General features: G+C 42.7%; 8 protein-coding genes and 1 long non-coding RNA gene across 11 annotated transcripts in view; 3 read left to right on the forward strand and 6 right to left on the reverse strand.

The window, feature by feature from the left end:
- The first annotated feature begins 24478 nt into the window (after positions 1-24478).
- Positions 24479-26677, forward strand: sp6 (Sp6 transcription factor). The gene has a single exon (XM_063216833.1). It carries the CDS (start codon positions 24688-24690, stop codon positions 25822-25824), a length of 1137 nt encoding a protein of 378 aa, XP_063072903.1. The 5' UTR covers positions 24479-24687; the 3' UTR covers positions 25825-26677.
- A 4007-nt stretch (positions 26678-30684) lies between these two features.
- LOC134450603 (uncharacterized) lies at positions 30685-39549 on the reverse strand. The gene is made up of 8 exons (XM_063200463.1): positions 39482-39549; positions 38823-38995; positions 37944-38091; positions 37458-37494; positions 36636-36820; positions 32049-36084; positions 31040-31124; positions 30685-30861 (listed from the first exon to the last, which is right to left on the reverse strand). Exons 2-8 carry the CDS (start codon positions 38881-38883, stop codon positions 30731-30733), a joined length of 4683 nt encoding a protein of 1560 aa, XP_063056533.1. The 5' UTR covers positions 38884-38995; positions 39482-39549; the 3' UTR covers positions 30685-30730.
- Positions 39550-40108: 559 nt separating this feature from the next.
- On the forward strand, positions 40109-49300 carry psmb3 (proteasome 20S subunit beta 3). The gene is made up of 6 exons (XM_063200475.1): positions 40109-40230; positions 41775-41959; positions 43442-43549; positions 44812-44989; positions 46522-46616; positions 49101-49300. The coding sequence occupies exons 1-6, from the start codon at positions 40228-40230 to the stop codon at positions 49147-49149; spliced, it is 618 nt and encodes a 205-aa protein (XP_063056545.1). The 5' UTR covers positions 40109-40227; the 3' UTR covers positions 49150-49300.
- A 5266-nt stretch (positions 49301-54566) lies between these two features.
- On the reverse strand, positions 54567-80398 carry LOC134450615 (phosphatidylinositol 5-phosphate 4-kinase type-2 beta). Its single transcript, XM_063200487.1, has 10 exons — positions 79651-80398; positions 77045-77142; positions 76151-76247; positions 71504-71656; positions 68126-68272; positions 61846-61884; positions 61108-61221; positions 59452-59716; positions 58328-58431; positions 54567-56692 (listed from the first exon to the last, which is right to left on the reverse strand). Exons 1-10 carry the CDS (start codon positions 79792-79794, stop codon positions 56612-56614), a joined length of 1242 nt encoding a protein of 413 aa, XP_063056557.1. The 5' UTR covers positions 79795-80398; the 3' UTR covers positions 54567-56611.
- Positions 80399-80953: 555 nt separating this feature from the next.
- On the forward strand, positions 80954-96304 carry LOC134450620 (polycomb complex protein BMI-1-A-like). Of its 3 annotated transcripts, none has more exons than XM_063200501.1 (10): positions 80954-81069; positions 81620-81750; positions 82206-82302; positions 83427-83482; positions 84279-84329; positions 86720-86822; positions 87516-87579; positions 88459-88557; positions 91256-91336; positions 92378-96304. In XM_063200501.1, the coding sequence occupies exons 2-10, from the start codon at positions 81639-81641 to the stop codon at positions 92741-92743; spliced, it is 1029 nt and encodes a 342-aa protein (XP_063056571.1). In that variant the 5' UTR covers positions 80954-81069; positions 81620-81638; the 3' UTR covers positions 92744-96304. The 3 variants fall into 3 exon arrangements, with proteins under 3 accessions (XP_063056571.1, XP_063056578.1, XP_063056584.1); XM_063200508.1 differs by having other exon boundaries at positions 87531-87579; XM_063200514.1 differs by having other exon boundaries at positions 87534-87579.
- A 1561-nt stretch (positions 96305-97865) lies between these two features.
- Positions 97866-107898, reverse strand: LOC134450639 (CDGSH iron-sulfur domain-containing protein 3, mitochondrial-like). The gene is made up of 3 exons (XM_063200528.1): positions 107557-107898; positions 98488-98598; positions 97866-98174 (listed from the first exon to the last, which is right to left on the reverse strand). Exons 1-3 carry the CDS (start codon positions 107635-107637, stop codon positions 97986-97988), a joined length of 381 nt encoding a protein of 126 aa, XP_063056598.1. The 5' UTR covers positions 107638-107898; the 3' UTR covers positions 97866-97985.
- Positions 107899-108426: 528 nt separating this feature from the next.
- On the reverse strand, positions 108427-110220 carry LOC134463700 (uncharacterized). Its single transcript, XR_010037799.1, has 3 exons — positions 110060-110220; positions 109511-109583; positions 108427-109193 (listed from the first exon to the last, which is right to left on the reverse strand). It is a non-coding gene; the product is annotated as an uncharacterized LOC134463700 (long non-coding RNA).
- A 10437-nt stretch (positions 110221-120657) lies between these two features.
- Positions 120658-130630, reverse strand: cwc25 (CWC25 spliceosome associated protein homolog). The gene is made up of 9 exons (XM_063217033.1): positions 130478-130630; positions 129309-129481; positions 128726-128962; positions 128501-128570; positions 126268-126434; positions 124040-124148; positions 123589-123764; positions 122055-122225; positions 120658-121187 (listed from the first exon to the last, which is right to left on the reverse strand). The coding sequence occupies exons 1-9, from the start codon at positions 130493-130495 to the stop codon at positions 121073-121075; spliced, it is 1236 nt and encodes a 411-aa protein (XP_063073103.1). The 5' UTR covers positions 130496-130630; the 3' UTR covers positions 120658-121072.
- A 10245-nt stretch (positions 130631-140875) lies between these two features.
- LOC134450646 (protein AF-17-like) overlaps positions 140876-144179 on the reverse strand; it is a 96746-nt gene continuing 93442 nt past the window's right edge. The window contains exon 22 of the mRNA XM_063200537.1: positions 140876-144179. This exon is cut by the window's right edge and continues 2349 nt beyond it. The gene's annotated coding sequence lies outside the window, so the exon portion shown is untranslated.

The following is a 144179-nucleotide window of genomic DNA, read 5'->3' on the forward strand; positions in this document are numbered from 1 at the left end:
AAAGAAAGAAAGAAAGAAAGAAAGAAAGAAAGAAAGAAAGAAAGAAAGAGCCACTTCAACTCAGCTCTTCACTGAAGGACAGGGGAAAAACAAAAAATGTTTGGTTTTGTTCCAGTTTGGCTTAAAAAAATGAATGAATGAATGAAAAAGCACGGATGAATGGAAAAAAAAGAATGAATGAATGTGCCACCTCATCTCCTCTCAACACTCCCTTCTGAGGAAAGAGGAAAAGACCAAAACAAACGTACAATTATCTTAAGTTTGGGTTTGTGCTACTTCAACTTAAAAACAATGAATGCAGGTTGGAAGACAGAATGAATGAATGAGTGAATGAAAGGACAAATGAATGAATGAACGAACGAACGAACGAACGAACGAACGAACGAACGAACGAACGAACGAACGAACGAACGAACGAACGAATGAATGAATGAATGAATGAATGAATGAATGAATGAATGAATGAATGAATGCAAGGACAAATGAACGAAGAAACATGAGAAAATAATAGAATTCATAAATTCATAAATGAAGGAAGGAAGGAAGGAAGGAAGGAAGGAAGGAAGGAAGGAAGGAAGGAAGGAAGGAAGGAAGGAAGGTAGGAATGAATGACGAACGACTAAAAATGTCAGCTATAAGCCAAATATAGATTAAGATCACTGCTTCCTCTCTGACATCGACTCAGCCCCCCCCCCTTCCCTCCTTCCCTCCCTCCTCCTACTCACCCTCTGGTTATATGGATGTAAAATTGAACGGTAATTAAACGCTATTAAAACACAGCAGTCTGTTTCTGGTGTGGGAACATCTTATCCAGAAGGAAACATGCCTGGCTGGCTTCTGTGGGTGCACGCGGAAGGTAAACACCATTTAGGCAAGGTGTGTGGTCTGGACGCTGGATGGATGTAGCTTTTGCTGCTGCTGCTGTGTGTGTGTACGTACGTCAGTCGGGTGAGCTGGATGAGTCTGGTAGAGACTAGCTTGTACTGGAGGAGAGAGAGATTAGAGAGAGAGAGGGATGAGAGATGAGAGAGAGGGGAGAGAGAGAGAGAGAGAGAGAGAGAGAGAGAGAGAGAGAGAGAGAGAGAGAAAGAGATGAGAGATGAGAGATGAGAGGGGGGGAGAGAGAGAGCGTAATTCACAGCTAAGTCAGGAGTGACTATTTGACGCCACAAAGTGCTGATTCATAAAAAAGGCAGACAGAAAAAAATGTCTGCCAGAGAATGTGACATTTCGAATTGAGTGAGTGTGTCTTTCTCATCCTACTCTATGATAAATGAAAGAAAAATGTCTGCACACTTAAATCTCTGTTGTGTGTTCTTTTAATTTGCCAAGCTCACTGTCTACTGACCGAACTCGGTCTACCTGGCTATTCGGTAAAATGCCAATTAACACTGTCTGTTCTGTTCTGTTCTGTTCTGTTCTATTATATTATATTCTATTCCATTCTATTCTACTCTACTGTATTCTGTTCTATTCTATTGTGTTCCATTCTATTCTATTCTATTCTATTCCATTCTATTCTACTCTACTGTATTCTGTTCTATTCTATTCTATTCTATTCTATTCTATTCTATTCTATTCTATTCTATTATGTTCTATTCCATTCTATTCTATTCTATTTCTACTTCTATGCCCCCAATCTCTTATTATTGTGTGAGTTATTTTCTCTGACAGAAGGCAGCATCATACATCATCACACAAAGAAATTAAATCAAGACATGGCATATGAATTCCTCTTCAAATAAAATGGGAACGTCTGAAATATGACTGTTTGAAAAAACACCTTCTATGCCTATATTTGAATATTTGGTAACACTTTATTTTAGGGATACGTCTATAAGCACTAATACATACGATGTTAATGCTTGCATAAGTAACTTGTAAGGCATATACAGTACTAAGCAAACGCTAAGGCCTACTAGGTCCTTACTAAGGTTAAATTGGTAATAAATCCCTTATTGTGCATGAACAAGACATTTGTGAATACATGCCTAACAAATGTTTGATTTTGCTTTGTACATGCCTTACAAGTTACTTATACAGACACATTGTATGTATTAGTGCTAATAGATGTATCCCTAAGTGTTACCAAATATGTCAATATATTTTTACTACTGTTTTCCCATACAGTTTTGTCATATCTTAATAAATATCTGTGGGAAACGAATGAGGGGAAAGAGAGTTTTATTTCTTGTTGTGTTTGTCTGCCTGTGGTCTCTGGCTGTCAGTGTGATGTGATGTGAGGTTTCACTGCCAACGTGCCAGAACAGGAACAGGAATTGAATGAACACGAGTGAAGAAATCAACCTGCTGCATGTTAAATAACCACACACACACAAACACGCACGCACACACGCACACACACTCACAGTCACGCACATACAGTACGTACGCACTCACTCTCACACACGCACACACACACATACACACACACACACACACACACACACACACACACACACACACACACACACACACACACACACACACACACACACACACACAAACACAGTCATGCACGTACGCACACACGCAGTCACGCACACACCGACAAACACACACGCACACACACAAACACACACACACATACACACACTCACAGTCAAGCACATATGCACACACGTACACACACACACACACACACACACACACACACACACACACACACACACACACACACACACACACACACACACACACACACACACACACACACACACACACACACACAACACACACACACACACACACTCATGAACACACACACACACACACACACACACACACATGAACACACACACACACACACACACACACACACACACACACACACACACACACACACACACACACTCAGTCACGCACACACATACGCACACACACACACACACACACACACACACAGTCACGCACACACACGCGCGCGCGCGCACACACATACGCGCACACACACACACACACACACACGCTTGATGTCTCTCTCCTCAATGTCATATATTTTTGTCATATCACTTAATGTGTTATGTAAAACTTGTGTTATGAATTTGCAATTACCAGAATGGCAATGACCTATACACATAGTGATGTATTACTAACGATCCTGTGCATGGCCGTAGCCAGGAATTTGAAATAAGGGAGGTCCATAGTGCACTCGCAGCGCGCCAGAAATTTTTTAAAGGTGCACTGTGTAGGATGTTGCTTGGAGTATCTATTATAACTATGTTGCTCATTGAAACTATGCTGTCTTTTGCCAATTTTGATCTTTTCATGAATATTTGCTAAATAATGAACTAATATTTACTAGTATGACCACAGTTTACAGTATGTTTTGCAGCTGAAAAGATTTCTGGAAATTCAAAATGGTGGACAATGGAGAAGATCCCCGTTTTCATGTATGAAAAGTATTATTTTCTCTAATAATGTAGTTTGATCTGCCACTACCACTACCATCACCACCAGTTGCACACGCACGCATGCACACTCAGAGTCACGCACATACACTGTATGCACGCACACACACTCACACACATGCGTGCCTGCGCGCGCACGCACGCACGCATGTGTGTGTGTGTGTGTGCGTGCGTGCGTGCGTGCACACACACACACACACACACACACACACACACACACACACACACACACACACGCACCCACACACATTTTAACTACTTAATTCATGTCCGCAATTCATAATATGTACATATGGACATAAATGTTGCAGATACGATGTCGCTAAGTCACAATCCAATGCGGGTCTCAAAATAAAACTTGTGTTGTGAATTTGCAATTACCAGAATAGCAATGAACTATACACATAATGTAGTTGTAATGTATTACTAACAATCCTGTGTCATGTCATGGCAATGTAGTTTTGTCAGCCACTACCATCAGCAGCTACCAGTTGCTACAAGAGCAGGGTCATCCCTCTTAACCTTCAAGAAGTTAGTGGAAACTCATCTCTTCTGAGAGGGCTTCTATTCACTGCATAACATTGCCAACTCTGCTCACCTCTAATCATGGGTACTACTAACCTGCATTTCATAGGCCTCCACACATTTTTTTCTGCCCTCTGTCTGTTTTACATGACTTGTTTACTGATGTACTCTGTGCTGACCCCACACTCTGTACTTGGTTGAATGTCCTCCTTGTAGGTCAAAAGCATCTGCTAAATGTAATGTAATGTAATGTAATGTAAAGTAGGCTAATGTAATGCGACTAGTACAACGTTCCACGCAGGGGGAAAGAATGGTGCATATTATGAGGCCGAACCACAGGAAGGTAGTTTACGAAGCCAAACAGACTGGTCGACAGAGCGACTGTAAACAGAGGTGTGTGCACATGTAAGGCCAGATTCACACTAGAGTGTGGCGGAACGGCAGCGAGACGACTGAGGTCTTTCTGCCTAGTTTCGGCCGGTGTGTTCTAATCGGCATTTCACACCGACAACGTTGGCGTGCGCGGCCAGTCCTGTTCAAAATCCCCCCACAGCCAAAGCTAGTTCGCTACTTTGCCATTGATTTGAATGGGACAACGTCAGCAGCTGCCACCCAAAATCCGCTCAGTTGTATTTTCCAAATGCGGGGCAGAGTGGAGCCGGCTCCCGCGCCACTACTGCCCGACTACCTTTGGTTGGTGTGGAAGGACAGATCTGTTTCCACTTTCCATGTATTTTCGCCACCGTCGGTAAATATTGCTTACGTTCCGCCCCGCTTTCCCGCTCTAGTGTGAATTAAGCCTAAGGCCTAATTCACACCAAAGCGGTGGAGCGTCACGGGACGGCAGCGATTTTTGCCGGAGGTGGCAAAAATACATTGAAACAAATCTGTCCTTTCACGCCAACCGGCGGTAGTCGGGTTTGTCGAGTTTGACTGTGGGTGGATTTTGAACAGGACTGCCGCGCACACCGACGCTGTTGGTGTGAAAGGCAGAATAGAACACACCGGCCGAAACTAAGCAGAAAGACCTCAGTCGTCTCGCTGCCGTTCCGCCCCGCTTTAGTGTGAATAAGGCCTAACAGGTGTTCTGCTGCTCTGGGCTCGAACTCACCACCTCCTAATCAATGCTCCAATTCGGACATGGGAGGCACTGCACGATACAGCTGAGCTAAAGGCCATTTTGATATAGCTGAGCTAAAGGACATTTTGGATACAATTCTTCTCTCTCTTTCTCTCTCTCTCTCTCTCTCTCTCTCTCTCTCTCTCTCTCTCTCTCTCTCTCTCTCTCTCTCTCTCTCTGTCTTTCTTGTTTACTTTCACTGTCTTTCCAGAAAGCAATATTCGCCAACAACACGTACTACACACTATATATTAATACTTTTATAGCCTTATAAAAATAACCAATACACATGTCTTTGGATGACAACAGCAGGCTGCAGTTGCACTCTGAGGGGGCGCCAAGGAAAGATAAAACAAAAATGTCGAGAAGATCATCTGAAACACCCATTAAGCTACCTAACCGCAGAAGATCAATTATCTTTTGAACTGCAAACCTGTCTGGCTGTTTTTTATTACGTTTGGTGTATAAGTCAAAGCAACTGTCTGACGTGTCGTGTGAGTTGTGAAATGGGCAACAATAGTCCCCAGTCTGTTCGTTTTGTGCTGTGAGTGACTTTATTGCTGTTCAGATGCCAAAGCTGGATGATTTGTTGCAGAACGCCTCACGTAAAAGTGGAGAAATAGCAAATTCGAGAGAACCGTGAAATACTTGACATTCCCAACCATCAATTTACATGTGTTGAGCTTTTTTTTATTATGCTTTTGTTTTTGTGAGTTGCATCTGTGCATAAAGTGAGCTATGGAAGCCTTGCCTTGCCTTATAAACTGAAATCATATAAGACCCTTGGATGAACCATTAACCACGCATATCCTAACATTTTAGTAAATACAGTATTGTAGTAACACAATGCAACACTATGTATCATCATTGTAAAGACCAAAGTACTGACAATTATCAGATTTTACATCTACAGCATAGACTAGTATAACAGTGACATTTTCTCTTTTTTCTTCTTTGCTCTATTCCCTAATTCTTCTTGCTCTAAAAACAAAATAAAATAAAATAAAATGAAAATACCATTCTTCGTGCTGTTTCCCTTCCTGTAACATTTGCCATATAAGCCCACACCTCCTCTCTTTATACACTTTATAATTTGGTGTGTGTGTGTGTGTGTGTGTGTGTGTGTGTGTGTAGAGAGAGAGAGAGAGAGAGAGAGAGAGAGAGAAATAGAGAGAGAGAGAAATAGAGAGAGAGAGAGAGAGAGAGAGAGAGAGAGAGAGGGCTGTACGATGTATGTAAGAGTGAGCTATACATAATATAGGCCTATGTGTAAGGACGTGTGTAATGTCTTCTGTATTTATGCAGCCTATGCTACTGGAGACCTTCATTTCCCCCCGGAATCAATCAGTAAACTCTTTACTGCACTGATATTTACAGCAGTTGTGAGTCGCGGCTCCTCAACTGCACGGCCCAAACTTCAGTCAAGGGGGAAACCATAGACTCACTCAAACCATAAAGCTCGGGCTAAAACCATAAGCGTTGCTGAGGCACACACTACTGAACACTTTGACCACAAAGTTCCCACCTAGTTTCCAGGAGGTGCGTAAACATTTAAGGCAGAATGAGACGGTACTTCCCAGGCTGTCTATACACAGGGCTGGACTGGCCATCTGGCATAGTGGGCATTTCCCAGTGGGCCCCGCACCTTCGTGGGCCCCCATTTTCAGAAATGTTTTTTTTTTTTAATTTTACAATTTTACTGAGCTGCTAATTATAAGGGTGTGTGTGTGGGGGTTGGAGGGGGGCTTTAAGCCAAAAGTGCCCGGGCCCTATATTGCTCCCCCAGTCCAGCCCTGTCTATACATGTTGTATAGCCTAAAACACAGAACAAACATCAGAGGAACTGGATAAGCCTAGTCTTTGGTCTTTTTGGTGGTGAGTAAGCTCTCTCTCCTTTGGATGTTCAAATGATTTACAACGGCACTCCTTCCAAAAGCAGAGCCACAGGTCTTTGGCCCAGACCCATACAGAGGTGGAAGAGAAATGGAAGAAAAAATGGAAGCACTCAACTGTGTACCTGAAGCTTGTAGCTACAACTGTGTACCTGAAGCTTGTAGCTGGGGCAGAACCTTTTTGCAGAACAATTATGTAGGCCTACCTTAACTACACAGGCTATGTGCTAAAGGCTCTTTCAGGATTTTTTTTATGTAGCCTACAAAGTGGTTGTAGTAGTAGGCCTAGTTTTGATTTTACCTAGTTATGAGATTTTCATTTTTTAATTTTAAATTTAACATGACTATGGTGCGATTATATTATATTATATTATATTATATTATATTATATTATATTATATTATATTATATTATATTGAGAATGAGGTGCACTGTACACAGGCAATTGTTCTGCAAAAGTTAGGCCTTGTGCTCTGGCGACAAGTCTACAAATAAATAAATAAATAAATACAATCTCCTCCACTTCCTCGGTGAAGGCGAACCTGAGCCTCGGGAATCACATCATCAAAGCGAAGGGTGATCTCAAGAAATAGGTGGGGCTTCGTAGGCGCCGCAGTTCCAATGCTCTATCATAAACTTCGTCGGCTTCTCATAGTCTCAATTCTGCACCCAGGGACAGCCACCGTGCACGTCGCCGCCGCTGTCTGTCTGTTTGTCTGGAAACGTTGGCTTTCACCAGAACGAAAATATGAGACACTGAGGAGGATGTTGTGAACAGAACAAGGTCTTCTTCATCTTACACGTGGAGGTGTTTTATGTTTGTCTTTTGGGGGAAACGGACTTGTTGTGCCTACCACAGTTATTTCTCCCGCGAATGCCAAAGAATTGCGCACGAGAGACTTTCATCAACAGTGCTGAAGTCGGAGCAGGTAACTAATTGTCAATCTTAAGCGCTTTGCATTTGCATTGCATTGCTCGCAGTGATTTATTCACTGACAACCCCAACTTTTGCTACAGTGTCGCTTCTTAGAAGTTTTTGACTGTCTTGGAAGTTCAGTTCAGTGTCGTGTGACAGTGACACAGGCAGGTTAACCTACATTGCCAACAAGGTGAATACTTGTTCATCATATACAAATAACATGGTGTCACTGCCACCTTTAAGACTTTTTTCATAACTTAAATACAACTTTAAAATTATGGGAACAGAGACTACATTGAACTCATGGCACAGTGGCAGAAACATTGTATCCCAATGTAGGCCTAGATTGCAGCATAACCTGAGTTGGTGATGATATTGTCAGAGTTTCATTTCGGTGGTTAGGAAAAAACTTATTTACCTCTGTGCAGGTTCAGTCAATACATTGTTGACTTGCACCTACTTATTAAAATATCAACAGACCTGTAAAGTATAGGCTATAAAGATCCCACTGGTGAATCTAATGTAGTGTAATGAATTCATTGTAAACCATCTGAAGTATAAATCAACAAAGGTGCAATGCCTTTACTCAAGAGCATAATGTCATTTTCAATAATCTGATTTGGACTGCCATTATGTAATGAAATGCATTGCCTCTGAGTTGTATCAGAATGGATTTTGCATTTTTAACAGATTAATACAATCCTGTCATATCCAGACAAATACAACAGAGTAGAGTAAAATATAATATAATAGAATAGAATAGAACAGAACAGAACAGAACATAGAATAGAATAGAATAGAATAGAATAGAATAGAATAGAATAGAATAGAATACAGAACAGAATAGAAGTTGTGCACAGTTAATATTGCAGTGTAAATTGAAAACACATAGATACATTGATTTTTAACATAGCCTATCAGTTTTCAACACTCTTCTGGTCCTATACTCTTTAAGTGTTTCATTATCTCTTTATCTGGAGTCAGCTGGGGTGCTGTAGCATGTCGGATGTGATGAGTGACCGACGGGCTTTGAAGCTTGAAGTTACTTTTTCACTTCTTGCACAACCCCACAAAGTCTGTATTCCAGGCTTGTTGCTATTCAGAAAAATGTGTTGAAATTATTATCAAGACTGTTCACTCAAAAAAGTTACAGCATTTTCTATTTTTTAGCATTTTATTGTACAAACAACATTCTCGGTTGTGTATGCCATCTGGTTTTCAAAGTAATTTTCCCACTTTCGAGTAAGTTTAAACAAGTTCCCATGTTGGTACAGCTTTGAGATGACAAAAACTTAGTGTGGAATATATTTTAATTGTCTATTGTCCAACAGGTAGAATAGAATAGAATAGAATAGAATAGGATTAGAACATAATAGAATGCCCATCATGGTCGGTATGGCCATAGATCTGTATAGAAGAACTATGAGTATGGCCACACTTCATGTACAATGAGATAATAAGATTGAAAGGATTTTTAGTGTAGTAGCCTACGTGTAGAGTACAAGCTTAGTCAACTGAAATATCCATAGTGTTTATTGGACAGTACATGCAATGCTGTGTCTGTTGTATGTATGGGTGGCCGATGGGACTTAAAATGTATATTACAATATTTCTTGAACCATATACAGAGGGTAGACGGTGTGCAGTATAGGCCTAACATCACTCATGCTAAAAGTATTCAAGGAAGTTGACTCATTAAAAAAGAAGTGCACACACAGTGTGCAAATATTAATTGCCGACCTTTGCCTATACCGGGGGGGGGCGGGGGACGGACGGACATATGTCTCAAGGCCCCGGGCCCCGATATCATTTTAATGTTATGCAGCTTCACATGAAATATGACATATTTTGTAAAGGACTCTTACAAAGTACATTTGCAATACAATTACATTATATTAAGGGGATCTAGAGAAGGTTGGGTCTGTTTTAAAGGTACCTGCAATATAGGCCTAAAGTTCAGGGGGAAATCCTGGTTTGTGCTCATAGTACGGGCCTCGGAGGACTTTGACGGCCCTTGGTGGAATTTGAAGTGGCCCCTCGAATGAAAAAGGTTCCCCACCCCTGGCCTATACAGTCATTTGTACGGCAATTTGTTACCTGTCAATCAGTTCAACTTTTGAATGGAGTAGCCAGATTAAGTGAATGAACTGCATGAATACCATCCGTCTGCGACTTAATTGAGTTGCGAGCCAACTGCAATCAATCTGGCAAATGTTACAGTGTGCCGTGCCAAGCCAGTTCTTATATTACCTGTACCTTTACCTGCAGGCCTAGGTTAGTCAGTTGTTGTTTAACCATGTGTCATGCATCGCAGCACACGTTGTACTACTACTATTTTTAGAAACACTTACCCTAGACCAAGACAGTGGCTTGACGGGGTTGTAGAATTTTGAGTGGGTGCCAGGCAGGAAGACATTGTTGACATACGTAGTGTAAATTTGCATAGGCATCCAAATTGCCTTTGGAATTTGTCTGTTTAGTTGTTTCAGTGGCACTACAGGGGCAGAGAAAGAGAGAGAGAGAGAGAGAGAGAGAGAGAGAGAGAGAGAGAGAGAGAGAGAGAGAGAGAGAGAGAGAGAGAGACAGAGAGAGAGAGAGAGAGAGAGAGAGAGAGAGAGAGAGAGAGAGAGAGAGAGGGGAATAAACTGAAAGAGTGAGAAGGAAAATGTGTGTGTATGTGCCATGCGTGTGTGTATTTTTTGTGTGATTCGTTAGAATTGATGGACTGTTAGCTACTTCAGTTCAGTTTATGGTAAAGTCATATCTGTCACTCACTGACATGTGTGTGTCCTTGCATATCTTAATTGTTAAGCCGCCGACACAAATAAAGAAGGCAAGAGACTTGGATTGAGAGTCAGGTGAGACTGTGTTGAAAGATATTGGCATATCAAAACATCCGTCTCGCACCAAGGAAACAAAATTAAACTTTCCAGTTTTTGTATTATTATTTTATTTATTTATTTATTTATTTTTTCAGTTTAATTGCTCCAGCAGTCCTCCTTTCTTTGCTTGAACTAAGTCTTCTCCAGTGACTCACTAGACCATGAAGGACAGGAGCGTGGAGGATGTACTGCTTTTCATAAAGACGTCAAATGTGCGTGTGAGTGTGATTGTGTGTGTGCATGCAAACGTGCGTGCATGCGTTTGTGTGTGTGTGTGTGTGTGTGTGTGCATGCGTACGTGCGTGCATGCGTTTGTGTGTGTGTGTGTGTGTGTGTGTGTGTGTGTGTGTGTGTGTGTGTGTGTGTGTGGGCTCGTGCGTGCGTCTGTGCGTGCGTTGTGTGTTTGTTCCAACAGTACAAAAAAAGAGAGAAGCCTGGTTGAAAGGTCAGGCTATAGTTCAGAGTAATTTACGCCCTGTCACTGTTTACCTTCATCTTTTACGCACGCACACGCACACGCACACGCACACACACACGCACACAAACACACACACGCACACGCACACACAGTCCCACACACAGTCACAATGCTCCTCAAAAACTTCACCCGACATGGTTTATGAATTTAATACATGCACGCACGCACGTACACCTAAACCCTAAGCTTTATCCTAGGTTTATACACACCCACAAAGCAGTGCAGAAATGAACAGCCTAACCACACGAATACACACACACACACGCACACACACACACACACACACACACACACACACACACACACACACACACACACACACACACACACACACACACACACACACACAAATGCATGCACGAGCATGCGCACACACACACACACACACACACACACACACACACACACCACAAGGGCCGAGTTAGGGTTAGGGTGAGTATGTGCTCTGCCCTGGACCCGGTGTCCTCTGTTTGCCCTCTATGGTCTCTGGCTGCGTACATCCCCGGTGATTACTACGGTAACGATAGCTCCGTATGCAAATACAAACACGTCTCTTGCCCAACCTCAGCCCACCACTTTACTTTGGAAAGACTTCTGCACACGACCCGACAGTCTTCTTCCCATGGTTTTTGCAGACTCCTTCCCTCCTTCCTTTTGATCTCTCGGACTTTGTTGACACCTGCCTGTCTTTTCCAGCTGTTGTCAGGCCATCCGGAACGGTGGCAGTGCGGTTCCCACATGAGTTGCACTGGGAACCGAAGTGCAAAAGTGAACCGTGTTCATGCGCCGTTGTTTATTCCACCATGCATGCCCGTTTATTGTGATACAGATGAACTTACCGTACGTACGTAATCACTAGGGCTGTAACGATATTGTACCGAAGCAAGAAATCATGATACACAGAGTTACGATACTGTATTGCGATGCGAGAAGACAGTATCGTGGTACGCTTTTTCAAAGTTGTTACCCTTCAGTGCAGAAAACAACCAGTTGCCCCGGGCCCAGGGTGAGAGGGGCTCAGAATTGGTTTGTCATTACATTGTATGTATGTATGGTAGGGCCATTCAGATGACTTGGTCCTGGACCCAGCCAAAGCTGTCAGCGGCCCTGGTTTGAACTGCACAGCACGGAAACAGAAACGGCACGGTCATATGTTGTGCTGTTGGGCTGTTGTCACTTCTCAAGATAGATAGATAGATAGATAGATAGATAGATAGATAGATAGATAGATAGATAGATAGATAGATAGATAGATAGATAGATAGATAGATAGATAGATAGATAGATAGATAGATAGATAGATAGAGAAACACGTTATTTATCCCCATGGGGTAATACATGAAGAGCTAGGAAGACAGTCTGCTCACGCTGTCGCCTAGCATGCGCCACGCAGGTGTGTCCGTTTCTCTGTCTATCTGTCTGTCGGTCTCTGTCTGTAAGTACATTTTTGTGTGTAGGTAGGTACTACTATCTATGTCTTCCCCCACCCCTCTCTGTCTGTGTGTGCTAGTAAATGAGAGGCCCGTGAGGATGAGCTCTGTGCTTTAGGCAGCGTTTTTATGGCAGGGGCTCGGTTTGGTGTTAGGGGAATGGGGGCAGGGGCAGAGGGAAGTTTGGAGACAGGTAGTTGGGTGGGTGGGGTGGGATGCACATTATGGGTGGAGGTGATAGGCGTGGGGACAGGTGGGTGGGGGGTTGGGTTAGGTGGAGATGGTTTCAGCTGAGGGGGGGAGTGGAGATGAAAGAAATCCCAAAGCCCAACTGGGAAAGTCCAAAGTCCAGCCCAATTTTCATTGTGACTCAGCACTCCACAGCACACAGGTGCACATTGCACACAACAAAATTGCATTTATGCAAGGGGGCAGGCCTCAATGGCAACAGAAAGAGAGCAGTGCGGCGGGATGGTACCATGCTCAGGGTACCTAAGTCATGGAAGAGAATGGGGAAGAGCACTGGTTAATTACTCCCTCCACCAATCTGGCGGGTTGGGTGTCAAACCGGCAACCTTTGGGCTACAAGTCTGACGCCCTACTGCTTACCCATGACTGCCTTGTCTGTGGGAACAGATGGAAGGGGACCGGGGTATGGGTTTAGGTGGAGATGGGTAGCCATGGCCTAATGGTGGGGTGGGGCTGGTAAGTGGGCTGGTGGATTTGGGGGGTTGGGGCGGTAAGTGACTCTCCTCGTCCTCATCCTCGTCCTGCAGTCTGCCTTTTAGATGTTGTGTGGACTAGAGGGTGTTCCTCCAGCCTCCCTGCTCTCCCATTTCACCGTCCACCGTTCCTCTCTCTTCCCTCTCCTCCTCCTACTCCTTCTCCTCTTCGTCATCCTCCTCCTCCTCCTCCTCCTCCTCTTCCTACAGTCTGTCCTAAGGATGTTGTGTAGACCTTCGTATCTCCTTCACCTCCTCCTCCTCTTCCTGCAGTTTGTCCTAAGGCCTACCTCTCATATTCCTCCTCCTCCTCCTCCTCCCTCTCCTCTTCTTCCTCCTCCTCCTCCTCCTGCTCCTCTTCCTGCAGTTCGTCCTAGGCCTGTTGTGTAGACCTTCATCTCTCCTCCTCCTCTTCCTCCTCCTTCTTCTTGCAGTATGTCCTGCTGCGGTGCAGAACTTCATCTTTATTCCCTCTCCTCATCCTCCTCCTCCTCCTCCTCTTCCTCCCCCTCCTCCTCCTGCAGTTCAGTTTGTCCTAATGCTGTTGAGCAGAACTGCATCTTTATTCCCTCTCCTCATCCTCCTCCCTCTCCTCTTCTTCCTCCTCCTCCTCCTCCTCCTCCTGCAGTTCGTCCTAAGGCTGTTCTGTAGACCTTCGTCTCTCCTCCTCCTCATCATCATCATCTTCATCCTCCTCCTCCTCCTGCCTCTGCCCTCCACCCTTAGGCTGTTATGAAGACCTGCTTGCTTGTGGGCGGATAGACCAGCTGTTACTTTGCAGCCTTTTTTTTAAACTCCTTCTACCAACGGTGTGTTTTTTTTCTCTCTCTCTCTCTTTCTCGTCTCTCTTTCTTTCCTTTTTTTGTGAATGAAAGAAAAATGTTTGTTTATGAGGAGAATAGTGCCAAGAGGAGGCCCCATGTTATGTAGGGCGTGTGTGTCTGTCTGTGTGTGTGTGTGTGTGTGTGTGTGTGTGTGTGTGTGTGTGTGTGTGTGTGTGTGTGTGTGTGTGTAGTGTGTGTGTGTGTGTGTGTGTGTGCATTACATTTATACGTCTGTGTGTGTGTGTGTGTGTGTGTGTGTGTGTGTGTGTGTACAATTGTGTGTGTGTGTGTACATACGTACATATGTTTGAGTGCGTTGTCTGCCTTTAGCATTCCCCAGAAATTACAGGGCAGTGACACCACCGGAGGAAAGGAGGAGGTGAGGGAGAGAGAGAGAGAGAGAGAGAGAGAGAGAGGATGAGAGAAGGAGGAGGAGGAGAGAGAGAGGCGGAGGAGGAGGAGAGAGAGAGGCTCCAGGGCGACTACGAGGAATAAATCAGGCTGACCTTTAACTCTAGTCTTCTAATTAGGGAATTCCAAACTAATCACTTTACGATTTCGCTATGATTCCACCTCTTTTCGTCGAGCGCAGACGGGGGCAGAACTTCCCCCTTTGAGTTGTGTAAGGCTATTTTGCGACCTTCTCCCAATTTTGTCAGAGGGTGAGAGAGAGGAAGGAACTGAGAGAGAGAGAGAGAGAGAGAGAGAGAGAGAGAGAGAGAGAGAGAGAGAGAGAGAGAGAGAGAGAGTGCTACGGATGCTTTTTGGACATAATCTCAGATTGGCACGGCTGGATGTTTGCTGATGTGGCGCTAAAAGAATGTTGTGTTTGTTTCGTGTTGGTGATATTTTCCAATGAATGCCGTGGTTAGAACTTCCAGTGAAAGAGGCTTACTGCACATTTTCTGAATAGAATAGAATTTAATTGTTTTCCATGACAACCCAAACTGGTAAAGCATCATTCCAGCCCAGTTACCTCATGAGTTCGTGAAATACCATGTAACGCACAGTTAATTAGACAATCGTCCTCAGGTAATATATGCACATATATCATGGTGTCGTATGACAACCTGGCAAGTGAAATAAAAGAAGCTATGAGGAACTCGTGAACAAAAGAGAAACCCTATGCATAATCACTATTGGAAAAATGAATGGTATTCATAAATTGTGTCCAATAGCTTCAGAGGAGCTGGAGGAGACATCGACAACCAGGAAAAGTAGACATCAAAAAACCAAGAAGTAATCACTTGGTATTCCCCTAATAGACTTGTCACAGTTTGACATTTACATCCAAAGGGCAACATTCCATGTCAATGCATTACATTACTGTACATAACACTTAGCATGGGCTTGAAAACGAAATTATTTTTCAATCGTTCCGTTCCGAACGGTTCAGGTAGGCCTTTGTTTAACGTTTTCGTTCCTGAATTCGTTCCGCCACCAAAATTTCGTTCCTGAACCGGTTTGGAACGCAAAATATTGTTCGTTCTTATCGTTCCCAGAAGTGTTTTGCGGGCCTATCAAGTGTATTTTTATGGACTGTACCTTTATACCTAGAATAGGCGTACCCCTTAGTATTTGCCCTTGATTTACACTACTCTATCCCCAAAATAATAGACTAAATTACAGACGGCATCCAAAAACATTCAGATGGGCTATCCCTCCCACATATAGCCTACAGACTTACTGTAGCCTATGAATAATTTCTTATCAAAAACCTTTCTGGATACGTGCTAAACTCCTTACCTGGCTGTAAGTTTTATCCATATGGAGATCTTGCACTATAATGCCTAACCTTGCATGGTGTAGATATGGTGTAGCTGGTCTGTTGCTGACAAATATCTCCAATTTCCTGTTTAACTCTACAGCACAAACACTTCAATGTATGCTTCAGGGTATGCTTTTGTGAGATTTTATAAAATATATTATATTATATATATAGAGAACGAAATAAACCGTTATTAACCGGTTTTGTGGATTTCAGAATAACGTTTCTGTTCAGGAACAGTTGAAGACCATTTCGTTTTCGTTTCTGTTTCTGCTCCTCATAAAATTGTGTAAAATTCCGTTCGTTCCCGTTTTCGGTTTTCGTTCCTTGAACCGGTTCGAAGCCCTGCACTTAGCTGACACTTTCTTTTTTTTTTTTAATCCAAAGCGATTTACAAATATTACAGGGTATCAGAGGCTTAGTGCACATTTTCTGAATAGAATAGAATTTAACTGTTTTCCATGACAACCCAAACTGGTAAAGCATCATTCCAGCCCAGTTACCTCATGAGTTCGTGAAATACCATGTAACACACAGTTAATTAGACAATCGTCCTCAGGTAATATATGCACATATATCATGGTGTCGTATGACAACCTGGCAAGTGAAATAAAAGAAGCTATGAGGAACTCGTGAACAAAAGAGAAACCCTATGCATAATCACTATTGGAAAAATGAATGGTATTCATAAATTGTGTCCAATAGCTTCAGAGGAGCTGGAGGAGACATCAACAACCAGGAAAAGTAGACATCAAAAAACCAGGAAGTAATCACTTGGTATTCCCCTAATAGACTTGTCACAGTTTGACATTTACATCCAAAGGGCAACATTCCATGTCAATGCATTACATTACTGTACATAACACTTAGCATGGGCTTGAAAACGAAATTATTTTTCAATCGTTCCGTTCCGAACGGTTCAGGTAGGCCTTTGTTTAACGTTTTCGTTCCTGAATTCGTTCCGCCACCAAAATTTCGTTCCTGAACCGGTTCGGAACGCAAAATATTGTTCGTTCTTATCGTTCCCGGAAGTGTTTTGTGGGCCTATCAAGTCTATTTTTATGGACTGTACCTTAAACTTAGAAGAGGCGTACCCGTTAGTATTTGCCCTTGATTTACACAGTAGCTACTCTATCCCCAAAATAATAGGCTAAATTACAGATGGCATCCAAAAACATTCAGATGGGCTATCCCTCCCACATATAGCCTACAGACTTACTGTAGCCTATGAATAATTTCTTATCAAAAACCTTTCTGGATACGTGCTAAACTCCTTACCTGGCTGTAAGTTTTATCCATATGGAGATCTTGCACTATAATTCCTAACCTTGCATGGTGTAGATATGGTGTAGCTGGTCTGTTGCTGACAAATATCTCCAATTTCCTGTTTAACTCTACAGCACAAACACTTCAATGTATGCTTCAGGGTATGCTTTTGTGAGATTTTATAAAATATATAGAGAATGAAATAAACCGTTATTAACCGGTTTTGTGGATTTCAGAATAACGTTTCTGTTCAGGAACAGTTGAAGACCATTTCGTTTTCGTTTCTGTTTCTGCTCCTCATAAAATTGTGTAAAATTCCGTTCGTTCCCGTTTTCGGTTTTCGTTCCTTGAACTGGTTCGAAGCCCTGCACTTAGCTGACACTTTCTTTTTTTTTTAAATCCAAAGCCATTTACAAATATTACAGGGTATCAGAGGCTTAGTGCACATTTTCTGAATAGAATAGAATTTAACTGTTTTCCATGACAACCCAAACTGGTAAAGCATCATTCCAGCCCAGTTACCTCATGAGTTCGTGAAATACCATGTAACGCACAGTTAATTAGACAATCGTCCTCAGGTAATATATGCACATATATCATGGTGTCGTATGACAACCTGGCAAGTGAAATAAAAGAAGCTATGAGGAACTCGTGAACAAAAGAGAAACCCTATGCATAATCACTATTGGAAAAATGAATGGTATTCATAAATTGTGTCCAATAGCTTCAGAGGAGCTGGAGGAGACATCAACAACCAGGAAAAGTAGACATCAAAAAACCAAGAAGTAATCACTTGGTATACACGTGTAGATGTTTGGGATGGGGGTGCGCGGCTTGTCTTGGGCACAGGTAAGGGGGTGCGTTAAGAAAAAAAGGTTAAGAACCACTAGAGTAGATGGAATGGACAAAACATTAGTAGCAACAGTAGTAGGTGTGATATTGCACATCAGTGCGATGCAGTCAGGAAGTCAGAGTGGGTTTGATTCATGTGTTGTCAAAACGGATATGAACTGGTGAAGTGGGGAGTTGCAGAATAAACACAACAAGTCAGCGTTTTTTCTTTTTAAAGTATTTTTTGGGGTATTTTTTTGTATTTTTTTTTTCCTTTATTCTTGACAGGACTGTGAAGGACAGAGAGCAAATGAGGGGGGAGAAAGAGAGACGGGTAGAGATCTGCAAATTACCTGGGGTTGGAATCAAACCCGCCGGTCGCAGGTGTAGTAGTCAAGTGCCCAGACGGTTGAGCCACGGCTGGGCCAAGAGTCAGCGGTTTTAGACACTGTTGTCCCCCACATGGGCTTACATGACCAGAGGCACCCAGGTTCGAATCTGGCTTGGGTCATCATTTCTCAAACCTACCCCGTCTCTCTCTGTCCACACTCACTTCCAGTCACTGTTCTATCTGAAATGTTCTATCTGAAAAAAGTAAAAGAATAAATAGATAGGAAATAAAATAAATACATAAAAGTAAAAAAAAAAAAGAATTAACAGGAAACTCTCCCTGGTACTAGTTCATGGTGTGCTGTGTGTGGACATCATGCATGACCGTGCGCTGTCAAAACGGATCTGAGTTGGTGAAGTGGGTAGTCACAGAGTAAACACGGTGACGAGTCACTAGTCGCGTCTCTATTGTGCCTCGACCGCTCGGAGGAAGCGCTCTACCGGATAGCCGCGAGTAATTAGCCGGATCAGCTAATTGCGTTTTGTGTTTTGGTTGGCGTCCCGTTCTCATGCTCTTTTGGAGGAGAAAAAAAAGAAAAGGAAAGGAAAGAAAAAAGGGGAGGCTCACTGCTTTACTACCAGTATACCTGCTGCCATGTGCGTCATTTTCTTTCATTCATTCATTCATTCATTCGTTCGTTTTGTTTTGGTTGGTTGGCGTGTCTGTTCTCATGCTCTTTTGAAAAGAAAGAGAAAAGGAAAAAAATCGGCCCTCTAGTTACTAGCTAGCTGCTGCCATGTGTATCTTTCGTTTTGGTCTGTGACCCCAACATTCGGTTCCCACCTACGTCTGCTTGTGGTTGTGGTTGACGTCTCAATTCTCTTCCATACTCTCCCGAAAAAAGACTGCATGGATTCTTGCAGATAATGCTAGGAGTGGGCTTGCCGTTTGGGCCAGAGATGAGCAGTGTTCGTAAAATATTTTTTGCTATTCCAACTTAGAAACACTGAATATAATAAAATCTGAAATGCAGTCTCTGTCAAAATGGGAATCAAGAGAGAGAGTCGCGTGTGTGTGTGTGTGTGTGTGTGTGTGTGTGTGTGTGAGAGAGAGAGAGAGAGAGAGAGAGAGAGAGAGAGAGAGAGAGAGAGAGAGAGAGAGAGAGAGAGAGAGAGAGAGAGAGAGAGAGAGAGAGAGAGAGAGAGAGAGAGAGAGAGAGAGAGAGAGACTTTTCATGGAATTAGTGTGACAGGGCCGCTGACCTTTGATTGGACTCAGGACTAATTCATCTGAAATCAACCTATGATGTTTCGAGCAGAAAGCCATTTGTTGTTTCAATTGTTACAAGTTGGCCCGTGCCCAGTGTTTGATTGTGGCAAGTTTCCCAGTGCCCAACGTTCAATTGTGACACGTTGCCAAATTGTTTCATAAGCTGCCAAATTTTTACAAGTTGTGCAGTTCAAGTTCTCCTTTTGTAGTACCCCTAACTGCACATTTCTTACCAACGTTAACTTACACAAATACTTGTCTGCTTGTGCCATTTCAGTTCTCCTCCTCCTTCAGCTCTGAACTTCCACCCAGGGCCGCTGCTAAGGGTTTGGAGGCCCTAAGCATACCTGGGGTGAGTTTCTCAAAAGGGAAGTTGTTAGCCTGTTAGCAACTTCGGTAGTTGCCAATGGGAAAATGCATTGAAAGCAACGAAGTAGCTAATGTAGTAAGCAACTTTGGTTTTGAGAAATTCACCCCAGGTAAGGAGCCCCCCCCCTCATGATTAAACAATAGTTATAATAATCAGCTAACTGTAATATGTAATTCAATAGTTTTTTCATGACATTTTTTTAATCAATCTCAATTTAAGAAGCACCAAATTTTGGAGGCAAAGTGGTTGGTGCCCCATGCACGGGTTGGTGCCCTAAGCACTCTGCATGCTCTGCTATATGTCTAGCGCCGACCCCACTTCCACCACTCCCCTCTCCCTCTCCCTCTTTCTCTCCCTCTTTCTCTCCCCCTCTCCCCCTCTCCCTCTCTCCACCTCCTGCTCCCAGACACGCCCCTGGGGCTGTGTTGTTGTAAATCATGTGTGATTCATAAAAAAACAGGTTCTGCTGTCTGCACGCTGCTCTGCCTTTAAAAAAAAAAAAAGAATTCACAGTGAGTGAGAGAGAGAGAGAAAGAAAGAAAGGAAGGAAGGAAGAAAGAAAATAAAGAAAGGCAACAGACGTACAAATAGAACTTGGCCTGGAGCCATACCTCCCCTAGCGCCCGTCTCCCTCTCTCCACCACTCCTCCTCTCCAGCCGCCGGCGCTCCTGTCAACACCTCTCTCTCTCTCTCTCTCTCTCTCTCTCTCTCTCTCTCTCTCTCTCTCTCTCTCTCGTGTTTTTATATTTCTATATTACTGTCCCTTTCTGTTTTTTCTTGATTTTCGGATTTCTGTCTCCCCTCTCTCCACTCTCTCTCTCCCTCCCTCTCTCTCTTTCTCTCTCTCTCTCTCTCTCTCTCTCTCTCTCTCTCTCTCTCTCTCTCTCTCTCTCTCTCTCCAGTATTTTTCTGTTTCTATATTAATGTCCCTTTCTCTTTGTCTTTTTTCTCGAATTTCGGATTTCTCTTCAAATGTCTCTGTCTCCCCTCTCTCTCCACTCTTTCTCCCTCTCTCTCTCTCTGTTCCTCCACCCCTGCTAAAGACTGCTCCTCTCTGCTAAACTCAACACCCCCCCCCTCTCTGTTTCTACCACTCTTTCGCCTTCCTCCAGCTCTCTCTTCTCTGTTTGTCCTCTTCCACTGTCTCTCTCCTCCATATCTCCGTCTCTCTCCTCCTGTCTTCAAACCTCCCTGTCTTCTACTCTTTCTCTCCACCGTCTCCACTTTCACTCCTCATCTCCCTCTTTCTTCTCTTCTATCTCTGATGGTTTGTCTCTCCCTCTCTTTACCCTCACCCCTGCTCTCGCTCACTCTCTCCACTGCTTTCTTTATCCATCACTCTGTTTAGTCTCTTGTCTCTGTCGCTCCCTCTCTTTCCTTCCATCTCTCTCCTGATCTTACTTTTTCTGCTCTCTTTTCCCCACTGTCTCTGTACCATCATTCTTTCTCCTCTCTCTCTCTCTCTCTCTCTCTCTCTCTCTCTCTCTCTCTCTCTCTCCCCCCTCCTCCTGCTCTCCTCTCCCAATCAGCTTTCAGGGTTGCCAAATGAGTGTGATCATTTTCAGCCCCAAGAAAAATTCTCCAAAAACCACCTGGAGGCACTAAATCCTGGTCAACTTGAACCAAACTGTCTTGATTTCTATCGACATACAAAAAACCCGCCCAATGCCCATTTTTGACAGTTTTTTACCCACAGACAGCCAATGTAAACAGCCCAATTGGTCGGGAAAACGGCCCACTTTGGCAACACTGTCAGCTTTAGCTCATCCCTGCATAAGCAGCCAGTTGGCAAAGGACCGGGCTGTTTGCAGGAATCACTAGTGCTTTACTTATTTGTCTACGCTCGTTTACGCCCTCTTCCTGTCTCCCTCCCTCTCTCTCTCTCTCTCTCTCTCTCTCTCTCTCTCTCTCTCTCTCTCTCTCTCTCTCTCTCTCTCTCTCTCTCTCTCTCTCCTGTTGTCTGTCATCCATGGGAAGTACCTGGCAGCGGATGTGTTGTCAGCTTGGGAGACGGTGGGCGTGCTGTGTGTGTGTTTGAGTGTGTGTGTGTGTGTGTATGTGTGTGTGTGTGTGTGTGTGTGTGTGTGTGTGCGTGTGTGTGTTTTGGGGGGGATGTTGTTTTGGGGGCTCCTGCCCAAACACGTCTCCCTGCGTTGTCTTTATGACCACACGGTGTGAGAATGAGCTTGCCCATATAGGTGTGTGTGTGTGTGTGTGTGTGTGTGTGTGTGTGTGTGTGTGTGTGTGTGTGTGTGTGTGTGTGTGTGTGTGTGTGTGTGTGTGTGTGTGTGTGTGTGTGTGTTTATGAGTGTCTGCGTGTGTGTGTGTGTGTGTGTGTGTGTGTATGTGTGCATGTGAGTGTGTGTGTGTCTGCGTTTGTGTGTGTGTTTGTGCAGGTTTGTTGGTATCTGTGCACATGTCTGTGTGTGTGTTTGTGTGTGTGTGTGCATGTGTGTGCCCATGTGTTTCTGCATGTGTTTGCATTGCATTTATACTACTTGTTTGTGTGTGTGCAGCAAGCGTGAGAGACAAACAACTCGTAGGTGTGTGGTGTGTTTGTACTGTGGTGTGTCAATGTTTTTTTTCCTCACGAGCATGACTTCACAGGCTTTACTTTGCCTTTATCATGCAATGCATTTCCATGGACAGACCATTCAACACTGTAGCTGTAATGTAATGTAAAGTAATGTAATAATCACCATGTGTTGCTACAGTGTAACATCCCAACTCGTCAGTTTCTGACTACCTTGGACCAGACTGCAATTTTTGATGTCATTCCATTGGAGTCCAAATGTGAGGTGCGCCTCAAAGTTGCCCCCTTGTGGCAGCATAACGTCACTGACCATTAGGTTTAGGGAAGGGTTTAGGTTTAGGCCACCCTTGACGTCAAAAATGTCAGTCTGGTCAGAAATCAGGTCGTCAGAAATTGCCAAGTTGGGATGAGATATATACACAGTTTGACCCATTTTCTCGTGTACTGTACATACACTGCACAGATTTTTGCCATTTTCGCATGTCATTACACACAAAAGTGACAGGTTAGATGTTGGGATGGGTTCTGGGCTTGGCACAGTTTAGGATTTAGAGACAGGCCCTATACCGTGGCTCTAACGGTAGGGCACTGGGCTGCTACCCTTGCGACCCCGGTTTGATTCCGGCTTGGGTCCTTTGCTGAACCTTCCCCATTTTTCTCTACCCACTCATTCTCTACCCACTCCTGTCCAATCTCTCACTGTTCTATCATAAATAAATGAATAGAATAGCAGAAAAAGTTTTAAAAAGCAGCATGGTACCGTCCCACCGAACTGCTCCCTTGCGGCGCAGTTTCGGGCTGGCTGTTTGAAGTAATAGTGCTTCCTATCTTATTTCAAAACTTTTCAAAATTATAAGTGGACTCTTGTTACCTATTCCACCAATTAACTATCAACATTTTTTAAATTTATAATTGTATTATGTAATGTTGGCAAATGTGAACCGAATCGTGAGTTGAGGGCATCGTTACAGCCCTACTTGATGGGTAAAGCAACCACATTAGAATGCCAAGCCAACCTAGATGCCTTCTTGTTCCATCAGTTCCACCTTATCTTGTGTTGATCGCAAATATTGTGGCATGCCTGGCATACTTGTAATCATTGCTGCTGACACATATTCACACGGTTCATTTTTTTCTCTCCTTTCCCCCCCTCTCGCTCCGTCAGGTTGTTCTTCCTCACCTGCCAAGACCAGACCAGACCAGCCCTTTCCTGATGCAACAGAACAGCGATGTGGTTGAGAAAGTAACTGATGCCTCCTGAAGGGAAGGAACCCACTAAATATTTATCACATCTCTTATCTATCCATCCATCTCAACTCTGAAATTTTCCCACACACACAGAGAGGGCACATCAGCCTGTTTTAAGTTCTTCTCCACATGGTGTGTTGAGAAACATTGTGGTGATCATCTAAACGGCTTCCTGCAGTAAACCTGGCCACCCAGTATCCAACTATCTTCATCATCTTTAAGTCTCCCCTTCACCACCTCCCACACACGCATATCAACAGTTCTCCTGCTGTGATGAGAAACACTGTGTTGACAGCCTTCTCAACCTGAGCCTGTCAGCCCACACATCCCATCTATCTAACGTCTGCACTCCCACCTCTCCCCAGAACACACAAACACACACACACACACACAAACTTTGCAACCTCCTGTTATCCCCTCCCCCACACACACATCCACCCATCCATCCATCCATCCATCCATCTAGCCATCCTTCCATCCATTCCTCCATCCATCCATTCATCACGAATCCCACTCAAAGACACAACGTGAATTCTCCCTGATGTGGTGGTGATATACCCAGCAACCTCCTCCTGTCACCTCTTCTCCCCCCACATCCATCCATCCATCCATCCATCCATCCATCCATCCATCCATCCATCCATCCATCCATCCATCCATCACCTATCCCACTCAAAGACACAACGTGAATTCTCCCTGATGTGGTGCTGATATACCCAGCAACCTCCTCCTGTCACCTCTTCTCCCCATCCATCCATCCATCCATCCATCCATCCATCCATCCATCCATCCATCCATCCATCCATCCATCCCCTATCCCACTCAAAGACACAGCGTGAGTTCTCCCATTCCCTCTCCATCTCTCTCTATGGCCCACCAGTACGAGCCCTGGGCCAGGACAGCACCCACTGCTGGCCCCGGCGGCGGCGGTGGCAGCGCAGCTGACGACATGAACGTCTCCCCGTGGTGGGACCTCCACCCGGCGGCCAGCACGTGGATGGACCTGACCGGAAGCCCCGGCGTGGGCATGGCCGGCCTCACCGGCATGACCCAGAGCAGCTCCCTCGGCCTCCAGTCGGCCCTGGGGCCCTACTGCACCGAGGCCCAGCTGTGCAGCCTGGCACCGCCACCACCACCCTCGGCCCCTGCCCAGATCAGCCTGTCCCCGCACCACCACCACAGCCACCACCACAGCCACCACCCGCACCACTTCCCTCAGGACGGCTTCAAGATGGAGCCGCTGGGCACCGCGGAGCTTCTCCTGTCGCATCAACACCACCAGCAGCAGCAACAGCAGCAGCAGCAGCAGCAGCAGCAGCAGCAGGTGTACACCTTGGAGGAACCGCAAGAGAGCACCACGTCCGTGCCGCGACCCAAGTCTCAGCGCCGGTCGGGGTCTCGGGCGTCGGGCCAGGCCGCGTGTCGATGCCCGAACTGCGTCCACGCCGAGCAGCTAGAAACGGCTAGTGGTGGAGGTGGTGAGGACGGCCGGGGGCAGCGCAAGTGGCTCCACAACTGCCACATCCCGGGCTGCGGCAAGGCCTACGCCAAGACGTCGCACCTCAAGGCGCACCTGCGCTGGCACTCGGGCGACCGGCCATTCGTCTGCAACTGGCTGTTCTGCGGCAAGCGCTTCACGCGCGCCGACGAGCTCCAGAAGCACATGCAGTCGCACACGGGCGCCAAGAAGTTCAGCTGCGCCGTCTGCGCGCGCGTCTTCATGCGCAGCGACCACCTGACCAAACACATGCGCACCCACGACTCCACGGCAGCAGGTGGCGCTACTACCAGAGAGGACCAACAACGGGCCAACGGAGGGGAAGGGGCAGCGCTAGGAGGCGGCGGGGCCAAGCCCTACGATTCGGCCCTGGGGCTCCCGCCCTCTCCACTGGGGGCGGCCACTACGGAGGGGGCGGAGGTGGTCGTGCCTCCTCGGAAGATGAAGACAGAGCCGACCGACGCCAACCTGACCGTCATGGTGGGTCAGGCGGGAAAGCTGAGCTAACTACTGTTGTAGCTAACACACTTCAGGACCTACACCACTCGGCAGGACAGAACGTTGTGCCTTAGCAGCTTATACTTTTTATAGTGTTCATGGACTTGACGTTGCTCGGAAAGGACGGGACTATGGGTGTTTGTATGGCAGTTTGTTTAATATTTATAATATTGTCACGTTGTCGACGTGGCACCACGTTTTAGGCAGGCCGGTAATCTGAGCTAACTAGCTCACTGGCCACATAGCTCAGGACATGACTCGTGAGTTCGTAGCCGTTTTTTTATGTTATTGTGCCCTGAACTGAACGATGACTTTGAGTTTCAGCAATCAGAACTCTACAGGTGTTTGGTACATTACAGTACAGTAGGCTGAGAGACAATCCACACGTATTCCATGAACTTTAGACCAGGCATGCAAGTAGTTGCACATGGGATGCTTTATTTAGAAGGCAGGACCCCGTTTCTCAAAAGCATGGTTGCAAACCAATTAGGTCCTACGGTGTTGTCGTATCGTATCAATGCATCTGTTTATATGCATCGCTTACGGTAGGGACACATACACGCGAATTTGCGAACTTCGCCATTCGTTCCTATGAGAGAGGCGAAGGCAAGCGAAAGCAAGCGAACAGGAGCGAAGCGAAGCGAAATTATTATAGAAAGTTTAATGTTATGCAAATGAGGAGCGAATTCGCCTGCCGTGGCCCAATCAAATCAACAACATAACTGTTCCACTCCATTTGATTCGCCGTGACGACCTGATGACGGTTCGATTTCACCTCTGTTCGCTTTGCTTGCTTCGCCTCATATGTGTCCCTACCGTTAGCCGTAAGGTAAATGTCTCTGATGATAAGTGCAGAGATCAGAGCCACAGCCACTGACGTAGTCAGACTTTGTATAGTACATGCTGTATTATCACATCTCTGGGAAATACAGTATTTGTAATGAATAACTAGAGAGAATTGATTTATAAAATAAACCAAAAATATCAATAATGCTGCATACACATATACAGTTGATGGGTTGCTGCAATTGTATTTGAAATATTTCAATGTGTGTTGTGGAAAAAATATATGTATATTTGTTGGCCAAGCAATCTGCAACCTGTACATGAGCAGTTGGCCTGAAAACCACCTTTTTATATTCAATGAATAGGCAACATACCGAAAACACTGGAAGGGATGATTAAAACAACCATCACTGATTGTGAAAACATGTAACCTCTGCAAGGTCAGAGAGGTTCTTTTCTGACATGGGAAATAGATCACTATGTAGCTAGAGTATATAGCCTAGTACGTGTCCAGAGCATTGCTATGGTTTGTGATGTTTGAAGACATTGGGCTTGACTTGACAGATTAATGATGTCATGTTGTGCGAACGCACATATTGTTGTAAAATGGATATAATACTATTTATTATTCCAATTTATTATACACCAGACTTGAAGGATTTCACTTTATGATTTCTCTTTAAGATGCCATTTAGCGCAAAGGAAGCGATAAAAAGTGTGCATGTTCTTGCTTACTTTTTTGTTTGTTTGTTTGCTGATTTTTTTTTCTGTTTTAATACTACGTATGACTGAAAAATGAAAGGCGCCATACAAGATCAGTTCTTTTGTTAGAGACTGAAACAAACAGAAACATATACATGTACATACATGCACACACACACACACACACACACACACACACACACACACACACACACACACACACACACACACACACACACACACACACACACACACACACACACATCAAATAAGATGCATGATGTCCCATTATTGTGCATCACTTTTTTTTCAGCATGACTCCAATACCACCTCTCATGGTATAGCATGGAGTTAGAGCTAAACTGAACAAACCCATTTTATCCTGCTAATGTCTCTCAAATGCAAGAATGCAGATTTCAGTTCAGAATTCTTACTGAATTCAGGAATGTCTGGGAATTAATACGGCGGCATGAATGAAAACACCTAATAATGCATTTGGTTACACTTTATTTTACAACATCCCTGTTATATCAGTTGTGCAGAAGTGTGTTACAACATATGATATTGTGTAGCCTACTTACATTGTATGATAGGGTTAGGGTTAGGGTTAGGTTAAAGGGGTATGCCACTATTTTGGGGCTTAATACAGTTAAAATCCTTGGCTGGTGTTTATAAAGGTGGTAAAGTATCTTATTTTTCATGTAAGCCGTTGCCTTGCTTTAAGACAAGTTAAAAGAGGGAATATGTCGCTAAGCTAGTGAAAGTCAATGTATCCATGTAGCATGCTACAATGCTACACGGATGCATTGACTTTCACTAGCTTAGCGACATATTCCCTCTTTTAACTTGTCTTAAAGCAAGACAACGCTTAACATGAAAAATAAGACACTTTACCACCATTATAAACCCCAGCCAACGATTTTAACTGTATTAAGCCCCAAAATAGTGGCATACCCCTTTAAGTAAAAAAAGCAACCATAAGTAAAGCGCTATTCAGTATTCCAGAGAGGTTTTAGAAGTAATTTAGCAAATGCATATCTAGAAGAGATCATTTGTGATTTGTGATAGTTTCATCTGACAACCAAAGAAAGTCATGTTGAAAAAGTGCATTAAGAAAGTATGGTTGTAAAGAGAAAACATCCTTATGAGAAAATGTTGCCAAAGTTGTTGAAAATCATATACTTAATATTTGTGTTTTGTTTTGGGGTTGACATTAGTAAGTGCTTAGTAAGCTGCAGTTATACATAGCACTTACCTCTCAATGATCTCTCACTTAGCCTATAGAGAAACAGCAGCCACCTGTCATTGTGGATTAACCCAAGACCCAGCACCTATCTTTGTTTATCAGTCATTTTTTAATGTATATGTTGGTCTTGTTTTACCCTGTCCACTGTGGTATGTTGAATATAATTATGCAAACACACAAGTATGTGTAAGCAAAAAAAAGACATGCATGAACAGCAATAGTAAGAGTAAAAGTAAGAGTAAGAGTAAAACTCTCCTTTTTTGATGTTGTAGCAATTAATAATTAATTCAAATGAGAATTATTGGGATGGGGATAGTCTGTTATAGGCTAAAATTATAGATGTAATATGCTTGTTTTCTTTATGTAGACACTGGACATACTTTTTGTTTTTCTACAAAGTATTTGACTAAATGACTTGTTTTTAGCTGTATATTACACTGGATTTTTCCTTAGTTGTTTACACTTACTGTGGTACTTACAAAATTGTTTAAACTGTACGTGGTAATTTAATTGATGGAATATTATCTGTAAGTAGAGTATAAAAAAAATAATAAAAACATTCCTGAATTAATAAAGCTTATACCTCTTATCTGATACACTTAGTTTTGATTGATTGATTGATTGATTGTTTGAGGGGGTGGGGTTGTAGCTGATAGGCCTATATGATTCGGAAAACGGGTCAGTTTGGGCTGCCCCCTTGTGAACAACCATGCCCATAGCCACCAAGCAGTCTGGGAAATTCCATGCTGCTTTGCACAAATCATTAGCCGTATTCGATTTGTTGACGTTGACAAATTACTTCAGCGAGAACTCGTCATGACATGGGTAGTATTAAACACAGCGCATAGTCGACCAAAAATCTGAACGAGGCGATGAGCTCGCACCAGTTTGATCTACGTGGCACACCACGTGTGAGGTGAGGGGGACAGGTGGGGAGGAGGAACTGAATTGGGGTGTAGTGCAAACTTTTTTAGGAGTCTGGGACAACGCGCCTACACACACGAGTGAACTTTTTGACCATCCATTCCAGGAGTTCGTCACCGCGAAGGCGCTATGCAGACTAGTATCAACGGGGATAAGGTGGACCCACTAGTTTGACGCCCTTTCGGTACCGTCACATGGTAATCAAACATTTCAAACAAGCAATTTAGGGTTAGGTTTAGGGTTAAGGTTGGGGTTAGGGTTAGGTTTAGGTTTAGGGTCATATGACATAAGGCGTAAGTATCGAAAGGGCGTCGAATTAGTGAGTCCCGGGGATAAGCAACTGCAGGAGTTGCAAGGTCTGTCTGCAGTTGCATTGATCCAACCATAGTTTGACACCATGTGACAATGTCACGTCGTCGTCGCAACATGACTGAAATTTGGTAAGTCAGACAAGATTTCTAACCATCATGCAACATTTCCATGCAGAATGCATTGCTGTCTGCATGTGCATGCAGACGATTCAGGAAATCGAATGCACCTACAGTACTTTCCCTATGAGAAATCCAGTAGGCGGTTTCCAGACCATATCTCACTTGTGGTATGGTCTGACATGAGCCAGGCAAGCTCTGGTGTCGGTGTAGCAACAAATTCATTTCAGTTGTTAAATTTCAGTTTTCTTTCTTTTTTTTTTTTTTTTTAGATCTTTTTGACTTTATTTATGGTAGTGTAGTGAAGATGGTGACAGGAAGCAAGCGGGCAGAGAGAGAGATGGGGAAGGGCTGGCAAAGGACCAGAGCCGGTAATCGAACCTGGGTTGGCCACATAGCAGACGAGTGCCCAACCGTTAGGCCACGGTAGGGCCGTCAAATTTCAGTTTTCAGTTGACAAATTCATTTCAGTTCAGTTCAGTTATCTGAGGAAATATTGTGATTCTAATAAGAACTGATGTGTGACACATACAAGGGTTTTCTTTTTTTGTTTTCCCCTGGCTGCGCGACCCTGGCTGTGCACCACTCAACCTCTGATTGTTGGAAACCGCTGTCGGTCAAAAAATTAGCTCACGTGGTTGGCTGCCAGTATCTTGCCCCTCCTCACAACACCATGTTTATAATAGGCCTATATTAAAAAAACATGTATAGGTTATACATGTGTGTATATATATATATATAGGTGAGAAATACAGTCAGCAATAATGATAGAGAAAAGGTTGCTTGAATGTGTGCCTGACATTTATTTGCATGCTACTGATGTCGATTTTTAATGGTTCCTCCTTTGCACTGAATAGATTTTGATGCTGAAGGGACTTTTAGGCCTGTTCTCCCCACTCATCTCAGAGTTCTCAGGGGCTTGGTCATTACGCGGAGGAACACTGACTGGAGACATGTCGCCTGAAATCACAGACGTTTACAGCAGTTATAAAATTAAATCGGCTGAAGGCCCAAAAAGGTCAGTCTTGGTCCTTTCATTTTAAAACAGGGGTTATGTTTGCACAAGGTATGCCCCAAACCACTTCTATGCATAAAAAGGATGATAAGAAAGATAAGAAGGATAAGAACATCAATTTACCTGTGGTGCTGGAGGCACTACTAGGGTGAGAGGTCTGGGCCCTACTTGACGGCTGGAGCGAATTGGTCTTGAGTGGTTGAAATTTCTAATATTTCAAAAACGTAAAGCCACAAGGTTGATTAAAAAAATAGCAAATAATAATAATAATAATAACAATAATAATAATAATAATAATAATAATAATTTATTATTATTATTATTATATACAGTAGCATAGGTCTTACAAAAGGCTGATTATGAAACCACAGATTTGGTACCATTGCTGCAACATGATCTCTCAGAATTCCGTGCTCCTGGACACGGATGTTTGGGACACGAAATCCGTGCTCCTGGACACGGATTTTGCCAAAATTCCGTGCTCCTGGACACGGAATTGTTTTCCGTGATGGACACACGGAAGTGCTCTCTCTATACTCCCACAGCTCTATGTTTCCAATGTCTTGTGTTTTCTCAGGATTTTTCTCATTTCAAATATTTTTTCTCAAAAAACATTTCTTACTGACAGGTTAGGGTTAGGGATTGTTTTGGTCTGGGCACAGCTAGTATTCTTTAATTCATTATATGAATTTGATAGCCTATCAACCAACTGGAAAAGGTATTTCTCAAAAATATGTCTTTAATGACAGGTTAAGGTTAGGGAATGTTTTGGCCAGGGCACAACTTAAATTGCTATAGAATTATTTTGTTTCGGATTAGCATTTGGTATGTATTTTCTAATGAATGAGTTAATACAGTGCTGTGCGAATATAGAAAGCACTTCCGTGTGTCCATCACGGGGAAAAAAATCCTTGTCCAGGAGCACGGAATTTTGGCAAAATCCGTGTCCAGGAGCACGGATTTCGTGTCCCAAACATCCGTGCCCAGGAGCACGGAATTTTGGAGATCAGGCTGCATTTTTCAAAGAGAATTTTTTCATTAACTGATAATGGAATAAAACAGTACAATGGAATAGAAAATGCACATTTTCTAGCAATCTACATTGTCTTAGTATTGTATCTTTTTGGCCCACCTGCTTGAACTTTTGAAGGAGTCCCCTTTTGCCCTCCGGCTCCTGCGGTGGTGTGTCGCCACGTAAATGAGTCGGGCTGACCGCAGGCTCTGTGTCGCATATTTGCGTCAGCTCCTCCGACAGACACCGGACCAAAGACTTCTCAAAGAAGGGGTCATCGGAGGTCATGGCCTTGTGCAGAAGTGCGTCGGAGCCAAATTCGCTCAGGAGTTCGCGGTAAACTGACCTGTAAACCCGCAGCAGCGGGGCATCTTTTGGATAGGGCTCGCTTGGCGAGATGCCTGAAGTGGCGTCGAACGCGACGACAACCTTGCCTATCAGTTCCTTGGCTTTGCTGACCATGGTGTCGGGCAGTGAGTCGTTGTTTGTTATTTTAGTCAGCAGCCTGACGACCAGGAGCGTCACCAAGCCGGTGTAGTCGTCTTTTTCCACAGGTATGGCCTTCGGCAGCATGGTGCCCTTCAAAATGTCTTCAGTGGTGTCACACCTGACGGAAGACTTTGCGCTCTTCAAACTGGCTTCAGTGTCACACGTGATGGATGCCTCGTGTGACTCTGAGAGCCCCGAACTGCTGCGGCTCTCAGCTGATCCGGCACTAGGTGAATCAGGCGCGGTGGCCTCTCTTTCCTCCAGGTCAGTTTTAGCATCCAGAGTCAGGGACAGGCCATGTGAAACTTCCGTAACCATCATGTCCGTCAACAGGCCTACCGTGTCATCCAGTATTTTGGATGGAGACTTGGTGGCCGGCGTTTTGCCCTCCGTGTCGCTTGGAGACGGAGGAGGGGGAAGATTAAAACAGGGATGAAGAATCTGCTTGACACTCTCCGCAATGTACATTTGAAGCATTTCAGAGGCAGCTTGTACATCGGACGCCTTTGCGTGTTCCTTACTCAAAGCCTTGGTGTCAAAAGCACACTGTTTAGGAATAGAGCTAGCACTACTCGAGAAAAGTCCATAGATGTGATCGACGAGGTCACGGTTAGCAGTCGAGTCGCTGCTGGTCTGTTCCAGGGATTGTGCGATGGCGGAGAGACACTGGCTTTCTGACAAAGATGTGCCATGGTGAACTGTTTTTTCATGGATAGCTTTCACAACGTTGGTTATGGCAGCCCGAGTGCCATCAGAAGTAGCTTCATCTTCAAAGCGGTCTATTATAAGATCAACGTTAGGGCCTTTGGATTTGATTGCAGAAGTGTCAGGCACTGGCTCACCCACCTTGTCTTCATTGGTGGTGGAGAGTTTGCTCTTTGAAGGAGACAGGCAATCCGAGGCAGGCTTGTCTACATCCATCTCCTTCAACCTCTGCAGCATTGCATTTATTGCATCATGGAATAGCTTCAGACCTTCTGTCCCAGATTGTGGGAGGCCTTCTGAAGTGAGTGTGGGCACATTGTGGCTGCTGACATGTTTTGCAATACAAGGTTGATTATTGGTGAAAAAATCTCTCACTTTCAACTGTAGGTTTTGAAACATCTCCTGGGTGGCGGACCAGACGTTGTTGCGCTTAGAGGCATCATCTGCCTCGATCTTTTCCTGAGAAGCAGACAACATTCCTTCCTTGACATTCTCTTTGCTATCGGTGCTCGTGTTGTTGGTCCCATGTTCTGATGTGGTCTGTAATAGGGTCTGAACGCCTTCCACCACCGTAGCAACGACAGCAGATGCTGTTGATTCTGTTTCTAACGTGACAGAAGTTCCACTGTGTTTGGCAGAGTTCAATAGAAGCTGGCTCACTTGTTTGACGGCTTTTCGTTGGAGGTCTTCACTTGACAGTTTCTTAATGAGTTCAGGTATCACAGCGGCTGATCCAGACGAGTCCAGCTTGTCAGCTACACTCGGCTTGGACGGACTAGACGTGGACGAAATTTTTTTCTCAAGCTCTATCACAATATTTTCTACCAGGTAGTTCTCAGATTGTGACATCTGTCCTTCGTTGCCAGTATCTAATTCCTGTGATAATTGTTTCTTAGCTGCAATGATAAGCTCTTCGACTATTTGGTTAGCACATTCTCGAACAGCGCTAATGTCAGATATGTCAAGTTTGTCCTCTGGTATTTCTTCTGGCGTTTCCTCTGAAGGTTCGTTTTGAATAGGTTTCTTCTTCATGGAAAAACGTGAAAATGCAGAAAAAAATGATCTCACCTTACTTTGCACACTTTGATGTAACCTCGAGGCAGCAGTGGTAAAGACCTCGGTCGGAATGTCCTGTACACTCGGCTCTTTGACAGAGGACTTCTGAGAGACAGAGTCTGAGAATGTACACTGTAACGACTGAAGGGACTCGACGCACCGTTGTAGATCCTGCTCAAAATGGTCCACAATCTGAGAGGCGGCCCTGTCTATGTCTGCAACCTGTGAGACTCCCACACGCAAAGAGGAGCAAATGCTGTTCTGTGGCGTGGCGTGGGCCACTGTGATGCTGCCGCTGTACTCAACAGGCAGGGGGAGGTGGCTGCTCTTGACTGTCGTGGCGAGCACACCCACAACAGCGTCAAGGGCATTCTGACGAAAGGCTTCACTTGACAGCGTCTGAATGCACGCAGGTGCAGGTGTAGGTGTAGATGCAAGGGACTCCTCAGTCCTTTCGCTTGCCCCACCATCTGGCTGTTTTTGGGAACTTTGGCCAGCAGCCCAGGAGTCCTCCTCACCATCATGGGCCCAACCCATGACACTGAGCTGGGAAATTACTTCCTTAACAAAAATGTCGGTCTGCGACTGTGGTGAATCTTCTGGCTGCGATTGCAGTTGGTGGTAGGAAGCTATCACCTCCTTTAGCACACTCTGTGTGACGCTGGGCTTCACAAAGGGTTGCATAAACATGATTACAAGCCCTTTGTGGACTTTTTCAAAGATTCTTCTCGCCACCAACTTGGCTGGTTTACGGTCTCCGCTGGTGTGGTTTACAACTGGCTCATCAGGCCTCTGCTCACCCGTTCCTGCAGCGTTGTCAGGTATAGGCAAGCCAACAACCTCGTTTTCCTGCTTCTCTGTGTGCCGGACAGCAGGTGAGGAAAACTCATCGTCGTCTGCCAAGTCCTTATCCTTGTCCATGACCTGGTCTTCATCTAGATGTTCAGCATCAGACTTGTCGTCCTCTGTTTCCTTCCTCTCAGCTCTACTACCTTTGGCATCAGGTAAAGATGAATCGACAGCCTCCATCGCGCTGCTGTCCTTCTCAGCAACAGATTTGTCATCCTCCGTTTCCTTCCTCACAGCTCTACTATCTTTGGCATCGGGTAAAGATGAATCAACAACCTCCATCGTCGCACTGCTCTCCTTGTAATCCATGTATTCAGCCGACGACGGTATTGCTGTCATCGCCACCTGGAACGTTGTGACGACTACGTTGGCGGCGTCGTGGACAGCTTGCCGGTGAGGCTCAGGTAGCTGCTTTGTCTCAACAACAGACACGGCGGCAGGGGCACGAGGGCAAATAACGTCATCTATCATGTCATGGTTCAAATCTATCATGCTCAACAGCAGAACACTGCTCACGCCATGCTTGGCCTTTGAACATAAATCGGCACAAGAAAACCGCGCTGATGCTGACTGTTCAGGTGGAGTTTCCGCTGGCGCGTCCGCTGGCGCGTCCACTTGAGCGTTCAGTTCCATGTCAGGAGGTGGAATAGATGTGGTAGATGAGGAGCTTTTGCAAACAAGGGTTCTTACAACTCGCTTGATAGACAACAGCAACTTTTTGGCAGACTGGCCCACGTCAAACTTCTCATCCAGGCTGGACTCTATTGTGTCAATGACGGATGTCATGGACTCACCCACAGTCGAGTCGACGTCTTCCATCGAGCACATTTTGGCCCAGCAGTTTTTCCAACAGAGAATCGGCCCACTCTTTTGTGAACCACCCGTTTGACTGGTTTTCTCAACCAACTCGATCGCAATTTCTGCTTGAGTTGTTGCATCACAGGCTAACCCTTGGTCAACCCTGGGGGTCACATTAGCGTCCCTTAACGTCATCTGGACATTTTGCTGGATGGTCTCCTCTGTGATGCCACAGCGAGTCAGTAAAGACGTCTGGGACCTGAGTGACATAATTCAAATGCATGCTTGTAATTTTTTCAGGCACCATTTAAATGTAGGCCTACTATTTAAGAAAATGATCATTCACTGTGCACAATATTTAGCAGTGCTCAAATAGAAAAAAGTTGCAAAATTATATCTAAAATGTTCAGTTTTACACTAAAAATACAGAACCTGACATGTGAATATATGTATGGTGGATATATGTGCAATGTTGTGTGTGATGTCTTTGTGTCTTCTTCTGTATTGATGTACGAATGTATGCTACTTGACACCTTAATTTCCCTCGGGATCAATAAATGATACTCTACTCTACTCTACTCTACTCTACTCTACTCTGCACATATGCTTGCCTCTCATCATCATCATCATCATCATCATAATCTTTGTTATTAATGTATTATTATTATTATTATTATCATTATTATTATTATTATTATTATTATTAGTAGTAGTAGTAGTAGTAGTAGTAGTAGTAGTGGTAGTGGTAGTACTGTTGTTGTAGTAGTAGTTTTACAGTGTTGAGTGTTGCCATAGGCTGCCTCTTCTCACCTGACGACAGCAGCTGGCAGCTTTGGGTCCAAAACATTGCAGTCTTTCTCTGGGATACGGACACAGGACAGCTGTGGGTCCTCCTGCACGTGCTTCAGAAGGGCAGGAACCACCGTCTGCATCGTGCACTTGGTGACGTGCAGAACAAGGTTCAGGCAGAGGTTGAAAAACGTTGCTTTGGTCAACTGTGGAGAGTTAGAAAGAAAGAAAGAAAGAAAGAAAGAACGAAAGAAAGAAAGAAAGAAAGAACGAAAGAAAGAAAGAAAGATAGAAAGACAATTTTGATGTCAAAAGTGGTTAAGGGAGGATGCATATACAGTAAAACAGGTGGTGGATCAAACCCATAGAAAAAAAGGAAAATCTGCACACTGGTGTTCAATAAATCAGTGAGCAACAACAGTGTGCGGATTTTCCTTCTTCAAAAATTAGATTTCCAACAAAAACGTTTCCCCCATTATACTACTTGTATATCGGAAAATCTGAAAAAACTGTATGAAGTGAAAGCCCAATTGGGAAATTCCAACTCCCATTGTCATTGTGTCATTGTGACACAGCACACGAATATGCACTGCACACAACAAAATTGCATTTAGGCCTCACCCGTGCAAATGGGCAGCCCACAATGGCGCCCCAAGGGAGCAGTGCAGCGGGACAGTACCACGCTCTAGGTACCTCAGTCAAGGAGGAAGATGGGGGAATAGCACTGGTTAATTACTCCCCCTACCAACCTGGCGGGTTGGGAGTAGAACCGGCAACCTTTAGGATACAGGTCTGACGCCCTAACCGCTTACATATGACTGCCCACAGACCAGGATAACTCACCGGATCAGCAGCTGCCTGACAGAAAGCCTCCCATTCCCTGAAACAAAATCAAAGGCCAAACCTTATTATTCATCGTATTTAACCCCTTAGCGCAGCACTATGGCTCTCTGTATTGTCATAGCAATGTTGTTATGATGTAGGTAAGCATTTTCAGTAAGTGAATAAGGTCGCCGGCGACCCCTGCTGCAGTAAGAGGCTACAAAAAAGAAAAACAACTTCGCAACTGAACATAGTACAGTATATTGCCATAATTTAATATACATATGATATGTCATGATTATATATATTGTGAATAGGGTTCTAAACTAACACCAGCCAACCAGCCAAATGCAGGTGAAAATTCAGTTTGACCAGTAGAGAAGAATACTTGCTAGCCACTTTGACCCATTAGAAAGTGTGTGTTTGTCTAGTAAAATTAACAGATATATAGCAGTCTGGCTGGTGATTAAAAGAAAGTTAATTTCGATTGTGAATGTATAGCCCTACTGTGGTGTGAGATGTGCCAGGTAGTCGGTGAGGGGTAGGCTGTCCTCTCCGAAGTTGGGCAGCCTGGGGGAGGGGGAGCGGGAGGGCGCCACCACAGCACCCCCCTCTTCACGGGATTGGACAACAGGCCTAGGTCCTGGGGCCGAAGCTGTTGGACACAATATCAGCTACAATGTCAACTGCTGGATCTCCAATGGTGCAGTTGTGTTCATGTTTCAGTGCATATGACGTATTAGTTAGGCGCTGAAACATAGTGCCCGAAGTGCACAAGTGCGCCATTTGAGATAATGCAAACGTCAATGTCAGTGTCAGCAACGGTGGTACCAGAACAAAATTGGGCGAGGGCGGGCCAATGTGGGTCTGGGTTTTGGGGGAGGTGCTCCGCAAAACACATCTGTATTCCGTATTTTTAAAATTATTATCATTCTTTATTTTATATTCATTTAATTTCAATGAATTTCATTCATTGGCTATTCAGGACAATGGCTGTAACAGGAATGGAATGCTAATCTTGGAATGCCAACCATCCCACATTCTTATTATACCAAGTGCAGAAGGAAGTATCATATGCAGTATTTTACTGATATATACCCATTGGCCATTTTAACATCAGGTGGATATACTAAGAAGCTGGTTCAGGAGTAAACCAGGTTAGAGCAATACTGTGGCATTTCTGTGGCATTTTACACCTCCAGGAGGTACAACTCAATATTTGAACTCCTGGGGAGGTGTAAAATGGCCGAAATTTCCAAAAATGGCACAGTATCGCTTTAAGTTTAAGTAAATCATCTAATAGAAGAGCCCAGTGTCTTCATTTTCTGAAGAAATAAGAAAAATAAGCAATAAGAAATAAGAAATAGCAGTGATAGGCAGGGTTACCTGTAACTAATGCCGGTGTGCCGCGATTCTGCATAGAGTGACTTCTGCTTTGCTCCTCCATATTGGAAGTGTTGTTCTTTCTCAGTGGTTGGAAGCCCTCTTCCCACCGGGATGACTTAGCAAACAAGAGGCCAAAGCACTTAAATGCCTCACTCACCACCAACGGCAATTAGCTGATGAGAAAACAAACACAGTTCAGAGAGCTGGCTTTATGCCGTGCCACGACATGCCCGTCTTTTCTGACATGGTTTGTCTGACTCCATTATACTCCCACACCTTGAAGGCATTACAAAGTGTGATTACAATGTAGACTGTTATACTCACAATGTGAAATAATAGCCAATTTCATATCCATGCATACATATACTCAGGGAAGCAGACAAGGGGGGGGGGGGCAGTTGCCCCGGGCCCAGGGAGAAAGGGAGCCCAGAATTGGGTCCTCATTACATTATGTATTGGGTCGGGGGCCCTTTTAGTTGACTGTGTCCCGGGCCTGGCCAAAGCTGTCAGCGGCCCTGCATACACCACTCATCAGTTTCTGCCAATCTAGGCCTACAAAATTTTCAGCTATTATCAACTAAAACAAATCCATTACAGCTGGAGTCAATTCATTCATAGACAGTGCACAAACACAGTGCAAATCCTACACACAGGCCTACCGTAATTTCCAGGAAAGCGTAACATATTCCCGAGACATGTCCTCTTCCATGAATGAGGAAGGTGTGTGTGATCCCAAATGGAGATCTAGTGCCTATCAGAATTCAGAGTTTTAGAATGTTTATTGTTGTCATCTTTTATGACATCACAGTCAATAAGCCTAGGCTACGGGACAATCATCAATGCATCCTTCTAATCAAACAAGATAAGATAAAATTGAGTAAAATAAAATAAATATATGTGTAACTCAACAACTGAAATGTAACCGAAATCATAACCCATTCCTTCACACATAATTTCATGAAACACATGCATGGCTGTGCTACTGGGGAAGAGGGAAACACGTTACAGGCAATTTTATGTTGTTGGAAAATCTATAGTGCTGACCAGACTACACTTTGTGTAACTTTTGACCCCCAGTCTAGCCAAGTAGGCCTACTTGTACTTTTTAATCACACATCATGGACTCTTTTCACCACTAGATGGTAGCATCGGCCTCCCTGTGTTCTCAACCAACCTTGCATTTTACCTCCACCCCAACCGGCATAATTGACCAATGAAAAAAGAGATTTGAGAGGAAGTGCTAAAGACAGCCAATCGGTGTCGATGCAAAGAAGACGACCACCACTGATGGTTGTTTCGCTCAGAAATCGTGTAGTCACTGTGGGCTTTCTACTTGTAACTGAAACTGCTGTGTGAAGCGGCAGTGAATTCTTGTCACCCCAAGTAACAACTTATATATTTCAAAATGGTAAGTGCAATAACTGTACTATCAGAATAGTATTCACAATCGTTAAAGCAGGCTTGGTTCTTGGATCCATAATAATTGAATGAATGGCAGTTGAGTGTCTGCTAACATTAGCTTGGACTTAGCATGCTAAATGATGTCAGCTTTATCAACATTTGTGATGGTTAAACTTGGCTGGCCCTTATTTTTTTTGCCTGCAGTATGATCAAGTGAGTAGGGTCCCTATTGCGAATGCATTGCTCCCGAGCTGGTAGCCAAAACATTCATTCGTGGACGGTAAATGGATACTATTTTGGATGTTAGCATAGCAAGATGCCAAGCTAGCAGCCCTGGGCATCTGATCTGTGCTGTCCCACCTATAGCTGTGGGTGCACATAGCAGGTAAGAGGATGGAGACTCCCAACTGAGATCGCTCCCGGACGTGCGGTCCCAGGTGTTTCTATCACTCCCGGACGTGCGGTCCCACCCGATTATATTTCACGTATTATCATATACTGCCACATACAAGCAATTTAGGGTTAGGGTTAGGTTTAGGGTTAGGTTTAGGGTTAGGTTTAGGGTTAGGTTTAGGGTTAAGGTTAGGGTTAAGGTTAGGGTTAGAAACAAAAAACTAACATCAACAAGATAACTGGCTCCGTCATATGGCGGTGGTACCGATAGTCTGGCTAGTGGGAGCGAGATGAAATGGGAGCGTCCTGGGTTGGGAGCGTCAATCAGGGAATCCACATAGTACAAGCAGTGTCCAAACCGAAAGTAATGAGAGGAGACAGAATCATATCCCAAATTGTGCCCGATATTTTACTTTTGGGCACTTTCTGTTGCTTTTGATCAAAACCTTTTAAAAGCTGATTTGTAATATGCTGTCATCCACTTCGCAGTTACCTGTCAATATAGACCTACAGTGTGGACCTTGTTTCATTGTTTGCTTAGAAGTCAAATGCAAAGTAAAGAGTGTATTCAGCAGCTGTAGTCGTAGTTGTACACAGTTAACGTGCAGCTCCAGACACAATACTTAAACAATGTATAGTTATCTTGCAAGTCAGTAGACGCACAGGTCAAGTTAAGATGCATTGTTGATCACTTGGGCAGTTATATGTACCTCAAGCTCATACACAGGGACTCTAAGTTAACATCACTTGTTCAAATCTAGTTCTATCTAGACACACACACACACACACACACACACACACACACACACACACACACACACACACACACACACACACACACACACACACACACATCCCATGGGTCAGAGTGGATAGTAAATTGCTTTCCTACCAGCCAAACTGAAATTTCACCAACATGTAGCTGGTTGGCTGGTGTTAATTTAGAGCCCTGTTCATACATATGCATGAAACTACCAGATTGTACATTAAATACATACAATTTAGTGCACATTCAAAGTGTTTTGCTATCTCAGACTGGCACTCAGTGTTATGTTTTACTTCTTTAAAATGTAGATATACTTGATTGATACTGGAGGTAATTAATGTAAATGTGTATGTTTTTCTAATGCATTTGTGTTCCTGCTGTGTGTTTTGCAGTCTATTATGTCATATAACGGAGGGGCCGTCATGGCGATGCGTGGCAAGGACTGCGTGGCCATCGCGGCGGACCGGCGGTTTGGCGTGCAGGCGCAGATGGTCACCACCGACTTCCAGAAGGTCTTCCCCATGGGGGACAGGCTATACATCGGCCTAGCCGGCCTGGCCACAGACGTACAGACCGTGTATGTTGATTGTAATATCTCAAAACTTCTGCTTGCTATGATGTTTCAATGTCTTCTACAGTATGTATTCCCCGCTCATGGCAGGGATACATACACGTGACTTTGGCCAAGTATGTATTTTTTTAATCTACATGTTTCTGACATTATAGTAGTACATGTCCTCAGGGTCTCTGTCGGGACTCAAACCCAAACCTAGAGTGATGCCAAACTGTTTCTCTGACCCCTACACCAAACAGCGAGGGGTGTTGGTGTGACCATCCAACAGGGTTCATAGTCTGAAAGATCTTCCCTTTGTTTTGCTGGATCTCAATGTTGCATATGTCCTGAAGCACTAGCTATGGCAATGCTGATTGAAGTGTCCCTTAAAGGGTTCTCCAGGTAGGATTAAAATTGGAGGTGCACCGAAATTTCGGCCGCAGAAAATATTCGTCCGAAAACGCAAAAAAGAGACTTTCGGTTTTCGTCCGAAAGCCAATTGAGTTGCCGAATCGGAGGCCGAATAGAAAATGAATTGAAAATGGGCATTAATTTAACTAATTTCCGTTCTACGCTAAGATTTGAAGACTTCAAAGACACATTTATTTTCTTTCAAAAACATGTCTTAACATTTCTTGTAAGCCGTAGATTTAAGCAACATTTAAAAATAGTGAAAAACATAACTTTTGATGACTTTTAACTGAATTTTAATATTCGGTTTCGGTATTTGGCCAAGTGATTAGTTATTATTCGGTTTTGGTTTCGGCCACAAATTTTCATTTCGGTGCACCTCTAAATTAAAAGTTTAATTAATTACAGTCCTGAGTCAGCCTATGCTTGTGAGAGTCATTAGTAAGTGAACGATGGCTTATCGCGACCACTTCCATGGTCTGCTGTCAGAAATCCCCACATGCAACTTTCGACAGCGTCGGACCGAACGAGTGTCGTGAGATACCCTCTTCATTTGAAACATTGCTTTACATATCGTATTCAGATTTGTATCAACTGCTGGCATTCCATGATAAAAAACAGTCTCACCGCGAGTTTATTTGAATAATATTTTTCATTACAGTGTAGATTTTGAGACGGGCATACCTCGGGCACCGTGCAAATGACGTCATCCTACCTAGTGCTTCTAAGTTCTCTGAAACTCTCAGTCCCTGATGGAAATGAGTCGAGATGCATTGCAGTGTAGCTAATTTTGTCAGGTGCTTCAGAAAATATGATGTCTTATGGTTTGCTATTTTCTGGATTAGCTAACCATTTCCGCATGTATTTGCATCTTTTCTGTATGCAGTCTAAAAAATGCAGTCTTTAAATATGCTCTGTTTTAGGGTTAAAGATCCCTGCTCATCTATTTGAATTTAGTATAAAGTGTGTAATTGCAGAAGAAGTCCCCCCCCCCCCCCCAACTTTCAAGATGTTGCGTTTCAAATGTCACATGTAATTCTCGTCCTAATGAGACTGTGCTGATGCTATATATTTCCTGCTTTGTTATAATCGCAGATCACAAAGACTGAAGTTCCGCCTCAACCTGTACGAGCTGAAGGAGGGCCGCCAGATCAAACCCAAGACCTTCATGAGCATGGTGTCCAACCTGCTCTACGAGAGGAGGTAAGGTTCTTCTTCTTCTTTTAAGGTTTTCTTCAATTTAGTCAAAAAAAAAGAAAAAAAAAGAAGATAGGACATCAGGAGAGGCAGACAGGAGGTGAATGGGGAGAGAGATGGGGAAGGGTCTAGAGGATGACATTTTTCAGGAATTCCCGCGGGATGGGAGTCAACATTTTAAAGATGAATGGGAGCGGGAATAAATATGAACGTGAGCGGGAATGCCGCTTATTGGCTTATTGGGCAGGATTGGGAGACATTCTTTTCAGGAGTGGACGGGATGGGATTTGTTTCTTTTACTCCAGTCGGAGATGGGATTTTTTTTCTGGGACCGGGATGGGACGGGAGTGAAAATCCACTCCCGTGTCATGCTCTAGAAGGGTCGGCACAGGACCCGGAACGGACTCGAACCCGGGTCGCCGGCCGTAGCAGTCCAGTGCCCTACCGTAAGAACCACGGTAGGGCCAGGAGGTCTGGCTTGCTGGTTCAGAACAGCAAGAACTTTTCTCCCCAACATTTGTTGGCCCGTGACCCCATTTTGACATCCCACATTTCTGGGGGCCCTATTAACATTTATCATGACAATTTGTTTTATACGGGCCTCCAATAGACCCGTTCAGAGTCGACGTGCTGATGAATGCGTGCGCATCGTCGACTCAAACACACCAGAGATATTGTAAGGATGTTCTGAGAGACTCCACTTTTCTGGGTTGTACTGCACTCTAGGGGGAGTGCAGACTCCATTCAGAAAGAACGGGCTGCTGTGCTCAGAGCCGTATCTCGACAGCGGCCACTAGGAGAACTGCAGGCATGGGTAAAATCGGGAGTGGTGATTCTGTATTTAATACTGGGTGATCGTGCAGACACTAAAGAGAGAAAAACTGCAGTTCTGAAGCGTGTACGTTGATAAAAAAAATAGAGATTTCGAAAAGTACAGTTGTTATGCTATTTTGAGAGGGAAGAGGCTGTTCCAGAAGCATAGGAGATGTTTGTTGTTACAAGACATTAAACTACTGACTGGACTGCTGTCATCGCCAGGAATACCCATGTCTGTGGTACCCACTGCATATATGAGGTTAGCGCGAGCATCCGTTATCTTATTTTGGGATAAAAACACCTGTCAAGTCTCTGTACAAGTGAACGGAGCATGGACGATTTTGAGGCAGCGGTGCGCACGCAGCCAAATTACGTCATACTTGTTTACAAACTCTAAAGGGGTCTATAATGGGTCTCTTAAAGGTTATGATTTCTCTCCGTCTCCACTACAGGTTCGGTCCTTACTACATCGAGCCGGTGATCGCCGGGCTGGACCCCAAGACCATGGAGCCCTTCATCTGCTCGCTGGACCTGATTGGCTGCCCTATGGTAACGGAGGACTTTGTGGTGAGCGGCACCTGCTCCGAGCAGATGTACGGCATGTGCGAATCCCTCTGGGAACCCGACCTGGTGAGTAGAACGCATGCACGCACACATACACACATACACACATACACACACCATTTAGGCCAGGGGTGGGGAACCTTTTTCATGCGAGGGGCCTCTTCAAATTCATCCGAGGGCCGTACTATGAACACAAACGAGGATTTCCCCCCGCACTCGTATTGAAAGCAGTCAGCTTTAAAACAGACCCTACCTTATCTAGGTCCCGTGAATATAACTTAATTGTATTGGAAATGTATTTTCTAAGATTCCATTACAAAATATGTCATATTTCATGTGAAGCTGCTTAACATTAAAACTACATCGGGGACCGGATAACACGGCCTCAAGGGCTGCAAATGGCCCTCGGGACATGTTGTTTCCCACCGTTTAGGCCGTCAGGCAACTGGACCTGATGAGCCAAAACTCTTCAAGGAAGACGCCAAATAAGAATGGTTGACATCATTACGTTACATTACGGCAACTGCGGACTGCGCCTCCCTAATTCTTTCTGCAGCATTCATCCAGCATTAGCATTACATAAGCTCCTTCTGACTGTGCATACACACCAACGGTGCGGACGTCCACAGTACGTCCACTTCACGTGTCTATTATCAGTCCGAAACGGTTAGAATGCATGAAAACAAATCATGCCTTGCACACAGGAACGCGGTGTAAGTGTGGCGCATGTCCGTCCCGACCGGACATGTCCGTGTTGCTCCTTGAAAATAGAACTCGAATCTATTTTCCTGCGCGGATGTCCGCGTTCAATGCGTGGCTCCCATTGAAAATGAATGGCTGCTGCCCGCGGATAGAACGTGGACGTTGACTGTGCAGTGTGAAAAGGCAGCCCGCGAACCTCTCGGACTCGCACTGCTCACGGAGACGTTAAGGAAACGTGCCACTTGTGTGCTTGTGCAAGATATTGAATTAATTTTCTGTTGTGTCAGTGACTTCATCATGAGGTCACAAGCAGGCAAGTGAGCAAACGAGGACGGGAGAGTGCATATTGGAATGCACCCCCTGTGATGTCTCAAGTGATCCACACTGTGTAATTGCTCTGTTTACATAGTGTTGCAGCATGAACAGAACATGAACAGTTATCCTTTATGGAGCATTAGAAGGGTTGAAATGGCCTCCAGTTTAGGGCTGCACAATATATTGAAAATTAATCGAAATCGTGATATCAAGAGTGGAAATATGCGTGTCGCGAAAATGACTTTATTATCGCGAACAAGTAAAACATTTCTGTGCAGTCCAATCACTTGCCGAATGTCAACAAATGCGCAGGAAGCTTGCCATGACCAAAGCCACACCCCCCCCACACAGACCGACAAATTAGTGACAAGAAAAACACTGCTATATTTCCAAATATCGTTATCGAGGTATTGCATGCTGTTATCTAGTATATATTTTTTTCCTGATATCGTGCAGCCCTACTCCAGTTCTGAAATTGATGCTGAACAGAGTGTATTTGTTCCTGTTGAACATGGTCTACTACTACTGCTGCTGCGGCTCATGCCAATTTGTGTGCCTGTTGTGTGTGTGTGTCCCCTCAGAGCCCTGATGACCTGTTTGAGACCATCTCCCAGGCCATGTTGAACGCAGTGGACAGAGATGCCGTGTCAGGCATGGGGGTTGTCGTCCACGTCATGTAAGTCTTAGTGTGAACTGAGCAGCCTGCCCCAGTCTTCTATACCAACCAAAGATTCTATTGTAATTGTAAAATCTATTGCAAGATTGCATCGGTGAGACATTGGCCATTTTAGTAAGACCAGAAATTCTATAGACTCTGCCTTTTCACTGTCTCTGGTAAGCCCACTGAAGCATTTGACCAGTTATCATTTTGAACATTCTGAGCCGAGTTCAAAGCCAAACGGTCTACAGCTGACTGTTTTGCCGTCCATAGTGGTACTTCCATACTTCATCAAAATGAGTGTACTTACAGGGCTGTAATCGATCTGGGGTGTCTGTATTCTAGAGATATTAAAGGGACACTGTGTTAGATTTTTAGTTGTTTATTTCCAGAATTCATGCTGCCCATTCACTAATGTTACCCTTTTCATGAATACTTAACACCAGCATCAAATTCTAAGTATTCATTATGACTGAAAAAATTGCACTTTTCATACATGAAATGGGGGATCTTCTCCATGGTCCGCCATTTTGAATTTCCAAAAATAGCCATTTTTAGCTGCAAAAATGACTGTACTTGGACCATACTAGAAAATATTTGTTTAATACTTAGTAAACTTTCATGTAAATATCAAATTTGGCAATAGGCAGCCCAATTTCAATACGCAGCATAGTTGCAGTACCTTTTTTGACCATTTCCTGCACAGTGTCCCTTTAAGTTATAGGCCTATGTAGGGGGCAGTCGTGGCATAGTGGTTACAGAGTTGGTCATTCAATCAAGGGGTTGCCGGTTTGAATCTCCCCTGACCTCTCCCTACTTCCCCATCCATGGCTGAAGTGCCCTTGAGCAAGGCACCTTACCCCACATTGCTCCAGGGACTGTAACCAATGCCCTGAAAAAATTATAGTTGTTAGTCGCTTTGATAAATGAAAGTGTCAGCTAAGTGCAATGTAATGTAATGTATAACTATTGTGTGGGTTACTTATCACAACTAAAAGAAAGACGGAGACAGGCGTTGACTTGCGTAAACCGTTTACTGTAAAAGCCTGGAACGGAGGTAGTAGTCTAAAATCTTTTCTACTAAACACTGCAGGACACATCTGCCATCCTATTTAGTAAGCCGGTGAATGGCAGGGTAGAGCTTTATCACCTGGCACTAGTGGTATTGATCTGATGGGATTATCATCAGCACAAACTAGAAAAGCACTGGAACATTCAACGATGCTTTTAAATCAAATGCATAGGAATACTATGGAAGCGTAACGTGCAATGACGTTGCATTGTACCGTGCAGGAAGGTGCGCAGAATCCGAACATGCTTGGGTAGTGTCTCTGATGCCCATAAGTACCTTTGTTTTGTTATATGTGAAGTGACCCAGTCATATTACACACCATCAGGGCGATATTCACTCAGCCAGACAACAGCAAAAAAAAAGAGAGAAAAGCTTTAATCTGACTGACGTGGTAGTAAGTCACCTGATGCATGGATTAGCGGAATCCACTCTCATTTATCAGGCCGTTTGCCGTGAGGTCAGATGGCTTCCAAATTTAGTTTAGTGGTGGATTAGTGTGAGAATACACTAGGCTTATGAATGGAGATGGAAAAGTACTAGATAACAAATTCTGAAATTATACCTTGATGTTGTCATTTTTACAATGTGGAGCCATGCACATTGTTTTTCCTCCCCATTCTTACCCAATGTGTGTATACACTAATGTACTGTACTGTACTGTACTGTTTGGGCGGCACACTGGTGGCAGCCGTTACCCTTAATTTCCCCTTGGGGTGGGATTAATAAAGTTAAGTCTGAAAGTGCGAAAAATAGGCATCTTCCATGTTTGGGTGTGGAAAAAACCAATACCATTACCCCACCTGATGTCAGTCTCTATGTAACTTAACCTGAGACATTAATGACGCATACTGTGGTGAGGGAAATAATAGCAGCAGTTCCACTGCATGCGTTCCAGTGTGTCTACTGTAAATTGTGAGTAAAGCTCAAAATCCTCGCAGGTTTTCATGATGTCCATGCATTGGAGGCGCTGCACATAAGATATTGAAACATTGAGGGAAATGGAACGATTGTTTACTTATTGCCATTTTGCCCACTGAGGCAACGTGAGAACTCATTCTGTTCTTCTCTTCTTAATGAATTTAAGTTTCAGTGTTATTTTACTAGTTCATTTCCCAAATGTTTGCTGCCCATTCACAAACGTGATCATTTTCAAGAATACTTACTAAGTAGATAAACTACCTGTAGGCTAATATTTACTGGTGTGTCTGACCACAGCAGATTTTGCAACCAAAGAGCCAATGGAGAGAGTCCATCCTATTCATGTATGAAAAGAGTACATTTCCAAGCCACAATGAAATACAAATTGATAATGGTTGTAAATGTTCCTGAAAAAACACACCATTTGTTAGTGTGCAGCATGCATTCTGGAAATAAACTGCTGAAAAAAATTGCATAGGGGAACTTTAACATTGTTTTCTGTCTCTTCACAGTGAGAAGGAGAAGATTACGACACGCACCCTGAAAGCCAGAATGGACTAGACATCCCCTCCCCCCTCCGCTGCTGCATCCGGTTTTTCCTACTCTCCACCACCTCACTTTTTATATGACAAAGAACTGCGGATATTGTTATTTTTTTCTTATTGGAGTTGTCCTGCTCATTAATTAAATGAAAACTGTAGTCTCTCCGTGACTATCGGGTCCTGTCATTTGTGTCTGTGATTGGAGACGAGAACTTGATCTTGATGGATACCGGGATGTTTCCCTATCATATGTACAGTAAGGGTGGGGTGGCGTCCGCGCCAATGTCTTATCCTGAGCGTATCGCTCGGTGCGTAATTCCAAGAGCAGTATAATGTAGGGTGACCAGACGTCCCGGTTTGACCGGGACAGTCCCGGTTTGGAGTTGTGTGTCCCAGGATTTGATACCGGGTTGTTTCCCTATCATATGTACAGTAAGGGTGGGGTGGCGTCCGCGCCAATGTCTTATCCTGAGCGTATCGCTCGGTGCGTAATTCCAAGAGCAGTATAAGGTAGGGTGACCAGACGTCCCGGTTAAACCGGGACAGTCCCGGTTTGGAGTTGTGTGTCCCAGGTCCCGAGCAAACCCTCTCGGGACACAAATATGTCCCGGTTTTGGCCACCCACTACATTGCGCCATGTCTATCAGGGTAAATATATGGAAAAGATTACATGTTTACCTGCCACAATTAATGGCAGCTAGCGCTTGTGTAGAAAGTCTAAAGGAGTCAGTTGCGATTTGTCATTCCTCCCTCTAAAATTGATTAGAATGCAGGAGATTGCTAGCCTGGGAACTCCCATACTGCCTTTAGTTCTACACAATCGTTTCGATCTGAAAGACAGTATGGCGAGGATGACTCATAACGTACAAGATCATGGGATCTGTGTCATAATGGCCAAGCATTCCGACCTTAACAGTTTCTCTGCCCAATCAGAGAGCAGGGCAGTGTGTCATAATAGCCAAGTATTCCGGCCCCATACGGAATTTACAATAGGCAACTCCCCAAGTGAGATTAGGTCTGGTGTTAACCAGGCAAGGNGATTGCATCTAAAAAGTACAAATTTTCCTGGGGGGGGGGACCCCCAGACCCGCCCGCCAAATATTGTCTTTCAGTCAGGCAGGAAGTGTCCCGGTTTCAGACTACAAGAATCTGGTCACCCTAGTATAATGAAAAGGAAGAAAGGAGTCACACACTGGAACTGAATCCAGAATCAAAAACTGTATTAAACGAAGCCGAAAAAAGTAAATAAAACCGACAGACGGGACAAACGTTTCGGGTCTAGCCCATCATCAGTGTTCCCGGTTTGACCCCTGTCTGTCTGTTTTATTTACTTTTTTCAGCTTTCTTTAATACAGTTTTTGATTCTGCATTCAGCCCATCATATGTATTGCATAGAAACTGTTATGCAGTTTCATATGAAATAGTACATGTTTTGTAAAGCAATCTTAGAAATAACATTTGCAATACAATTGAAGTTGTATTTTCAGGGGACCTAGTGAGTGAGGTCTGTTGTAAAGGCCGCCATATATTAAGCAGGGAGAAATCCTGGTTTTTGTTCATAGTACGGCCCTTGGAGAACTTTGTAACATTTTATGTGGTCCCTAGAATGAAAAAAATCCCCTGTTACAATCAGGGGTGGAAAGTAACTAATTACATTTACTCAAATTACTGTAAATACTTTTTATGAGTAACTTGTAGTTTTTAAAATGGGTAATTTCACTTTTACTCAAATTACATTTTGACCCAAGTAGTTGTACTTAATTACATTTGAACCTACCTTGAGTACTGAGTAAATTCTGATAGGTAGAGACAGAAAAGTAAGATAAAGGGATAAATCTGCCAGAAACGAAAGGAACTTATGCATATTTACCATTTTAAATACAGTAAATGATCTATTGTTGGATGATTTCCAGGGCCCACCGATATCATGTCACTGGTCCGACAGCCCAATAGTCGGCAATGGGCCAACCCTGGGCCTGCTTATTATTTTTATTCTGCTGAAAAAAAACCATGACGGAGTCAGTCTGGCAAACTATGTTATTGGAGATTCAAGTTTAGCATTTGAACTTCCCCACTGCAAAATAAGGCAGAGGCAAGAGTGGCCTGATTGATGGCTTTAACCATAAGGAGGCATTTTATACATGTACAGTTGTGTGCATGAAAATAGCAGTGCCTTCACAAAGATGAGTAAATGTCAAAATTCTTCAAATAAATTGCACTTTAATGCCCCAAAATGCTTGAGGACACTGTGCATCCACTGTATATTGTATTTCAAAGAAGAAAATTGGGAGAAGTAATTCAATTTCAATGTGCAGTGGATGCACAGTGTCCTCAAGCATTTTGGGGCATTAAAGTGCAATTTATTTGAAGAATTTTGACATTTACTCATCTTTGTAAAGGCACTGCTATTTTTATGCATACAAGTGTAGATGCAGGTTGAAGGCCCTCTGAGAGCACAGTGCTCAGGGCAACTTTGCCAGGTCAACGCTCGTAGGGGTTTGTAGTCATCATGATAGCCAAGGCCTTGGAAGATGACTGGTGCAGAGATAGACAGACATCACAGAGGGCGCTATTCAAGAAGAAAAATGGAATTTCTCGATAGAAAACCTAACTGAAAGTAACTAGGTAACTTTTACTCAAATTACATTTGAACAAAGTATTTTTTTTTTTAACTTTTACTCGAGTATATGTTTTAAGAGGTAATTTTACTTTTAGCCTACTTTGAGTAGATTTCAAAACAAGTAATGATACTTTTACTCAATTACATTTTGTCTGCACCGTACTCTTTCCACCTCTGGTTACAATTCATGTGCAGTTTCCAAAATCCCAGAATCAGGGTTTATTATGTATGCCAACAGGAAATCTTACTGGCGGGCGCTTTAAGTATGACATGGAGTGGAATTTCAGTTGGTTTGTCCACTGGTAATGATCTACTCTAGACCAAAATGAACAGGGGACTGAAGAGGGGCCTAAGTGTGTGCATGTGGGTTTTTGTAAGGGGGGCATATACTATAACGGCAAAACAAGTCAATATTCAATTATCTATATTTTACTTAATATTTGCCTTTTCAATCATTTCCATTACAAATTAATATCTATATTGGCTGTTTAGTACAAGGACTTTTGTCCATGCTGTGTCTAGAAGTGTATGACCAGAGTTGGAGGAAATGGGGTAAAGTAGCCTACTGGTGGTGCATGATGGTGGAAGGGCTGAAGAGGATTTTTATGGATCATCCATTTATTTCTGCACACCTAATTTATTTTTGTTGTTGTTGTTTTGGGATGGGTTCTCAAGTGCAGTTGAATACTGACTTGCTCAAGTTAAGTCAGTGGTAAATTTCCAAAGAGCCTACTATTGAAGGGCCTTCTTATTTCATACAACTGGCTATCACAGTCTGAAGGCTGAGTATTAGTACTTTTATAGTACGAGAACTAGTGCATTTAGGAGGAGGTACCCAAAGGTTACCGCTTAATAAGCAGCACACACTACCTAAAATGGATATCTGGAACTGTATGTCTCAATATTAAATGAATCGTGCATGCACAGTTGATTTTCACCGTAGGCCTATGGCGCCGAAAGAATCAAACAAGTAAGAGTCAGTAGGCCTACACGCGAAGAGCTTGTCTGGTCTAAAATGAGACCTACTTTGCATGGTGTGGTAATCAACAGGCAAGCTCTTTGCATAGCTAGTGTCAGCGTTCCCACGGTCTTAGAAATCCTAGGAAAGTCATGGGAATTTGTCAAGGTTTTGGAAAAGTCGTTGGATTTGAAGTATTTTTAAGGCGCAACCCAACTGCAATGATTGCATGCCATTCATTTTCGAATCGTATACAGCCCAACAGTGCCGGAGCATATTCACAATTTTTTCACCATATTCACCAAAATTGAATTCTAAGCCTAGGTCAACTTAGCCTGGTTCACACCAGACGGTGTGTGTGTAGCTTTGGCACCACACACCGTCTGGTGTGAACCAGGCTAAGGTCAACTCCACTCCACAAAAAACTGATTTGACGCATTGAAACATCATTGGCACGAAACCAGGGCCCTATTAAGATGGTCCGGGCCCCCTAGGTTACATGTTGCAATAGGCCCCCTGCAGAAAAAAACCCATGCCAAAATTACATTAACATAATGTCATAATTGCAAGGTATAAATGAAGTCTGCCAATTATAGGATTAGATTAGGATATAGAGATGCATTTTTCAATACTGCATCTTCAATTCAGCAAAATTGGGATGATCAGCATACTTAACCAAATTGTTCACAAATGAATGAAAGCTCAGTCTCCCCTTCACATTAGTATCCTGGTGAACCAGTAGCCTGTAAGTAACAGGCCTGGGCGCCAACACATAGCTTCTGGTTCACCAGGAAATCACATTAGTACTTAACATCACAAAATAAAATACCCCCATATCCTCAACAAAGGCCAGTAGAAAGGTATGTGCCCATGTTAAAAACATTTATGGGGCAGCATCTTTAACAGCTGATAGCTCTAACTTAGCTGCATACGCAGAATGGCTATACAAAAATGTTAACTACAGACAGGTATCTTTCCAAAAAAATATAAGTAACCTTTGCCCCCCTGCGAGGTACCAGCATCTCAGCAGTGCTGTAGAGCGCAGACTATTTGACCAATTAGGGGACCCTGGCTGGTGGGGGCCCTAGGATGTGGCCATATCTTGTCTGTGTTAATCCGGCCCAGCACGGGACAGTCGGATATGAAATGACACGCTTACGCATCATTGCCATCAAGTGAGTATCATGCACTAGCGTTACATCATGAATTTACTTCTTTTATGTACCCATGAACCGGTAGTAAGGTTGTGTAGGTGAACTGAACAGACTTGTGAGACATTCTTTATAGAAAACTTTAAAAGCTTACCATGGTCATGCGGTCAAAGTGGACATCCTAGCTCCATGAACTTGTGAATGACTTTTAGATAGGCCATATGGACATAGGCAGCACACTACACGTCCACGCCACACGGTGGCGCTGACTTGTGGGGCTCTGGGCCAGGGTCAGAGTGTCACTTGGGGAGAGACATGGGGCCTACACTAAGAAGCTGGTTCAGGAGTAAACCAGGTTAAGAGGTAAATCATCTAATCATCTGAAGAAAATGAGGACTCCAGGCTCTTCTATTAGATTATTTACCTCTTAACTTATCCAACATGGCAAAAATCAGACTTATGTTGTCTCTGCGTGATGCTGAGACACTAATTCACCGATTTCAGCTAGGTGGAACTCAGCAACACAAGAAGAAATCAAAACCAAGTCCAGCCGTGGCAGTAACGGCTGGGCACTGGAATACTACACCGGCGACCTGGGTTCGATTCCGGCCCTCCAATTGTAGTGACAATATAGTGACAAAACACTGCCTTGGATAAAAGCATCGGCTATGAATGTAGTGTAATGTAAAAGACACAGGACAACAGGGTTGACTCAGAATTCACCGTTTACTGAGATCTCTTGTGTGTGTTTGGGGAGTTGATGGTGAGTCAATTCTAGTGCTGGCATATTAATCATTAGTTATGAGTTTTTTTTTAAGACAACAAAATTTTTCAGTTTCTGACACACCCAGACCTCGCGCCTTTGTACTGACAATATTTTTTGAGTTTTTGTTCCTCTTCAGGCAACATTTCACAACATCATTTTGTCTCGTCACCAACAATTGCAGTAAAACCAACTCTTTTATAAAACAGATGTGAAAATAAAAAAAGAAAAAAAAAACAGAATAAAACTCCCTTTAATATGCACTGGATCAGTTTTCAAGTAACTTCCTTTTCTAACGTAATGTTGGTAACAAAACAATACTGTATACAAACACAAAAATGCTACATTAATGTAAACAAGATATAAAAATGATTCTCATGGTAATAAAACTGGTATATCTGTTTTCTTCCTCTCTCAAATTCCTCCTTTTTTGTTTCCTGATGCAATTACGTAATCCATTTTTTTTGACCGACTCACTGACGGACCACCATCAAGTTGACATACACAATTAAACTTCAAAACAAATATGGCAACATAACATTCAAACACTTTTTTTAAACGTTGATTTAACTCAGATTAGTGGTTTTGGTGTTGGTGCTTCTGCGGCTGACGTTAGACTCGTGATGTCAGCTCTGTTTGACAGACATGCAATATTTGCCACTGCACTGCATTGTGTGTTTATGTGTGAGTTTTATTTCCCTTGCACAAGTTTCCAGTTCACCATTCAGTTCTCGTTTTTTCCTCGGTTTTTGACCATTCAGTTCTTGTTTTTCCTCGTTTTTTTGAACGACGGCTCGAAGTATATAGAGGGTGTGTGTGTGTGTGTGTGTTCGCACTGCTGGCTGTGCCTTGCAACTTCTTTCCACCTGCGAAAAAGCTTCAAAGCGGCAGGCAGACTCGTCGTCACAACGCAGACAAGGACTTTGACGATGACAAGACAAAAAAAGACTTCGGAAGAAGAGTGTCGTTTTGGTGTTATCTGTTTTTTCCTTTTCTTTTCTTCCCCGTCATCAGAGTGCTGTTTTTTAAAGAGTGGGGTGTCGGGGTGTTGTTTTTTGTTTTGTTTGTTAAAAAAAAAAAGTAAAGACAGAAAAACTGACATCAGAAAGGAAACTAAAAATAAATATAGATGAGCGCATGGACAGAGACAACAACAAAAACAAGACAGACAGGGAAAAAAGAAATTGTGGGCAAAAAGACAGCTGAAGCCAAAACACACTTCTCAAGGCATTAGTGACAAGATGCTGGCGCCAAAAGTAAAAGAAATGAACAAACAAACAAGACAAAACAAAAACAAAGTTGTAGAAGATAAGACAGGAAGGACGTCGTGTAGACAACAAGGGCAGGGCAAGAAGGGATGGAGTCACTTTTATCATCCTTTTTTCCGTTTCTTCAAATGTCATTCTGTACAGATCTCTTATGTCCTATGTTTCTTCTTCTTTTGCCAGACAAGCAGGGTCTGCAGTGTCGCTTTAGGGCAGGGGGTGTTAAGTACAACAGAGTTTGGGCTTCTTCGCAGGTAAGGGTGTGGGAGGGGGCAAGAGTTGAAGCGTCGCTATTTCAAACAGTCCAGCATTCAAACTTATACCGCTCTCCTTGACTTTCTTTTATGGGGGGGTGTTTTTAACCCCCCCTTCCCCCACACAAAGGGGCAACAGGGGGCTTGTTGTGGTGGTAACAGCTTGGCTCCTGTGTGTCTGTGTGCTCTATGCCTCTGGCGGGGGATGTCAAAAGTAAAAAAAAAAAAGGTTTCGGGGAGACGTAAATAGAAGGAAAGACGCCAAGATACGTAACAAACACAGACGGAAATCAAGAACGTAACAGAGAGGGAGAAAGTGATTGAGAAAGGGGGAAGATTAAAAACGAGGGAGGTTAGGTCTACGAAAGTACTGTCGGGGGGTTTATCCACAGGTAGGTAGGTAGGTAGGTGGCTGGTTGGGTTGGGTGCGGTGTGGAGGGGCAGCAGGTAGGGTAAGGTGGGCGGGCGGTCTAGGAGAGGATGTTGGACATAAACTCGTAGAACCTTTTGGAGTACTGCTCCGGGTTCACTGTAGAGATTTCAGCGCCCGCCTGCCGGATGGAGAGATGGGGAGAGAGAGAGAGAGAGAGAGAGAGAGAGAGAGAGAGAGAGAGAGAGAGAGAGAGAGAGAGAAGTCAGTAATGCTTTGGTCATTAGAATCAAAGACGACTTGTTTCTGTTGACTTGCGCAAGTTCTTCAAGCGCCTTCCATGGTCAACTAAAACAAACTGATATGGCCCCATATGTGAATCCGTTTGACATCAACTTAGTTAACTTTTACTTGTTTCAATTTTGTTGTACTGGACATTACATACATGGCCACCTTAAAAGGTACAGTATGTAATATATCTAGTAGTGTATTTCCAGAATGCATGATGCTCATTCACAAATGTAACCTTTTCAAGTATTCATTATGACTGGGAAAATTGCACTTTTCAATTTTCATACATGAAAAAGTGGGTCTTCTCTATGTCCACAATTTTGAATTTACAATACAGTAATAAGAAAAAATAATCTGCAAAAACGTACTGTACTTTGGTCAGACCATTCAGACAATTTCAATGAGCAGCATAGTTGCAATACCTACTCTGGCCACCATCCTACGTACTCTACCCTTTAAAGGTTTTTGCCCTCAAGTGCGACTATTTCAGAAAACATAACTTGAAAGAACGGAACACTGCCACAGCTCCGGTGAAATCCATTACTATGTAGAAAGGTCAGTAGTACACATTACAATAAATGGTTTGTCTGCAGCTGTAAACCGGACATTGCAAATGAGTAATCGGACCATGCGTTGCCCGTTCACACTTGTTTTGGTAACTTGCTGATTCATCAACTTTTCAAAATCCGCTGTAACTTTTCTTGCAGCACTGCAAAGAGTTCAAACAGACTTTAAGTGGGTTGTTATTAATTCAGCACAGCCTCTTCAAAGTGGCTTCATATTGATTAAGCCATGTGGAGAAAGAATAGGCAACCTCTGCTAGCCATTGGCAGACAAATGTTTCATTATACAACTCACATTAGTTCACTTGTGTGCCTACCCTTTCTTTTGCTACTGTCCAACTGCCTTTAGCTATGGATTTATAAATTACTCGCAGGCCACCTGAGCACTTTGAAAAGGACCGTAAACTAATTTTGTTCCCTAATGTTATTATTTGCCGCTACACTTTCTTTGTCAGTCTTTGTGTTTTAATATAGTATGTATCGTACTACACACCACCTGAGCAGGGGCGGAACAATTGCACACAGAACCCCAGGGTGAAACACTGACAGGGCCCCACATTCGGGCTGCAGAGGTCAGAATTGAACCCCCACCACCAATAACGGAAGGCCCTGGGCCCAGGGGCAAATGCCCTGCTTGTCCCCGTTTACGGCCCCCGACATAATTTTAATGTTATTTAGTTTCACACAAAAAAAAGCCGCGTTTTGTATAAGATTTTTTGAAATTACATGTATAATATAATTAAGTTATATTTTCAGGGGACCTAGTGAAGGTAGGGTCTGTTGTAAAGGTGGCCATCTTCAATATAGACCTAAAGTGCAGGGGGGAAATCCTGGTTTGTGTTCATAGTATGGCCCTTAGAGGACTTTGTAAAATGTAAAGTGGCCCCTAAAACGAAAAGCGCTACCCGCCCCTGTTTTCCCTGAAGGATTATTTGGTCTGTGCCCATGGGCTGGGAACTCACCCCGTGCTTCACAGTTTTGGCAGCGTGTGCAGCTTTCTTCTTTGCGTCGTAGTGCGTGAGGATGTCGATGATGGCCATGAAGTACACTTCTTTCTTCACCGCGCCTGACACGACAAAAGAAGACCACAGCAGTTGTTATGTGCCGCCATATGATTCATTTATCTTCACACCGTCATTTTGACTTTCAGTTACATGTCATGAAAAGGTATAACAGTATGGAGATAAGAGTCCCCAAGTGAAGCTAAATATAAGGCTATATCAGACATAAGATGGTACCACAACAGCTACAGGTAATGCCCATAAATTATTTAGTAATTGGTCATTTATGTGCTGCGATGAATATGCTTCTCAGATAATCCATTAAAACCAGAAATATGTAATTTAATCCATATAACAGCGGCATTAGCTGTGGTTGCACCACCCTGACGTGTACTACTACTAAAACATCATAGAGGGACACCCACCCACTAGTTACTTGTTTACAGGAATGGCAGTCCACCCACATTTTCCCTCCTGCTATGGCTTGCAACTTAACCCATTTCCAACCCTTTACCGCACGAATAGACCAGGCGCGATGCGATTGAAGCGACAGAGCGATGCGCGCGATTGAAGCGACTAAGTATGTCCGTTACAAGCAGAAGGAAAAGCATTCAAACATTCCCATTGGCTGTGGTCACTGACCTCTATACAGTCATTGGCTGTCGCGGCCGGTCGCCGAACCGCGTCATAGAAAGTTGAAAGGATTTCCACTTCAAACTGTCACTCTCGTAGCGCAAATCGCCTCTAGTCTCCAGAATCGCTTTTGTCGCGCGAATCAATACAAAGTCAATCGCTCTTGCCGCGGTAGGTATATTTGTGCGGTAACATGCAACACCTGCAGCGTTGCTTCTAGTCAGGCCAGGAGCAATACAGATATCATTTCTGAGCTCCGGAAAATTTGGGAATTCCTCCCCATTTGTCTGGACGCAAACAACCAGTAGCAAACCAAGGGAGGCAGATCAACCATGCTGTTTGGGAAATGTTAATTCTTGTGCTCTTGGCCAGACCTAGTCTTGAAGAGCTTTGAAAGTCGATGATAATCAGGCTAGCAGAGGAGGTTCAATAAATAATACCACCACACTCACCATCCTGGCTCTTCAAGGCGTAGACGTCCACTGAGGGGTCGAACTCGCCGGGCCCGAAGAAGCTGAAGTTGAGGGGGTTGCCGGGGCTGTCGGGCGGCGTGCCGAAGGAACCCGTCATGGGGCCCATGCCTCCACCACCCATGCCGTCCTCGTAGTCCTCCTCGTCCGCGCCCGCCTCCACCTCCATCTCCTCCTGCTCCGCACGCTCCACGTCATGGATGCCCACCAGCAGGCTGTAGTCCATGATCTTCAACGTGGCCAGGAACTGTGGAGAGGTGGAGAGAGAGAGAGAGAGAGAGAGAGAGAGAGAGAGAGAGAGAGAGAGAGAGAGAGAGAGAGAGAGAGAGAGAGAGAGAGAGAGAGAGAGAGAGAATGCAGATAATGCATATACTTTTAACATTTGGCTTAAGAGAGCAAGAGAAGGAGAGCATTCACATCATGGATGCCCACCAGCAACATGGCCAGGAACTGAGGAGGAGACGGAGAGAGAGCGAGAGAGAGAGAGGGAGAGAGAGAGAGAGAGAGAGAAGGCAGACAGGCATAAGGAAGGAAAACGGAAAGATGCCACAAATATGCACGTCGCTAGGTTCAGACATTAAGGAAAAGCAGTGGATATGCTTTACGTGAATGAAATCACAACACAAGTGACACACAGTAAATATATATAAGCACAGAAAAAAAGTTGTAGTAGCAATACACAGGAGAGCACAAATATGTTTTGAAAGCAGAATGCCACTGATATAACAATGAACAGCAGCAGGTGAGACAAGGAATTGCAACAAAAGCAAATGTTGAAATTTCCTCACTCCAAAGAAAAAAATGAGTCACTAGGTGCGGGAACACAAGAAATGGGCATATACAATATTGAGGAAAAACAAAGGAGCTACGCACTCCGCGCCTCTAAATTGACAATCCGGTGCAACCAGAGCAGGACTAAATAATAAGTGCAAAGGGAAAAGAATCTGGTGCCACACGGATGTCTATTTTCTGTTGTTTATTTTTTCAGTGCAGTAAGACTAACGTTTCGACATGCGTCTTCATCAGAGTCCTCACCAGATAAAACATTGAGGGTTGTATGAGAGGAGAGAAATTGCAACAACATTGAAATTTCCTTACTCCAAAGAAGAAAAAATGAGTCACTAGGTGAAGTGAGGAGAGAGAATGAGAGAAAAAGCTGACAGCTGAGATATACGAAATAGGCATACAAGAGAGAAGATGAGAGAAAAACCTGAGGACTGAGTAAAACGTTATGTGTGTCCGACTTTTTTAGCCCGATTCGCACGGGATAAATATTACCTATGGACCCCTGGTGATTCGCAATTACCCTCGGACCTCCGTGATTTTTCGGGGTGCATTCGGACGGGATAAGTAAGTCTGTTATTCACTCAATTCACAGACATTACAAATGGGTGCAGACGGCGCGCCCAGGACGTCTGTGTTTCGCCAAAATAAAGTAGGTAATTCGCGGCGGAATTATTACCTCACATATTACGGACATGGCGCATTCGCACAGGACAAAAAACTCAGACATTCTCCGTAATTATTCCGAATTACCGGGGCTTATGAAAGCAAAGTCAGTATCGCACATTAGAGACAGAGAACACATATCGGCATGATAAATGAGGGTGTGGAGCAATGGATGAGCAGATAACATACCTCTACATCCCGTTTTAGCTTGTCTTGAAATAACTTTTTGTTGTCGTCTCCGATTTGGAGTTTCTGGCCTTCATTAAGAAAGTCATTATCTTTGAAAGTTGGAAGATCTTTCGCCTGTGAAGATAAAGATTAGTTATGCTTATTAATAACAGAGACATTTACTCTCTACTTTTGCCTTACTTTTTCTTACTTTCCCTGCCCCTTCACGCCACCCCCCCCCCCCCCCGGCCCCCCCAATGTAAAGCGACCTTGGGTTCCTTGAAAGGCGCTATATAAAACCGTTATTATTATTATCATTATTATTATTAAAGGTGCACTGTGTAGGATGGTGGCCAGTGTAGGTATTGCAACTATGCTGCTCATTGCAATGGTGCTGCCTATTGCCAAATTTGATCTTTTTATGAATATATACTCTATAATAAACTAATATTAACTAGTATGACCAAATTACAGTACATTGCAGCACATTGCAGCTATAAAATATCTATTTCTGGAAATTCAAAATGGTAGACACGTAGAAGATCCACCTTTTCATGTACGAGAAGTGCAATTTTCCCACTCATAATAAATACTTAGAATTTGATGGTGGTGGTAAGTATTCATGAAAAAGCTAACATTTGTGAATGGGCAGCATGGATTGTGGAAATAAACTATTAAAAATATTACCCAGTGGACCTTTAAATAGAAAGTCTATGCAGGTTGTGTAGTATGTGAGACAGTTGGGGCTGGGGAACTTACTTTTTCCTTGTCACTGGCTTCCCTCGACACTGTGGACCCCTAAAAAGGAAGATAGCAAAAAGGAGAAAAAAAATGTCAGCAATCAGAAATAGACTAAGGAGGATACTTTATTAATCCACAGGGAATTTGAAAGGGTCATGAGGTACAGGGAATAAATGAACACACAGCATAGGGGATTTTTGAATTACATTTTTACTGTATATTGGGTTTTCCGATAACTACATGTTGCTCTATTGTGGGAACAAGTCCGACAGGAGGACAAAGATGCGTCCGTCTATGCACGGCCGTCTTGTGGACACAGGAGGGCATAACAATTTGAGAATGCGTTTCAGACGGACAGACCGACCGACAGACCACCGGACAGACCGACCAACAGACAGATGGACGGACATACCCTCTTATAGAGATGCTTGGACGCATCTAAAATATCTGAATCATGAGAGTTTCAGTCAGTATTGATTTGATTAATTGCATGGCCTAAATAAAAACAGCAATTTAATCTTCTTAAATTTTAACCTGACCTCACAACACACTGTGCTGTACAGCCAACATCAAACTCTTGATACTTCACAACACCTTTAGTAAATGACAACACATCAGCAGTATGTCCTCTAAAAAAAACAACATTGGGGCAATGAAATCACAAGCGCTGATGCCATATGAAACAATCTGTCTGCCTGTTGAGGCATATGACACAGCAATTGGGAATTGGGCTGCTTGGTTGATAAATAAACAAACAAAGAAATAAATACATAGCAAAACAAATAGAATATTCTCCCCTTGGGGTCGCTAAATACAAAAAACATTACTGCTCAGCAGGGCTGCTGATAGCTTTTGCAGGGATCAGGACAAAGTCATCTGAAAGAGCCCCCACACTCAATACATTCAATGTAGGGTCATTCCACGCCAAATCAACAAGAGCCCGCACACTTAGGTCTCAAAAAATTCTGAAAATATTACTGAGTGTACCCATGGTACTTAAGAGAAACACTGTTACTTTATTTGAATGTAAGATGTATACTCTCCATGTTACAGCCAATTTCACTGGGGGAGGGGGGCGCCCATTTTGTTCACACTCTTTTTTTTGTCAAAGTTCACAAGCCCGTAGCTCAAGAACTAAACCTAGTAGGAAGCTCAAATTTGGCATGCTGGTACATAGATAGGAATAGTTTGTTGCAAGACTGTCAGTTTTGGTCTGTATGATCCTGCATCGTCATGATATTCCCTCAAAGATGATACAAATTGTACTGGAGTTTTTGGCTGTGCTCTGTTTAGGACTTCAGAAGACATATTTGTGCCCAACATAGCCTCATGATTTTTTCCCCTTGTAGATACAAGTAGAAACACTCCCATAAAAATCTATAAATAGAAAGGAAACCCCATCAGTGTTTGACCAGAAGACCTCACAAGTCTGACAAATCATTTTGGGTGTCATTTTCAGAGCACCAGAACACCTTGTGGGATTGTCCACAGATTTTTATTTTATATTTTTCTTCATTCTCCATGAAGTCTTCTTTTTAAAAATGCCAATGAGACTTGTCTTATGTGATGTTTTCTTTTGTAATTTCCACCCTATACATGGGCAAAATGCAAAAAGAGAGCAACATGATTTCGATAACATTTAATGTAAAGGCTAAATAATCAAATGCAAATTTTGCCCAGACATGATCACCCGAGAGTCCCTGTGCAGGGGTGCAGGTATCCCTTTCAATTTAAATGATTTCAGGAGCGTTCAATGTGGGAGCAGGTTCGCACACCAAAAGAGACAGTAGGTCAGGCACAAGGAGTCATGTTGTTACTTTTTTTGACCAGCAGATGGCAGCGGAAGAAACGCATAGAAAACATATTGCCCTCAATGTGCATGTTGCCCATGTTCAGGTTGGAAATTACAAAAGAAAACATCACATAAGACAAATCTCATTCGCATTTTTAAAAAGAAGAATTCATGGAGAATGAAGAAAAAAATAAAATAAAAATCTGTGGACAATCCCACAAGGGGTTCTGGAGCTCTGAAAATAACACCCAAAATGATTTGTCAGACTTGTGAGGTCTTCTGGTCAAACACTAATGGGGTTTCCTTTCTATTTATAGAATTTTATGAGAGTGTTCCTACTTGTCTCTACAAGGGAAAAAAATCAAGAGGCTATGTTGGGCACAAATATGTCTTCTGAAGGCCTAAACAGAGCACAGCCAAAAACTCCAGTACAATTTGTATCATCTTTGAGGGAATGCCATGATGATGCAGGATCATACAGACCAAAACTGACAGTTTTGCAACAAACTATTCCTATCTATGTACCAGCATGCCAAATTTGAACTTCCTACATGGTTTAGTTATTGAGCTACGGGCTTGTGAACTTTGACAAAAAAAAGAGTGTGAACAAAATGGGCACCCCCCTCCCCCAGTAAAATTGGCTGTAACATGGAGAGTATACATCTTACATTCAAATAAATGTACAGTGTTTCTCTTAAGTACCATGGGTACACTTGGTAATATTTTCAGAATTTTTTGAGACCTAAGTGCGCTGGCTCTTGTTGATTTGGCGTGGAATGACCCTGTACTGAGAACCAAATTCTGGGCCCCTCATCTTCCTGGGCCCAGGACAGCTGACCCCTTTGTACCTCCCTGTCGGCTTCCCTGCTGCTCAGAGAGAGAAGTAGGCCTTGCTGGGATTTGGGGAGCTCCCCCTGACGTGATGACAACATGCTGCATGAATGAGTGATCAGCACTTGCCCTTGCGACCCAAACACGTCAACACCGACACATACACGCACGCAAAGCAACCAGCACACACACACACACACTCTCGTCACACGCATACAGACACACTATTTCCTCTGCCACCCACCCATCCACACACACACACACACACACACACACACACACACACACACACACACACACACACACACACACACACACACACACACACACACACACACACACACACACAGCTGTGACTGTCTGGCTGACAAAGGCTCTCTCAGAGTATCAGGGGAGAGATGTGTCAGACGCGTCCCCATGTGAGAGATGTCACCGTCATACCCCCCATCTGCCTGCATCGCGAGGAAGAACACTGACACTGACACAACCCACATGGCAAGTGCCAACCAAGATGCACATCAAACTTTTACAGGGCTGAAGCTATGATTGTGTGCAGGGCTCTAGATTAACACGCGCACCAACCAGGCAAATGCTGGTGAAACTTCAGTTTGTCTGGTATAGAAAATAAAGCTTACTAGCTCCCTGACCCATTGGTGATACCCATCGAGTTTTTGACTAGTTATATTAACATCTGCTAGCCATTTTGGCTGGTGATGTTAATTTAGAGCGGTGATTGTGTGTGATGCACCGGCATGTGCGCATAGCATGTGGTCCTTTATGGAGAAAGGTAGGATGAACAACACGAACTCCAACCCTGGTGGGCAGAGCCTCTGTGAGGGGGGTATGAGCGAGATTTGATGCTTGCAGAGGCTATGCGTCCGAGCGTCAGAAGCTATGCGTCGGAAGCATAAATTAGGCTCAAGTGTTCCTCTAGATTGTATTTGCTATAGGTTTGTGTCTGTGTCCTGTAGGTCAGTGGTTCCCAACCTATGGGTCGGGACCCAACTTATGGGTCGCCAAAGATCCACAGGGGGTCGCGGAGCCCTCTTGATTTTAAGGGGTTTCGTTTGAAATATATATAGCCCATGCTGAATAAATGACAAAGCATTTAACTAATAAATGCATAGAAGCAGTAAATTGTAAGTGCTACATTAAACATGTTTTCTATATTTGACCAAAGACGAATTGAGGAATAAAATAACTAAAATTAATTTTCCCAGGAAACAGAGGGCATCTTGTGACTCCGTCTCGTGCGGGCGCTCGTATGGTTGGGTTACCAAAGCTTACAATAGTAAAAACATGGGTCCCTTAAGAAAAAGGTTGGGAACCACTGTTGTAGGTGTACCTTGAGGTTGCATTTGCTATATGTTTTGCTGTGTAGTGTTGTTGTACCTCTCGACTGTATTTGCTACAAGTTTTGCTGTGTAGCGTAGACGCACCTTGAAGTCCTATTTTCTGTGCACGGTGGCTGAAGAAGGGGTGTTTTGGTACATTAATCTGTATTATAGCTATTTGGATAGTGGTGTAGCGTAGTGAAAGCATACCATGAGGCTGTATTTGCGGTGCACTTTGAATGCGTTGGCTGAAGACGTTGGGTGCTGCTACAGTAAATATGTATGGGTAGATGACGGATAGGCAGCAAAAACATTTTTTTCACAAAACATTGTTTATGAGGGGAAAAAGTATATGTCTACGTAGTGCAGCAATTAATCTTTCAAAAAATCCAAGTGGTCACAATGTTGGTCTATTCATTGATTATTTATTTACGTTGATAAAGCAATTTGCTGAAAATATGTCCTTTGGTGTGACGTTAAGAAATAAATATATTAAGTAATGTAGAAATGGCTTGATGGAGTTTTATGTACATTGTTACACTCTTCATATTTATTGCAATTTTTTAAAGTCTTAATTTAATGAGAAATTACCATTTAAGTATTTTTTTTCCCATTAGATGTGAGATTATTAGAAACCTTCGAGGAAAAACAGGGATATCTTTCTTTTAAATGTTCAAAATTGTCCAAATTTATACTAACTTTTCAGGGACGATAATTTGTTCTTCCCTAATGCAATATTCAGTGTTTATCAGACATATTGTTTAGCTCAAACAAATATTTGAGCGTTTAAAACATGTCACACCGTAGGACATTCATGTCACGCTAAAGGACAGAAATGCAAAACTGAGCCAGAAACAAATATATCAACATGATTATTTTGTCTTTTGATCATAAAATAATGTTGTAGTCAATATGGACCTACACTTAACACTTATAAGTCTTTGAATCGTCGATTATCAGCCTATCGTAACTCTTAATGACAGCCATGCGGTCATTGAATGTAACCTGCAGAGCTCATAAGACTCATACTGAAGTGTGACCTTGGCATGACCGTCACACTTTTGTAGGTATGCTATGACTGTCACACCATTGAACCTGTAGTGTGTAGTGGCCAGTGCCTGTTTGGTATCTCAAGCTGGACAGCACATTTATGCTGTATATTGAGCTCTCCACAGCATACTGTATAAATTCCAAAGGCCAATAAAGGAATAAGTAATTTGAATACACAATATTTATCTAGTCAAACAAAAAAACAAAAAAACAAAAATGTACTACCAGTTGTTTTAAAAGCTATTTCTCAAATATCTAGTCCATTGGTGTGACCTGTTTGTCCTTTGGTGTGATACTCCAAAGTGTCACACCATAGGACTTTTACCATCACACCATAGGACTTTCACCATCACACCATAGGACTTTTGAGCTTTTGAGTTAATTTAAAGCCATGTCGTTGCCAACTGAAATACAATTTCACCTTTAGTAAGATGCATTTTCATACATCTACATAAGAAAAAAAATATGAAAAATATACACTATTGTCAAAATGTATTTTATGGCTGTCACACCAAAGGACTACAAAACTAATACATCTTGTGGTAGCAAAACATAATTGATTGACTGAAGAACTCTGAGAGAAAAATCTAAAATCCACCCTTGCCATTGGCTTCTTAAGGGTCTTAAGTCACAATTTATGTACAGCTGGAGCTTCAACAATAGATAATTATCCACAGAATTAACCAAAAATATGATGTCACACCACAGGACATTGTTTTCTGCAACAAAGTTTCATAAGTCCATACGGTCTCAGAAAAACAGGAAAAAAATTAAGCATTGCCACTTGCTAAAATAGACACCTTGAAAAACATGCCAGGGTTGTTTAGACAATTGACTGAGCTTTGATTATTTATTTAAAAATGTTTTAATATGGAGAACCAGGCTTGCCTCAGTCACACCATAGGACAAATGTGACATTTGACTCAAAATTAAGTATACTTATATAAGCTCTGGATTTATTACACATTACTTTTTCACAACAACGACATTAGTTTAATCATTTAAAGCATTGACAATTTTGAAAGCATGAATTTACTTAATTTTAAGAGCCTGCGACAGCAAAATTTACACGTCACGTCATCTACCCGTATGCATGTAGCTACAAAAGAGTATTTGCTATAGGCGTTACTATGTAGCATCACATACCTTGAGATTGTATTTGGCTAGTGGTGTTGTAGGGTAGTGAAACCTTGAGGTCATATTTGTACAGCGGTGCTACAGTAAATATGTACGCATGTAGCTACAGGATGTAGCTATGTAGCATCACGCTACTGTATGTAGCATCACGTACCTTGAGGTCGTATTTGCGGTGCACGCTGAGGCGGTGGCTGAAGACGTTGCGCGTAACCACCATGTAGGTCTCCACGCCGTCCACAGTCAGCCGGTACATGCCCAGGAACTGGGGCAGCAACGTGTTGCCATGGCACTCCACAATGAACTGCGGAGGCAGAGCGGAAACAAGACAATTTAAAAAAAGTTAGAGAAAACGTGTAACGCGCACATCATTCACAGGTGTGGGAGCTCCATGACTGAGGTACCCTGAGCATGGTACCGTCCCACCGCACTGCTCCCCATGGGCCGCCACTGAGGGCTGCCTCCTTGCACGGGTGAGGCATAAATGCAATTTCGTTGTGTGCAGTGTTCACTTGTGTGCTGTGGAGTGCTGTGTCACAATGACAATGGGAGTTGGAGTTTCCCAATGGGCTTACCGTAAAAAAAAGCTATGCTTCAATTCCACTCCTTTTCAGATGTACTAAGTGGGGTTAAAGATGGTTTATTTTCCCCTTTTTTGGTATTAGTTGTCTTTTGTTTTGCCTTACAGTTTGTCGATTCTCGCTTGTAACATCTGAAATAAAATCATCATCATCATCATCATCATCATCATCATCATCATCATCAGTAGCATAGGTCTGCCCTGCAAAGGCAAAGTGCAGTAACTACGGCAACATTGAAAGTGAGAAAAGTGCCTTCAAAGCCTTGGTATTAGGTTGGATATTGTAGTTAGTGCAAATATGACATAGCAATACCTCTGAAGACCATTTTCAGACTAAGCTCAAGTTTGACCAAATATATAGTTACTGCACTTTGCCTTTGAAGGTGCTTGACCAAACAGAAGATTAACTGAAAGGAAACGATAAAGGTCCGCAACACTGTTCCAAGCTCCCAAACAAAGTTTAATGGCACGTCTCGGACGCTCAGTCCACCGAAGCGCAACCCGTTAAATGACAGGTTTTTGTTGTTGTCCTTTTCGATTCTATTTGATAGGTGGACCGGAAGCAAATTGGGAGAGAGATGGGGAGGGGTCGGCAAAGGACCCGTCCCGGGAAACAAACCCGGCGAGTGCCCTACCGGTTGGCCACGGCAGGGCCCGTTAAATGACAGTTTAAAGGTTCCATTTCCCATATGAGTATATAAACCAAGTTTGGTAACAACACTATAAACGTCAGAGAGACGTGGAGAAGAAAATGGTTGAATGAGAAATGAAAATGGTTGAATTACTGTCATGTTTTAATATCTCAAGGAACCTAATGAAGTGTTTCACATACATGTGCATATCTTTGATATCAAGAAGGACCAAGTGAGTCACAGAAGACCAGGGTGAGATGGCTTTGAAACAAATGAGTCAACAAGCACTGGGGTGAACGACAGAAAATGATTGAATTACTTCCACATTTGAATATATCTCAAGCAATCTAATGAAATGCATCTCATAAATATGTATACGTATCTTTGATATTCAGAAGAAACAACAAGTGAGTCACAGTGGACCAGGGTGAATGAGTTAGAATGAATTTGCTTTAGAAGTCGGACGGAGCATTACCTAACCATGACGCAGTTTATTCTTTTATCTAGGATTAAGCACAAGCGGCGTAGCAAATGCCCATTTGCAGTCACTGGACACCAAATTGCCAATGGTCTCTATTCTCTATCTCCATTTTTTTATGGTTGGTAAATCGTCATTTTAATCCTGCAACTATTTAAGCTGCTATCTTGACAAAGAAGGGCTTTCCTAGAAAAGGAGATTTTGAACGTCAGTCAGTATTACTGTTTCTTGATTGGGTGCTGCCTGAATGACTTCTGTGTTGGAAAACATCTCCAGTAATCAGAACCCTAAATGTTGCTCATAAATAAACTGTATAGCTTTTATCTACAAAAATGAACACAACAAAAAGCTTGTGTCAACTCTAAGAGAAAAAGTACATCGCTAAGGACAAGGGACAAAGCCTAGCTCTTTGATCTGTGTTCATAGGGATGAAAATAAACACTCTATGCATATAATCTTATCTAATTACAAGAGTGGGTACTGCGTACCTATTTTCCACATTTGAATATCTCTTAATTATCTTCCTTTACAATGGGGATTCTCTTCTCTGATTGGAGCATGCATCATCCTTGTATGATTACACTCATTTGAATCAATGTTCCATCTCACTGCTCATACAGTTAAGATGGTAACCATGCCAACCACATGAACCATCCCGTAATGCTTTAATTTTTGTTTTAATTCACGTATGCATTAAAGTCACAAAGGGGCTATTTTTTCCAACTTCATTCTCATTTTTCATTTATTCATTTTAAAAAAATATGCCATACATACAGTATTACAAGTGTGGGATAATGGTGTTCGAAGTGGACAGCTCTGTGGAAATAATGTCTTGGGGGAGACAACTCCTCCACTTCACCATTATTTCATGGGCAGTCATGGGTGAGCGGTTAGGGCGTCAGACTTGCATCCCAGAGGTTGACGGTTCGACTCCCGACCCGCCAGGTTGGTGGGGGGAGTAATCAACCAGTGCTCTCCCCCATCCTCCTCCATGACTGAGGTACCCTGAGCATGGTACCGTCCCACCGCACTGCTCCCCATGGGGCGCCACTGAGGGCTGACCCCTTGCACGGGTGAGGCATAAATGCAATTTCGTTGTGTGCAGTGTTCACTTGTGTGCTGTGTCACAATGACAATGGGAGTTGGGAGTTTCCCAATGGGGCTTTCACTATTTCCAACTTAGGAACTGGTCAGCTCCTCAGTCGTTATCCATTACATAATGTCATTACCGTTCCTCATAAAATCTCTTTTATTTGCAATGATTAACATAATACATCTTCTGAACGAGCTTTGTGGCTTATCTTTGTTGCTCCCCTGTCAAATAGGGAAGCACACTGAACTACGTGCATCCTTTGTACACTACTATTACTACTACTACTATTACTACTAACACCACCAGCACCACCACTAAGCTTTTTTTCACCACTAAGCTACTTTTATTTCTGAACTCTTCCAAAGTGCAAACATTACTTTTATGTTGTTTAAAAGTGAATAGCATCTTGTTTTCTTTTCGTTTTTTTGAGGTTTGAAAACATTCCATCTGATGTGTTATTTAGAATCTTTGTAATTTTTTTTGCAAAAAAAAATGCTCTGAATGACAATCGAAATTTAGAATGAAATGATGTTGGTAGTTTGTAGCACCAGCCAACTGGCCAAATGCTGATGAAATTTCAGTTTGGATGACCAACTTACTAGCCACTTTGATCCATTAGTGAGTGTGTGTTTGGCTAGTCCGATTAACATCTACAAGCCATTTTGGCTGGTAGTGTTAAAAAAAGTTAATCTAGGGCTCTGACTAGTAGTGTCAACATAATAAATGTTTTTTTTAACAGGGCGTCATCTCACCTGGTGGTACTTTTTGAGGATGTTGTGCATCTCGGCGATGTCCTCGCTGGAGACGGTTTTGATGACGAAGCGCCGGTCGTAGGTGGCCAGGAAGCGGTTCCCGAAACGGCCCTGCGAGTCGCTGTTCAGCGGGGCGCTCCTCGTCAACGAGTTCTGCAAAAAATTGAAAAAAAAAACAGGCGGTCAAACTCAGTGCAGTCAGAGTCTCTGCTGAGTGGGGCGGTCCACGACAAGAAGTTCTGCAAGATTGTAAAAATGAGCAGACGGTCAAACAATGCAATCACATGCTGTGTCTCAAATGGTGCATCTGTGCACTTCGGGCACTATGTTTCAGTGCGTAGGTTGCTCATGCTGCAAATTCTGTGCTCCGAAAGTTCAAACTTTCCCTCCAGACTGCTCACTGGAGAGTGAGGCCTCAGTTACTGTGTGCACTAGGCACTAAAAGTAAGTGCACTGGCACAAGTACACAATTTGAGACACATAAAGAGTCTCTGTTGGGGGATCCAGGACAACAAGCTTTGCAAGATCGGGAAACCCCAGATTTGGTCAAGTAGTGCAATCAGAGTGTCTGTTTAAGGGGGATGATTCTTGTTAACATGTTCTGCAAGATTGGAAAACACCAGATTTGGTCAAACAAGGACATTGTGGAGATTCTCGTCCATTCCAGGTCCTGTGCTGCTTGCCAATGTGTTCTGTACCACGGAAATAAGAGAGATTTGATCTCACTGGGACATGGGTTAGCGGTTAGGGTGTCAGACTTGTAGCCCATCAGTTGCTGGTTCGACTCCCGACCCGCCAGGTTGGTGAGGGGAGTAATTAACCAGTGCTCTCCCCCATCCTCCTCCATGACTGAGGTACCTTGAGCATGGTACCATCCCGCCGCACTGCTCCCTTGGGGGCTGCCTCCTTGCACTGGTGAGGCATAATTTCGTTGTGTGCAATGTGCAGTGAACACTTGTGTGCTGTGGAGTGCTGAGACAGTTGGATTTTCCCATACACAAACAGTATGTGGTGGATATACACTGACTGGGAAATGGGTAGAAGTGAAAGTGAAGTGAAAGCCCACCTGGGAAACTCCTAACGTCAACTACATTGCCATTGTGACACCGCACTCCACAGCATACAATGCTCACTGCACACAATGAAATTGCATTTATGCCTCACCCGTGTAAGGGGGCAACCCCCAATGGCGCCCCGAAGGAGCAGTGTGGCGGGGCGGTACCTTGCTCAGTCATGGAGGAGGATAGGGGAGAAAGCACTGGTTATATACTACCCCCACACACCTGGCAGGTCGGGGGTCGAACCTGCAACCTTTGGGATACAAGTCTGACGCCCTAACCGCTTACCCATGACTGCCCTAGTAGTTAGTGATGGATGAATGGATGGATGGATGGATGGATGGATGGATGGATGGATGGATGGATGGATGGATGGATGGATGGATGGATGGATGGATGGATGGATGGATGGATGGATGGATGGGCGATTCGGAACATCCATCACGTACATACGGTTGAAAATCAACTCACTGGCTGGGAGATGGGTTAGTAAGTGGATGGAGATGGAGTGGGAAATAAATCAAGACATATGTATTTGGTCAAGCAGAGATGAGCGGGTGGAGGGGTGGATGCAGGGCCGCTGACAACTTTTACTGGGCCCAGGACAAAGTAATCTGAAAGGGCTTCCCATCACGTACGATGTAATGGCAACCAAATTATGCACCCCCTGTCCACCTGGGCCCAGGACTGACCCCTTTGTCACCCCATCGGCTTCCCTGGCTGGATGGATAGCAATAAACCTGAGCAATATATGGAAACTGACGTAAGTGGGTGAATAAGTGGCTGCTGGCTAGATGGATGGATTGACTGATGGTTGGATGGATGGATGATAGATGGAGGGATGGATGGATGGATGGATGGATGGATGGATGGATGGATGGATGGATGGATGGATGGATAAATGCATGGCTAGATGCATGGGTGGATATACAGTAGCTTCATGGACTAATAAGCAGATAAATCCTCTTTGAAACAGTTAATGACACTTCCCTGAGAGCATGCGCATCCAGGCCTTTCACTATACAAGCAACATACAGTTACAGTGCATGTAAAGGGAAAACCCACTTCAAAACAGATTTGACCTAATAATTGGCTTATGTGGCTTAATGCGGGTTCTCCCACACAACCTCAGATGGAAAAAAAATAAATAAATACTGGAAGCAAATATCTGGTTGAGGTGGACTTACAGCAGATGTTATTTGATACACTTACTATCACTATAAGAAACAGTTCAATCAGGGAATCGAAGAAGGAGGACCTCCTGGGAGGGACAACCACAAAGTAATCAGGAAGCACCAAAGATTTCTCAGGCAAGACACTACCAAAGACCACAGTGGGAGCAAGGCATTGAAACCAACATTCAGTTTACATCACAGACAGACAGATAGGCACACACAGCCAGGGCCAGATTGATACACAGGCTAAATATGGCTGCAGGCTGGGCCCCCCCACTTGCCAGGGGGTAACCGGTAGCCTTGCCAGCGGTAACCGGTACCAACTGGTAGCCTAGGGGCCCAAGGCCATCTTAATCCGGCCCTACATACACCTGCAAGACACTGAGTAAGGCCAACATTCAGTTTGCATCACAGACCAGGGTTTCCCACAGCACTTTGTAGTAAAGGCGGCCCACCTTGACAACAAAACACCTGCCACCTTGACTAAGGCCCTGAAAAGACAACATTTTTTTTGGGGGGGGGGGGGGTGTTCATGTCATATTTTACATGAAACTGTGCATCATAGCTTTTCTAACGATGCCGGATCCAATAATACCGGTTAACCCACGACCCACCTTGACTAACAAATGTTCTGCGGGAAACACTGCAGACAGACAGACAGACAGACAGACACACACAGACAGACACACACACTGAAAGACACTGAGTAATCCAGCAATTAACGACTCTCTTCCCTGCCCTCATTGAAAAAAACGAAATGACAAATGGCCCCTAAAACGGAGAAGAGAATCAGATGAATCACTGCTGCAGTGCTGCCTTTTGGAGCAAGCAAGCAAAAAAAAGGGTCATCGATCCAAAACTCTTGGCAAAGACTCAATGTTTTGGTGGCTTCTTCCACGCCTGAAAGCCCCAGCGCATACCAAGCAGCAAGTCTCTCTGCAGGGGTGCATTTCTTGAAACCAAAGTTGCTTACTACATTAGCTACTTTGTTGTTTTCCATGCATTTTCCCATTGACAAATACCGAAGTTGCTAACAGGCTAACAACTTCTCTTTTGAGAAATGCACCCCAGAACATCAAACAAGAGTTGGTGCAGGCCAGGGCAACAAAAAAAAAAAAACACGCCTACACAACCTTTGACCTCTAGGTAGTAAGTCATGCTGCCCTACATAGACAAGAGCGCAATAATTACACTTTTTCCATAAACTGAGGTTAGACTTCAAAAGGACAGCCCTAATGGTAGGGCACTAGTTTGCTATGCGGCCGACCCAGGTTCGACTCCCAGCCCGGGTCCTTTCCCGACCCTCTCTGCCCACTCACTTCCTGTCACTACCTTTACTATTCTGTCAAATAAAGGCAATAAAAAGGCGCCCAAAAATATATACACTATACAACTATATGAACCCCTTAAGACACAGCTTTATAAATTAGCTGTTACCAGAATGGCAATGACCAAGTCATAATGTATTACTAAAGGTCCCATGCACTGTCATAGTAGTGTAGTACTATAGTAGCTAACTTTGAATGTCTATTACAGCGGGCCACAGGAGGTACGGCAAGCATTAAGGGGTAATAAAAAGACTTCAAAAGGATATTACAACAACATCGTCATCAACACTATTTTTCTTTGGTTTGTCCAGGGTCGAATTGTGTGTCTATGAGTAATGGTGGGAGTGTCTGATGGACGCGCTGTCACTGAAGATCATACGCGGTCGTGAGCACGCTTGACGGAGGCGTGGCATTCAAACACAACATGACAGCTCCACAATCCAGTGTGGCAGTAAATTACGTCATCCAAGAGTATGAAGTGAATGAGAAGAGAATAAACAATGGAAGTCAACTGACAGACGAAATGTGCCTGAACAACACTACACCCAGAAGCACCCTCTACCCCTCGGCAGGCCGAGAAACAGCTGGTGACGTGACCTGAAGTGAAATCCCACCTGGGAAACTCCAACTCCCACTGTCATGGTGACACAGCAGTGGTGACACGGGAGTTGAACCAGGAACCTTTGGGCTACAAGTCTGACGCCCTAACTGCCCTGAATGCAGGTGTGAAGAGGTCTTGCTAAACATGGGCACCACCAGAACATACACTCTGGAACTGGCATGACTGGAGAGCAACTGTTCGTGGACCATGTGCAGGGTTGGGCAGTAGGCATAGGTCAGTGGTTCTCAACCTTTTTTGAACAAACGCCCACTTGACCACATCATAAGTTTCCCAACGCCCCCCTTGACTTCATCATAAGCCTGCCAACGCCCCTCTTAGTATTAAATAACAAAATAGACTAATGCACCCTCAATGGCAACTAAGCTCCACCCCCTCTCAGCTGTATCCTTATCAAGGCCCCCTAGGGGACTGTAGCGCCCACGTTGAGAAACACTACCGTAGGTAAAGCAAGTATCTCCCCTCACCTGGTAGTCCTGGTCGTCTATGCCGAAGCGTTCCCTCAGGTTACGGAACACCATGGGGCAGTATTCCTTGAACTTGAAGCGGCTGGGCAGGTTCTCCCTGCAAGAAAGGGAAGCGCAAAAGGCGTGTGAGAGATGCTTACACTTTTAGTTTTTGTTTTTTTTCAAAATTCAAACGAAAGGTGTTGCACAGCATTTTTCAACAGCTAAAACATAACAGTGAATGGTGTACATGATGTATGCACAACACTTGATGCTCCTTGAAGTATACTTAACTACATTTAATTACCCTGTATTATGCAAATGTTATGACAATAATGCTGAATCGATCTTATGTAGCTCAAATTTCATTGCATGGTGTACTTTCATAGTATTGATGCATATGGCAGATGAAAACCATTATATCTGTGTATGTAATCTGTTAAGAAGAGGCACGCAATAGGTGGCTGTGATGCTGAACAAGTATAATGAAATCTGTTCAGAACAGTCACATACCTGTTGAATAGGTGGTTATGTCCACTTTGATCTTGCCATAGGCTTTAATAGACACTAAACTAAATTTCACTACCCTGTGTAATGACAGTTGAACGAAATTTGATAGCATTTATAAACACGTGTTGTGTTATAAACGTGTCATGACACTACATGTGAATCCATCTAATGTAAGTAAGCTGTTCAGAAGAAGCACACATACTTTAACGTACTTAAATAAGTGGTTGTCCACTTTGATTCTGCAGTAAGCTTTAAAGTCTGGTGTCTTTATATTTGGTACACATCACGTGTACTGCTTGTAGTATAAGATGCTAAACTACATTTCATTACCCTGTATTTATAAACGTTTAATGACAATAAACATGAATTAATCTAATGTAAGCTGTCCAGAGGAGGCACACATACTTGTTAAATAGGTGGTTGTCCACTTTGATCTTGCTGTAGGCTTTAAAGTCGTCAGGCATTAGCATAACGGGGACAGGCACGTTACTCAGCTCGTTGATCTGAAACACACAGGACCACAAAGGAAATGGGCAAAACAAATCGACTCGGTAGGGAACACATTGTGCACGACGTACACGCACGCACGCACACGCACGCACACACACGCACACACACACGCACACACAAATTTGGAATATTGCTAATTCGCATGACTGACTGCCTAGATTCAGTGTCTGATATTAATCTGACAAAAAATAAATAAAAAATAAACAGGCAGGTAATTTTCCACAATCAGTCACGATGTTTGTGATTTAAAAGCCTCTTCAGCGGCATGCTAGGCCAGTGGACGGAGATCAAAAGAAGACTATACCTATGAAACATCAAACAGACCTCTTCATCTCTCTCAACAGGAGAGCACAGCTATACCAAGACGCTCTTCATATAGACATGTTTGCAAAGACACCACATCAAAACAACATTAACTCTGTCACCCCCCCCCGGGTGACATGTTTGAGATCTCAAAGACCTACATAATAATAATCCTAATAATAACTGTTTTTTTTTAATTATATCATACAAATTTGGGCATACAAGTGGATGTAATGAATGAAAGCACCATGTCATGAAAAATATGTCACACTAGCCAACATACATTGCATATGAATGCAATAATATGCGTTTATGTAATTTAGCGTCTGTTAAATGTGATTAAATGCAATGAAAGTGCAATGTAATGTAAAATAGAATAGAATATGACAGAATTCTTCTATTCCACCATATGGATGTAGTGCCTAGGTTACAGTTGAGCAAGCTTGTCTGTCTGATTGATGAATAGAATAGAATAGAATAGAATAGAATAGAATAGAGTATACAATCAAAATCCCTCCATTCTACTGTACAATGATGGATGTCACTATAATTTAGCTCACAGCTGAGTAAGTTTGTCTGTGAGTGAATGACACTTAAGGTGGTGGGGTAGAGTGGGCTACCGGGACGGCACACTATATTCTGAGTCCATTTCACATAATGACTCCGGTAGGACAAGAAGAGAAATCGTTTGTTGTTAATTTTATTCAAAGTGTCTTTCTCATTGGGTTGTCTGTAATCAACCTCATGATGTGGCTGTGATTAGGGGAATAAACAGGCTGTTTGAAGACAAGGCACGACTTGCATACACCTACATACAATGCATGCATAATAACGCTAGAAAATTGGCCCACTCCTCACTCTACCCAACTTGTTCCTAGGTGACACTGAAAAGAACACTTTTTAAAACAATCTCCATGCATGCTTCAGACAGTTTCATTTAGCTCTGTTAAACACTCAACTTATAGCAAAAGTATGGTTGCGGCGCATGCATGCAAAGCATAGACAGCATTACACATAAATTAAGTAAAATTGTGCGTATGGTCCTTTAACAGGGATTTTGGCTGATAAAGCACACAGGCAAAAAAGTACTTTCCCTAATACAGGTCGTGCAGTGATTGATTTAATCATAAGGTGAATGATGACACTAGCAGAGATCCTCTTTCAGTACATGATGTGAAAGCCTGCAAAACTGCACCCCTCCCACCTCACCCCCTGGACAACCTCTTTGGTGTCCATGACTCATGGATATCCCTGCTTCACCGTCCAACAACATGTCAACTACAAGTTTTGTTAAGTGGCAGTTGCAACATTGTGCGCATTCAAAAAAAGGACGTTTAGCATTCCGTGGGCTGGTTAGTTGCGTCTCGCCAACCCGGTTGTGCGACTATTCGAAAAGTTAAGACCAGGAGGGAGAGTAGTACCACTTGGCTTGAGTCGTGCACTGGTTACTAAAATGTTTTAACACTATGCCTGGCTCCCACTGAAGCCTGTGCTACTCGGATGGAGGGAAGCGGTCAATATAATTAAATAAATGCCCTCCACGCCCACTAACTGTTGAGGACGAGCGGTGCTGCGTGCTCGATTTGCCTAGTATTTGGTTTATGCAGCGGGGGTTGAATTTGTTATTACAAGCAGCGGGAAAACTGCGCAACAGTCCGTGCAGCCTGCTCATTATAAACAATAGACAATAAGAGGAGAAACCCAGTCACACCCCTTCCAACACAAGCCAAGGCGCACGACTCGAGAAACAGCCTGTCGTCCGGCCGGGATGGAGGTCTGGAGGAGTTGAGACGGACAGAGACCGTAGGGATGAAATGTCCGTCAGGGCTTTGGAGTCGTACAGACATTTCCAGTGCCCTTGCCAACCAAGAGTATTTATAAATCCGTCCAGACTGACACCTAAGCCGCCCAGCTTCTTATTCGAGTAGCCGTTTCGAAAGGCTGACATCTAACTTGTACGTCAAGAGCTCAGAAGTGATGGCTCTCAGTTCAAAGACTGACTTCTGATAGTTCAAATATCGAACCCCAGAAGTTGCGAAACACTGTGCAATGAAACAACACCAACTACACGCATTTGCACAATTAAAACTGAGAATTGCACGTCACATTCTAACACAATATGCATCTACTTTCGCAAGAGCAAACGTTAGCATGTATGAATGTGGGGTATGAAGGATGCAAGTTAGCTGTCTTTTTACCGTGTGGTTGACGCCCCACATCAGAACGCTGAGGATGGGCTCGCTTGCACGGAACAGCTTTACTTTCTGCCCAATAAAATGTTTCTTTTTCGTCTTGGTCTTGCTGGCGCTCACCGGCCCTGTGCTTGTACAATTGGATGACATCTCTCCTGAAGTGAATATTAGGCAACGCCAGACAGCAAGGAAGCTAGCGGGTTAGCCAGCTAATCTGTGTAGGTACGCGAAATGGACAGGAAATTTGAAGATGACAGGTCCTTGGCAGTCTACAAGTCCATTATCGGACGTGCAAGTTGCCCCAATAACAATCTCCTGGAGAAAAAGAGGGTTGCTGTGGCAAATTAACGGGATTGCATTTTGCGCCGTCACCACCCTTCCTCTGCTTGCAGGCCACGGATCAGTCCGGAGCGGCGCACAGACCAGCTGGCATAGATAGCTAGCTCGGGCTAGCTAGCCGGCCATCTAACCAAGGCTCATAGGCAGGCTTGCCTTCAGCCAACGGTCGAGTCTTCGCAGGCAAATAAACCACCTCCGCAGAAAACACACAATCTCCGGTGCAGGTCCGGGAAAAAGTAAAAAGGCAAAACGATTATTTGAAGTTTAATAATCCCATTTTGATGAGCTTCATGCAGTTGTCACCAGCTCCGGGATCTCCCCCAAGATGGCGTCGACGATACATTCTGCGCTGAAGCGCACCTACAACTGGTGGACAGCAGTACTGCTGCGTGTCTGTTGCTCTTGAGTTGCGTGCATTTATCACACCCGTTTCCAGACGCTCCAAAAAAAGAAAAAAAAATCCACCAGCTACTAGAGAGGAGAGGGTGGGGTCATTGTTGGTACAGGTCACATAAAAAAGAGAGATCAGATGAGATTAAAAATGAATTTTATTGTGCAATATGGAGGAGGCATTTAATGAAATGCACAAACTACCAGCTGCAAATCATGTCGTAGGCTACCCCCTGGTGAATGCATTCTTTGCCATCGTTTATGATGGTTTATCCACAGCACAGACATACAGATACATACACTCATAAAGCTAACCTAAATTAATGACCAAAAATGCCCAAAAGCAAAATACATTTTTATACAAGAAAATATTCACTAATGCAATATATAATACCTAATGTTTATGTCTCGTTTCACACGATATTCTTTGAAAATATCAAGGCATATTAGGTTTATGTTATGTTATGTTACGTTATACCACTATTATAACATTATTATGGGCTGCTGTTTGGGGGCATGTCGTGACGATGGAAACAATACCACGTGACTCCGCTGGGCAGGTCGTCTTCTTGTAGATATGCGTAAGAAAGAACAGTGTATTCTGGCGCCGCTGCTACTGCAGAAATAATCACAAAGGAAAGCCTCATGCTTCTGGCTCGTTCGTCCCAAGAAAGTGCATTTTTCATGCCAAAACAGGTAGGAGATTGAAACGACTTTGTGGGGGTTCGCGCTCCATAGCTGGTTAGATATAATCTAACACAAATTCTAGTCAGTCTGAGGGGGTTGCTCATGGGGTCCACGGGCAGCTATGGTACTTTTCTGTTTCAGGAATCCACCACGGCTAGTCAGCTTGAGAAGTTTAAAATGGCCGCGTTGCATTCAATTATTCCATCAAATCTTTCTTTTGTTTCATATTTGTAGTTTGCATTGGCCTGGGTTACGGAAGTCACACAGCCAACCCTTTGTGAACATTAGAACGCGACGTTTGTCCTATCCTTGTGTGTTGGTTAGCTGCCTAGCTAACTCGTTTGCCTAGCGCTGTGTATTGATGGTTAAATGGCATTTGTCCGTCTTAGAAACAAGGTCACATTTTGCTCTTTGTTCTGCATGGAAACGTCCAATACAGAAGCCCACTCGGCGATATTGGCAGGTAGTCAAATGTGCAAGCGACATAATGTTACTGTGCCTTCATGCATTGTGTGGTACCTCACCCACATCTAACACACGACACCTTGTTTTCACCCAGATTCTACCAGCCGGATAACATGCATAAGACCAAAAGGATCAAAATCACGGATCTAAACCCCAACCTGATCTGTCCCCTCTGCGTGGGATATTTCATTGATGCGACTACTATTGTAGAATGCCTGCACTCATGTAAGAGAGCTGTCCCAGTTATCCTCATCAGCTGTTGTGATGACTTTGTATACACAAGCCACATGGCGTGTTGATCATTAATAATCTAGCGCAGCACTCTCGTGAAAGTGGAGTTGTCAGGGTATGGTATGTAGAATACCATTAATTAACAAAATAGTACATGGATTAACACTTGTTATATTAGAGCTCGAAAGCTTTAACCCGTTAAGACACAGCGTTATAAATTTGCTGTTACCAGAATGGCAATGGCCAAGTCGTAGTGCATTACTATAGGCCCCGTGTTATGTCATAGCATTGTAGTACTATGGTAGTTACTTTTCAATGACTACTGGAGGTAGGCCACTACGGTGTGCATTAAGGGGCTATGCATTAGTGCAAGGGTTTGATGGTGAACATATGCTTGTCTACCAAATTCTGTGTGTGTGTGACTAATGGTTACTCTATCTTGTGTGCAGACTGCAAGAGCTGTATAGTTTCCTTCCTTGAGAGGAACAACGTCTGTCCACAATGCGAAAGCCAAGGACAAAAGATGCCCACGCAGCTCAGCATAAGGTTAGTAAGGGTGTCATGTCATGATACTGACTGTGCCAGTGTAATGCATGTGGATGCAGTTGTGGTAGTGAACTCAAACATTGACATTGACTATGTGCTCTTCAACCAGTGAATACTGTGTGTGTGGTGTTACTTTGCTGTGAACCTATTGTTATTACACTGCATTATTATTACATTATTATTATTAGTATTATTGAAACGCAATATTAGTATTATTGAAACGCAATTTCAAATTCTTTGTATGACCAGTGCATGTAAAGAAATTGACAATAAACTTGACTTGACTATTTATTACATTGTTCTTCATGCCAAGTTGAGTGCCAGCCATCCAACTCACTCTTTGTTGAAAAAGTCCAACCATTATTACATCACTATACAGTTGGCTGTCACTTTTTATCCAAAGCGACTCACAGATATTTACAGAGTATTGGACTGGAGCAGGGTGGGGAGGGATAGGTGCCTTGCTGAAGGGCACTTAAGCCATGGAGGGAGGAAGGGGTGGTACGGGGCGGGTGGGGATTGAACCTGCAACCTTGTGATGAACAGTCAAACCCCCTGTCCATTGCTCCATGGTTGCCCATTGGAATAACACAACCACGTTACAAAAACATTGCTATGACATTGCTACTAGACGCTCTGCATGCAGGGGTTAAGTTGCATTTGACGGCAAACAATGTAAGACCGACACAATAGTCATACTCATACCCTGGTCATACCGTTCCACCTCATTTCCGAGCAATTCTGAACAGGCCACACTAAATTGGTCAACTCGTGACGTGCTCTTCTTATTCATGCTAGCTTATGTGTGCAGCCTACTCAAACCACAATGTGTTGGCCTGGCTTGCTATTTTACACGTCTTTTAAAGGTGCACTATGTAATATTTTTAGTAGTTTATTTCCAGAATTCATGCTGCCCATTCACAAATGTTACCTTTTTCACAAATATTTGCCACCTACATCAAATTCTAAGTATTCAATATGACTAGGAAACTGGTTAACTTGTGACATGCTCTTATTCAGGCTAGCTAATGCTCGCAGCCTACTCAAATGACATTGTGTTGGTCTGCCTTGCCATTGCACACATTTCGTTTAACCGTTTGTGGTATATGTGTGGCTCTCTGTAGGTCAGACCAGGCCCTTCAGGATGTAGTCTACAAGCTTGTCCCTGGACTATTTAAAGGTGAGCAACGTGATTTTACTAGGGATGCACCGATACCACTTTTTTGAAAACCGATACAAGTACGAGTACATTAATGTGTGTACTTGCCGATACCGAGTACAGATACCGATACCTTTTACCACCAAAATACAATGAAAATAAATGCATGGCCTTGTTTTTTTCCACCTGTGATATTTTTATTGTCCATTTCCATGTAGATTTAAATGTTGGTAAATGTATGAGGTGGCACTTTTTTGCATGCTGATTTCAAGTCCACAGAACATGACAAGATTTTGCATTGTTTTGAGTAATATTAGTACTCGTAGCTGGTATCGGCAAGTGCTTGTGTACGAGTACGAGTATAATGAGCAGTATCGGGAGCCGGTATCGGTGCATCCCTAGATTTTCCTTGTTCTTTTACTCCATTGATTAATGGGAATGTTTTTGTATGGCTGCCTCTGAGGACGGCTCTCTTTATCAAGGTGTTTAAAATAAATATAAACATCGAAAGAGGAGCTGAGGATAGCTTGTGTTTGAAATAGAACCAGAAAACCGAAAGAGAGCTTTCTGGAGCTGAGAGCATTTGTCATGGTTGGTGACAACCATGACATGAAAGTCTAATTGCAAGTTGTGTTTTTTGGCTAGTTTTTCCGTGTACAGACAGACAGGCAAGACGTCAAAACTGAATTCATATTATCAAGACAAGAGGATCAGCCATTTGTCAGACATGCGTGTGTAAACATGTCTGTTTATACTCCGCTTACAATTTCTTCTGCTTGTCTTTCGTTTCTTTTTTTCTTTCCATCTTTATGAACAGATGAGATGAAAAGGAGACGAGATTTCTATGCCGGCCGCCCAGCTGCAGACGGTTAGTGTTCCCTTCCTACCACCCGTACAGGGTGTCCTCCGGAAATTTATCGCATAGAGCCTAGATCAGGGGTGGGGAACCTATGTCTGGAGGGCCATTTATGGCCATCGAGGCTGTCTTATCCGGGCCCCGACATAATTTTTATGTTATGCCATGTTTCATGTTTCACATGAAGTATGGCATGTTTTCTAAAGCAATGTTAGAAATTACATTTACAATACAATCTTATTTTGAATGACACTGCACGACATATCCTTTCCGTCAGATGTCTCTGATTCTGGCTAACCTTCCACCCATCTTGACTAACACATGTTACGCGGGAAACGCTGTTAAACATGCGATCGCAACACTGTCACAAGGTTCACACAGGTCATGATGCGTTTATCTCAGAGATTAATACAGTGTTAAAGGAAATTCATAATGGCTTCAACCTGCGTTTTGAAAACGACCCATCTGACAATGTGCTTTTGAATGTAATGTTTCAAACCACAGTACACAGTAGAGTTGTATAAAGTATAATTGAAGAGTTCAGATGCAAAACCCCCTAACTCCATTTCTGAAGACCTGCTCTTCTATATTTTTAGAGAACTCAGTTGTTGGTTTGGTTTACATTCATGTACTTGATAATACATATAAATAGTTATATTACATAAATAAAATAAAAAATATGCAATTTTGATAGCTTTGTATTAAATAAAAATAAATTAAGATTAATTTCTGAAAAGGCACTTAGGGGGTTTTGCATCTGAACTCTTCAATTACTCTTAGAGATGTTAGAGATTACAACACAAATGGTATGATATTACATAACTGAAACAATGTAATGCATCATACTACTAGTGTTATAATTACATCTCTAAAGAGTACTTCTACTTCTACTTTATACAACTCTGGTACACAGTGACTGTGTTCCTCAAGTACCAACCGTTTAGTCTTGCCCTTTACTCACACAAGGCGATACCAGTCTAAACAGTTTTCTGTCATTGTCCCTCAATGTATGTCCATCAATGTAATGTAACTTCGAACAGCAACGGTGGTATCCAGTACTCTGCTAGCAACATTATGGACACACATTTGGTCACCATTCATCACCACACTGCTCGAGTGGCTTCAAAGATAAAAGTTCCACGGTCACATCTGTCCTTGTGAAATTACATTGAGTTGGGATAGATTTTAGACCATGATAAAGAGAAACATATGGACTTGCACCATTTTGCTTGTAGCCCTCAAGGGTAGGGATGCAACGATACCGATACTGGTATCGGGTGTTGGCACAGATACTGCTCATTATACTCGTACTCGTACTCGTCAAACACTTGCCGATACCAGGTACGATACTGCTATTACACGAAACAATGCAAAATCTCATCACGTTCTGTGGACTTGAAAGCAGCATGGAAAAAAAGTGCCACCTCATACATTTACTAACATTTTAATCTACATGGAAATGGACAATAAAAAATATCACCGGTGGAAAAAAACAAGGCCATGCCTTTATTTTCATGGTATGTTGGTGGTAAAAGGTATCGTATCGGTGAGTACACAAATTAATGTACTCGTACTTGTATCGGTTTTCAAAAAAGTGGTATCGGTACATCCCTACTCAAGGGGATGTTGAGGCAAGCACATGTGCTTTTTTACGACACACATTTGCATGCGTTCATTTTTTTTCTTTTCAACAATAGGATGTTCTTTTTCAAGATTCCCAAGTGACAGAAGAGCCTGTCACAAATCCATGATTGATTTTCTTTGAAAAAAGAAGAAGTATGCAAGAGAGGACGCTACCAGGCAGGAATGCCGACTTGTTAACGTGTCAAGACTTCAGAGGGGAGATACCGCACAGTCTTTAAAAAAATAAATATATATATATTAGGGGCATGTTTGCCTTCATTTAGATAGGACGGTATGAGAGGCGACAGGAAGTGAGTGGGAGAGAGAGACGGGGGAGATCGCAAATGACCCAAGCCGGAATCGAACCCAGGTCAACTCGTCGGCGTAGTAACCCAGTGCCCTACCGTTAGGCCATGGCAGGGCCCGCACACTCTTGTCCATCATGCCATCATGCATAAAAACCTGAGAAAGGCCACACTGGCCGAAACATGTTTAATAAAACTCAGCAAGATAGACAAGAGTGTGCGGTATCTTCCCCTCTGAAGTGAACAATTGCCCACTACCTGCGCCTCAAAACCTCTGGTGTGCGTTAACTTTCTCCTCCAAAAACATGTCAAGAAAGACTACCTTTTGCAACACTGACTGACTGTCATTCAACCTTCTCCATCTGGTGTGTATGTGTGTGTGTGCACGTGTGTGTGTGTGTGTGCGTGTGTGTGTGTGTATGTGTGTGTGTGCACGTGTGTGTGTGTGTGTGCGTGTGTGTGTCCCAACATCAGACAATCGGAGTCGGGAGCGTGGTGGAGTGAGGGAAGAGGAGAGGATCATCATTGCAGAGGATGAGATCATCAGTCTCTCCATACAGTTCCATGGGAAAAACAGGTACGTTTATATGGGTAAGGGGGCTCAAGAAAGCAGAGATTGCGCGCATATTAGTGGCACAGGTGCTGGACAAAATAAAAATAACTTAAGTAAATGATAATTGTCCACAATTCGCTGTTTTGGACCTTAGTCCTTCTTCAAGTGCAAAGGTCCGAAACGTCATGCCATTAAAACAACTAGGAGCATTAACAGTGTTAAGGACATTTATCATTTACTTCGATTAAAGGGGCTCACACACGAAATATGGTGTTAATTCAACCAAAAGCAGTGTAGATGCTGTCAATCGACTGTAATTTTTACAGAATTTTTAAAAATTTTACTGTGCTGTCAACTTATGTCTACTCTTTTTTGGGGGGGGTTCAACTTTATTTGGACAATATAGGGAAGAATGGGACTGGAAGCGATTAGGGAGAGAGAGACGGGGAAGGATCGGCACATGAACCGGGCTCGAATCGAACTCGGGTCGTTAGCGTAGTAACCCAGTGCCCTACCGTTAGGCCACGGCATGGCTTCTTATGTCTACTCTGCCTCTGATATGTTTGGCTGCGGGAGGAGATGAATAAAAAAGTAGACGAGAGATTCCTTGTGATGTATTTGGTGATGAGGAAATGTTTCTGTGTGATTTTAAGAAATCGAGTCTTATGAATATATTAAATACGAAAAGTAATTTAAGTCATTCATGTCATTTTAAAGATGTCCTCCTCTTAGCAGTGACCTCAAGCCATCAGAGACAAAAGATACTTCAGATGGTGAAACGGTAAGAGCTCTTTCCCCCTCCTCTTCCTCATGACATCCCTTGACATGTATGCTGAAAACTGAAACGAGAGCATACGCTTTTCATTTCCCCAGCGTGGTTGAATGTTTACACATGCAGTGGGTCATAAATGCTTTGTCAGCCATTTGGTTTTGGTTAGGTGCTTTTACATTTAGTTTGTGTGTACATTCCCCCTGTGTAGAGCAACAGTGAAAACGATACCGTAGCATTTCTGGATTTTTCATTTCACACCTGTCCTGGAGTTAAATGATTGAGTTTCATCAACCTTTGACCTTTCATCTGCTCTTTAAGCCATTCTCTTAGAGTGCGTCTTAATATGCGACCTTGCCTCCTCCACTTGCTTCTCGTCATGATGACATCACTGACAACAGGATTATATTTCAATATCTTGCAAAAGCTCAATTGTAGAGTCTTTTTCTCATTTGCAATTGGGATGGTGAATGAAAAACAGTCCCTCAAAAGTTGTTGTGGCTAGGCTGACAGCTGGGAAACTTTATCGTTTTCTCCACGGAGGAGGGGCCAGGAGGCGGGACGAGGAGACAAGCGCAAGTGGAGGAGGCAAGGTCGCATATTAAGACGCACTCTTAGTCTGGTGATGCTACTTCTAGTTACAAGCTAGCAATTATCATTGAATGATATGGTCCAGCTGGCACAGTCATAAGTATATGCAAGCTGGGAGGTAAAATGTGCAGTCAGACTAAAACTGTGCAGGAGAAAACTAAAACTCAATAATTTAACTCAAGGGGAGGTGAAAGATGAGCTTATTTCCAGAACAAATACAGTGTTGTTTTGATGATTTGCTGATCCCTGATCAGATAAGTAATTTCAACAATTCATCTGTGTTCATCTGTCTCCTTCTAGACCAACAGCAAGCGTTTTCTGCGCTGTCCCGCCGCCATGACGGTCAGCCACTTGGTCAAGTTCCTGAGGAGTAAGATGGACATTCCTAGCAACTATCGGGTAACTATCAGCATGTGATGATGACTTCACTTTCATCATCATCATCATCATCATCATCATCATCATCATCATCATCATCACATTCACTTCCGTTTTGTGTAATTCATATCGCATCCTTCTGCTGAGAACAGAGCTTTGGAATATTTGAAACAATATCCGACCATCAGATTGTTTATTTGGTGGGAAAAAATGAGTGTGTCGAGATTTACCACATAGGTCAGGCTGTGACGATACAGCTAAATAGATGAACTGCAGATTCCTCTGGTCAGACCAGACTTGTGTATAATTTTCCCTATAGTAGATTGACATACTGCATCATGGTACAGTACAATGCGGAATCAAACATGCTGGAATGTCCCTTGAATTCATTTGGCATAGAGTTTTCTCTCGAGCGACTTTACCAGTTCATATCGGTTTCCTCCATGTAATGCTATGAAAATGCTATGGTCCGTTTATAGGGCTGAGGAATGTAAGGCCTTTAAGCCGCCCTTAAACCCAGGGTGTAGAGTTTTCATTTTCTGAGCAGTATTTAAAAGGGTCTCTATGTAGGATTAAAAGTTTAATTAATCACTGTCCTGAGTCAGCCGATGCTTATTTAAGGGAAACATTTCAGTCACTTCTCATACGAAAAATAGCTTTACATACCATATTCAGATTTGAATCAACTGCTGGCATTCTGTGATGAAACACATTCTGACAGTGAGTTTATTTGAACAGCATTTTTACATGACGGTGTAAATATTGAGACAGGCATGCCACGGGCACCGCGCGAACTACGTCATCTTACATTGTGCCCCTTTAACAAAGTTTATAGGGTTAACACAGGGCTGTGGACAACCCTGAATTATTGAGGCATTACACTTATGAGGCTAGTACGATTATTATGCATGTCATTTTAGCACACAGTGCACATGAATGACGGCAATTGTAGCCATTTGAATTGGCTACACCACACGCATGGCTAAAAGGTGGCAGACATGAACAAAGCTGTGATTTTAAAGTGATACTGTCCCAATTTTGGAAATAAGCTTATTTTACACCTCCCCTTGAATTCAATAATAGGGTTTTACTGTTCTCCTGTACTTTCAACCGTTCTCGGGGTACGGCAGTGCAAATTTTACCTCCATGCTAGCAGTTAACATTGAGTCCTATGAGACCAGCTCGCGGCTAACTGGTCTCATAGGACTCAATGTTAATTGTTAGCTTGGAGGTAAAATTTGCACTGTCATAACTAGAAAACGGTTTAAAGTACAGGAGAACGGTAAAAGCCTATTATTTAACTCAAGGGAAGGTGTAAAATAAGCTTATTCCCAAAAATGGGACAGTATCACTTCAAGGCAAACTTGAATCTTTTCAAGATTTTTAATCAACGAGCTGGCAAAAGGTCACCTATAGGCAAATAGCCAACTGCTTCAAGCATCACAGGAGCAAAGGATGGTCCGGAGGCAACACTGTTATTTTTTCCACACACACCGACGCGTTTCGACTCAGGCAGGAGTTTTTTTCAAGGTGCTTCAAGCATCACACTGCTTTCTACAGTACATGTCACACAGACTGACTGAAGGGCTTGATGCACACTGCACCACACTGCATTGTACTGCATCACACTGCACCAAACATGTTCTATTCTGTGACTAAATTAAAAGCCTTGTTGAGAATGCTTAATGGCTTTAGGGGTTTTCTGTCAGGCTGTAGTGGTGCTCTTGAAAACCCCTTAAAGGTCTGTGTTTAATTAAAAAGCATCCATCTATGTCAAAGCTCAGCGACCCGGTCAATGTCGATGGCATCTCTCCCTGAGTGGGATCGCTTGACCTCTCATTTAGGGAACAACTGAAAAGCAATTAGGAAAATTAGCATTGGCAATCAAGTACATCAGTCTGTGCAAGTGAGCTGTGCCAATTTGCGATGGTTTGCTTACACACGCTTATCTTTTCAATAAAGAATTCTTAAATCCTTAGTAAAATAAAAAATCAATGTATTTGCTTCTCCTGTGGATTTCAAAAGAAAAGTGAGCAATATAAAGGGACAATAAGCTAAAATATTCTTATTTCCAAAAGGGACCCCTTAATGCACTAATAATGATGATAATAATAATAATAGATCAGTTTTATATAGTGTTTTTCTAGGTACTCAAATACGCTAATGCAGTGAATGATTCTCAAACTGTGGGCCCTGAAGGTATTCCATGTGGGCCTTGAAATCATTTTCTAATAATAATCAAAATCATATTTCTATGTGTGTTGCTGTTGATTTATTTGAGTTTTGGTTATTGGGTCAAAAGGGGCCCCTAAATGCACTAATGCAGTGGTTCTCAACTGGAACAGTCTTGGGACCCACCATTTTCCACTGTCATTCAGTAGCGACCCAATTTTTTTAGCGTTCAAGTCAATTCAATGCAATTCTCAAAATGTAACCAACACTCGAATGACTGGTTGCATGCTATCTATCTCGCATAAACATTCAGATTGTATCTATGACGACAGATGACACAAAGTTCACTAGCCTATCAAAATAAAAAGTTGTAAATTGTTGCAGGAAAAGTTAGATTTTATTTTTTTTTTAGAATTGTTTTTTTTTTACACCAAGACTCCGCGACCCACCCATGACCCCTCCGCGACCCACTTTTGGGTCGCGACCCACCAGTTGAGAAACACTGCACTAATGCATGTCCACTGCCCTTTCCTTTGCACTGTAACAGATCGAGGTCCTGTATGAAGACAAGCTCCTGAAAGACTATTACACTCTGATGGACATCGCCTACCTCTACACCTGGAGACAAGTAAGAGCTTTTGCTGTAACACAAACTGGGTAGCACTTTATTTTAATGGTTCACTATTACAATGGATCTACCACGTTAGGTACAGTGTAATAACCAGTGTAACAATATTTAATACCATGTAATACCAGTGTAATACCATGTATCAACCTTAACCCTAGATGTAAGTACAAAATTGCTACATGGTGTTACACTGGGATTACATGGTATTAAATATTGTTACACTGGTTATTACAATGTACCTTATGTGGTAGATCCACTGTAATAGTGAACCATTAAAATAAATGTTAACACAGAAACTGTAACTGTACAGGGTTTCCCACAGCACTTCATTGTTTATTGTTTATAAGGTGGCCAACTTAAACCAAACATCTCTCACCGTGACAGGTACCCTGAAAAGATTTTTTTTAAATGCTACATTGTGAAAGTTATTTCTAAATTTGCTTGATGCAAATTGCCTAAGCAGTTCATCTTTGATGGGGTCTCGTAATTTGAGTTGAAACTGCTCAGTATAGCCTGTCAAATCATGGCACTTGTCTGAGAGCAGCCAAACCCCTGCCCACCTTGACATCAAATGTTCTGGGGGAAACACTGCTGTAACTGAAACTATAACTTTAACAGACTCTGTGTTGTCAACAGTGTGGTTATGACCAAATGTAGGTCACCTTTGAATGATAAGGACAAATATTATTGCAAAGGTCTAGTTCACATCCTGTCAGCAAGCACCACCAAAAGCATGCGCAGGCTGTTGTTAATTTCCTTTTGAGCAAATGGTGCTGATACAAAGTTCTATAAAGCCGTTGATGTCATGACCTCTATCTAATGGTTATGATCTTTGATTAAGATCTAATAGAGGTGAGTCTTTCACATTTAGTGTATAAGTATCTGTTAATGTGCATTTCTGTGTAAAGAGTGCTTGCGTGAGTTTTCGTTTTGATGCTTCTTCGTAAATGGCTTTATTACCGACTTACAAAAGTAAGAGTTACAAAGGTTATATATTATTACAGCTATATTACAGTTCCTTCCTTGTGCCTTTTGTTCTAGAATGGTCCGCTCCCCCTTCAGTACCGCGTGCAGCCTGCCTGGAAGCGTCTGCGTCCCGGCAGTGCCTCCTGCGTCACGTCCCCCCTCCCCCACTCGGACGGCGTCTCCGAGAGCGACTCCCACAGCGACAAGCCCCTCAGCCCGCCCGCAACGCCGCCCCCAGGCCAGCAGTCCGGCCCAGGCTCGGCCCCAGGCCAGCCCAACTCTAACTCCAACTCCAACACCAACCCTGCCCACAGTGGTGCCACTGCGGTGCGACCTCCTGTCCCCACGGCTGGCATCAACACCTCCATGAACAACAACACCAGCAGCAGCAGCAACAACAACCAGAAGAACGGCAACCATGGACCACCTGGAGAAATATAAGCTGCAGTCTTGAATTAGCTGGAGAAATTTAAGATGCAGGTTTGGACCGACTGCAGAAACAGAGATTCTTTAAGTATATATCTACTCTCTCTGGTAGAAAGCTGCAGCTGCAGTCTTGCCCAAGCCTACTACAGTGGCAGCAGCCAGAACTGCAACCATGGACCACCAGGACAAATGAAAGCTGCAGCAGTCTCGGACCAGCTGGAGAATTGTTAGGCTGCAGCTGTTCGGGATCTAATGCTCCTCAAATTCACCCAAGCCTACCGTGGCAAGAGCCGAATCTGCAGCTCGGGACCACCTGGAGAAATGTAGGCTGCAGCTACCTTGTATCTAGACTCCCCCAACCAACACCTCCCCTCATTCATCTGCACTCCAGTGTACAGTAACAGTGGCTGGGTTTTGTGACCCCAGCAAAGATCAGAAGATGAATACCTTCTGATTTCCTCAGTAGAATTACAATGGAAGAAGTCACTTGATGAGTCAAAACGTTTCCAAGCTGTCCTGTTGCCTACAACTAAACCAGTGATTGTCTATTAGAATAAGATACGTCAAGCCCCTTTGCTTCCTGGATCCATGTGACATCAGCTGGACGCCCCTTTAGGAGACCTTCCGTTAGGAGACCATTGGAGTCTTACGGTTGAGAATAAATGGATTTCCCTCAGCGCTGTAGATGGTGGTAGGGCATCTCTTATGCAAGCCGTCACCAAATGCCACAGAAAGAGAAGAAGGGGACAATACCCCCTTAAGAAGAGACCAAACTTGAGCACACTCCTTGCATTGGGTAGGAAGAGTTTGGGGTATCCTACTCTAATGCGGTACCTAAGTCTCTGCCCCATCCGGACAGCTCATGGGGCTGTGAAAGTCAAAAATTTCGATGGGCTATAATGGACTGATCAAACCTTTTTTCCGTTCCACTTCACATTCCCCCCTAGATCACACATACAGACGATCATTGACTAAACTCTTTTCACAAAGAGGGCATGGATGAATGAGACTCTTCACACACTCTACTCAAGCAAGAGCGGTAGAAAATCAGACTGAGATACTTCCATCATGGAAGGTCACGTCTGTAGGAGCTAAGTGGCAGAATCAGTTTTGGACTTTTCTTGTTTAAGCGACACAGCACCATTATTTGTGAAAATTCGCTCATTTTACACCTCCCTTTGAGTTGAATTATTAAGTTTTACCTTTCTCTATTCCTCTCAGCCGTTCTCTGAGTCTGGCGATATTGTTCCAGGTTTCTAGCTGGTCCCATCCAATTCATTGGTGCATGCTTGCTTGGAGGTACAAGATGTCTCACCAGACTCCGAGAACAGCTGGAAGAGCAGGGGAAAAGTACACCCCAGTTATTTAATTGGAGGGAAACTAGCTTCTTCCCCCCAGAAATGGCGGAATGCCGTTTTAACATATGACCAGGGCTCTAAATTAACACCAGCCAACTGGCCAAATGAGTTCAAATTCAGTTTGGCTGGCAGAAAAGGAAACTTACTAGTCACTAGTAGTAGAAAGTATATGTTTGGCTAGTAATGCTTAACATCTCCTAGCCAAATTGGCAAGTGTTGTAATACATTCATTTTATAGCCCTGCATATGACGGATGTGTTCTATGCCATCTGGCCTTCTGATTGGTCCTCTCACTGCATGAAGGGGCATTTGTGCCCTGCCCACATCATGTGATCATGGATACAGGAAGTAACTGGACTTAATTCATGGAGTGCGTCTTAATATGCGACCTTGCCTCCTCCACTTGCGCTTGTCTCCTCGTCCCGCCTCCTGGCCCCTCCTCCGTGGAGAAAACGATAAAGTTTCCCAGCTGTCAGCCTAGCCACAACAACTTTTGAGGGACTGTTTTTCATTCACCATCCCAATTTGCAAATGAGAAAAAGACTCTACAATTGAGCTTTTGCAAGATATTGAAATATAATGCTGTTGTCAGTGATGTCATCATGACGAGAAGCGAGTGGAGGAGGCAAGTGGAGGAGGCAAGGTCGCATATTAAGATGCACTCATGGCGTGCTCTCTCAATGCCCAGTGTTCTAGCCTTGCTAGGATGTGAAACGCCCAGTGATTGGATACTCTTTGGTGAACTCCGCAAGAGTATCCCATCACTGGGCGTTTCACGTCCTAGCAAGGCTAGAACACTTGACATGGAAATGGCCCATTAATCTTGGGATCTTTCCAAAATCCTAACTCCTGTCCTCCCTCGACCTGTACTTGTGGCCTCGCACACCCTGCCTCCGTGGAGAAAAAAAAAAGCTTCCCTGCTGTCAGACTAGCCGCAACAACTTTTGGGGGACCATTCCCCATTTTTAACATGCCGATTGCTAATGAGAAAATGACCTTTGTGAATTGTGCTTTTGCAAGATATTGAATTAAAATTCTGAGCAATGACGTCATCAGGAGGCCACAAGCAAAAGGGAGGATGGGAGTTAGGATATTAGAAAGAATTCCTTATCTACCATATTAATTTGACACGTGACACTCCTTTGGAGTTTTCTCTTCTGTACGTTTTTTCCCCCTTTTTATTCATTCATTCATTGGCATGACGACATTTGCGTCATCACAGGTGAATTAAAAGGGAAAAAAAACTCCAACAAGGAAAAAAAAATCCAAAACGTGTGCGAACCTTTTTTTAAGTCACTTTTTTGTTCAGCATCAGGGATTGTTCCCAAGCTAAGACACATGACTGAAATTGTAACATGGCCTTCAAGACTGAAACTACTCTGCTTTGTTGAACAGCAGTAGAGTAATAGACCAGCCATATCCATTTTTGTACACAATATGTATATAAAATGTACATAAATCTTGTATGATACAACAATGTATGTTTCGGATTGGTATGTGAGTGAAAAGGACTGAAAAATAACGATAACTTGTGAATTTTGGGACTTAACAGTTCCCTGTGTCTAGTAGCACACAGTTTAGGGAAAATTATTCAGAAATGTGAAATCGCGCCTTCAACACCACACAGCAGACGTTACAGACTTTTCCAGTATGATGTGTTTATTGTTATTTTATTTGAAGCATTGACAAGATGAATTCTTATTTATCCTATTACCGTACTCCAATGTGACAAGAGGGGACACATTCGCCTTTTGTTGTTGTCGTTTGTGGGGTTTTTTTTTCTTCTTAACTTCATGAATGCACTACAGTTAGAATGTAATCGCACATACAAGGCAGCTGACATTGTGAAACGGTATGGAGGACTGCATTTACACAGTGCATTTTTTTTGGGAATCAATCAACAACGCTAAGGCCTTTTTTCTTTACAGTTGCATCGTTCAAGAAACAAGTTCCTCAGTGCAGTATTTGACAACCTGGTTGAAAGCTACACATCACAATCATCCACAGACTTAAAAATAAAATGGCCAAGGGTGCTTGGCAAAATGAAGCATTTATGTTTATTCTCCCCCTCAACATAAATGAGGGGAAACAGGAACTGTAATACTGTACAATGCTATCAATTGTATCTACCAAACAAAAACATATTCTGTATTTATTTTATAGCACTGCATGTTACAATGTATGTTCCATAAGGCAGTAAAAAAAACCTGAGTTTTGATTCTTTGTTTTGTGATTATCTGTTGAAAGAATCCTGACATCTTAATAGATGTACTTCATGGTCGATTATGAGTCTTAAACAGAACTTCAACACAACTACCACTACTTAACAAAGGTCCTCTATGCAGATCCAGTTTATAAATACTAGGTATAACTAAAAAGAAGTCAACCATTGCCAATTCATGGTTGAGACTGCACATCTCTGGGTTAGCTGCGTTTACATTTTGTGTGTGTGCTTTGGCTCCTTTCTTGTAAGTCTTAGGACGGATTAGGCCACTTTGTATATGTTAAATGGGTGTATTCCATGAACAGTGTTAAGCGATAAACCTGGCTAAGTTAACCTACAGACAATTGTGAACCTAGATATCCCACAGATGTGATTTCATTAAGAAAATGAGCAGTTCAGGCTCTTCTATGGTGTGATTTACCACAACCTCAAGGTTACTACCTTCACCTGGTTTACTACTGAGCCAGGTTCTTGGGGAAAACTCCCCAGGTCCACTATGCAAGAGTGAGCTGCCATGACTGACTCCAGATCAGTATTATGTGCTACCCAACCACCAACTGAGGCCCCTGGTGGGTGTGCGAAGTTGAAACCTGATCCTTAGGTATGTCTCCGGCATAAACATTCGAGAGACGGTCATACGTAGCAGCAGACTTGAAATCTTAACATCAAACGATATATCGTACAACAATATGTGCAATGTTTCAGTTCAGTTTCAGTTCAATGTAGCATTTATGTATTTTAATTTTAGCATTCAACACTATTAATGACCGTTTCCCCATTTACAGTTAAGAAGCTTCTAGCGCCAAGACATTCTTAAGACCCTTTTAAAGGCTCCCGTAAAAGCAAAGCTGTTTTTTCAAAATGCTAGCTTCACCTCCATTATTGGTGCTACAATGCAGCATTGATGCATTTGATGGAACTACTTAATGCTATTACTAGTGATGTGATACTTTGATGGTCAAGGAGAGTAAAGAGCACTCACAAACAAAAGCCAGTGAGCTGCCGTGGTGGTGAGTAGACCAGTTTAGTTAATGGGCGAGATATATTTAAAAAAGGTGTTTTAGTAACCAGTCAATAGCAGAGCTCTTTTCCAATAAACTAGAAAAGGCGATTTCAATGCAAAATATTTTTAAATTTTGATTTCAGATGTGAAACAAGGACACTTGTAACTGTTTTTTGTAATTTTGTAACCAAATTCAAACAGTGATTTTTCTGATACTGAGAAACAAAACAAACATGTCAAGTTTAGGATATTTTTGAGAAAGAATATACAGCACTTTTGAAAAAAAAAAGTTAAAATATACAGTAGTTATGTATAGTGTATATAATGTCTATGCACCAGCCCAGATGACTCTCTTCTTATCTACACAGTTTGAATCAGAATTCTGTGTGTTGTTTTTTTAGCAGCTACAGCCCATAGATGGCAGCAGAGTGAATTTCAGGTGTTGAACTGATATAACAGTAGGCCTACGGTAGTAATTATAGTATAACAGAATAATAATCGACATAACATGCTAATCCTGTTCACCGAAACATTATATTAATACATACTCAATACATTATATATACTGTGTATTTGGTAGAAAATCAAGAATGATACACATTGTTTCATCCCAAAACAGCGTCTGTTAACAAAAATATATCTTTGCATCAAAATACACAAAAAGAATTTACATCAGGACGACTTCCGCAGGACGAAATCCTTGACGGAGCGGAAGATGACTTTGAAGTGCGTGCCGTCGCAGTAAGGGGGGTTCCCCGTCTGCTTGCAGCCACAGAGCATGGCCGTGGTGTCCTTCTCAGGGACGAAGCGGAGAGGCGGCAGGTCCGGGGCAAATTTCTTGTGGGCGCCATCGCAGAACGGCTGCCGTAAAAAAAAACAACAACAAAAAACAAAAACAACAGATGTGGGTTAGCTGTGATGCATGTGGTTCAGTGACATTTGCAGTAGCACAAGTCAGGGCGGCGCAACGACAACCAATGCCATTATTGTATGGATTTTTGTTGGGTTGTTTGTTTAAGTGGACTATCTAAGAAGCATAGTCATCGCAGCATATCAACCATCATCAAGTTCTTATGGGAACCATTAGCTGTGATGTACAGGGGTTGGACAAAATAACTGAGACACCTGTCATTTTAGTGTGGGAAGTTTCATGGTTCAAGTGGACCAGCCTCACCTGTTTCTTGCTATGGCCACATGCACACCAGGAGTGGCGCTTCCCTCCCGTCAGCTTCACGCGGTACGGCAACTTAGACGCCACGGCAGGCTTAGACTTCTGGCTGCAGAGCTGGGTAAGCACACACACAGTACAGAAACATGATTCAATTGAATATTTGTCATCTCCAAATAATGGCTCAAATACTCTGCTTGAAGGGTTGGAATATAGTATAACAGGCCCAGGAAGCACATCACCCACATTGACAAGAAGCTTCACTGGTTCCCCATCAAAATCCTATGTAACCTCCAAAGTCCTCCTCCTGACTTATACATGTATCCTCTGACTGGCAACCAGGGGAGCTGACAGCTTTGGCTAGGCCTGGGACAAAGTAATTTAGTAAGCCCCCCCTTACTCAATACATGTAATGCAATGTAATTGAGGACCCAATTTGGTGGCCCTCCTACTCCTGACTACCCCCTTTGTCCCCTCGTGGACTTCCCTGCTGGCACCCCATACCACCCAGGGACGGAGCTATATTGCGGGGGAAAGCAAGGCATTTGCCCCTGGGCCCTCCCATATTATGACCTTGACGGTGGTAATGGGGGTTACCCCCATCAGTGTTTTACCTTGGGGCCCTGTGTGCAATTGTTCCGCCACTGGTTCCACATAGGGTTGCCGTCCGTTGAGATACGTACTTAGAGATAAAAGCACGGGTTCTGTATTGAGCTGAGACGGGGCACAGGACGTTAAAGTGTAACTTTTGGCAATTTCAACATGCAGTTGTAAAGCTCACACTACCCTGAACTTGTAGGAAATTACATCTAAGAAATATTTTTTTCAACAAAGAAGTCTCCCGTACTTTTTTCATTGATAGTTGGCAACCCTACCCCCACACCTCCTGAGGTCCCTGTGGTCCTCATTCAAGGAGCAGCTGGGGCATCCGACCCCCACAGAAGACTCAGGGTGTGCATTCCATAGAGGTAGAAAATAACACTATAGGTGACCCCGCCCCCCTTTTTACGGCAATTTGTACCGGCCATTATCTGTAGGTAGATCAGAGAAATGGAAATTAACGGAGAACAAGGCTCACCTCTGTCAAAAATGGCTTAATCATGTGAAAATGTCCATCAACACACTATACAATAGTTGAAGTGTGTTGCAAACTATGTTCATAAAGTATATAATTAGATTTTTAAATGTATTTTATCGACTCATATGATTTAAGTAGATATTTAGCCTGACATTTCAAATCTGGTCTTTGATTAATGTGTTACTTCATATTCACACAGTTTTAGTAATTTTTTTGACAAGGGTGGGCGTGTTTCTCCATTGATTTTCATCAAAGTCTGTTCCCATAAGTCCCATCACTCGGCGGCCATCTTGGCTACGCCTCAAACTGACTATTTGAGATTAGTCAGTGATGGGGTAGGCCTATATAAGAATGAATGGGGGAAATAATGTTGTGTGACAGTGGGACAACACAGCGATACACAACTCATATGGTTGGAATCACAATGAAAAACTGGGTTTAATGGCCGTCTTAGAATGACCGAAACATGAAAGTAACACTTTAAAACAGCGTTTTTCTTTATGCTATTTTTGATCTGCGCATGCGCCACATTCCACGACAACGTTCTGTTTTGCGGCAGGTGGGAGCAAGTTGCGTGGACTTCACCCATAGAGGTAGAAAATAACACTAGAGAGGACACAGCAATTTGCGACAGCACTGGGAAATGGCAGCTGGAGCTTCCTAACTTCCGTAGGTAGTGTAGGTACCTTCGGGCAATGCAAGTCAATGGAGAACACGCCCACCCCTGTCAAAAAATTGACTAAAACTGTGTGAATATGAAGTAACACATTAATCAAAGACCAGATTTGTAATGGCAGGCTAAATATCTACTTAAATCATATGAGTCGATAAAATACATTTAAAAATCAAATAATATCTTTTATGAACATAATTAGCAACACACTTCAACTATTGTCCTTGTATAGTGTGTTGGTGGACATTTTCACATGATTAAGCCATTTTTGACAGAGATGAGCCTCGTTCTCTGTTAATTTCCAGTGCTCTGATCTACCTACAGATAATGGCCGCTACAGATTGCCGTAAAAAGGGGGGCGGGGTCCTCTATAGTGTTATTTTCTACCTCTATGACTTCACCTCTTCCGGCCGGCTGTCAAACGGGCATCCATTCTCCGGTCATCGTACAGAAAAGACACTGGATTTATTTTCTGATAGCCAAAGCAGTAAGCACAATGGTCGTCCCTGCTCATCAGTAATAAAAAAAAATAGGCTATTGAATAAATTAATGATGTAGGCTTGCCTGCCTCAAAATTGGTGTTGATATCATGTTGTTGCCTAAACTGATAATAGCTATGAGGTGAAAAATATAAGAAAAAAAAGCTCAACTGATCAAAGTGCAGACTTGCTCCCGTTTTGCTTTTTCTTTGTTTTCAACCATAAGAAAAACCACAACTGGTGTGCACATGTATGCACACGGCCGTTTTTGTTTCCGTGATTATATCTGTCCCTTTGTCTTGCACCTGCATTTTGGATGGGCGCAGAAAGGTGATTAATGGTCGAGTTGCGCTCTCTGCCCAATTCACAATGAAGTTTCCACGGACGGCAAACAAACCACATGGCCGCCAGCAAACAAACCGATTATGTACGAGCAGTCGTAAAGTTTACGTTTGCACTTGCGTCGAGGCGTCGAGACGATTGGATAAGTGACAGCGCAGCTCAGCAAGCAACCAGACAGGTTAGGATAAGATAAGGTAAGACAGATAAGGCGGCGGGCCAGAAATCCTATCTTGCAAGTTCGTCGGAGTGATCAGGTGGCAACTTGGTTTTTGCTCATATATATCCATCAGAGTGTATAAATCAACATTCTAAGTGTTGCCATCGTCAAAAGTTGCACATTATAAAAAACAAAGGTTGAAATAGCGATTTTTGGTAATGTAGGAATGTAATTAAAATTGACCTCTTCAACAAGAAAAGTGTCACCAAATACATTTGAAGTGATGCACAAGAGCAAAACTTCACATATAAGTGTGTATTATGCCTATCAATATTTCTTTATGGGTGTAATGGCAGTCAGGCATAGCGCCACCATGTGGTAGGTAATTGAACTGCTTGAAATGCACTGCAGCTACTGTTTATTCCATATAGGAAAATGTGGTGAAGTTGATGTGTAGATTCTATTAAACATGGCCTATGAGTGAAATGGCAGTCAAGCATAGCGCCACCATTTGGTAGGCGATTGAACTGCTTGAAATGCACTGCAGCTCCTGTTAATTCCATATAGGAAAAAGTGGTGAAGTTGATGTGTAGATTCTATTAAACATGGCCTACTTTGTGAATGGTTTGTTGATGTCTTGTAAAATAAGGAAATTGTGTGTTGACAAACTTACCACAGGTAAACTGTTCATTGTTAATTCAACATTCATTGCCCGACATGAATGATAATTAGCAGATCATGGCTGATTGTAATTATGAACACAAAACACATGATCACAACTTAGTTACTGTCTTTTACCTTTGCATGACTGTTTCACTCAAGACTGATAGACACAAGGTAGAATACAGTAGGCCTAATTTCCAATTATGGGCCAAAGGTTTTCACAAAATTGAAAAAGACAAAATTCTAAACATTTTAAGTAAGACTCTATTATTAGTTGTATAGTATTATTATGATTTATAGTTATGATAATTATGCAAATATACAAATATAAATCCAAGGTGGTCACAATTTTTCAACATGGCCACCCTCTCCACTTGTAAAAAAGGCCTGGAATAGTTCACTTAATGATGCAAGCATGCAATTTGGCACAAAATGTTAATCAGAATCCACTCTTTGAAAAAAGGGTGCTGGCCTCAGGGAATTCCAAGATGGCAACCTTCCACCAATGACTCCTTAGCCTATATTAACTGATTTGCAGTACAATTATTTTAAGAAAAACAAATTTGATCACTATCCTATCATACAGTCTGACCAAAAAGATCTGCTATTTTTGCACGATGGCATTTTTAAAGCAAAACAACATAAATATTATAAGCTTAAGTGTAGTCCATAACAAAATCTCGAAAAGAACTGTGTAAGGATGGACAGTGGACAAATAAGACATGTAGCATTTGCACCCGTCTGAGCCATTCTCTACTCTCTGTAATGGGAGACCCAATTACCCAGAACACTTTCAATTAGTTTCCTATCCCCAGTCAGCTGGATTTTCTAACTAGTCTTGGCCTTATCAGCAGATATATTCCAAAAAACTTTGAACAGCCTCATTTCCCATCCTCCGACAAGTCAAGTGGAGTGTACTGACTACTCATTGGTGCTTTGATGCATTGGTGGCTTTTAAATTCCACTGAGGAAATTGGCAAAGGTGTTGTTATCCAAATTGACAAGTTGGGGGAACCCACAGCTATTTTCTTGTTAACTACACAGCATTTACAGTCCTTCCATTTGGGCCAAGTTGTACAGTAGGTAAGGACATTGGAATGTTTGGCATGATGCTGTGCTGGAAACATGAGACCCTACATCTCAGATAGAACTGATTGTGTTTGATATCTTTGACCAAGTCAACTTTGATGATGTTGAGATTTTCCTGAGTAAGTTGGGAGCTGTATATCTTTTGCCGTCTGCATCAGACTTGGTACAACCAAAACTCTCTCTGAATGAGATAGGACTACATGGTCCTAGGAGGAAGCCAATAGCCACATCTTTTCCCATGCTAAATTATGGTAAGGCAGATCGCCGAACCACGTCTGTGTAATAATAAAAGAAAGTTAATGCATGGAGTGACCTTTTCTTACTTTTCCCTGCCAAATTATACCAATGGCAATTTTCTCCACTCAAGTCTAGATGTGCAACATTTAAGGCTGATGTGTGGCCAAACCCAGAGCCTTCAATTCATTGTCATCCACAAACTTTACAACACAATTGCACAAGAGAAGGCCTAATACATGCTGTTCTGCCATGCTTTTACATGCTGTGACATGGTCACAGCCTTCAAAACCAATGATAAAGGAAAGTAGTGGAATGAGAGATTCAGCACTGCAGATTGTATGAGTGATGCGAGCCATTAACTATTTTGCAGAAAGGCCATGTGAAGACATCCTTCCAACAGCAGCAGCACTGATACAACACACTACATAATATGCAACAACACACTACATAATATGCAACAAATCACGCAGAGTGCCTGTGGGTTTTGAAGCATATGACCAGAACTCAAAGAAATGAAATCCAACTGACGGGAGAAGATTGGCAAAGAATGAACAGGGCAGCCATTGCAAAGAGTAGTAAAAGTTTGGTAAGTGCGGCAGGTGCACATGCCTCAGGCTTGGTCTTATATGCATAGTCTAGTGAAGCTGCACATGTGAAGTACAGTTCTGCTTAATCCTTTTACTTCAGTCCTGTCAAGATTTTGACATTATATTGTGCAGTTTTAGTATTTGTGACTGATGTTTTTGAATAAGAAATCACATATCCTTTTCAGACTGTAACATGTAGCCTATACAGTATTGTTCTTCAGTAATTTGTTGATTTCATTGAAGTAATTGCATATATGTTAGTTAGCATTAGTAATTGTTGGTGGAGGGGATAGCATCTCGAAACGTGTGAACAATGTTGTTGTTTCAAAGAGTATATTCTAATGAACAAGGGTGCGAAATTGCATGCCAAAATTTCATTATGTGAACAGTTCTTGGTCTTCTGAGGTGGGTGGCCATCTTGAAAAATGGTGGCCACTTAGGATTCTTTTGGTGGCCATCACACTTTTTAAAAGGGTGTATTCTATAGAACATTTGTGCCAAATTGAATGTTTGCATCACTAAGTGAACGATTCTTTGCCTTATTTATAAGTGGAGAGGGTGGCCATTTGGATTTTATCAAAGGTCAATGCTCTTCTTTCAAAAGTGGATTGTAGGTAACATTTGCAGTATTTCATGCTATCATAATTAAAGCTATTCTTGGCCTCATTATAAGTGCAGATGGTGGCCATCTTAAAATATGGCTGCCAGCTTGGATTTTCTGCGTGGCCAAGGGCATTTTTTTTTTTAAAAGAGTGCACACTAATGAACATTTGTGCCAAATCTATACGTGCACTTTTCTGTGCACTTACCGGTATATACAGTAAATAAGGTAAAAACCGAAGTAGCGCCCCCTGTGGTGGCCAAGGGAGCAGGTTTATGCCCTGGCAACAGACAGATTTGAATTCAGCACCCCCAAATTGACCAAGTACACATATTTTTAAGTTGCCACTAAGAGGTCACAACAAAACTCATTTTCCAGATGAGCTATGATTTCTGGTCCGCAGCCCATATTTTGGTGTTTTCTTCCATCTTGAGTCTAGATTGTAATGTATATGTATGTTGTTCGATAATTCAACAAACTAGCTGTCATGTTTAGAGAAAAACATGGCTTGAAGTAAAGAAACAGTCCAAAACCAGCATTTTAAGTCAGTTTGAACTAGCCCCCTGCACACATCCCCCCCCCCACCCCCCCCCACACACACACCAAGTCTTCAGTTTCATGGAAAATGTTGTTACAAAGCAATCTGTAAAATGTTATAACTGAACAGGAAAGAAAACTTTACCCATAAATAAGCAAAAATGAATATAGCGCCCCTTGTGGTGGCCAAACGTGCAGGCTGACGCCGTGGCAACAGGCAGATTTGGATTCAGCACCCCCAAATTGATCAAGAAAACATGTTTTTAAGTTGCCACTAAACGGTCACAACGAAACTCATTTTCTAGATGAGCTATGATTTCTGGCCCGCTGCCTAGGTGGGAGTGACACCGGCAAACGCCATATTCGCGTAGCCAAATGCTCTCGTTCATTCCTATGGAAGGTTTCATGAGTGATTCGTCTCGTATAAGACCGTCTCTGCTTGCATTGACTGAAGGTGCCTACACTACCTATGGAAGTTGGGAAGCTCCATGTGCCATTTCCCAGTGCTGTCACAAATTGCCTCTAGTGTTATTTTCCACCTCTATGGTGCATTCCAATATGCAACCAACCTTGCATACTCCACTTGGGCTTGTGGCCTCACGTTTTGCTGATGTCCCGCCTCCGTGGAGAAAACAATAAAGTTTCCCCGCCTAGTCACAACAATTTTTGGAGGACTATTCTTCATTCACTATCCAGTTTGCAAATGAGAAAATGACTTTACAATTGAGCTTTTGCGAGATATTGAAATATAATGCTGTTGCCGGTGATGTCATCAAGACGCATTACTTCCTGGTACGAGGCCACAAGCACAAGTGGAGGACGCAAGGTTGCATATTGGAACGCACTCAGAGTCGTCGGTGACAGAGCCTTCAGTGTTTCTGCCCCCTCCACCCTTTAGGACAAACTAGAAACTAGCCCTCCACATCCAATATTCCCCTTCACTGGCACCACATGTTTCCACAGAGGCCCATGTCTACAACTACACCTTTACCCCACAGAAACATTTACTATATGCACACGTTAGACGTAAGCTCATGTTTGCGTTGTGTTTTCGACAGCGTGACGATGAGACGTGCAAGTGGAAGCAACAAAACCTGTTACACCTACATGACATGTCAAGAAGGTTTGGATATTGAAAGGTGCAAGGTAAAGCAATCATTATTATTAATATACATGGACAAAATATAGAGAGAGCTACTGTATGAAGACTGACGTTCAAGCTTATCAGATAGCAGCACTTTCCTACACATCCAGTAGGCTATCACTGTGGGGCGAACTTCAGATCTGACAAGAGTGACAAATCACCTGTGGTACAATTCCACCTGTGACTCTACAAAACAACCAATCAGACAGGTTTATGGACCATATCAACCGTAAAAAGGCTCAAGCAGCACTTGTTTAGGGCTCAATCAATTTTCTTTTCAGGTATGTTTTGAGTTGTATAATAAGATCAACAAACAAAAAACATTTAGAGAATATTTTCCCTCCCCCAGTATGCATTTTCTTACTATAGGAAAGTATGAAGTACAGAGTGATTGCAGGGCAGGCAGCAAGAAGTTTGGAAGCGAAGGACGAAACGTCAAATTAGGAATGGCATTGCTTGGAATCACTAGACCTGCAGCAAGCAAACCAACTCGCATTTGTTTACATTTTTTCTCATTACACTCATTATTTCATCCCCCCTCAGTCACTTCAACTGCCACTTTGCTGTACTTAAGTCTCCTCCCGAGTTATCCTAGGCCAACTATAGGCCTAATGGGTTCATATTAGTCCAAAGGTCAGGTGTTACAGTATAATGAAGACCAAAGGGTATATCAAACCAAGTCATTCCTTTTACTGCTCCCTGCTATTTGCTTAAAAGGGTGTGCCAACGACAAGCCAATTCATTTGTTTGGGGCAACTTATCATAACAATCCTTTGTGCCCTGAAGTCGTAAAAAGGGAGTGGCTAGTATTTTACCCCAAAGACATTCTTTATGGAGCTTGGTCTCCAAATTCTTTGCACAGCTGAAGAGGCCTACTTTCTGTGTCTCAGATGGCGCACTTGTGCACTTCGGGCACTGTTTTTAGTGCGTAATGAATACGCCACACACACTAAAACATGAACACTGAAGTGCACAAGTGCACCATTAAAAATTAAGCCTATATGACTGTCTAGAACTACTTTCATTTTGTGATGCTTCCTGTCTTGTCTGTCCCCTAGCACAGTGTTTCCCAACCAGGGGTACGTGTACCACTAGGGGTACGCGAGCACACTGCAGGGGGTACTTGGAAAATTTTTAATTTTAACAAATACATGGAGCATAGTCACACTGCAATAGAAACAGTGATGTAAAACATGAGTTAGGGGGTACTCCTGGCACAACGAAAAGGCTTAGGGGGTAGGCCTAAATGAGACACATAAGGTTGGGAAACACTGCCCTAGCAAACCAAATAGTCCACCCACAACCCCCATGCGCAACTGCCAATGCGCACGACCCAAAAAAGTGGCCAAAGAATTCGGCATAGACCTACATAAGACGTGATAAATTACATGTGTAAACCCCCAATTCACGCCACCTGAACAGTGCCTGTAGGCACCAGATAACATAACAAAAAGACTGCTTGTATATAAGAACAACCCATTTACTTACCCTTGATGCAGTGAGGCATACCACCCAGGGTCGCACCGAATATGATAAGAAGTAACATTTTGACGCCACCAAAGAATTCATTCTCAAGGCAGAGTAGTGATTGAACCGTCCTCCAATAACCCTCCCAGGTAGTGCACCGGTGGAAAACGTGCAGTTTGAATCCACCGTTTTGTATCTTTACGCACAGTAGAAAATAGCGAGTCAGACAGTTGAACGATTAAACTACTCCCGTTTTCAGTTCTTTGCAACACAATTGCTATCTCGCGTGCGACGACTGACGACCTTCCAAGACACAGCTGCTTGGATGTTTACAAAGTCATTAGTCTTTCCAACTACTCGTGCTTCCGGTAAATGGAACATGGCCCAGCCCCTAAGCACGAGGAGGCTGGCGCTTAAACCAACCACAGAATTTGAGACTACCACAACCAGCCAATGGCAACTGAGAATGGCACAGCCACACGTTTTCAATGATACATTGAAAAATTACAGGGTTTTATTATGGGCCTATAGGCTACGGTACCCAATCTCATTGTCTACCTAATCTTACAATTTTCACTCACTCACTGCATATGTGAAGTGTGTGTGTGTGTGTGTGTGTGTGTGTGTGTGTGTGTGTGTGTGTGTGTGTGTGTGTGTGTGTGTGTGTGTGTGTGTGTGTGTGTGTGTGTGTGCGTGTGTGTTTCTCCTGTGTCCTTGGATCTGGATCTGTGTGGTGTGTGTGTGTGTGTGTGTGTGTGTGTGTGTTTACTTAATATCCAGAAAACATTGGTCATATGCAGAAATGTAACTATTCTTATTCTTTTTGACAACAAAAACTGTCAAAACAAGACTTCGTTCAGGTTTTTATTTTAATTTTATTTTTATCTCTGATAACAGTAAAAAGTGACACCATGATGAGAGCCCTGCATATGGGGCTGAAAACAGCTGAGAATATACGGTATATATGCATTACATAATAAACAGTAGATCAAAACCATACAACAAAAAATGTTCAAATAAAACCATATCTATACAGCCACAGTCAATTATAAATTTAAAAGATATACAGGGAAAACGTTGTGCTGGTGTATTTAACAAGATACAAGTTGAAGACATGAGGGGAAACACAGTCGAATTACTTTCGTTTGGTCCCAAACATCCTAAATATTTCTTTGGGCTTTTTGCCTTTAGTTGACAGGACAGTGAAGGTAATGACAGGAAGCGAGTGGGTAGAGAGAGACGGGGAAGGGTCGGCCACATGGCAAACGAGTGCCCTACCGTTTGTGCCACGTTAGGGCCTGTCCCAAACATTGTGAGGTTTGGGCACATCCATTCGTGACAATGTAGATCTGCAGTGACGTTCTGTTCATACACTGGCTTTCCTCCAAGGGTGGCGATTCCAGGAACAGGGGCAATACAAGCAGGGCTCTAAAGAACAAATGCTGACTGGCTCACCAAGTCACACCAAGTCCTGAAGCAGCAGGCTATGTGGGCGGCTGTAGCGCCTACATAGTGTACCTGGTGTGTTTGGTGTTCTGTGGGCGCTGGTAGCGTGGTTTGGGCGGGCTGCGAGCTCTGCGCGGTGGGCCCTTGCGCTCGTAGCCGTTGGACGAGTGGTCGTCACGGTGTGAGTGCAGGGAGCGACTCCTGTCTCGCCGCTGCTGGCAGACAGACAGGTGGAGTGAGACAGGGGAGTGAGAGGGAGGGAGGAGTGTGTGTGAGTGTACAATTTGACTCTGACTTTTGAGTGGGAGTACAGTAAGTGAGACAGGCAATCAAAAGAAGCACTAGCTTAAGTCAAGGACCCTGCATAGAGAATATTCACTTCACTTCACTGTGATGAGTTTGACTGGGTCTAGAATTGCAAAACAAGGTAAATAAACATTGATGGTCAGTATTTCTAAAAGTCAGACAAGGCATCTAAACAAAGGAATAAAAATGCAAATAGTGACAAAAGAAAGATAGTGAGGCATACCTGTAGTCCATAGCCAGGCTTCTCCAGGCGAAAATTTAAAGGGGTACGGGGAGAATTGTCCCTGGCACGCGACCTATAGGAGAAGGGAGGAGAGATGGAAAGAGAGCAGATACATGCAAATTAAGGGTGTGACGAGACACTCATCTCACGAGACGAGACGAGACACGAGATTGGGTTCACAAGATTTTCAGAAAACTAAATGCCAAATCATATGACTGGAGAACAGACTTTTATTTGTAGAGTTTCATGAACAGTTGTACATGCATTTTTAAGGGTTTTATTTAGGGGAGGGCAAACATGAAAAAAGGTGCTCATTACAATAAGGTATGATAAGGCATCATAGAAAGCTTTTTAAAAATCTCTCAACATCCTGCAGCCCTTGGCCGAACTTCTCCTTCTGTTCCTGCTATTGCAACAAATACATCTACTTCACACACACAAGAAAAAATTTAATTAAATTACAGGCTTATATCCAGACAGTTACATCGAGACAGTTGTGTTTTTTTACTTTAAAAAGCAGTGAGGGGAGCTGGGAGTATGTCTGGTTACCGTGGTTTCCGGTCATCATCGTCATCGTCAGAGCTGTCGCTGGAAGAGGCGCTCCTCCTCTTGTGCTTCTTCTCCTTCCTCCTCTCCCTCTTCTCCTCCTTCCTCTCCGTCTTGTCCTTCTTCCTCTTCTTCTTCTTGGACTTCTTGTCAAGGTTTTGTTGAAGCTGTTGGTGGGGGTAGACAACAAAATAATTTTGTGCTTGGAGGCCTACTTAGTGAAAGCGTGAAGTGAAAGCCCAACTGGGAAACTCCAACTCTCATTGTCATTGTGACACAGGGCTCCACAACACACAAGTGCACGTTGCACACAATAAATTTGCATTTATGCCTCACCCGTGCAAGGGGGGCAGCCCTCAATGGCGCCCGAAAGGGAGCAGTACGGCAGGACGGTACCATGACGCCCTAACCGCTTACCCACGACTGCCATATAAGCAGTTTAGAGGCAGTTCGCATGAATATTTTTTGAAAATGCATTAGTTTTGGCCTCTTTTTTACACGTAATGGAGTTTTTTATTTTTACCCACCGGTCCTGTTTACATGTAGACGGATAAAAGAAATGTCCACATTTGAAAATATCCAAAATACGTGTTACCAGCACCTTAGTGTGCACAATGTGTATCACAGTGGAAGCTTGTCTATCTAAACACACATGGCACTGATACAAGAAAAGAAAGATAGTGATGCATACCTGTAGTCCAAATGCCAGGCTTCTCCTGGCTAAACCTCAGAGGTTTATCTGGAGACCTGTCCCTGGGACGGGACCTATACGAGAAGGGAAGAGATAGAAAGAGAGCAGATACATGCAAATGTAAACATAGTACAACATAGGCTCTTTTCTATAATCCTAACTCTCGTCCTTTGGGCTTGCGGCCTTGTGATGATGATGCAACTCAAAGATCATTTTGTCATTTGTCAATAGGGATGTTGAGTGGAGCAAAGTCACCCAAAAGTTGATGTGGCTAGTGTAATGATCGCCCTACAGGGATGGCCAGATCCTTTACACCAGGCTGACAGCAGGGAAATACAGAAATGGGGCATCAGCGAAGCAAAATCTTCATAAGAGTAAGAGGATGCAGATCCCACCTCTCTGAGGCCAGGTGCAGGACAAAGGCGCATCTGATAGTGGTAAAAGTCTGCACGCTGTAGCTCAGCTTTGAAATTTATTTAGGTCATACAACGTTTCGAGTCAACAGGGTCTTCATCAGGCATGTTCAATGAGTTCAGAGAGAGAGAGAGAGGGGGAGGGATGGAGAGTTCTCCCCTTGACCATATCCAGAACTTCCAGATGACATCAACCACAAAATCACATACGGTATAAAAAGCCCTGTAAAACTGTATGGGTATTTTGTCTTTTGCCTTTGGTCGCTTTTTGCCTTTGGTCGGTTGCTGATGCTTTTCTCTCTTCTGCGGTGGGGCCACCTTCCTGTTTGCTTGGTTGGCTTTTAGCGGAGAAGGGGGGGGGGGCTTTTTTAGTTCTACTTTTTTCATATAGAGCTTTGATTTGATGCATTTGCGTTTTTTACTTCTTTTGAATTTTTAGTTCTTACTTTGCAGACAGTAGAGTAGCCTCTTAAAGAGTAGGAGAGTTATTCAATTTGTACTAGATTTTTGTAAACCTGCTGCTAAGATAATAAACCGAAGACCAGTTGGGTCGATGCGCAAAGTTGAGCCATAAGGTGAGCTATTTTTTTATCTCTCTTTCAGGTGAAGGTAGAGATGGCGTCCACGTCTTGGTCTTACTTGAGAGTTTCGCTCGGTGCGTAATTCCAAACAAAAATGCAGAGTGAAGAAAAAAGGAGTCGCACACAGGAGCTTGATGCTGTTCAGTGAAACTGTATTAAAAGCTGAAAAATAAAGAGACGGGCTAGATGATGATGGGCTAGACCCGAAACGTTTGCATCCCATTTTTTTGTAATAAGGTCAACCATGATTTTTCTATAGATAGCTTGTGGTTGATATAAAATATAAAAATGATCAACAACAATAAATACTAAAATATTTGCAGGAATATGCAATCTGTCATTAGAAGAAAGAATCCTGTACCTGTCCAAGATCATGAACATATTCCAAAGAAAGAGAGGGTACAAATACCACCAGAGAAGTGCAAGAAACTCGTTGATGAATACCAAAACCTTTAGAGGCTCTGTCTAATGGTGTGCAATCAACCCGTTAGGGAGGGGTGCCAATATTCCTGCATATTCCTGCTTGTTTTTGTTTGAAATTACAAAATGCATTTGGAAAAAAATACTTCGCCATTCTAAAAATCTTTTGACCTTCAATTAAAAGATCCTGGTGGTAAAAGTTGTGGTAACACTTTATTTTAGGGTTACATCTATAAGCAGTAACACATACAATGTTAATGCCTGTATAAGTAACTTGTAAGAGATGTACTAAGCAAAATCGAACATTTGTTAGGCATGTATTCGCAAATATCTTGTTCATGCACAATTAAGGGTTTATCACTGATATAATCTTAGTAAGGACCAGTAAGACTGTATATTTCCATTTATTTTGTAAATAAAATTAAGGGGTGGCAATACTAACTGGCGGCGCTGTATCAGGACACCGTGTTCTTGGTGAGTAGAGATATTTTTTATTCGCAGGGCAGGGGAAGATAAATTCTACTAAAAAGAGATTTACTGGTTTAGCCTAATCAAAAGTAAGTGTGACAGCTGATTTGAATGTGCATGCCTACTTACTTAAGGAACTGGTATTAAAGACCAAGAAAAGCATTTTTCTTTGTAGGCCTACTTTAAAACTTATTTACACAAAGGTCTGGGCTGGCGGTGCACCAACTAAAAACAGGGGCAGCTTTGAGTTTGTGCATATCAAAAAAAAGGAACCAAGGTTTACGGGTATTTCTGAAACAAAGGTAGGCCTACCGCTGCCAATACAATTAAAATAGAACAACCAACAATAACCAATAAACAAGTACCTTTTAAGACGACTCCCGATCCAGTTTGCTTGTACCAAGTACATTATCAAGAGATCAAGCAACCAAAGGAGGTGATGGGTTTTCCTGAAACAAAGGTACCAATACAAAACCAAGAATAAAAAAAACAATCAAGAATAACCAATAAGCAAGTACCTTTTCAGATGACTCTCAACCCTGTTTGCTTACCAAGTACATTATCAAGAGATCAAGCAAAGGAAGTGACAGGTATTCCTGAAACAAGGGTATCGCTACCAATACAAAAAACAAGAATAAAAAACAACCAAGAAAACCCCAATAAGCAAGTACCTTTTCGGACAACTCCCAACCCAGTTTGCGTACCAATTACGCTCACAGCTCGAGCTGTATCAAAACCCAATAACCAAGGCCAATGAACCGTTTTGTGAGGAAGTATTCATACCACTGAATTAGCTGCCACCAATAAGATACCAGTGATCTAATGAGTGGCTGTTCAGTATGCTATTCTTAAGACTGTTACACAAGACCAGGAAACCATACTCTCTGTGAGTGGGGTGTTCTTTTCCTGTCGAGCGAGGCGAATAGCTTTGCTGAACCCAAGATATTAACAAGGTGACAAAGACAGAAAGTGAAGAGCTACCTTTAGTGAAGCAGAAAACCTTGTATCCACTTAAAAATATAGGAGAAATATAGAAAATAGACCTGTTAGCCACTTTGATCCAGAAAAACAGATAATACAAAGATGATCAAATTAAGCAATAGTTATAAAGTAATGAAACATTTCTATTAGAGATGCACAGGATCCAAGATCCGGTTCCGGATCCGGCAGGATAATAGGGTTTTTCACAGCATCCGGATCCGGCAGGATCTTAAGCAGTGGATCCGGTATCCGGCAGTTACCTAAAAATCAGGATCTGGTGCATCTCTAGCCTAGGTTTTTCACAACCCCAATTGCTGCATGGAGTGAAAGAACTTTGGAAGCGGCCAGTGCAGGCAGTGTGGCAGTAAGCCACTGAGTCTAAAAAATTGTTTGAGCCAACGTAATAAAAGGGCCCACGTATGCGAGTAGGCTATGTGTTTCAACCCTTTCGTAGGATCTGGTATCCGGTTCCGGATCCAGCAGGATCTTAAGCAGTGGATCCGGTGCATCTCTAATTTCTATATAAGATCATAGACATATGCATAATAATAACACCAAGAAAAATAACAATAGTATTTAATACACAAGTCAGTGCGGGCATCCTTCTGTTCCCCTCTTTTCTTTTTTCCTGTTTTTCCTCACAAATATATAATATATAAGAAGTCAATTCATTTTGTTCACAGGTGATATGATGAGAAGACAGCATCAGCAGAAAAGGTAGCCTGCCCTACAGTAAGAAACTAGCCTGGCAAAACAGCCTAAATGTGAGATAAAATGTGAATATTTAGTCTGGCCCCGCACAATGAGACATCAGAAGATTGTTGATGGAAACAACCCGTAGTTTTTCAAACTGTGTCTGTGCCTATTGGCCAATGCTTTGTCGTCACTCCCTCAAAACTCTGTCCGCATTGCATCCAAAGATACAAAACAAATCAAAACAAATCTCCAACATTGTGATTGGCCAGCCAGTTTCAGGGCCTGGGGCACTCATCATTCTCACACACAGATTGCGAACCACAAAATGCAATCCTATTGAGAATCCTTGGCAGGTGCCGGAGAAGACTTTTTGCGTAGTGGTGGTAACTCTATTATAACCTTCATTTTGCACTAGTATAGTGTTCATTCAGCTCTAACATGCCCACATTTTTAGTACCAGCTCAAATCTCAAGAACTTGAATGCAGCGCTCCAGGACACAATGGGTTAATAAATTATACTCTACTCTACCTGCTTGTCAACGGGCCGGCCAATCAGGTACTCGTCGCGGGAGATCTGGCATCCGGGACCCTGATACATCCAGTCCAGACGGTCATCTTTCTTCTTGGTAAAGATAGTTAGGCAGATTAGTGAGAGAATATTTCAGTTGGTCATACAAGCACCATATTTGGCACACTAGTGCTCTAGAACCTACTTTAACATAAAAGTACGTTATCCAAGTAAAAAAACAAGATGGCCGCCATTTTCCAAGATGGCTGCCATTTGACGTATTCTCGATCATTGTTTGGGCTATATTGTGACAAAAGAGTCCTGTTTTGATTAAATCAAAATCAAATTAGATGTTTTGGGACATGGACAGTCCAATTCTGCATTCAAAAAAGTAAGATTATCAAGTATTATGATAAAAAATGGAAATGTAGTGCACTCCATTACTACAAGACAATGCTTCACTGTTAGTTTAAAAGAGTAGTCCATGATTTTCACATATTTGCAGTATTTCCAAGCATTATTCATGAATGTGCATATCATTTTCTTCTCAGGTTTTCAGTACTTAGATGTATTGGATCAGAATTATTAGCATAGCTTAGCATAATCACTGGAAGTGAATGGAGGCTTTAGCATGAAGCCACAAATGATCACAGGACAGGATTAAATAGCTGTTATGCACTCTGGTGAATTTTACATTAATTTTTAAGTACTTTATAAGCACATTTGACAATGTTTTGTTTGCCTCCATAGACTTGCATTGCTACGCTTAATTTGGCTATACAGTTAAACTAGGCAATGGAAACACATAGACGAAAATGATATGCACATTCATGAATAATGCTGGGAAATACTGCAAATAAGTGAAAATCAAAAAAGGGTGGACTGTTCCTTTAAAAACTTTGCTACAACATTGTTACTGTATTGCAGAGAGTCTAAAATTTCATTGACATTCTACTTCTTACTATAACTACAACATAGTGAACATGGGGAGGAAAAAGTTGTTCTCTTCATCTCGGGTGTTGCCAAAAGATGTTCTGGGTCACGTGAAAAAAGGTTTGAAAGCGGTTTGTTGTTGACTGACAACTTTTTTAGTGCTTTTGTTACTTTTTAGTTCTCACATCTGCAAGTGCATAACTGGGTGGACTTCAGGCTGAAGCGAAAACATTTGCATAATCCTCTGCATTCTGTCTTGCAGCCACATTTTGTCAACTGCTGACAGGCCTGAGCGATGGGTGGAACAGTTGATCAGAACACTCTCCAGACCTCACCATCTTTATGCTATCCCCAGTTGGCAGGGTCCTCAGTCTGCATTTTGCATATAGTTGCCTGGCCCCATATGTAGGCGGCTTGGAATGCAGACCGTTTTACATGCTGTACCAGAGATGCACTTGTTGGTGGAATAGAATCATAAGACCTTTGCTTCCGAGCAAATAATTTCAGTTTTGCCTCATCAACCTTGGCTGTAGCGCTGTGCTTGTCATACATGATGACAACAAACCTCTCAAGGATATTGTTGGTACTGACTGAGAACTATTGAAAACCGGACTCACTTCAGGGCACACCTCCCATGCTTGCCGTGCCGTTTTCTTGCCTGCATCCTGAAGAATCGTAAACACACTGATGGCAACAACAACAATATCTGTGTCACATGCCATAATCAACAAAGATTTTATCTGTTGCTTGGCTGCATGGAGAGCATGTGTGAAGATCCTTGTGTCAGCTTCTTCATGGATGCATGGACACAAGCCTTCAGTGCTGATGTGTTTGTTTGAAAGGGCCTGCTCTCCTTTTGTCACAACCACGATATTGTGGTGACACAGGGTCAAAATCTTGTCAGCCAAAAACTCAAACATCTCTGTTTTATTGCCACTGAATCGCAGAAAGCTTTTCCAGTTTGAAAGTAGCTTGGTTTTGTCAGTCACTCTTCATATATCTGCCTTACCTATCTTTGACCTTGTCTCAGCCTTCAGGCTTGAGGTCCAGTACCACATCAAAAACGATGTCTGTTCGCTCATAATTTGATGTAGCCTGGCTCTCACGCAGGCCGTTCGTGCTTTGTGCATCTTCATTAAACTTCATGAGTTCGCACGAGGGTCTGGAAATCTTAGACGAGCCCTAACGGAATCAGATATTTCACAGCCTGTCCAATCAGAATCGCAGGGTGGGATCGCAGGGCTGGGTCAGTGGTTGAAGTAGTCCATGATTCAAAAAAGCCATGTGAATTCTCCAATCAAGTTCGAGCTGTTTTGAACACACCCAGGCCTTTCCAGAGCTAAGCTATTGACAATGTTCCAGATCATCGCATGAGAACTAGGTTAACTTTGATGAGTATGTCAGAATCTTAGGAACTACATCTTGCAAAGCATGCTCTTGAAAAGTCTTTAATGTCTTTGGGGCCATTGAATGCACAAGGGCAGAACCATCAATGATAATGGCTTCACATTCTGGTTGTCTGGAAAGGACTGATTCTCATGTTAAAAAAACTCAAGGAGGTCACACTCCCTTGACTGGCATGATATAAAGAGTCGTGAGAAAAGATGACTGACATTTTTTAGTAATCTTGGCGAAATAAATCTGTTCTGTTCTTTTTGATGGGCTTGTGGAAGGAAGCCTCATCACCAAGACCATTGAAAAAAATCTCTGAAGGCAACTTTGCCTTTCTCTAAGTGAAATTTTACAAGCTCTGCAGCACTGGGATCTGCTATGGTGTTTTTGTCCAGTGTAAGCAGATCATTCGACTCCTCCTGAAAAGAAAAGGATTGCCTAGATCCTTCATCACAACAAACAACTTCTGAATCTTTCCAATTAATAATTTCTGTGACGGACTAGTCTGCTCATGATGCCTGGTCTCTCCTTGTGCCACCTTGACTTGACATGCAAACTCGTGTACTGGCTGACTAACTGGCTTACTTCTGGTCCAGACACCATCCACCGCCTGAGAGCAGATGCATCCTCAGTCACTCCAATGGCATCGCCTTTGACCACCGCATTGGCCTGGTCATGAGCTTGATCAATGGCTAAATGGGGAGACTCCTCCTTCAACTCCTCTTTCGTGTCAGTCTGACAGAGGCAACACTTTCTCCAGTCAGTACCAGCAAAACTCAATGGATTGTTGCCTAACATTGTGTATAATACGGTTTAAGGCCGAGTGGCTATCCTTTCACTGCCTTACCGTAAAAAAACATCAACGCACATTGAAATATGGGATACAACTAGATTCAAGAATGTAATGCCCTACATCTAGCCCCATCGTTCATCCAGTGTTGTTTAATTCTACAGTACAGTAACTACAGTCCTACCACTAACTAACCTTCAAGTCAATGTCTGTACAAGGGCTTGTTAGATAGCATTTGGGAAACTTGAGTATACCATCATCTACAGCAGGGGTGGGCAACTTTCATGATAAGGAGGGCCACATTTTTTTCATTGTGAACATTGGAGGGCCAGATGACTGCGGATCTGACTGCAGCTTGCAGATTCGAGGTGCAGTTGGTTGCTCAGTGGCTGCCGAAAAAGTTTGGAAGCAATAGGAGTGTTTTCTGTCAGCCAACAGTGTAATTTTAACAGATTGACTCAGTAGTGGTTTAAAAAAAGTTTGTTCATTATAATTTATAAGTATGGTTTATCTATGGGCCGCACTTAGTAAGGAGGCGGGCCGCATGTGGCCCCCGGGCCTCCAGTTGCCCATCCCTGATGTACAGTAAATACGCAACAATGTTTAGTGACGTTTTCAACTACAGCTAGTACACTACAAGCCAACACTGAACCCCACGCTGAGTCTTACAGCAGTAATGTCACCAGTGTGCCCTGGTCATGCTACGACATCACTCATATAAAATATTGCAAAATGCACATAGTTTAGATTACTCACTTAATTTACTGGTTTAGTGTGTGACTGGATTTTTCTTGATACAGAATATCTGAGGTAAAAAAAAAAAACCCATTGAAAATACTCATTTTAAATCATATAACGGCCCGTTACCTACAGAGCAAAATGTTGCCGAAATTTCAGTGAAATTCCCTCTACGGTTTGGGGATTTGATGTATGATCTGCTATCTTGAAGGCAAGCAGCCATATTGGAAGATTGTACCATTGAATATTTTGACACAGCACAATTTGAAACTTTGGACATGAAAATGTTTCTATTAATTGAAGTTCTACCTTGGAAATACTTTCAGTTTTATTTAATTTGGTGGCCTTAAAAAAAACTGGCAGCCATCTTGGATTTGAAGCCAGATAACATGATTTTCGTAAATAGTACACCTTTGACATCCTTTTGGAAAAAAACACTTTTATCACCCACTTAATGATCTAGAAGAATGTCTATGGCCAGAAAACATTCAAAAACATAATTTTTGAATGACTCAATATCCACCATCTTGAAAACTGTCTGCCATATTGGAATACAGTTGACACCATTGGGTATTTCTAGACATTACATATAAACTTTGAAGCTGTGGTAATCGACACATGTCTATTCTACGAAATTACCTTGAAAGACACTTCTATTACATTCAATTTGGCGGCCATGTTGAAAACTGGCGGCCATCTTGGATTTGAAGCTGGATAACGTACTTTTCTTAAATAATACACCCTAGACATCATTTGTACCAAATATGGTGCTTGTATGACCAACTGAAATATTTTGTGAACATCTGGACTCTAATCTGCCTGACTAATACCAGTGAAGCAAGATCAGTGGAAAAAGACTGGTGAGCATTAAAATCAGATATGTATAAAGTAGAAGTAGAAGTAGCCTACTCTTACAATTGTAATTACAACACTAGTGTTATTAAACACTGAGGGCTGTCATGGGTAAGCGGTCAGGGCATCAGACTTGTAGCCCAAACTTTGCCGGTTCGACTCCCGACCCGCCAGATTGGTGGGGGGAGTAATTAACCATTAACCAGTGTTCTTCCCCATCCTCCTCGGCAGAGGTACCCTGAGTATGGTACCGTCCCGCCACACCGCTCCCTTGGGCCGCCATTGAAGGCGCCTTGCACGGGTGAGGCATAAAATGCACATTTTGTGTGCAGTGTTCACTTGTGTGCTGTGGAGTGCTGTGTCACAATGACAATGGGAGTTGGAGTTTCTCAGGTGGGCTTTCTTTCATAGAGGTAAATGATAACACATGGTTTCTCAACTTTGTCATATTGCAATGCTAGTTTTGTAATTCTGTAAGAGTACTTCCACTTCTACTGTATACAGCTCTGATTATAATGTAAAAAACATATAATTTGTTTCCAAAAGGGGTCTTCCGTTTTGACAATTAGGATGGTCATTGTGTGACCTGTGTCTCTCTCACACATGTACTCAATGGCACAGTCGGAGTGCACGTTTCATTGATGCATTGAATTACAATTACAGGGTTCTAATATTGGCTATGGTACATCTCAATCTCATTGTCTACCTAATCTTACAATTTTTTTCACTCACTGACTTCATACAGGTATGTGAAGTGTGTGTGTGTGTGTGTGTGTGTGTGTGTGTGTGTGTGTGTGTGTGTGTGTGTGTGTGTGTGTGTGTGTGTGTGTGTGTGTGTGTGTGTGTGTGTGTGTGTGTGTGTTTACTTAATCTCCAGCAAACATTGGTCATATGTAAACAGAAATGTAACTATGTAATTAAACTATGTAATTATTTTTTCACAAAAACGCTCAAAACAAAACTTTGTTTGATTTTTGGATTATTTTATCTCCGATAACAGTACAAAGTGAAACCATGATGAGAGCCCTGCATATGGGGCTGGAAACATCTGAGATTCTACCATTCCTCAGAGAATATACGGTATACCGTATATGCATTACATAATAAACAGTAGAACAAAACCAGACAACAAAAAATGTTAAAATAAAACCATATCTTCACAGCCACAGTCAATTATAAATTTAAAATATACAGGAAAAACATTGCGCTGGTGTATTTAACAAGATACAAGGTGAAGATATGAGGGGAAACACAGTAGAATCATTTTCGTTTGGTCCCAAACATCCAAAAAGGACCTCATCCCATTCAGGGCTCTAAACTAACTTTTGTCAGCGCCAGACCAGATGGCTAGTAGATCAGAGAGTGATCTCTTTGAGAACGCACACTTACTAATGGGTCAAAGTAGCCGGCAAGTTAGCTTTTCTACCAGCCAAACTGGTCACCAGCATTTGGCAGTTTGACTGGTGTTAATTTAGAGCCCTGCTTGTATCTATCCATTCCTCCGTAACTCCATCTTGCCCAGTGAGTCCTTGGGTAACAATGTTCATATCTGACTATCTCCTCATGAAGTTCTTCTCCAGAGAGGCTGGCGTCCTCTGGAGGGAGTGGATGTTCCTCTTGACCCGGTCCTCCAGCGAGGACGTGGAAGCGCTCTCCAACTTCATATCACTAGAGAGAGAGAGAGAGAGAGAGAGAGAGAGAGAGAGAGAGAGAGAGAGAGAGAGAGAATGGGCAAAAGGAAGTTCAAATTACCACCTTTCATCAAATAAAATAAATAAATAATTTGATTCAATGTATACGTAAGTAATTATGACCCTGCTGACGAGAAAAAAACAAGAAGTGCTCTCAACATCCTGTAATGTAGTAAATTGGGTGCTTAAAGGGGCTCCAGGTAGGATTAAAAGTTTAATTAATCACAGCCCTGAGTCAGGCAATGCTTATACGAGTCTTTAGTAAGTTAACGATGGATCTCGCAGCCACTTCCACGGTCCGCTGTCAGAAAACCCCACCAGCAAATTTTGACAGCGTCGGACCGAACGAGTGTCATGGGAAGCACTTTTTATCTGAAACATCGCTTTATATACCGTATTCAGATTTGTATCAACTGCTGGCATTCCGTGATGAAAAACATTCTCTCAACGAGTTTACTTGAACAGCATTTTTTCATTAAGGTGTAGATTTTGAGACAGGCATGCCACGGGCACCACGCCAATGACATCATCCTACCTTGTGCCCCTTTAAACTTGTCAATGAAGAAATTCAAAGTCTTCAAAATAAATGGCTAAAGCAGCACTTTTTAAATAATGACCACAGCAGCATTTTTTCTTTTTTTAGTATGAGATTTAGGTCAGCCTGAAACGTTTGTAAGGCGATTAGAAGAGAAAAATGGTTGAGTGTTTCTTTATTCATTTATTTGATTGTAGAGACAGAAATACGAGTCTGGAGACCAATTGATTTTGTTTTTCAGGACTTTGATTGTAGAGACAGAAATGAGACCAATTGATTTTGTTAAGTGCTGATGGGAGAGCTACTGACTGGATGAAGTTGTTGCGTCGTCCGTCGCTGCCGTGCGTCTTCTCCCTCATCTTCTCCTGCTCGTCCTGCTGCTTGTAATGCTTCACGTTGCGTTCGCGCTCCTCGTCCCTCTGCTGGGCGAAATCCATCATCTCACGCCTCTTCCTCTCCAACTCCTCTGCAGACAGGTGTCTGGGGAAGAATAGAAAATAATGAGATAACAGCCCTCTTATTAAAATAGCCATTCATCACTCATTCATTCATTCTTTCACACCCCAACACAATAATTATTATTTGTAGGGCTGTAATGATACACTCAACTCACGATTTGGTTTGTATCACGATTCACGACCTACGGTTCGATACACCCCACGATTTCACATTTGCAAACATTATAAACTTTATGAATAAAAACTATGATAGTCTATAGGTAGAATAGGTTACAAGAGGCTATTAATGATTTTTAAAAGTTTCTATATAATAATTGATGCTTGGAAGCACTATCACTTCACATCATGTGGGCTGATGTGTATCAAAACTCTAACAAGGCGTATAATGATACTGCCTCCTTGTATCACAATACAGTCACGATTTCTCGGTTTGATACAATATCGTTACAGCCCTAATTATTTCAGAAGAAAGAATTGGCAATGGCCAAAGAGGTTATTTAAGCCACACCTGGCAGAGCTCAGGTAATGCCTGAGCGAAACTGATGACGCACAGAGGCGAAGCGCGTTGTTCGCTCTAAATAAACGAGCATTAAGTCAAGAAAGTGTGCGGAAAACTTCTTTCTTTTGAAGTATTGAACACGCTTACAACGCGTTTACCAGCACCAAGGAGCTATGCATGGACCTTTGAACTGTCGATAATTATGTCAGCCTGGTAAACCTAGCAAATGCCTGGCCATGGAGCTAACTAGACCTCTGTGGCCAGGAGACTCAAGACTGGTGTTTCTCAACGGGGGCGTTGGGGAGCCCCTGGGGGGCGTTGAGAAAGATACAGCTGAGAAGGGGCAGTGCATAATTGCCATTTGGGAGACATTATTCTATCCTATTTTGTAATACTAAGAGGGGTGTAGGTTAGCCTGGTTTTACCAGACGACATTAATTACATACTAACAATTTTTTGGTCTGGATCCTCGGTGGGAGGAGGGAGCTCAGCTTGAAACGTTTGAAACAAGTTCTCACCAACCGCTGACAATTGACGTTCATGACGCATGTTATTATGCTACCAAGTGCTTTCGCTTATTGGACTGAAAACCCTCCCAAGGGATGCGCAATCAGAACATTCATGAATTATGAAGTAATTCAAAATGAATGGTCTGGTCTGTCAGGCTAGGTGTAGGCAGTCTTATGATGAGGTCAAAGGGGCGTTGGGAAGCTAATGATGAGGTCCAGGGGGTGTTTATTTTTTTTAAAAAAGGGGTTGAGAACCACTGTTCTAGACACAGCTTTCATCTGTTTTGGAAGAGCAAAAAAACAAATGCTGACTGGCTCACCAACTCACACCAAGTCCAGAAGCAGCAGGCTATGCAGGACTGTAAGCACCTACGTACCTGGTGTGTTTGGTGTTTTGTGGGCGCTGGTAGCGTGGTTTGGGCGGGCTGGGAGCTCTGCGCGGTGGGCCCTTGCGCTCGTAGCCGTTGGACGAGTGGTTGTCACGGTGTGAGTCCGGGGAGCGACTCCTGTCTCGATGATGGCCTGAGGAGTGATGAGAACGTCCGTTGGGGAACTGCAGAAACAGACAGACAGGTGGAGTGAGACAGGGGAGCGAGTGGGAGTACAGTAAGTGAGACAGGCAATCAGAAGAAGCAATCGCTTAAGTCAAGGACCCTGAACAGACAATATTCAGTTCACTTCACTTTTCTGAGGTTGACTAGCTCTAGCATTTCAAAGCAATGTAAATAAACATTAGGCCACAGTGATTTTTAAAGCATCTAAGAATAGCTATCTAAAACACAGGATTAAAAAGGCAAATAGTAACAAAAGAAAGATAGTGATGCATACCTGTAGTCCAAAGCCAGGCCTCTCCTGGCGAAGCATTGGAGGGGTATCTGGAGACTTGTCCCGGCGAAGCATTGGAGGGGTATCGGGAGACTTGTCCCTGGCACGCGACCTATAGGAGAAGGGACGAGAGATGGAGAGTGAGCAGATACATGAAAATGTCAATAAATGAAACCATGCGCAAACTACAACATAGGCTCCTCTCTATTATCCTACCTCCCCGTCCTTTGTGCTTGTGGCCTTGTGATATCTCACTTGCAATAGGGATGTTGAATGGGGCAAAGTTCGACAAATTTTGTTGTGGCTATCGTAATGATCGCCCTGCAGGGATGGCCAGATCCTTTACACCAGGCTGACAGCAGGGAAACTTTATTGTTTTCTCCACAGAGATGGGGCATCAGTGAAGCACAACCCCACAAGCAAAGGTTGAGGACGGTAGTTAGGATAATGGAATGTACTGTATAGAAAGCTTATATATATATATATATATATATATATATATATATATATATATATATATATATATATACACACACATACAATAAGGTATAATAGAAAGCTGTTTAGAAATCTCATTATACTGCAGCCCTTGGCCTAACTGCTCCTCCTGCTCCTGCTATTGCAACATATACAGCGCCGCCAGTTAGTATTGGCACCCTTTCATTTTATTTACAAAGTGTGCAATATATCCAGAAATAAATGGAAATATACACAACTTTTACCATCATGATCTTTTAATTGAACATTATAAGATATTTAGAATTGCCAAGTATTTATTTCCAAATGCATTTTGTAATTTCAAGCAAAAACACGAAAAAGGGCATGTCCAGGAATATTGGCACCCCTTCTTCAAGGGTTAATTGCACACTATTAGACAGCAATGGCAGCCTCCGACGGTTTTGGTTTTCATCAATGACTGTGTTCTTTCATTTTACGACCAATCCACTGTGCATTTGTATGTGTTCTTTGGGTTTTTGTCTTGCTGGAATGCACATGATGTTCAACTCAAACCAAGTGTTCTTGCCATGGTTACACATTTTCCTGTAAATGATGATACCTGTCATGTCATGATGCCTGTCATGATACCTGTGATATGGTCAACGCCTCCAATACCTGATGCAACAATGGGGTGACATAATATTATGGATCGGACACCATGCTTGATTTTTGGTAGGGTGTCCTTTTCCTTAAAGACTTTCTTGCAGAGTATGCAAACATGCTGTTTGTGTGAGTCACTGAAAAACTGTGCTATTGCTTCATCTGACCTTAAAACATTCTTAAAAGGGCTGTGCTATCCCTGTATTTTCTCATACAGCCGTCAGGTGTTCCCTGTTATGACTTTTATTAAGCAATGTGGTCTGCCTTGGTCTCCAACCAAAATGCACTACTTTGTGTAGTGTTTAACATGGGGTGCTTATTGAAAAAAACTACCCAAAACAGTTCAAAGTTGACAGTCAGGTCTGTAGATGTTAGCCCCTGTGTTTTTTCATTATTTGCATTGACTTCCAAAGACTTTCATCATAATGTCTTCCCCTACCCCCCACATCCAAGGATGTTCTTTACAGCTCCATGTTTGGCAGATTTCTGAATAACACAACAGTGTTGAAAATGGTATACCAAGGTCTTTTGAGATGACCTTTTATTATTTGGAGGTCTTGTTTTTGCAAATAATAGTATTTGTGGTGTCCTCAGGCAGCTCCTCTGTCTTCACATTGGTGAAAGACACACAAGCTGTAACAGGTGGTTATTTAAACACAAATATCATAATTCCTTGCCTAATTCATGTTCTATGGGCAAAAGCAAGTAGTCAAAGGTGATTCCCATTTGCGATTTACCATAATTGAGTCAAATTAAGTTTCCACAATGGTATCCAGTAAAGGGTGCCAATACCAGTGATCCCGGGAGCTTTACCGTCTTCATTTTTTTCCCTCTCATAGTTTAGTATTTAATGCTGTTGATTATTTTTATATTAGTATTAACCACAAGCTATCTATAGAAAAATCATGGTTGACCTTATCATTTGTTGTCCGGAGATATGTCCCATAATGTACTTAAACTTCAACGGTGCCAATAGTAACTGGCGGCACTGTACATCTACAACACACACACAAAACAATTAAATTAAGTGAATTAAACTAAAGGCTTATATCCATACAGCTATATTGAGACAGTTGTGGTTTTTCTTTAAACTTTAAAAAGCAGTGAGGGGAGCTGGGAGTGTGCCTGGTTACCGTGGTTTCCGGTCATCATCGTCATCGTCAGAGCTGTCGCTGGAAGAGGCGCTCCTCCTCCTCTTGTGCTTCTTCTCCTTCCTCCTCTCCCTCTTCTCCTCCCTCCTCTCCTTCTTGTCCTTCTTCCTCTTCTTCTTCTTGGACTTCTTGTCAAGGTTTTGTTGAAGCTGTTGAAAGGTATAATAAAACCATCATTTTTGGAGGTGTACTGTCACACCACTTAGAGGTAGTTTGCATGAATATTTTTTGACATTACATTGGTTTTGCCCTCTCAAAACATGTAAATTGAGTTGTCACAATGGAGTTTTTGTTTTTATCCAACCGTCATGTTTACATGTAAACGGACGAAAAATATCCACATTTAAAAATATCAACAATTCATATAACCAGCACCTTGGTGTGTACATCACAATGGAAGCTAGTCTATCTTGTGTTCTCAGCCCCCTGCTGTTCACGCTGCTGACACACGACTGCACAACGACCCACAGCACTAACCATCTAGTGAAGTTTGCGGATGATACAACACTGGTGGGCCTCATCACCAAGGGCGATGAGACTCACTACAGAGAAGAAGTAGACCTGCTGGCCAGATGGTGCAAAGACAACAACCTCCTGCTGAATGTCAACAAGACCAAGGAGATTGTTGTCAACTTCCAAAGGGTCCAAAAACAACTGCCACCACTGACCATCGACGGCGATGCTGTGGAGAGAGTGAGCAGCACCAAGTTCCTTGGAGTGCACATCAGCGACGACCTCTCTTGGACCACCAACACTACATCACTGGCGAAGAAGGCCCATCAGCGTCTCTACTTCCTGCGCAAACTAAAGAAGGCAAGTGCTACACCCTCCATCATGACAACATTCTACAGAGGAACCATAGAGAGCGTCGTGTCCAACTGCATCACAGTGTGGGGAGGAAGCTGCACGGAGAAAAACAGGAAGACACTCCAGCGTGTTGTGAACACAGCGAAGAAGATCATTGGAGTACCACTCCCCTCCCTGCAGGACATTTACACCACACGCCTCACCCGGAAAGCACTGATGATCATCAAAGACACAAGCCACCCTGCACACAAACTGTTCAGCCTCCTGCCCTCTGGAAAGAGGTACAGGCGCCTCCGTTCCCGTACCACCCGGCTGGCGAGCAGCACAATGCACCAAGCGATCAAGATGCTGAACACTCAACCCACTCTCCCTCCACTGTCAGCCTCTAGCCAGCAAGGCCACTGACAACCCCCCCCCCCACTGTCAGCCTCTAGCCAGCAAGGCCACTGACAACCCCCCCCCCCATCCCCCACCACCATATCTGCGACTGAACATTCCACCTGCACTACTATACTTGTGACTGAACTTTCAACCTGCACTAACTCAAAACATGCACACACACACACACACACACACACACACACACACACACACACACACACACACACACACACACACACACACACACACAAGCACACTGCACTTTCTGCACTAAACCCAAACATACACACACTGACACACACACACACACACACACACACACACACACACACACACACACACACACACACACACACACACACACACACACACACACACACACACACACACACACACAAGACGCACACCGCACCTTCTACCTGCACTAAACACATACACACATACACACACACACACACACACACACACACACACACACACACACACACACACACACACACACACTGCTGCTGGTGTACTTGACAGACCTTTTTTATATTTATTTTCTTCAAAATGCTACTATTACCATGTCAGAACGCTATAAAGGACTTTTTTAGGAAAAGCACAAAAGCACAACAAATACCTCTTAATGTATGTCCTCTACAAGTCTTCTGTTGTCCAGTCTTGCACTTTAAATGTCTGTATGAGCACTGTCTATGTCCATACTGTCTTAAGTCCATGTATAAGTACTGTCTATGTCTATACTGTCTATGTCCTTACCTTAATTAGTCTATGTCTGTATGGGAAAGCAAGAAATGTAATTTCAAATTCTTTGTATGACCAGTGCATGTAAAGAAATTGACAATAAAACCTACTTGACTTGACTATCTAATCTAAGCGCACATGGCACTTACAGAAAAAAGTCAGCTACCTCTTTCCTAGCGAAACACAGCAACACATGTATGCACAGACCTAAGATTCAGTGATTGTTAATAAACGAAAAGGTCCACAGCCATTGGAGCACACAACCATGATATGTTCAATTTACCATTTCTTTGATTTTCTTCATCTTCACTGGATTTGTGAGAACTGCTCGCTTCTTCTCCTCTTCCCGCTTGCTGAAAGACAAAATAAAATATAATATATAAGATGTACAGTATATTCAACATTGTACATGGGTGTTGACATATTGACAAGACTGTATCAGCAGAACAGGTAAGAAACCGTATTGTGCACGAAGATTGAGGCCAAACATTGTGACTGTAAGAGTTACCGGATGTCGAAAAGGGGGTCCTCGCGGATCTTGGCGGCCATGTCCAGGGTGGAGGTGGAGGCGGCGGGGTTGAAGATGGAGCCGGGCAGCAGGCCGGTCTGGCTGGAGGGGCCGCTCTCCTCCTCCTCGTACTGCTGCAGCACCTGCTTGTCAACGGGACGGCCCATCAGGTACTCGTCACGGGAGATCTGGCCACCAGGACCCTGGTACATCCAGTCCAGACGGTCATCTTTCTTCCTGGTAAAGATCAGTGAAGTAAGATCAGTGAGAATTATAATCAGAGATGTATAAAGTCGAAACAGAAGTACTCTTACAATTGTAATTAAAACACTAGTGGTAAATTATATCACAGTGGTAATAATCAGTGGGGGACTGTGGCGCAACTTGCTAAGCCACCAATATTTGGGCTTGCATGCCCATGGGGACCCAGGTGTGAGTCCGGCCTGGGTCGTTTCATAGCCATATCTCTAGTTCACGCACCCATTTCTTGTCCCATCTCACACCATCCTGTCAATAAATGCCGCAACGTCCCAAAAACATACTTAAAATTATGATTTTAGTGATGATCTTCAGTCCCACTTACTTGACTGAGCCCCTTTCTTCTGCAAATTTTGTGAGTTCTTCTCGAGCTCTCTCCTCCTTCAACTCCTTTTGGAGTTCCTCAATCTTCTTCCGCTCAGCTTCATGCTTCTGCTCAGCCTTCCAGACGCGCTCGATGTTCTTTAGCGTTTGAGGATGCCAACTCTTCTTCAAGTTCTAGGATTAGGACATGACATGGACATGTTTTATGTGAAGCCAAAGATGTTCTAAAGGGACCACCAGGAACATTTTTAGTTAAACAATGTCTAAAAGGACTAGCTAGCATTATATCATTGCAATGGTACTTACCATTCACAACTGTGGTATTTTCGTGAATACTTACTAATAACCTAATATTTGCTGGTATGACTAAAAGTACAGCCAATTTTGCAGCTAAATTATTTTCCCAGTCATAATGAATACTTAGAAATTGATGGTGGTGGAAAATACTTTTGAAAAAGACAACACTTGTGAATGGGCAGAATACATTCTGGAGGTAAACTACAAAACAAAATTACACACTCTGCCTTTAACGCTCTCTGGTCGTTTGGTACAATCATGTAAACACACACATACAGACGCCACTCCGTGCAGTGCAAGCAAAATGTAACGTCCAATTCTGACGACACGCAAATGTATTACAATGTACAGAGCCCCATCACATCACATGTTACAATTATGTGTTTGTTGAGCCTTACGTATGATGTGGTGCGGGAAGTAAATTATTTTCACCACTTCCTACAAGTGCTGTCAAAATGTAACGTTTAACTTGGGGGACAAGTAGGATATATCATGATGTTATACACGTTGAGTTTTTGTAGGTCCCTCGTCGTGTGGAAGTTAGGAGTTATCCAAAGCATAAATACAGCAGCGTAAAATTCTTTTAGTTGTCGTTGTCAGATAACCCATGTCGATGTTATGTTCTCGATGGTAACATGTCAATCATATCACAGATAACTTGTTTGTGAGTCGCATCAATAGACAACGGGTATGATATACTAAACGATATCACCAATCATAACAGACTTGATTTAAACTATTAATTGACACTCAATTCAGGAACATAAAGTTGTTTTTCCTTCACTGGAGTGGTACGTAGCTGGTAAGCTAACTTAGCACAACAGTGTATAATGTGTCAAAAATGAGACCGTGCAAAAATGAGACATTACTTACAAGATCACCGCCTCCCATGTTGCCGATTTAAGATCCAGATAGTTAAATGAAACGTGCCCTGTATGTAAACACAAAAACTAGCCAACAATTAAACAAAAAAAGCATTTGTTTATCACCAACGTTATTATGCCGGCGCCATGTTGAAACCACTTGAACCGGATGCATTCGTCCTTTCTACTTCCGGGGGCACTGGCCTTTAACTTTTTCTCTTTTTTTGATCGTGTGTACTATACCATTCAATTTTATTAAATATATTTTTAAATGTCGCTGAATGATAATCTACCACTTTCCCATACATAATAATATATCAATGTATAACATGGCTTTTCTGTAGGCCTATGGCCTACTCAGGGCCTACTTGCCAGTGCACCTACTCAGCAGCGTTCCAGCTCCAGACCTTGATCTACACTAATTACTTATTTGTTTTGACCAAATTACCTAGGAAGAGTGTGCTTTTCCAATTTCACCACTCCGACCAAAATACTCATCATGGAATAATGACATTTCTCGTGATGAGGACAGCACAGGATTGCTGTAACCTACAGGTTTTGGGCACATTGGGGTGCAAGTCAATCTTTTCCCCTCTGTGGCTTCCGGTCTTGTGATGCGGGGCTCAACGTCATCAACGTTTTTATTCAATATCTTGCAAAAGCGTAACGTAGCCTCTTACTGCAGCTGGGGTCGCCGGCAACCTATTCACTTGCTGAAAATGATGAACTACATCATAACAACATTGCTATGACATTACAGAGAGCCATAGTGCTGCGCTAAGGGGTCATTCTGTGCTGTTGACAAAATTGTAGGCCTATCGTTTTCTCCACGGAGGGGGGCCGACACCAAGGACAGAGGCCAGAGGCCACAGGAATGGATGGGAGGACAAAGATTAACTTGGTCCAAGGTACCCAAAATGGTTTACCTGACATATGCCTTGTGCTTGGGATTGGCTCATTGGTCTAACATCCCATTAGCTCCATCCTTCCATAATTTAATCCACTCTTTTTCATGTTCTCATAGCGGGAAAATTGCCTGTCAACTGTGTTATCAACATATTCATAAGAATCTGAATTAGAAATCACATGTAGAAAAACACAGATAAAGCATACAAATAGGCCTACATGAATTGATTAAGGTGTTGTGGTGGAACTTCTGAGGTCCTCAGTTAGCACAACACCATAAAAATGGCTGAAATGTCAAGCCGTGTTACCGTAAATGGTGTTACAATTGACAGTTGAGGAGGAGTATGTTTTTGCCAATTTACTGTATCTCCATATTGACAGATAAACAAACAAAATAATTGGTGTTCTAGGGAGATGGGTTTGTCTGCTCTGTTTTTTTTCCCTAAAAAAGTGCCGACTTGTTCCCCTGCACAGTTAACCGTAACACAGTTGAGTAACACGGTTGACTGTTTTGAAAGTGTTTTTGTGCTATTGATCCCTTATGTGTTGGGAAAATCCTATGAACAGACACTAGGGATTATATCTGGAGAAGGAAGAAATTCAAATCAGACGTTACAGGGATTTATAATGAAAAATTTGTCAGTCTGTATCTGGCACGGCGTTATGGGTGGGCCAGGGTGGACCTGGGCCCACCCAATTTGGTCCTGGGTCCGCCCATTTTTTGTCCAGAACCCAAAATCTTTAACTGAAGGAATACAATATAGGCTATTCAATATGTATTATATATTCTACTAGTGTACGAAAAAACTGGGAAACTGAAGAGGAAATAAAAAGTTTTTTTTTGTTTTGCTTTTGATGCTCCTGACATGAACCATCAATCCGTCCCCGCAGCCTATGGCTATGTTGACTACTTTCTGCTGCTACGCAGCGCGTTCACCCCGAAACAATTGATACAATGTTACCTTATGTCAAATTCTATAGCATAATGCTAGAGACGAGAGCCAGACATGCACTCGAACATGCCGAGTTGCCGAACCTGGCGTCAATTATGACAGAAAATAAAATCACTGAAGTCAATGTCTTTAAAAACAGTTGCAAACTTAAAACATCAAGGAGTATGCGCATCTGGACTGACGAGAAATCATGGAATGGATAGCTGTCGAGACTGGTAGGAAAGCTAATTCCTCATGCCCGCCGCGGCAACTTGTTGTAAAGGAACAATTTACTTTGATTACAAACTAGGACTAGCCTATGTAGGCTATTATGAGTTTCTATTGGCTTCATATGTATAGCATGGGACGGCTGTCCTCGTCTGTTGGCAATACGTTTGACCCTCGTCGTGATCACATAAGGTGCACGTTTGACATGCTAAGTTGTTGATCTGACTGTGGTTAGCTTTAAACAGCATCTAACTAGCCTGTTATTGCCGTTGTGAAGCTGATATTTTAATATTGTCTTCACGGGTTGTATTTTACTGTGGCCATGGATCGGCTATCCCACCACACAAATAGGTTTTCTTTCTTCTCTAGAGGACTAAACCAACAGCAATATGTCCATGGCTTAATTGTCGAAACAGAGTTCAGATTTTTCAAGGTTCGCTTGGTAGCAGCCTTCATGGACTGTGGCTAAACTGTGTCTGGTTATGGAATAATGTGCTGCCTGCAACAGTTGTGTGCGTGCATAGGCTATGTGTTTGAGTGGTTCAACGTGTGATTGTGTGCTCTGATCGTCGCATTGTTGCGGTTGAAATGACATCCTCTTGCATGCATAGCCTACATAAGTCGGGTGCTTGGGATAGGCTATCACAGGCAGCCCCTGACCCAGCATAGCCCTGTTCGCAACATGCGCCCCGCCCGCCTCTCTTCTTTCCTCGCACGGGAGCCACTCCGCGCTCCGAGACCTACATCCTCCCTCTTTACAAAGAGCCGCTCCAAACTTTCTCCTGACCTCTCTTCTCTTAGCAGACATGGGCTCTACTTCCAATGCATTATTTTGTATTTGTGATATCATTCATTTTTTTTTATCTTAAGTTTCTTCCGCGTTGTTTTTGGAAGTGTCAAGCGGTAATGCGAATTTTAAGAATTATAATAATATGGCGCAAGCACTGGAGAAGTGCCATGTGTCTCACCCGCATTTTCGAGCTCCTAAAACAACTCCAGTGACATAAGTAACACAGCGTGGATCTTAATCATTGTCATCTTCATACAGGCCTATGCATGTTTGCAAAAGAAATGTGGGGTTTGGGGGCAATAACAATATTTGGTGATGGGACAATGCGACGAGACTGTGAGGGAGGAAATTAATGAATGGGCTACCCTACCCCCGCCACCATAACTTCATCCGAGAATCTTCACAATGAGGAAACACTGAATATACGCACATATAATATTCGAGTAAAAATCAGACGTTTTGTTATGAGGACGTGATGTTATAGGCCTAATGAAGTGCCACCCAAAAATATTCTGGCCCATCCAAAGCTGATTTTCTGGCGCCGTGCCTGGTCTGTATCACAGTGAACCATAAAATCCTACTTATGAAGTGCAACAATCACATTTTCTATATCAGTTGCACAGATTAATGACAACATTATTGCTAAGGGACATAAGCACTTTCAAATGTATGTTGTTTCAACTCTGTAGTATTTTTATATATGTTTGAAATTACATAGTATTTGTCCATAACACTGTTGACAAAATAATCAAGCAAATGTTCGCTTTCATTAGAGTATTTATCAAATGATTTAAGATTAAGCTTGGCAATTTGTTTGTTTGGAAACTTAAATATATACACTATGTAAACATCTAGGTCATTTAGTTGAAAAAAAAATACTGATAATTGACATTTTGCTTTTGCCAAAAGCGCAGGCGAATCGTAGAATCACTCATTTACAGTAAAATACATGTAACACTGTCCCACACTCTCAGCCGGGTTTTGCTGCGGTGACATGGTTTTGTGGTTAAAAACTAGATCACAAACACTACTCGATCTCGAAACTCGAAACTGCTTTTTGAAATTACACAGTAAAACGATGGGAGAAAACTTTCTGAAGTCTTTTTTGAATAGACCTTTTAAATGTGACTGACAAGACAATGTTAATGTTTTAGTACCAAATGTAAACAACAATATTCATAGGCCCTACTACAATGACATGCCACAAGCTATCCACGGAAGTGACGTGCACACGTCGGTGGTTGTGAGCAGAGGAAATGGATGAACAGTCCGGCAAGGTATGAGCAACATTACTGTTATAAAACTTAGCCTTCGTCTTCCTGACATAACATGTTGTAAGAGGAGTAGCTGGTTACTTAATCAAATTAATACTTTTTAAACGATACGCTTACATAAGAAGTCTGTGTGCTGTTTTGACCTTCTCGGAGTCATCAGGGTTAGTAGGCCACAACACATGGAAGTAGGTTAATATGGTTAGACCTATATGGTTGAAAATGAGCACATGATGCAGCAGAAAATGAGCACATGATGGTTAAGAAGTATTGGTTATCGGTTCCTCTTAATAGTGACATGCACAGATGACACTTATCATATATTTTTGAATTCTTGTCCGTCATGTTAACCACCCATATGAAATCAATTTTAATCAGTACGCCCCAATACCAGCTGATGAATAGCTGTAATGACTGAGATTCCCAAGTTTTAGCTTTATACACAGTTCCGTACGATTCAATGGCTTTCCACGGAAGTCACATGGTTCTATGGTGGTGTCTCTGCGGAAATGGTTGACCCGTGTGGTGAGAAGGTACCAGAAACAAAACAAAAAATATACTGTATATGTACATATTTTCAATATACTGTAACATAATGTATGAATGGTTTGTGCATGCTTTTGAGCAATTCTTGATCAATTTTAACAAGTCTGTATTGTGTATGTCTTGTTTCGACGTTGTTCCGGCATGTATCTGCTGAGGCCAGTTTTCTCACGGAAGTATATAGGTCTTGGTTTTAGGGTTTGGTTCAGTAGGTCAATATTGCTTAGTAACAAACACTGAGCTAAGCAAATTATGGCTAAGAAGTAACCAAAGTAATGGTTAAGTGGTATTTTTGTGCCTACACTAAAGAAAAAGCTAGTTACGGTTTCACATACTTGGATGACATTATCATGTATTATCGAACTCTCGCCCATTACGTTCCTGTGTGAAAGTGGTGTTACCCGCTAAGACACGGCGTTATAAACTTGCTCTTACCAGAATGGCACTGACCAAGTCGTAGTACATTACTGAAGGCCCAGTGTTATGTCACAGTGAAGTACCATGGTAGTTACCTTTTCTATGACTATTATTACAGTGTTCGACTGGTGGAACAGCGTGCATTATGGGACTTCTCACAATGCCCCAATACAAGCCAAATATTATCACTGAAAAGGGTACATCAAAATAGCACAATTGTACGTTTGCTGATAAATCTCCAGATGGTATTAGCAAATCAACTATTCAGTGAACAATTGGGTGTGGCAGGTGAGGTCAGTCAGGTCTGTGGCTGGTCAACCATCAGTCTTCTGATAGTTTATAAGTCACTCAATGGTTAAGGCCCCAAATAAACTGAAGATATGCTTGAGCAATATTATCCTAATAGATGTCTTGGTTCTTCAGAATTTCCTCTACTGGTTGTTGTGCCTAGGGTCAGGGTGAAATGGCATTTAGTCATTATGCGGCAAAATGCTGGAACCAGCTTCCGGTCCAAATTAGAACTGCCTCAACCGTATCTTGTTTTAACCCTATCGCGCCGGATGCATCATATATGTCTCATCAAATTCAAAGCCCTCTCCACGCTGACACACAAAAAAATCGATCTGAAAAACACCCTGCGTGTCATTTCCAAACGTCCTGCAGTACACGGAAACCGCCACAAGAGAGCAGCGGTCGACAACAAGTTGATCACAGCTCGGCGAAAAACAGGAAAATGGGGTAGAAGCGGTTTCCCTGACCGACGCTGAGATTTCGTCAAATTGCATAAGGTTTGTGTACAAATTTCCGAAATATAACTCTACATCCTTTAATTTGAACACTTGCTTTGTGCAATTAAGCAAGGAAGAGTTTATATTTTTACACCGTGTTGCAGAGAGATCGTGCTAAAACTGATGAGACATATAAGCACCATCCGGCGGTGGCAGGAAGTCAGCCATCAATGCATTTGCTCCATAGGGAAACTTACAAAGCATACCACGACGATCGTTTAACAAAACACACAAGTTGTTTTACTTCAAGACAAAGATATTGCCTTAAGAAACAGGTTTTACTTGCAATTTTGAAAATGCAATGCAAAATGTTGAAATTATGATCTCGTAAAAAATGCATTGAAGTGAATGGAGAAATGGTCCAATTGTAGTAATGGACCCATATATTCAAATTACACATCAAAAATGAATAATGATCTATATTACACTCATAAATAGGTTGTTGAGCATTCTATCAGCTATGTTTTTACATAGATTTAAAAAAATTACCCAACCAGGCTGTGGGAAATGTAAAATATGGTCCTGCTAAAACAAGGATAGGCTTTAAAAAATGGCAGGATCTCACTAAATATTTAAAGATAATCCTCAAATTAAATTGTCTGACAACTTTTTTAAATTAAAAAAAAGTTGTAAATGCATTAAAAGTCATTTTTCAATGGTCATGAAATTGGAATTTTCATTCATTAAAAGCCTGATGCATCATATATGATGCATTAAATATCTCAGCGACCTTAACAAAATTTTGAATTTTTTTTTTACATTTTTTATAAGGGACCAATATTGAAGCAAATTCCAAAAAATTAGAATTTTCTCTCATTGCTTTCATGGTTCAGGTTTCACAGGGTTAAAAAGAAATTAAACACAGCTTTATTCTCATCTGCCTGTGGTGATAGATAACTATCTACTAACCGAACTACAGCAGAAATTCCTTCGCCCCCAAATGGAAATGGACTCAATCCCAAGAAAGAAAAATCCGCACTCACAAACTGTGTACCACGCACTGATGAAGGCTTAATAGCCGAAACGCGTTTGAGACGCAGTTTGTGCGGATTTTTCTTCCTTAAGTTGATACATTTTATCGCGCACCCAAAGACTTTCGTTTTTCCAAGAAGTTGAGCGCGTCCTTTGCCAAAAAATGGAATCAATCCTATCAGTCCTGCTTGGCACAGAGGACTATAAAGGGATGCTTTGCTTCTCCAAACTTAGTGTAGTTGTAACCCATGTGGAAGGAATGTATTCTATAACAATTTGAAGTCATTAGAAGTTTACTTCAAGGTTGATTGCTAACATTATGTTGATTTCTTAGATGCCTGAGCCTTGCGTGGACAACCCATACGGCATCAAGGGTCTAGTGATATACGATCACGAATCATATCCACTAAGACGATGCAATCCGTTCCACCTTCCTCCGTGAGTAGTGACCTATGTACTTACAACATGAATGTAAAAGTCAAGGATATTAAATGGCATATAACTCCTCTTTTGAAGAGAGTTAATGTTTAGGTTACCGTAGTTACAAATGTTCACATCCCCTTTTCTTTTTGTGTCCGTGCAATATATCTAGAACTTTCCATTCATATTCTAGAATGCTCTGAAGGGGTTAAGTGTTAATGTTGAATGGATGACTGACTACTACTTTGAAATGATAATGTAACATTTTGGTTTTGGCAACATTTTAAAGATGGCCTCCAAGCACAACACCCCAGCAGTCCACTGGAGGTCATGAGGGCAATGGCGGGGCAGGCACACCCAGTGATTCGGGATCTCCCGCACCTCAATCATAAACCATGATGAGTATACTGTAAGTTCATTGTTCTTGTATCACTTGTATTTATTTTGTATTTCATTCATCTGTATCACAAATAATATGACTGAGGTATGATAGATTGTGTTAAGACTGTCTTAACTAATGCCTGTGTGTGCTCCACTCCTTCTATCTGCCTTGTTTGTAACAGAGTGCAGGAGAGGGGTGATGCCAACTACTACAATTAAGGGCAGCCAATCACCTGTAAATGGACGGCACTATAAAGATTCTGGGCTTCCTTCACTCATGACACGATCACACCGCCGGCGTTGAAAGAGCCACAACGCTGCTGACTCCTGCCTGGAAAGCGCTGGTCAGGGGCGTTGAACGCGGCAAACGGTTCAACCTGAAGCGTTCGGCCAGGAATCTCGACCAACCGAAGCTCGTGTTTAGAAAAATGTGAACATTCCATTGGTTGACGCCGCCGAGCTCATTACATATTTGAAGATGAAGTTCAACTTTTGACGACCTCGCCTCTAGAAACGCGCTTGCTGCTTTTCACGCTTCTGCCGCCTCCTCTCCCATACAAAGTCAATTACTTCCGCATCTTTCCATGCGTTACACGCCGGCGGTGTGTTCGCACGGTCACTCTCTCTCTCCTCTGGCAGCAACCAACTCTGTTTCTTCCTCCTCACAGAGGCTTTATGTTTTGGTTCGGACATTAGGCTTACTTCTAGCAGACATGCATTACACTTTATTTTATACATAACTTTTGAAATTCACGTCAATAAATCTGGGTTTAATTGGACGCTGCGGTGTGGTCTCCCATTTATGATTCGGCTGCCTTGAGCCAGGAAGTCATGACAATATACGGTAGTGCCAAGGCCCCTGGAGTGGACTGTGTGTGTGTGTTTCCCCATAGGATTCCCTCTCTGTCTATCTGTACGTGTGAATGGTGAATGTGTGGGAATGTGTGTGTATCTGTGCGCGGGCGGGTATAATTAAGGAATTAGATAGGACGGGTATTGATAAGGGGCGGGGTTATCGATAAGGGATCAATAACGTTCAACAAGTTTTAGTTAGAGCGGAGGAGAATTTAATAGGGGACAGCCGTGTTGACCAGAGTGAGTGAAAGTTTATTTAGCTAGAGTTTAGTGTAGAGCTTTATTTTTTATTTTTTGTGGGGAACACCTCCTTTTGCCCAAGTCAGAGTGTGAAAGGGCAGGGAATAAACCAGACACAAATTTTATCTGCTGCCTCCTGTTATCCTTTAAGGTGGCTACTGCTCGCCGCTACAATACTCTGTATTTCTCTTTTTCAAAGGCCAATAAAAAGCGGTGAACCGTGAAGAAGCAGTGTCGCGCTGTTCCTTGTGTAAACTGGCCCTGAAAAGCTGCACCTGCTGAAAAAGAAGCCTTCGAGGTGTGTGGCCTCTCACAAAACTTTGTCAAAGGCCTGACTTTACCATGGTGGATGTCAAAGGTTTAGAAGACATAGCGGGATGGTCATGTGGCATCCATCATCAAGTAGTGTTTCATAAACTTTTCATTAATAAAATCACTCTCACTCAAGGAGGCTATGTTTGTGTGGTGAAACAAGGGATACCTCATTGTCATAATGTCAAATATGAGAAGATGTGTATCAACATTTGTTTACTTCCGTAATAATGTTGACACGACCATTTTCGATTATCTAGGTTATTAGTATAAGTCTCTGTCATTAGATTATATGTTTACAGACAACACTATGCAAGGTATAGTCCAGGAGCCCAGGGGGGTCTACCTAGTTGGGAAGGTTACCAATTTTTATGGGTACTATGATGTCTGGCATGGTCCCCAGATAGAGGAACAGCACGTCTGCCGGGTTCCCTCGGGTGGGTGTGGCAAGGAGGGGGTAAAACTGGCACCCAAAAAATGGGCTAGATCAGTTGGTGAGGTTACCACTTGGAACCTGTTGTAAATTGTTCATCATAGTCCCCTGATAGAGAAATGACCACTGCCAGACATTTTTAGTGGTGGGTTACCCCCGGCAGACGCCCCCGTATGATGATACCCCAAAAAATGGGCTAGATCAGTTGGTGAGGTTATACACTTGGAACCTGTTGTAAATTGTTTGTCATGGTCCCCTGATTGAGAAATGGCCACTGCCAGACGTTTTTGATGGTGGGCAGGGCTTGCCAGACATCATTAACTGGGGGGTAAAAAATGGGCTAGATCAGTTGGTGAGGTTACCACTTGAAATCTCTTGTAAATTGTTCATCATAGTCCCCTGTTAGAGAAATGACCACTGCCAGACATTTTCAGTGGTGGGGGACCCCCGGCAGACGCCCCCGTATGATGACATCCCCAATATAGGCTATGTCATTCACATAAGGTTTGAAGCAGACATGGTACAAAAAGACAAACGAGACCACTTTTATTTAGATAATTCCAACATGGAGATATGATTGGAAGGGTTAATATATTCATAGAAACATGTTTTGGGTACTTTTTTTTTATGACAAAATGACTTTAATTTAACAGATATCACAATTCCGTTTAGGCTTTCAAAAACAATGCAAAGATGACGTGTTTCTGACTTAAAAAGTGCATTTTGTAGGATGGTGGCCAGAATATATTCCTCCTTGCCACACCCACCCGAGGGAACCCGGCAGACGTGCTGTTCCTCTATCTGGGGACCATGCCAGACATCATAGTACCCATAAAAATTGGTAACCTTCCCAACTAGGTAGACCCCCCTGGGCTCCTGGACTAGTAGGCTACTACAAAAGAGAAATCATACCAAGCAGGTCAGTAAAATACATTTATTGACAGTAAAATTTCAGTCATCTAAATGGTTTTCATTGTACATAAAAAATATCAAAATACTTTACAGTAATTCTTAAAATCTAAATATTGGCAAATTCATCTTGAATAATTTTCTTAAAGAAGTAAAAGTGACATCACAGATCCTAAACAATTTGATGAAGTGCCTTTGTTTCGTTTGTTTGTCATTCCATTTTGTCTCGTCAGTCGTCTTTGAAATGATACCAAAATATGTAACGTAATGCATAGTCTAATCGTGAAATTTCTGTCAGACGTTAATGGCATTTAATGCTAATTATCATGACCCGATATGTCATCTCATGGAAAAAAACTTAATTTAGACAGCAATTTAAATATACATACGTAATACAAAAAGGGGATTACATGAAACAACACATTACAGGTATTATCTTAGTTGCCAAAAACAAACAAAAAACTACGCTCTTACAAAGTGTATTTCCGTTTTACAATCTGTACTCTTAAAAAAATAAACCAAGAAAAAAGATACGAACAAATAACAAGATACAAACAAATAAAAAAAACCATAAACAAACGAACAAAAAATCCTTTGGGCGAGTAAGCCCCAGTGCAACATCTCACTACTTCCCTCCAGTATTACTTCATTTGTTTTCCTCCAAGGGTAACTTATTTAAACATCTCATTTAGCCATCAAACAGCTTCTCCAACATGCGATTTTTTTTTACATCGTCAGCACTTAATATCATATCGTCACTAACAAGAAACAGTTGACTATGGAAGATACCGTATATAGGACTTAAGTTTCCTCACATTCATCCCTACCCGATAAACATGGAAAAAAAAACAACCCAACATGATCTGACAGAATTCCCTGGAATGGACACGGACCTTCGGGACACAAAATCTGTGTCAGTTTCACAGATTTTGCAGAAATTCTGTGCTATGGTCACGAGATTTCGTGCTCCAAAGGTCCGTGTCCATTCCACAGAATTCTGTGAGATCAGGCTGAACAAGCTCTCTGTCCTCAACTGTCATTCAGTAAGGCTGAGTGAACAGTTGGAGTTACCTTGAGAGTTCATTAAGACATGAATGAGTAGAACAAGAAACAGGCAATATGATGAATTTCAGCATTCTCAAAGGGGGGTGGGGGGCAGAAACTAGCCTGCATGAACATACACACAATGCACAACTCTGCCTAGGCTAGATTTTAAGGCAACAGAGAGAGAGAGAGAGAGAGAGAGAGAGAGAGAGAGAGAGAGAGAGAGAGAGAGAGAGAGGGAGATAGAGGAATATGGTAAGATGGCAAGCTGGAGAGGATGATAAGAGAGATGGGAGAAAAGAGAAAGAATGAAAGTTGGCGCATTAGCACAAAGAGTTTGGAGTTGCACATTACTGGGAGCACATTACGGTTTCATGTACAGCGCTGTATCAACGTTTCATAACGCTACACAAACATAAAAAATAACAAAACAGACACTCATCAACAACCTTTTTTAGTGCAACCATAGGCAATAAAGATTGGACTTTTTTTGTTTGCGTCAAAAACAATGGCCATACTCAAAAGATAATTTACCCATTATAGCGAGTGCATAGCACCGTGGAGCACCACGCTTTACAATGGCGAGGGGAAACATTGCACATCCAGCTTCTTACTTGGTTGAGCACTAACATCTTTCCTTTTTGTGCAGTAAAAAAAAACCTAATAAAAAAACATCAAATGATTTCATGCATTTTATGAAAACAATACAAAGCTTTATAGATCATATGCGGAAAAACTTAAGGGACGAAATAGGGCATAGTCTTGCACACAATGAAACTGGGCTTGTGCTCTCACACATGTTTAACTTTGTGTGTGAAACGCAAAAACTGGTATGAACATGTACAAGTGTGGTAGTCTCAGGTCTCAGGTCAATGTGATGATCTAGAGATCTAGAGACTGAATAATAATTTTAAACAAAAAACTCAAAATGAAAACAATCAAATTTAAAAAGTGTTTAAAAGTGTCTTTTCTTCAGGGAGCATGCCGCAACTATCTTCATATATGATATTTATTAACAATGGAAAGTGTCTAGTTAGAAGTACTTGCAAGACTTTGGTTACAACATGTCACTAGCAAGTGTACTTATAATAGGATGAAGACCATGGGATCTTCACTGTCTCTCTTCTAGGCCTATGCGTGTCTCATTCGAATGGGACAGGCTCGAATCTCTTCAGACAGACTCTACAAAGCCTCACACTGCTATCACTGTACCCAAATACACATAGAAAACAAATGAAAAATAACATGAACAGACAAGCAAACAAACAAATAAGAATGAATTACTTTGGACTTTTTTTCGTGAACTTTCTCACAAACATTAAGGCATTAAGTAAGCTGTACGAGGACAACTATAGTCAGTCAGTCAATATAACACAGACATCCTAATGACAAAATGACCACTGAATAATCAGAGCGGTGACAAAAATAATAACAAAAAAAAACCCTAGACATACGAACAAACACCCTATGACAGTGTGCAAAACATCCATTATAAATCACTACCTAATCCCTAGTCGACTAGATCCTAGATCCTAGCTGCTAGCTCCTAGTACCAAACCTTATTGGATAAGGTACGTTTAATTGGCTACGAGCTGCATTTCAGCATTAGCGCAATATACACGGCTGTACATACGTTGGACAGAGGCTGACAAACTGGTGTTCTGTCGATATGCGTTGTTTTCAAAGGATCCTAACGCCAGGGACACATACACACGAATTTGGCCAAGCGAAGAGAAGTTCAACCTTCATTCCTATGAGGGAGGCAAAGGCAAGCGAACAGGAGTGAAGCGAAGCCGAAAATATTTGAGCAATTAAGCATTTAATATTATGCAAATGAGGAGCGAATTTCGCCTGCGGCGGTCAATCAAATCAACAACATAACTGTTTCATTCCATTTGATCCGCCGCGACGACCTGATGACGTTTCAGCTGTCAGAATGGAACACTGAATTGCACCTGGTTTCGCCTGTAGGCTATGTGTCCCTGGCGTAACCCTAACTTATCCAGAAGTGGAGCTCAGTTGGGTTGGTCATATCGACAGGACACCACATTGAGAAAGTGAAAAAGTCCTTCTGTTTGTGCTTCCCACACAGTTGATTTCACTAATTTCCCGATCTACCAAGGGATCCGCTAGTTCAGCAAATTTGGTGGGAACAAGTACAGCATGTGACTGGACGTATGTAACTTTCTGGACATGATACGTCTGCCTCTGTACACATGGGGCAATCTTTCTGTGACGAGACTTTTGCTCAGGAATAGTTTTTCCTTCTAT

Source organism: Engraulis encrasicolus, chromosome 1 (assembly GCF_034702125.1).
Source record: "Engraulis encrasicolus isolate BLACKSEA-1 chromosome 1, IST_EnEncr_1.0, whole genome shotgun sequence".
Classification (NCBI taxonomy): domain Eukaryota; kingdom Metazoa; phylum Chordata; class Actinopteri; order Clupeiformes; family Engraulidae; genus Engraulis; species Engraulis encrasicolus.

What these genes read in the sequence shown, in the direction of transcription:
- LOC134450639 (XM_063200528.1), bottom strand. Translation starts at nt 107,637, where the DNA reads ATGAATTCTTTGGTGGCGTCAAAATGTTACTTCTTATCATATTCGGTG. An exon ending in TATGCCTCACTGCATCAAGG is followed by an intron (nt 98,599 to 107,556) that starts GTAAGTAAATGG and finishes GTGCTTACCCAG; the next exon opens with CTCTGCAGCCAGAAGTCTAA. An exon ending in GTGGCCATAGCAAGAAACAG is followed by an intron (nt 98,175 to 98,487) that starts GTGAGGCTGGTC and finishes TTTTTACGGCAG; the next exon opens with CCGTTCTGCGATGGCGCCCA.
- psmb3 (XM_063200475.1), top strand. An exon ending in GCCACAGACGTACAGACCGT is followed by an intron (nt 41,960 to 43,441) that starts GTATGTTGATTG and finishes TTATAATCGCAG; the next exon opens with ATCACAAAGACTGAAGTTCC. An exon ending in GGGGTTGTCGTCCACGTCAT is followed by an intron (nt 46,617 to 49,100) that starts GTAAGTCTTAGT and finishes GTCTCTTCACAG; the next exon opens with TGAGAAGGAGAAGATTACGA.
- LOC134450615 (XM_063200487.1), bottom strand. Translation starts at nt 79,794, where the DNA reads ATGTCATCCAATTGTACAAGCACAGGGCCGGTGAGCGCCAGCAAGACC. An exon ending in TGTGGGGCGTCAACCACACG is followed by an intron (nt 77,143 to 79,650) that starts GTAAAAAGACAG and finishes TGTGTGTTTCAG; the next exon opens with ATCAACGAGCTGAGTAACGT. An exon ending in CGCCTTGAAGAGCCAGGATG is followed by an intron (nt 58,432 to 59,451) that starts GTGAGTGTGGTG and finishes TTGTCGTGTCAG; the next exon opens with GCGCGGTGAAGAAAGAAGTG.
- sp6 (XM_063216833.1), top strand. Translation starts at nt 24,688, where the DNA reads ATGGCCCACCAGTACGAGCCCTGGGCCAGGACAGCACCCACTGCTGGC.
- LOC134450603 (XM_063200463.1), bottom strand. Translation starts at nt 38,883, where the DNA reads ATGGAGGAGCAAAGCAGAAGTCACTCTATGCAGAATCGCGGCACACCG. An exon ending in GTCAGGCAGCTGCTGATCCG is followed by an intron (nt 36,821 to 37,457) that starts GTGAGTTATCCT and finishes AACTCTCCACAG; the next exon opens with TTGACCAAAGCAACGTTTTT. An exon ending in TCCTTCAAAAGTTCAAGCAG is followed by an intron (nt 31,125 to 32,048) that starts GTGGGCCAAAAA and finishes TTGAAATATTAG; the next exon opens with AAATTTCAACCACTCAAGAC.
- cwc25 (XM_063217033.1), bottom strand. An exon ending in GGCCTGGCTTTGGACTACAG is followed by an intron (nt 123,765 to 124,039) that starts GTATGCATCACT and finishes CTGTTTCTGCAG; the next exon opens with TTCCCCAACGGACGTTCTCA. An exon ending in CGACGCAACAACTTCATCCA is followed by an intron (nt 121,188 to 122,054) that starts GTCAGTAGCTCT and finishes CTCTCTCTCTAG; the next exon opens with TGATATGAAGTTGGAGAGCG.
- LOC134450620 (XM_063200501.1), top strand. Translation starts at nt 81,639, where the DNA reads ATGCATAAGACCAAAAGGATCAAAATCACGGATCTAAACCCCAACCTG. An exon ending in TGTCCCTGGACTATTTAAAG is followed by an intron (nt 83,483 to 84,278) that starts GTGAGCAACGTG and finishes CTTTATGAACAG; the next exon opens with ATGAGATGAAAAGGAGACGA. An exon ending in ACATTCCTAGCAACTATCGG is followed by an intron (nt 88,558 to 91,255) that starts GTAACTATCAGC and finishes GCACTGTAACAG; the next exon opens with ATCGAGGTCCTGTATGAAGA.